The following is a 144,179-nucleotide window of genomic DNA, read 5'->3' as shown; positions in this document are numbered from 1 at the left end:
CAAGAATTACAACGGGATTAAGGGGAATTCGTTGCCAACGCGTGTCTGCGTATGTATGTGTGATTGAACTCGAATGGCTAATAATCCGAAATGCAAATTTCAACGTTGCGGGTGGTGAACGAAACGCAAAAATAATTTATTTCAATTCTCTTATCAAGATCCACGTCCTTTTAGATAACTATATATACACCACTGCTAAACTAGCTGAATATTACTATCATAAAATATAATTTTCATTGTACATGTACATCTAGTTTAAATTTCCTGCCTTTATTAATTCACAATCTTAACAGCCACTCAACATTCTTGAACATTTCTATTACAAGTTTATTGTTCCCTAAACATGATCAAGTATTGATCTTCACCTTTCGAATGCCTTGCAGCCCCTCGACAAAATTAAAAGATCTGTGACTTGGACGGTTGTGTAATGTTTCACCTAAACGTGTAGTAAGTGCGCGGAGTAAGTTACAAACATGCTGACGTTTGAATATTTATCGTGAACGTAGATCATGCACTTACGTTATTTACCAAGACGCCGCAGTAATCCGGAGATCCTTTGGCCGCCAGGAGATTAATGGCGAGAGTCGCGTGTGTGGAGCCATTTCCGGGCGCCATGCACTGCGGCGTCCGAAAATCTCTGGCGTGTATAGCTCCTACAAAACTCTGATTTAGATTCACCCGTATCGTCATGTGGCCGCCTTTGCATGTCGCTGTGACCGTCGGCTGGAACTCCGTGTCCAATAATTGCCCGCTGACCTGTGATCGAACAAGAACGAGATTGAATGCCACGGAATTCAACGGTAACCACGTTTCGAGGAGATGTCGTCATTCAAAGGATGCTGGGAGCATCATTTCGTAATGACATCGGATGTGTGGCGAACAACGATTAAACAGAAATTCGATGCTGAACTTACTGACAAATTTGAGTTATTTAACGTTAAACAGGCGCAATTATTACTTTCTGAAGCAAATTGTGTTTGATAAAATAGGTAGAACATGTTTCATACAGTAAACACTTTTCCTTAATGTTTGTTTCATTTTATGTGACTTATTGCAATTGTTGTAAATTAACCCTCTATGGACTCGTATATCTTCAGGTCACATGCTAATATATCGACATTGTACCAAATATTTTTAAATGTTTCACAAGATGAAGTATACGTCTTAATTGTATACTGATAACCAATAACAATATTAATGGAAAAACCTAAAATATTAAACTAAATGCCTTACAAATCGTTTGCAGAAGAAAACAATTTGGTCCAAAGAGGCTTAAATTGATTGAAGCCAATATTTCTACAACAACTCATGAGACTGTGCCTATATACACGCTAAATTGGAATGAAAGTTCATATATGGAAGTTCACTTACAAAAATATTATACTAGATAAAATTGAATGTTGTCCAGTACAGTCTAACGATAAACAAAAATTTTATTCCATTAAAAATCTGGCCACTTTGAACTATCCAATAGACGTCGAGAGTGTTTCTTGATAAAATCAATATTTATGAAGCCCCCGAAGAGGTTGCAGATACAAGCCCCACTCTGCGCATTTCTCTTTATATAAGCGCACTTTCCATACGTTACGAACCCAATATAGCTAAGTGAAATTTGATAAAAAACCGAGAACAGGAAATATCCCTACCGCGAGGCAATCAATATGAAGATGATACATTAATTTCTTGCGCTCTATATTTTTTCCATAACGACTTCCAGCGGGTGCACGTTCGATGCATCATCGGGGAGATCATGGGAATCTCGATCGAAGGAGAAAAATGTATCGCGTGGCAATTAATATTAAACATACTCGGGCTAACTAGTCTGCCAGGTTTAATTGTACACGGTTAATTGCAGCGTTCCCGAAAAAAACGCGCATTCCAAGCGCCTTCATCCTTCGATCAACTACAAGTTATGCAATTAATTACTTGCAACCGGTACCCACTGCGAGACTCTAAGTTTCGATGTATTTTTAAAAAATTTCAATTTCAAAAGGAAGATCACGTTTGCTATAGGAGCAAATTAATTTCCAGGTATTGTAGACCCAGACGGTCGTCGACCGAGGTAAAAATTCTCAAAAGTTTCCTTGTTCTCGGTGGTCAGGGTAGTCGTAAACCCTAACCATATAGACACGAGACCCTAGGGCAGGGTTCTCAAGCGAAGATCGCGATAGATAACCGCAAAAATTCCACTTTTCGCGTCAGCGTGCGTGCCTATCGGCGATCCAGGGTGTCGAGGACCCCGGGGGAACGAAAGCTGGCGATATTTCCTCGGTCCAATCGGCAACTTAATGCCCAAGTAAACTTGGGACCGGTCTGGGCGGTAGCTATCGACCCACGCTAACTTTCAATTTCATGTGGCTGGACCACTTCGCGGCGCGGATAAGGTATATACGTGTGCACGAGGAATGTCCAGCGGTGCCCCGACGGATACGCCAACAATAAAATCGGCCCTGGCTCTCGCGGAGATGCTGCGACGAGCAATGGCCACTCTCGAGACAAAGGTCTGGACGTAGGCGTTCGCAAGGCCACCAGTCCTAAATGCTTCGGTGGCCTCTCCGCGAAGAGAACGATCGTGTTGGGTTACAGAAAAGGATTCCTTCTCTCGTGGATGGCTAATCGATTATGAGAACACGACATGGTAACGTATACGCGCGTCCTTGCGTTTTGCCAGCTGCTCCTTTTTTGGTCTCGATGCTCTCCGTGCAGTTCCTATGCCTTGTCCCGTCTATTCTGCTATCCGCGGGACACGCTGACTTTCTTTGTCACCGTGACATGGCGGACGACGATATGTACTTAGCGATTCTTTGGAATTGCTTCGTACCGTTTGTCGGAAGACCTTCGCTGATGTAGATCGTTAAGCTCTAATGCCTTGGTATATCAAGCGTGAAAGGTTGTTTTAATAAACATAATCGTTTGAATGTTTTGAGTTGCTGTTTTTAACAAAACTCTGCATCTGGAGTAGATCATTGATTTTCGTCTAGTTTCAACTGGAGGAGTTCAAACACTTTTCTACTTTAAAGATTATCGTATCATTATTGCGTGTATTTATTATTGTATTACTATTTGTGTTAAAATAATTTAAAAGTATGTTCTAGTTCACGTGATCACTTATGACTGTTACCTTACTGGCAGTCTATCGTGAATTTGTATTAATTTCACAATCGGCTTCGAAATAAATCCCAGTAATTATGACGCAGTGATCGCTATTTATTCATTTACGACTCGTGACTGCGTCAATTGGAATTTCTCACAGCATCGTTGAGAGCGCGGGCTCATGACTGGTGGTTTTGCGTAATCAATGCTCTCGGTTTCGATTAACAAATAGTTCAATGAAACATGAAGAAACCAATCAGAGGCCTTCCGTTTCTATGCAAGAAGGTCCCGGAATCCGAACGAATCGCAAGAAACGCAATAATCGTATCCATAACCGCGGTCTCTAATTTCCGACTGGAACGAGAGTCACGGCAAGGATGTATAATTAGTATGATTCACAATCGCTGAGCTGCTCGGGCACGCAACATTTGATACTTCACGAAATCTGTTACTCCTTGCCATTGATGGGAAATTGTTTGACGTTCGCGTGCTGGTAATCAGGGATAGTCAAGATTCCTATCGAATAACATGCCATGAATGAAATAGCAACTTTATAAACAGGTTTTTTAATCTGAACAATAATTGTTCAGTATATCCACTTAAATTTACATTTTCATATGATACAGAATCTATAACTTTCAGAATATATCATTTTTCTATGAAAGACGAAGTACATACGTCCTTTCAAATGATTTTCAAAGCAGCTTACAAGAAAATCTGAATCTACGGAATAATCTGCATCCTGGTCTATGCAAATGAGACTTAAATGAAGCGCGGTTCCGGTGCGGTCTTTCGTTAACGTAGACTTTCTTCGACGAGACGTAAAAGGAGGCTCTGGAACACACCCTCCCGACATTAACGGCGTGACGTAATGATCATTCTCGTCCAGGCATGTAGGAACATAGACGACAGTGGAAATAAGGCGCACGGTGACATCACGGAACCGGCGCTTATATAAACGAAAGTTAGCGTGGACCATGGTTGTATAACTCGAAGCCTCGACGACGAATTTCGCGTGGGATCGATACTAGAGATAGGGTTATTCACATTATTCAATATTCAAGTATATAGTAGGTATCTATGCTATAAATCACACTTTGAAGATTTAGATACTCAAACATCTAGATATTACTATCAGGATACCACAAGTACCTAGATATTACGATCAGGATATCATCACTTCTTTGCGGTCTCAGGCTACTTACACGCTCTGAGAATAGAAACACATACCCGACTACTCACACATCTCTAACAAAATTCGCCAAACATTGAAACTAGCTGTCAGATATTCAAACCCCAGAAAATTCAACGAGTTCTCTTAGATGACTTTGAAGGCAACCCTGGAGTGGATCGCTCGCGATGTAACCGACTAACGAGTGACTTTGCTCGTCGACGGAGAAAGCAACAATTAGCGGTCGCGGACGCACGCCCGGTCACGGAATAGAATAATTCATGTACAAGGGACCGTGGCGGACAAGTGGCCACTTAGTAATTCGCTACGATAGAATGTACATTATCGGCAATCGGCGGGGCGGGCGATAAATCACGATTTTTAGCGACGAAACCGTCCGCGAGAGTGAGCGTGTACGTGCACGGCGAGTGCACGCGCGAGCGCGCGAATTTTACGCGTGGATAGCGGCAATGTATCAAGATTTAATCCGACCGTCTCGTGGCCGCAATGTTTCAACACATTCCGATAGTACACACCCATCGCGAGAGTATACGAACCGCATGAACGAGGGCGGCACAGTATCGACTGTGAAGCGGCTCACATTTTTGGGGACTCGATGAAATATATTGCCAAACCTATCGTGACGCTCGACGTATTCCAATACTACGTGTCTGTTTTAACGGATGCATTCGAATGGTACCCCACGGTGCATGCGGAAATTTCAAGGGTTGGAAAAAATTCGTATTTGTATGTATTTATCAATGAGTTTTTTTTTTTATGCTAACCCTACCGACGTCCATTTGTTATTATTTCTATCGTGATGGGACTAGTCTACGTTTGATAAATGTAAAAGGAAAAAATATTTTTTAAAGTAAAATGGTAGTCAGATTCTTATGTTTAGTTGTGCCACTGGTTCACTATTTTTTTTACTAAAACTGTGTCCAATTGTAAAATTTTATTTTTAATGCATCCGAAAAGGACCACGTTATGGTTTACATTATAAAGTAACGATCAAGGCGCAGAAAAAGGATTCTCAAGGGATACACAAAGACAGTACGATGAAAACCTGCGATGTGCCACATAGATAAATGATTCAGTAAAAGTAGTCGTGTATTACGACGTCTTCCTTAATCAGAGATTCCTTAACCGTTCCATGCAGTAAATCTCTAGTTGCGTAGGAGAAACGCTATCTCCACTCGAGCACATTATGCCGTGTACGACTTGAAACATAATAGAACTGAATGCGAGGGCCGTCTGCGAAGTTCCACGATGGATCTTTTTGAAACGTACACTTTCACGTCTCAATTTTTCTTTCGAACCGTGCGCAAATTTCAGAGCGGCCGCCAGAACCGGTGCAGTCTGCTTTCACTTGCACGCTTTCGGGTTTCGAGAGGTAACTGGCATAAAAGTGGGAGGAGACGATGAACCATCCGATCAGATAACGCTAATCTAATTTATAATTACTTCTGACGCAAGCTGATCGGATAGAGCATCGTCGAATTATTAGATAGATGTACCTTTCACCCTGCCCCTCCCTCTCTGTCAACGTTAATAACAATTATCCGAGCGTTCTCAGTGAAACACTGTGGATGAAATTGGAAGATAGGTTTCTTCAATGAAATTTCCCCTCGATACAATCTTCTGAAAGTCAGCTGTTGGTTTGACTCGGTGGAAATCTAATTGGTTTGTATTTTTACTGTAATAAATGAAATATATTCTTAAAATGTAAGAATTTTTCATATATGAAAATTGACTAAATTTGTCCTGCTCTTTCTATATTCAGTACCAATAATAAAACAATTTTCTTATATTGCACAAAACGTAAAAAAAAAAATTACAGTAAAACATATGCTAGAAGAATGTCTAATGCATAATATGTAGTATACGAGAAATACGAAACCAATCAACAAGCTGATGCGACAGTGAATAAATATATTTATATATAATTTTCCCCAACCACCCACCAAAAATAACCACCAATCAAAACCAATAAACAATTCTTTGCCTGCACATCCCTGGTGTAGAAATTCTCACCTTCCACGAAGCCCCCGAAAATGTTTGGAACGCGCCTCTTCAGGCCTACCAATCACGTAAACGGAAGCGACTGGTCACGCGAGTTGGACCTGCACGAAATTCTGCGCGGTCCCTTTCGCGTATAAGTAATTGAACAATAATTGCACAGGCCAGACAGCCGGTGTCCAGCCCTCGTCATATAATGTTAAATTGGCCAGCGACAGGAAAAAGCGAAAGTGTCTTCTCCAGCGTGCGACGAGCGCGTACGGTGGCTGCTCCCTCAACGACGAGGAACAAATTGAAGTCCAGCCGCGGCGCTCGACTCGGAAATTTCTCCAAGGACCTTCTTTCCTGGAAACAGCACGAACATTAGCTCGCACGCCGTTCAACGTAAACGTTCCCCTGGCTTCCGTGTAAACAGCCATTTTTTTTTTTTTTTTTTTTAGCAACGTTGTCGGCCCGTTAAATTTCGTACCGTAAAATCAACGAAGCGATCGAACCGCAAATTGCGCCAGGGTCTGTGCGCTACAACCTCTTTCGGCGAAAATGCCTCTGGCTTCGGTATTTGTTGGCGAGCAAAAAAAAAAAAAGAAGAATCGGAGAAAAAAGAACAGAAGTAAACCGACGACGACGGGAGAAGTTAGACGAAAGAGCCCGAAGAAGGCAGGGTCAATAACATAGGTTTTGGTTCCTCCCTTTCGTTCTTTTTCCTTGCAAGATAATTCAAGAGCCGGTTCGAGCCCTCTGGCCAAAGAATGCACTTTCGGTTGGCTGTATTGTGTCCGTGCGAGGACTTCGCATTGACAAATGCCCGAGCAGGGCCGAACGGAGTCTGCTAAACCTACTTAGCATTGAACAGTGATGCCTAAAGCCAGGGGCGTAACACGGATAATAAAACAGAGCGTTTTCATTCGTAGAAACAATTGGTTTCGCGACTCTGAATTATAATACCCCTATCAGACGCTTAACGAGTCACCTCGTGCCCGCCCTTTGCTGTAGACTGACCTGTACAGTCCACGAGAGGAACTTGTGGAACTCCATGTAGATCATCATCATCCGTCTGCTTATCATTGTGGAATCCCATAGGCACTATACTGAAATGATAACATGACGAGACACGATAGATATAAATCTAAGTATGAGGAACGAATATAAATCTGGTACTTGACTTGTTAAGTTGCAAAATGAATCCAAAAGAAAATGGCGAAATGGAGTCGCCATGTAGGACTACCGATCCCTGAGAGAGGATATAGGTGACGTCAGGCTCGCAGGACACGGTACAAGCAAAAATAGTATCGCTACATAGCCTTGTAATCCATGATACTCGTTACGCGCATCCTCCAGCCTCGATCTATATGGCCACAGAGTCATGAAACTCAATACAGACAACCTCCGACTGCGTATATAGACCCATGAAACAGGATACGGATGACACGAGGCTCGTAGGACGCAGTGCGAAGCAAAGATAGGGTCGCTAAATAGGACCACGGATCTATAAAACTCGTCCGTAAAAATATGCCAGGATACAGCTGGCTCCGGTTGATAAAGATTCGATAAAGATAACCTCTAACTCGATCGATGAGGACGCGGATTTATGAAACTAGATCAGACGACGCGATGGACATGTAAATCTTGAGTGTATAAACTTGTGGAAGACATTTGAAGTAACCTAACGTGATATAGACATCCCCTAACACGATAGATGCTGAACCGCGAGTATTTAAAATCCAATAATGGATACGATCGGGTTATATTTGAATCGTGGAGTCGATAAAGCCAGTGATAGAGGCATGAATCGGTAGGAGTCGCTATTTACATCCTCCCAGATGATATATGAAGCAATCCATTTATAAAATTAGATATAGGCAATCTCGAGATCGGTACATTGAGGTGGAGACTGGTGGATAGTAGGGTTGGTGACTTCTGGTATGCAAGGGATGATGTAGGCACTCTTCAATTTAATATATATTCAGTCTCATAAATATTCGTACCCTCTATGTCTATTGAAGAAATTTGTTGAAATTAAATGATAGGTCTGGTGTCTTCAAGTGTCTGTTAACGAATGAAAAATTCATTTGTTAATACCAAAACTATTATTTAATTTAGTCAAACCTCTTTAATAGACATAGATGATACGGATATTTTTGGGATGTAAGTACCACCATCACTTCATATTCTGAGAGTAAAGCAGCTTCCTCTACAACTTCCATCCAGAGCCACCACCTCCAGTTCCCCAGCGTATAGAGTCCAAGATCCCCGGACTATCTGTACCTTGCGAAGTCCTTGACAACCTTGAGGCTTCACTACACCTGAAACGGATGTCGTAGGATCCCAGGATCGGCCAAGTCGGGTCTGGCATGTTCGTGGTTTCATGTACAGTGCTGGGTAACGTCTGTATCCAGTTCCCCTGGGTTGTGGTCCCGTGTATCGTGCCAGGGGTTGTCTGTACCATGTCTCCAGGTGTCCAGGATGGCCGTATCGGGTTTCACGGCTGCACAGTCCGACATTTTGCATCTGGGTTTATCCGTATAGCCTCGCACGTGTCCGATATCGAGTTTCACGGTTCTACGTTCCTATGTCTGTTGTCTGACGAGTCTCTAGGGTCGTCTATATTCTACTCCAGGATTCCTCGCAGAACGTATCGAGTCAATCGTTGTCTGAGTAGTGCCCTACGAATCTGTAATCTTGCTTGTGTAGAGTATAGCTATCTATGACGTGTCATCTGTATACAAGATTGTCAGTATTGGACTCCATGTATCCGTGGCTCTGTGTACCAAGCCAGTGTCCCTGTATCGTGTCGCACGTGTCCAGGTACTGGTTGCTCTGTGTTCCACAAGTCTGGGGACTCAAGTATCGATTCCCATGATCGCCGTGTCGTCTGTATCGTAACGTACGTGTTCGGTGTCGTCTGTATCGCGATGCATGTGTCCAGTGTCGTCTTGATAGAGGTGCGCGATGCAGTACGCTTTGTGTCCAGCTGCGCGTCCTCTTCTGTATTTACTGCGGTCGTCGACTTACGTGGCGCGAATTTAGAAATTCACGGGGCGTAGTATTCATTCAGTGATGGCTTTCTGTGCACAAGAAATTTTTTGAGACGGTTTATTCTTGACGGGTTGGGAAATACGGTGCATTTAGATGTTGAAGAGATTGGTGGGAAGACGATGAGGAGGATTGAATCCATGGCTTGGGGAGTTGGAATGGTATGATTACCATCGAGGATTGTGTTTTAAAACTTGATTTGGTGAGACTATGAACTTGAAAGGTGTCACCTTCCTACTTTTCTTCGTATGTTCTTGACAATCGAAATTACATACAAATGTTAATGGATTGTGATTGTAAAGAGGAAATAAAAATTGTTTGTCGAGTTTGGGATTTATTAATATTTTCGAGTGCGGACTCGGTTGGTTAGGTGGGCGTTGCGTAAAAGGAGAAATACTTTCTGAAGAACACAATGGAACGTTGGACACGAAAGAAGATCTAAAGCACGTAAACAATTACTACAAGCTGTTTCGCGAAACTCGCTTCGTCGGAAAGGCCAGTGGCAATGTAAATACCTATAGTATAGCGCAGCTCGCGAGTGTGACACAGCAGCATTGTTCTACGGAGACGTGACTTCCTCGTATTTTTCAATTACTCTGCCGCACCATGTGTTGTTCCACGCGTTTAGTATTTTTCCAAGTCTTCGCTATAAATTCTCTGCGCGAAGACCTCCATCGGTACAGTAGGACGGAGGCTATAATCAATGTACTTTTGTTCTGTTGAACAAGCTAGCAGTTTCGCTGTTCTTTCGCGATGAAAAAGGGGAAATTGGCGAAGCTTCAAATACTTTACGATTACAGCACCTCCTAAAGTGAATTACTGACGACGAGGAATTTCGTCGTTTAAAAACATTTTTAAATCCGTTCTTATATTACTTAACATTGTATGCTCTTTAATCCTGTTACTCATTATTTCATGCATCTACTTTATTGAAGAAAATAAAGCTCGTCCTGAGGCCGAAATGAGTCTGGATAACTTCACACTAGCTACCATTCCACTTGTCATTATAGAACCTGCCCTCAACGAAAAGACAGCGAATGGTATTTATTAACTTCTCGTATCTAAACTGATCTGCTCGTAATTGCACACGCTTCTTTATCTCTCGCAATTCATTAAAAATGAGACTCGTATCCGAGCGAAAAGATCTCATCGCGTCTTAAGAAATTTATCAGTCGACGCATTGAGCAAACAAAGCGAAAGGGACGATGATTTTCATAACGAGTTTGTTTCTCGCCTGTCGCATAAATTGCAGACCAATAGAAACACACGCTTCCCGGCGAATACATTTCGCCCGTACGATCGCACACCGTATAGTATACCCTTGATAACCGTGGGCGTAGGTTCGCGTACGCCATTGGGCGGCGAGCACTTCTGCGTGCACGTTATTGAATAGCGAAAGTGAATTGCGTTAAATTATTACGATTATACGAAACGCGCGTGGCGCGAAAATACCGATGCTCATTACCTTCACCACCTGCGTGGAAATAGATGAGCGATAAGTTTCAATAATGCCATACTGTTTGAACAGATGGATATTATGGTTTGCCATGCAAGATCTCCTACGGTGTTACTATCTCCGCGGAATTATCGCGATTCTATCGGCTGGGTTCGAACACTCGCGAAAAAGACAAAGGGATAGGAGTTGCTTGCTGCGATGTGGCATTTTAATAAAAATTGGGAATTCTTTATAATGCAAACGCTTTCGACCAAATTGTCGAAATTATTTCATATTGTATCAAATTTGAAATATGAAAAACATGGTATAGTTTGATCTGGAAGGACTGTTCGCATAGTTAATTGCGCAAAAATTGATAATATTGTTTAATAAATCCTGTTATCAGGAATCAGTAAATTACGTACTAAATGGTATAGCGTCAGAATTTGTTGCTTCTCTTCCTGGTTTTTTTTTTTAATGGTTCACAAGCATAATGCAGAACATTCTGAGAAACGATACAAGGTAGATTAATTTAAAAGCCACGCTTCCTTGCAGCCTGTTATGCATGGTATTAATTAATTCACGAAACTGTTGCAAATTCGCACATTTATATTCTAACGATGTGCTTATTAATTACTTGTTGTATCGACAGTGGTTCATTACTAGAGTTATTCTTCTGTCAAACCACGAAAAAGAAAGTGTGGTTTACTCTTCACCGCCATCGCTTTCTTGAACTGTAATTTATGTAATTAAATCGTAATAATTAACAGGTCTTTTTTTTTGTGCATCCAGCTGAAGCTCGTTTGTCGCAATCCGAATATGAGAAAAGTGCATTTCTATCCATCCAATGGAAAATAGACAACTTTCTAATCGCTTCTTCAATAAAAAACGCAATTTAAGTTTCAAAAATGAAAATCCTTTTCGTAATATCTTATTTGAATAAAATATAGTCAACTTTGCTATCAAACTATCGAATGTTCAATTAATGTATTCATCATTTAATCTAGGTTTCCATTGAAACCCAGGAGCGGATACACTAATTACTCGTCAGGGTTAGTTAAATTACTCTAATGAAATAACATGATTGCAAATAATATACAACATCCATTCACCGTTGCTCACCACTCCTAGAACTGATAGAAGACTCCAAAGCGCAATACTAGAGCCGCAATTAGTACGTATCTTCATCAGTTCAAGTTCCTCTATCGGTACGAGAAAATAGAGAACGCAAGCCCTATCATCGTTAATCTTTCGTCAATTAAATCATTAGAACATTGTACAATCGATTCAATTACCAGATCCATCTTCTGACGATTCGAGCTCCCTGAGCACAATTACATAGCGTCGAACTTAAATGCGAAATGTGAATTTCCGTGCTTAAAAATATAGTAGATAAGATCTTGGCTTAATAATCGGGCGACGAGTGTTTCTGGTTTTAACAGAGGGAGGGAACGGAGAGACATCAGAAAGTGCTCCTCGTGTGGAACGTCGGCTGCGGCCAGACGAGAAAAGTGCGGCGAAAAGTGAAAGTGCGAAATTAAAAAGCAAAAAGGCGAAATTGCATTCGGTTTTATTGCTGGCTGAGGTCAGTGGTCCTCGTGGCGAGATCCTCCACCTTTCTGTGGTCTCAGCGGTGAGCCTTGACTTACACCAGTGTTTCCCAACTTTTTTACGTTGCCCAATGGGCTACTGGCCTGACATGTCATGGCCTAGTTGGACTATAGTTGAGCAATTTCTTGAAACCAAAGAAGCGTCAACGACTGCTGCAACTCGGTTGTATTTAAGGGTAATTGTTCCAGCAACGTTTCCAGTTGGACAATTTCTATGTAGAAATAAAATATCACTAGTTACCATACGACATATTCAATTATAGGTAAAATATACTCTCCGCGTCCGGTGTTGATTTGCACACGATCGAGAAAGTTTAGGTATTTTAAGGGAAAATTACCGACTCGCTCCATGAATATTTATACATTGCTTGTTGAATTCATTGCTGCTAATTTGATTTTCTATGGAATTTATTACACTTGTACATTCATCATTCTCAATTGATGTTCATTTGCAATGATGTATCAGTGAGTATACACGCTCGATGTTATTCACGATGTAAGCCTGCGAGAGGACATAAGTCAACTCGACTGAGAGTTCTTTGCTCAGATGTCACACCTGTCCTGCCACCAATTAAGTCTACATAGTATAAAGCAAAACATTGTAGGCATCTGCCGACCGAAGGAAGACTCGAACCAGTTTAGGCTGCGGCAACGCCGATGACAGGTGCCTTCAGAATTTTCTGCGCCAGTTACCCAAACCGAGGTTCTGTTGCAGAAAGCGCACGTCCAAGATCTGCCTTGCATCCAAAAACGTAAAAAGAAAGTTAAGCGCATACGTGTACGTTCTTTACTACAGTGTCCCCATGAAATATGTCATCAAGATAAGTTACCCCACAAATAGCGCGAATCGATCATGTTCGTTTATTTGCTGGAACCAGTTTGATAAATTGCAGTTAAAATAAAATGTTATTCCGACGCGACGCAACGAAAGCAAATGAAAGGAAATGGTAATTATATTTCAGCTTCGTCGATCCTCTTTGAGGATTTCAAATTAATACCGCAAAGTTGCGAGTGAAAGTTTCGATTCTGGCATGACGAACGCTTAAATAGAATCTATAAATGCGTGTTGAAAGGTGTAAAGAAAGAGTGTGTAGACTAGCATGCTGGTGATGGGTAGCTCTTTGTTGTGTCTTGTATGGTTAAATTAACATTCTTTGAAGAGGGTCGGCGGGAAAATCGAAATGTAATTCATTTGCTTTTCTATTTTATTGTTGGGACCAAAATGGTGCTGAATTATGAATTTTACTTATCTTTCTAGGTAAGGAAATCCTTTTAACTAAGTATAAAATAAAATTCTGGTGATAACAGTTCATATACGAGTTGAAACTGGAAGGAAGAACAAAAATCGTATCCATTATTTTAAGAAATGTACAAACCAGAAGGCAAATGATCCCAGAGTATATCATTAAACTCGCGACATACTTAATGAAGCCAGTGCCTCATAAATTTACTTTCTTAGGACAGGAATAATTGAGATTTTATCGCGCGGACATTTAAAATGAATTAACACGAAATTAGACGCGATGTATCATCCAGTATACCTGGTACTGGTGACACCGCTGAACGTCCTTTTTCGAAACCAGCTCAGAGCTTTTTTTTCATTGGCCGAACACGAGTGCAATCGAAGTATGTTAATGTGTTAATACGCTCGCGGCATAGCGCGTAATCGAAAATTAATGTGGCGTCGTCAAACGTTCATCGTGCGTTATATTTTATTTCTACGCGTATCTTGACGATATTATCCATGTATCGAACTCGCCGCTAACCGCTGGTAGCGTTTCTAATTCGTGCGAGCCCGAACCTTTGCAATAACAACTGATGCCACGCGAACGTAACGTTTGACACCTGGACGTACAATAACGGCCCTTGGCCATACGTGGCGAAGCGAGAGCCACGGAAGGACATTTCAATAATTTCGTACGGACGTTCCCATCAGATGGATAATGAGTATGTACGACGACGCAACGAAATCCCGGCCGATGCCATTTTCTTAACTGTGCCGTTTGTCTCCTCTAAAACGGCATCATTCCGCTCCCAAGTAGCGACACATGGCGCACGTTTATTGTTCCGGCATCGCGACGATTCCGTACGCATCGCAGGGTTATATTTTACGGTAACCGGGCAACGATTCGATTACTGGAATGCTTGTAAAGGGGGGAAGACAAGAACCGATGCGAACAAGCGAACGCAATTCTACAGACAAAGGTAGGAAAGCAATGTTCGACATGAAATGGAGAACATTTCTCTATTTCCTGACAGCCCTGTGCAAATTTCTGCATTTTACTTCTCCTTGGAAGTTATTGTTGGGTTCTTAATCTTTGTTTCCTTATGTATTGTAGCAGAAGCTTCTTGATTATTCACGAAGAAGGCTCGATATCAGGCTAACGCGTTGTGAATAATTGTATTCAAGGATGGTCCTAGTAAAATGGATAATTTTCTAAAAAGGTTACCTCTAAAGGTTAATTCCACCTTTTATATTTACATTACTCTACTTAAAACGATACATATCCTTAATTTGTAATTACCTTACAAACCTGCAATGTTGCACTAAATCGCGAGTATCTAGGGTAACAAGTCTCATTATTTATCAAAGACTCCAATGGATAATGAGTCAATTTTCTGTCAAAGGTATGGTTTGAGCATTGTTGGCCAACGTGAAATGAGCATAATAGGGTACCGTTATGCAAAAGACGTACTTTAAGAGTAGCGGTACACCCATCGATAATTCGTTAGACCTCCACCGACGAACCTGTCGAGAAGTCAGAATGGGACAGCAGCCATTCGAAATTTACGCATTGAAACCTCCACTGCAATGAGACAGCGTCACGCAGGACGTCTGCTGCCAAATTAAAAATTGATTTTACGACTTTCTTACGAAGGTTCCAGGATTGTCCTTTTCCTTGGAATGCCTTCAATCTCCAACAACCAACAGCATTTTCAGATAACTGTGGTCCAATGCTATAAAATTCATAAATCGTTGTGATAGATACAAAAGGATTGGTGAAAAGGGCTTCAGGATATTTATTAACAAAAATATGACTCGTCAGTGTATTTCTGGTGAATATTATAATACCTATGCTAAACAAGCTCCTAATATATTAATGTAGAATATCTTAGTGTAAGGTGTTGCTTTGAGAATAATGAATACATGTGAATTTAATACGTAAATAAATTATGTAAATATATTCCTCCTGCCTTTTTTGAAAAAGCATAATCCCGAAGTCCCTTCAAGGCAACTAGTTATTTCATTCCTCTTTGGTGTAGGGGCAGTTGTTCATATGCTGCCTCATAACTCGGTGTCTCTGAAATTTGCAATAATTGTTTCAAACCACCTTGGTCGTCCATCGGGGCAGAAAGTTCCGAACACTCAGGATGCGTCGATCCATGGCAGAACTCATATAGGTTTGCCCACGGCAGCTGGCAAATCAGCCGTGTCAGTGGAGATCGTGATTTATATCCGCGGTTCTCCCGAAGGCGACGTCGGGACGAAATCGGCGAAGAGGTACGTTCTTCACGCTTCGTGTGCAGTACCTGGGCCCCCTTTGTGTTCCAGCGTGTACGTTGGTCTGCACGCAGCGCACACCTCGATTCCTACGAAATGGCATTGTCGTAAAGATGTAAGCGTCCGTGAATCCTATCTGGAAGTCGAGGCGCTGGTAGAACCGCGGAGGAAGAGGTTCGAGGAACGGCGACTGCGTTGTTCATGCCAGGAAGGAAGAAGAAGCGTTCTCCAACGGGAACACGATAACTCGATGACAGTTGAGATATCGATGGAGGGCACCAGCCGGAAGACTTTTCAAAAATCAAAATTTCATTCCTCTTTTTTCTTCTATTCGAATACATTCTTATCCAGAAACGTGTTGCACAATCCTCTGTGCCAATATTTTTTAGTAAAGTATACCTCGCGAAGAAAACAATGCATTTCAACAACTGTTTCCCATCATAATGTTCGACTGGTTTCAGAAGACAATCGTGGAATTCTCAGGGCTGACGATATATTTAAAATTAACGAGGAGTGGATAATAGATGGGAATCGTACCCAATAAATCAAGATACGATCTCGATCAATTTGAACTATTGCCCCGTATGAATAATGTAGGAAGGATCTGCGTGTAATAATATAATAAGATTCCACGTATAGGAAACGACTTAGCATTCGATCGCGTCTCAGCCGGAGCTTGCTGGATTAGAATTGCAGAAGGGAATATCTGTGAACGTGGGACTAAACACCAACGCTGGGTGGATTTTTATAATTGAAGATTGATTTTATACAAGTATTTTCTATCGCACCATACCAATCATGCCCCCCGTTACACTATCTACATTTAATTATCAGTTTTAAAATGAACACAAAACTCTTTATATTATCTTAAGTCTCCTTATCTCCTCCAGTGGTCGACATTTACATGATCTAAGAAGAATGATTTTAATTTGGTATTGTGCAAACTGTAATTAAGTTAACTATTGCAGCTGCAAAGAATTCATTACTTCATGCAACCAAAGTCTTACAATTTTTTAATTACACTTGAAGTTAATTGCAACTGGGATTTGTCTCTTCAATTGCAACTGAAGTTAATCGATTAGTGCTGAACGCGGCGTTGGAAAATCTCATCATTTACAAAAGGACGGATGCACATTACGTTATCACGAGGGATCCATGCGTCGATCTTTCAAATTAGAAAGCGTCGTGGCCAGCGAGTGCACTCGCTGATACGGGAGATTATTTCGGTACGCGTATCACGTGGCCGCGGTGCATTTCTCGCGGCGCGTTGATATTGTTCAAATATATTCACTTTCATTGACGTTTAGTAACATCTTGATAACCGGGAAATAATGAAAGCGGGAATAGCGGTGAAATCGTGTATTGTACGTAGTACGGTGCGTAGTATGCACACTATTGGAGCGCGTCATCATTAGCGCCGTTTCCGCTCGCTCTGATACACAGCCAACACGTAACGCTGAAACGATGCGTGATTCCCAGCAGTCAGATCGTTCGAGAATGTATCATTTAAAATCCGACAAAAATGGTCATAAAATAATAGCTATAATTGGGCCTTAAAAATTCAAACTATGAATTTACGGGGGATGTCATTCTTATGAAATACTTGATCATTAGCCATAGTGCTAATTATCATTAGTACCATTTAAAATTCCACAAGAATGGTCATGAAATAATAGCTATAATTGGGCCTTAAAAATTAAAACTATGAATTTATAGGGGTGTTCTTCCTGTAAAATACATGTATACATGTATTTTATTATCTTTCATGATATTTAAATTGTCGTTCTAAAAATTCATCTAAAAATTTTTTTTAAAATATGTAGATGGAAAGAAAGTCTGCCAACATTAACGTCATAGTTGCTTTCATGGTCATTCATTATTAATATCCCTGGCCAAAGAAGGTTGTATATGTCACCTATAATGTCACCTAGTCAAGGATAAGAGGAAAGACGAATCGAATCAAGCAATAAAAAATTAATAAATAATTCGACCAGTCCTGTCTCTTGACCTTCCCTGACAAACAGGTTTATATACTTCATCTGAATTGATTATTTCGATCAAGTCAACAAAATTTCAGTGCATTCTAATGTAATATAATGATACATCCCATTTGATTCTATTTTGATGATATAGCCATTTTAGTTCTCCAGCAAAGTGCAGTTGTCCACCTTTATAGAAATTGCTCCAAATGTCTGTGTTTCGAGTAAATGGTAGCCTGCTGGTGTTTACCAGATATGGAATAGACGATTTTCATAATTCTCATCATTGGGGCCGAAGAGAATCGACGCGCTATTCTTCGAACAGGTTACCAACAATTCAGTGTAAATATATGGGCAGGGATAATTGGCTACAATGTAATCGAACCTGTTTTCCTTGATGGGAGAGTGGATTGAAAATGTCGATCGACGAGAGACATCTGCAGAAACCGAGCTAATATGAATCGTTTCCATCGCCTTTGCGTCCCATAATGCACAATGTGGACCACACATGCCATTGTACATTCCCTACGTGAAAATAAAAATATCCAGTAATACTATGTCTAAGGCAAGGTCAGCTGAATAAATCCTGCTGATGACTCCCATTAGACTCGGAACGAAGCACTTCTAATTTCCTTCTCCCCCTTCGACACAAAAAGCGAAAATAGTAATTCGTTAATCGTCGCTACACAGGACAAGAAACAAATGAATCCTGTCGTAATCTTGCTTCTCGACCACTCGTTCAACGATATTCGAACGAGCGTCAACTCCGAGCGCAACTCAGGAATCGCCTCATCCAGTGGCGTCACTAGAGCGATTGGACTGGGTGACATCATTAGAGGAGTGACACCAGACTGATCACTTATACCTCAGAGAGTAGAAAATTGGAAAAATGTTGTAGATGAGTCTCTCGGGAACTACATTAACTCCACTTTCTGAATAATTCTCAATTCTCAAGGGTAATCCACTTTATGAGTGTACTCTCATCCTCCCAAGATCACTATCTAATTTATTTCGCACATTTTATCAGTTTATCCTCCAAGCGACTGTTCACATTGGACGACACAAGACGTAGCGACGCCACTGCCATATCCTAATTCGATAAGGCACGATGGAATGCATCAGGAAATACTCTCGTCGCGAATCATCCAAGGCGTAGAGTATCTTGTTCTTATCATAATAAACCAATGATTTTATACGACGCGGCGGGACGCGATTCAACTAACGTTGGACTGAAATCGGACAATACCGTGGTGCGTTATGCTTCCGTGTCGCGGTTTGCACGCGGTGCTGTTGACTCTCGCGACGCAAACACAACGTATGACATACCAGACGCAATTGCTTATGGCAGTGTGTAGGGTGGATCGCCGATATTCCACGAGCGTGCAGCCTCGACGGCGAGTTTCGCAATCTCGAAGAAAAGACGCATTATCGCGGCTGAACGTAGGTAGTCGCCGTGGCGTAGGCAGAACTATCTGGTCCGTGGTCGTTCTCCCGAAATGGACACGTCGATGAGAGGAAAAGTATGCAACGGGTACGACCTTTCTCGCTGAGGCGCTTTATACGGCCGAATACTTGCGACAGAGAGATCGGTGAAGCTCTCTCGACATCCTCTACGCCCCGTTAGGCTAGGCCAGGGGTCGGACAAATAAATTGGCCAGCTGTCCTCGAACTAATTAAACTTGATGCTTGCTCTAGGCGCCTTCGTACCACTTCTTTATTTGGCACTGAATTCTTCGCAGCCTGTCTTTGTAATACGGATCTTGTTACAACGATCTGCGAAAACTAAAGTCTCGATTATTTTGGTTACTTTGAAAATAAAATTGCTATGTGCCGATTGAGCCGTTCATTGCACAAATCGATTAACTCCATAAAACAAAAAGTTTAGGTTTGCGATGAAATAATGTACAAATAATAATAATAATAATAATATTAATAATAATAATAAATAATAACAATACGATGTAATAATATTTGTCGTTTAATGATGTTAATCTTTAATACTGAATTATTATGATCAGTGGAACAATTTATGCTAGTTCAAATAGGAACTAAAGATAAAATTCTTGAGGACACTTTCTGCACCGAAGGTCAAGCTTCATGAACTCCATGCTAAGTGAAGCTCCACTGTAATCGCAATTTTTGCATTTTTCTATGGTGCACCGGCAAGTGATGCAATTACTTTGCCAGTGAATTTCTGGAACGACGAGCCTGCGCCACGGGATCCAAAGTCGAAATTCTTCGCGATCGACCGTAAGTAAGATTCTGTGTAGGAATTAATTACGCGTCGCATTACGCTTTCGCTGGGCCAAGGGAATAAATATTGCGGCTCGCTCGGAGTGCCGTACCGGGGCTGTAATCGATGGTGCTGGATATAAACATTCGCGTTGGTCGAGATTCGCGAAATTGATTGCGTTGGAAATAGTTTCATTAAAGCGCAGAAGCGGTGCTTTTCGCGGCGGCGTTCGATCACTGTCCGTGGGCTCGTAACCTGTTCGTGGTGCCCTGTGGTGGGTCGGCCTTGAAAAATATTCGATGTAAGAGGATTACAAAGATGGAATAAATACGCGTACGCGAGGAATGCTTCACGTTTTACATTCCGTCGATTTCTTCGCGGGTAGACGCGGCCCTGGATCTCGCCAGCGGTGCACCCAAGGACTTTGGGACGGTTGGCGACTAAAACTTGACGAGATCGAGTAAAAGTTTTTGGAACTTTTTTACGGAGAATTTCATTTTCTCTGAGATTTGTTTGAAACATTTTTCAAAATTTTGCAAATAACGAACATATACTTGGAAAACTGAACGGACTACAAGAAGTGACCACCATTATGCATGAACCAATTGCGTTAGAAATGTAAGATGATATTCATATGGAAGTGAAAATCTTAAATACAAAGTTTCAAAGAAATTTATTCACCCTCTCCAATTCAAGTTACATCTAAAAACTGACATATATGACAGATTTGATAATATCAGCGTGCTTTTACACTTACACATTTCTTTTTAAACTCTAAAGATTGAAAGATTCGTAGCAGAGGGATGAAATTGCTCCCTGGGGGCCTCTTCCTCTTGGATGCGCCATTATATTTCAGTAAGCATTCGTTGGAATGCTCGTGGAAAATGTGAATTCCTCCGTTTTGTTGAGAAATGAGATATATGAAAAGCACGGGATTTTCTGCGCAAGACTGGCATTCTCGAGGATACCGAATGGTATGTCGTACACGTAGATGCGTGCAAGTATGATGGAGCGGATTTTTCTTCAGCACCCGTGCTTGCATCGATTCAACATAACTGAATACGTGAATAACCAGATCCTCTTTATTTAATCGTATATTTTCACGTCAGGTACTATCTTCTCGGATGAGTTTATTCGAGAAACACACTAATGGTACTCTTGTCACCTCAGGAGAACCTTCTGAGATTAAATACTTCTTCTTTTCATTTGCCAAAGAACAGGTATTTAACTTACTGCATAAACGTCTTGTAAGAAGGTTTAAGAGACGTTCTTTTAATGGAAACACGTGGTATCCAAAAAGGCTCTTTTTGTTCTTAATTACCAGAGGTTTCTTTAGTATGAATTATCCAGTAGCCATAATGTTCTCGAGTATATCTTTTTGTACGTTGTGCTAAACAGCGTTCCTTCTCCTCGTTAAGTTAATAAATAAATAAATATTCCCCAGAAGCCTAATAACTTCATCGACTTTAACGTCCAAGCTACTCGAAGTTGTATACGACGCTTGGAAACTGCCTGGCAATTAATTTCAGTATACAATTCTTGGATTATAATTTCAGCTAATAATCGTCACGGCCGAAGAAGCTGTTACTAAATAACTGCACGCAGAATCGCTGTTCGTATTCCAACGAATCTCATTCACCGGTCTTTACGAGCATTCTGCTTCTCAAGGATCCATTCTCTCGCATGGAAATTGTACGGCTATGAACAGTTACGCACTTAAAAAAGTAGGCTTGACTACACAATTTTCTTTAAGTCGAACGATTCCTTTTCTTGTGAGGTCTTTTTGCACCAGTGGAAAGTACAGTATATAATCAGGTTAGGTTGGGAAAGAAGATTTAAAAGAAAATATTGAGAAAGAAGGATGCAGATATTGGTGTCAATAATGTGGTTGGGATATTGATCAGCGATACAGTTAGAAAAAAGAAACCAATAAGGTTTCGTGTAGTACGTGAGCGTATATTTTTCTTGATATTAAAGACTTCATCATTTGCTAGTTATACGTTCTTCGCAAATTTATTTAATTTCTTGCCCCAGGCACTGATGACTGTAACTAAATAATTATCGATACTTATTAATAGCATTTACCTTCCTAAAAGAATTTAAAAAAACGTAGTAACTGGACTGACCAAATATTTGGGACGCCTAAGTTTTGAGCGTCCAACCGTGCCACGACCCCTCGCATAATCATGTAATGACCCCAACTTATCGTTCTCGCGTGTCAAGGCGGGTTTGCCAGCGGTGACACGCGGTAAGGCTCATAAATATTAATAAAGTTACGTTGGTTAAATTGATCGGCGCGAGGCCGTGCACTTAATAAGGCCACCTACTATTAGAGATCACCGTAATGCCCTCAATTACAGGTATCGGGCGAAAGAAGACACTTAAAATTCTCGACAAGTCTCTACAAGCATTTGCAATTAATTCGCCAGGGAGCTCGCCTCTGTGCATGCCATTAAAATTCTCGGCAAGCTTGCGCAAGCTGCTTTCAAATATAAACCGTGGCTTTCCAGAGCATATCGACGGTTTCGATAACTGTACCGTATATGCAAAGGCCGCTTTTGCAGCCTCAGACGCGCGTAATTACGGAAAAATTACCATCGGTCCGCGGAGAGGACACACAAGTCTATTTATAATGCGGGGATACGAATGAATCGGTGTATCTACGATTTACGTCCCCGATAGCCTCGTATGAGGCAAGGCCAGCTTCCTGTTAAATAGATTTTTTAATTAAGTAAAAGTTCGGTCCGCGGGGAGTGGTACACCATGCGCCCTGCGCGCTTGTGTGAGTATCATTGTTTCGTTGACCACGTAAATGGTTCGCATTCGACTATTGCATACCGGGTGCTCATGCACTACTCGGTCGAAATTACTCGGAATCAAATTTGATGCGATCAATTCATTGTCATCAGATCGCTCGTAATTAAAAATTCTATCAATCTCACTGTGAAGAATGGAAAAACGCTGTGGCATGTTATGTCTGAACTAGATTAAAGCAGACACTTCTAAGAAACGTCTCTGTAATAAAAAACGAAGTATTGGTCGTTCCATGAGTTCATGCCGCATATTCTTCTGCTACTCAAGAAAGTAATTCCTCCCGTTTTACAATATTTTTCCACCTTTCTGAAATTTTTTTATTAAATATTGGCTCGATATGGAGCACGAACTCATGAGATGCCCTGATATATAAAGTAGAGTTTAATGGAGAAATGTATGGAATGTAATTTTTATTTGCGTAAATTCTTTTCTGCATATTCTTTCTCGGTTCACCAGCACGGATGTGCCAATTTCTTAGCTTACTTGTTCAGGCGACGCATGTACCTAGTTGAGTTATTTACATATTCCCTGTACGTTTCTTCGAATCATACACGCCCATCCACGCCTTCGCGTTCCCCCGTATTTATGCATGTATTCCGTCATAGTTTCATTCTTTGCAAACAATGTTAGCCCATATTTACGTTGAACTTGAAGATGCTCTTTATATCTTCCTGCATTTATTCCCTGGTTAATGCGTATAATGACTGGCAGATTCGTGCAAATAATGCTGAAGCATTTACTCAGGTATCCAAGTTGTGTAATTCTATTCTCTCGTGTTATTATTAGAACTTATGGTTGGGCATTAAAAGATCAAATGCTACTAGAAGCTAATTGATTTTATAAAAAACTCTGAGGATGTTTTAAGAACTTATGCACATTAGCTGTACTGTGCATGTAATTATGAAAAATAAGTTTCTAAGCCTGAAATATGCTTATGCGTTAACAATTCTTTGAAAGCAAGCTGAGTATGTTTCAACTATTTTTCTTGAAATTAACAATTCGCTTAATTTAAAAATATGATTAATCTTCATGGTGATTCACAAAGCAAAGCTATAATTTTAGATGTAAATTCAGTACAGAAAAATAAAAAAAAGCGCTTATTAAAACACTTGTCTTATCAGACTTTGTTACTATCGTACAGGCGCGATAAAAGTTTCAACAATGTTCGTTGCAGACTGAGCTATTGCAAATAATTCCATGCAAACATTTACACCGATCGTTGAATGTGTGTCATACGGCTTCGTCAACAATTTGTAAATAGTTATTATACTATTGCGTGAGTCATTTCAGCCCACTGTCGTCGAGTCAACAATACCCGTTGGTGACAATTTTATAGCTTCCAGCGAGGTAGCTTTACCTCACAGCGGTGTACTTCCGAAACTCTAAGAAAATGTAAAACAAGAGGATCGATATTCTACACCCAAGGCATCAAGAAATCCCCTCACGGATTTGTGTCAGAGGACCGAAACGAGTTCATCAACGAAATGTTACCTGGAATCCTTTATTTCTAGGTTCAACGTGAGGTTTGCTTGACCTGCTTCGCTCAGAATCTCAGGTCAATACTCTACTTGTTGGTGGGGATCGACCAGCTCCCTGGAGAAAAAAGGATCATGCTAAGTTAAATAACCGTTCCTCAAAAGTTTGAGTCAAGTCCAATGAAATGTACCTTCACTCCAGGGAGTCCAAAAAAATATTTTCGAGCAGCCTCGGTCAACTTGAATATGAGAAACACTGCGTACATTCATTTTTATTACTGCTGGACGTTAAATGTGTTCTCAGAGCTACTATATGTTCTCAGAGTCCTCTTCTAGTGGAGCGCCCAGTATACGCAAATGCGTTAGGACAAATCCTCGGTATCCCGCGTCGGAATAAAACGGAGATAACGCAGTGGCTCGTATAATTAGTTACTACACCGACGAAATCCGTGAGTCAGCGTGTGGTTGTGCAATTCACGCATTCGCAGCACGTACAAGCTCGCGGCGTGCATATGCGTGCACGCCTTTGTGGCTCTCTGCATTCCTCGTGGTAATAAGCGGACCCAAGGGCCTGCCGCTTTTCGTCGCTCAATACAATTTGGCTCAGGCGACAGAGCTGGACGCAGCCCTCCCGCTGAACGCGAGACATTCCTGCCTCAGCTCGCCACGGGAACGGCTGGTCTATCTGAATTTTTATTGCGAACCAGCCAACACTTTTAGCGAACCGCGAACAATGTGGAAAGGCGAGTTTACGACCCGTTACCGTAACTCATTCCAGATATTACTGTATAATAGTGGCGCGCAACGCTTTTCGCCAGTGGACCAAATCGGGAAGATAAGATTTTCCACATGCCAAGCCTCGAGCGGAGATGGAAGCACAATGCAGTCATTTTAACACTTTTATCTAACGGGAGCCTATTTACAGGATTTTAATTGCGATATATACGGGGACCTATTAGCTGTGTCGTTGTATGTCCATTTACCATGCTTAGTTCGAGGATATAGATAATGATTCTGAAGTATCTGGTATAGAGTGTGTAGGATTATATAGTACAAAGGATATAAGATTTTCAGAAATTTAATCTTGCTACTTCCTAAAAACTAATTTATTTCCAGATAAATGGATATCGGTACTTTTTATGCCAGAGATAGAAAGAGTTGTTTTAGTTCATTTCTGAAGGGACGTAATATTATATTTTGAACGTTCGATTACTGGGACAATTACTCCGTAATATCGTACGGATCAGGTGCATTCCACGTCGATTCGTTCTTTTCCAGAGGTAATTTCGTAAAACCACGACCGTTCGTGTACCGTTCGGTGCCGATCTTCTTTCTCGAGTCTCGTAATTTACGTAATAACGCGTTCTCAACAAAATTTCCACACTGAGACGAAGCGATTTACCCCGCGACCCACGCATTTCGTTCCTACTTTCTCAACCGTTGTTCAATGAAACAAAGAGGAAGTACTGCCATCGGCCATATAACCTGCTCTGAATCTACAAATACAAAAATGTTCTATTACAAAATTCTGCTTTTATCCACGCTTTCAAATTTTTGAAACAAAATTGACTGAGCAGTGAGATATCCACATAAACCGAAGCACAAAGCGGAGAATACACACATTCATACATTTCCGAGTCAGGAAGTAGGCTATCTTCTTCTCTCGCGCCATAAAAATGATCGTTCACTAATTCTTTTATTAACCCATTCACTGTCAACTACGAGATATCTCGAAGTTCAAATTACTTCCAATTATTCAAGGGATAAGTTTACAGCCTCTTGAGTCATGAATTATACCAAAACGAGATCGTCAATTTCCTTTTTAAAACAACAAATTTAATATCACTATTTATTATCAAAATAATCTAGATTACACACCTGTATTAAATCTTGGTGATCAAGGCAAAACGCTTAAAGTTTGCCGGGCAGTGAATGTGTTAAAAGCATCAAAATTAAATACGATCGAAACTTGTACTGTTATGTAATATCGTGCCAGGATTTTCCAGCTAGGGAGCTAGTCGCTGGCAGGGGGGGACACCGTTTTAGAAACGACGAGCGTGTATTTACACGCTAGATGAATGAGTCAGCTGGAGACGCACGGCCCGATCTCGGCGATTTATTATTGGCGAACGCGCGTCTACGCGAGTCCCGTGTAATCTCCTGGCAGACAGAAAACACTCGTCGCGGTTTTGTTTGATTTCTTTCACGGGGCTCGCTGTTCACCAGCTTAGCGACGTATTTATGAGCGCAGATCCTTAACTCGTGACGAACGATACGGTGACGAATAAACGGCAACGCGAGTAACCGTAAGACCGCATCGAGGATGCATACCATCGCGTGGTATCTATGATCTACTTACTCCGCGATGCGGGCACGTCGAACACCACCGGGCATCTAATTAATACTTCGATACGTTGGATCAACGTCATCGAGCATTAACGTCTTACTTGCCCCGGTGCAGCGATGGGAAAAATTTGATTCTAATAATAGACGTCGAATGAGGCCAGCACCGATGCACTCCACTGACAATTAAATCTAATCAATAATCTCGGTAATTTACTCATGTAATAGGTATAATTTACTCAGCAATTTATATTATATATGTATAATGTGATTGATCGAGTAGCCGCTAAATATAATACATGTTCAATTGTTCAATTTGAAATACTTCTCTTTGTGGCTCATATTTTAATTTTCAGTGAAAGAGTAACGGGTGGTAATCTTTTGTTCGTTATGAAACATTTTTATTTGTATAAGAATTTTCCTATATCTTCGTGGAGCATCAGCAGCATTATATATATTAAAATCAGACCTATAAACATCTCCTATTTCTAGAATAGTATTTCAAATACTCGGGTAGCTTCCCTTTTGTTGCCTCTGTACGTATCAAAGATAATTAAATTCGTGCTGCCAATCATTTGGAAACCCCAAGCAAGAAATCCTCAACATTAAACAATATTTAATAACGAAAGATCACGCACACCACACAGGTATACATTCCTCGTCTACCTCCCGAGTAATTTTTACCTTGCCCATTGAAGCACCGATTTAACCGTTAACGTAAAGATAAATACCGAAGTCTTCCGCTTGAGATTGCCAAATGATTAACGTAACGTATCCTCCGTGCTAAATGACAGAATAATTCCGTCGACGAGCAACGTGCAAACGACGTGCCCGATACGGAAAAACCCGTGGAACGTTCGTGAATCGAGCACGTTGGCTGGTGTGAGTGGGATCCTTACGGAACTCATCTACGCGTAAAACCGCGGCGTAGCGGTGCTCGGAAAGGCGGAATTTCACTGGCAAACTTACCTCGCCGACACGAAGCGCCACCAGGATCCAGCACAGTACCGACACAAGCGCACCGGAGAACGCGTGGAAATTGGTCCTTCTCACTGGCATTTTGGGCGCGAGTGAGTTGTCACACCGAACGGTCGACTGGGAAACGTGTCACGTTCTTGCCAAGGCTGTCTCACGGTCAGTCTCACGTCACATTTTCGTTATTTCCCGAGATGTGTCGCATCGTATCGTAGCCACAAGCAAGCCAGCGTATACGAGTAAGGCTACCACGCGGTTTCTTTGGTCGACGTTCAGCGAGCAACTAAGGAGACCCCGTTCGTTTAGTCGATCCTCGTGGACGGTGGCTCCGAAAAACACGACGTGCTCGTTGAAAGAGAACTGGAAGCGAATGTTATACTGGCGCAATAATGACTGTTCCTCCTGAGCTGCCCCCAGGGACGCTCAGGTGTTCAGCTTTTTGGTGGGGATAGATCGTGCCGCGGCGGCCATTCCCTTTTCATCCGATGTGTATGCGATCCACGCATTCAAGTCTCCGGATCCGACGATGAGCCTCCTCGGTTTCAGGCGGCTGCTGGCTGGGGTCAGCACCGTGCACACCGTTCGCCGTCGATGTAGGGAATCGCCTTACCGATGGATACAAGGATTCAACATTTTATCTGGATCATTGTGACTTTATTATTTAACACGTTGGTCGTCACGTCACCCGGAAATGAGTGACAGGAGTTCCCATTAAGGAGGTATCCAGAATTAGGAGGTCTAGAAAAAGCAGTTTTTCGTGAATTTTTTTAGGATGGAAAAAAATAATTCATTCTATCGAACTTTTTATCCTATTTTCATACATATTTGAGTAGTCTGTACAAATTTTTTCAACAAGAAATATTCAAATTGAGTCGAGTGCGACACACATTTGTAGAGCATCTCATAATTAAAACCTCCTATCGCCGGGAAAGATGCAGGTCGTAATTTTGGTTTGACACAAAAAAACCAAAAGAAATTTTCATCTTCATACATTTTTCTTCTATGTGAATTAAGAAAAGCGCGCAAAAATGGTGAAATGTGAAATTACTGCAAGTTTGGAAAAAAGAACGAGTTCTTTGGGTGAAAAAAATCACTTTAACTTGATCAAAAAGTTGTTTAACATTTTTTTTGTATAAACTTTCTTACTTCACATAGAAGAAAGATGTATGAAAATGAAAATTTCTTTAGGTTTTTTTGTGTCAAACCAAAATTACGACCTGCATCTTTCCCGCCAGTAAGAGGTTTTAATTGTGAGTTGTTCTACAAATGTGCGTCACAGTCGATTCAATTTGAATATTTCTTGTTCAAAAAATTTGTACAGACTACTCAAATATGTATGAAAATAGGATAAAAAGTTCGATAGAATGAATTATTTTTTTTCTATCCTAAAAAAATTCACGAAAAACAGCTTTTTTTAGACCTCCTAATTCAGGATACCCCCTTAAGGAACTAGAAAAATTAATTTCAAAGGTGAGACAATAATGAAATTAAATCTGGACAAGGTTGGTAAATCTGACGACGTTAAAAAATTAAATACTAACACAGATGTTAAATAATCTAATCTTTAATATTCTCGAAGCAAAATTTTAACTTTATAGAAATTTTCACGAGTTTTAGCTCGATAGCCAACGAGTTAAGTCACGATGTCAAATGTGCACTGTGATGCAACTAATTCTTATGCCTACATTATTCTCATCGGTGCACTTTGTTGGATTTGAGAATCAATAAATAACTAAAAACTTAAGAATGTTTATTGCTATATTTTAATCGAAAATATTCTGTGTATTGGGATATCGTTATCAAAGCACCTGTGGAAGTACAATACGAATAAACTGCGAATTATAAAACGCGATTGAATGACGCGTGGACCTGCCAGAACGAGATATAAAAATTGACGCAGACTGCAACGGATTTACGGAACAATGTTTCTCGCATGAAAAATTTCTTTGTTGATATAAAACATTGGAGACATATACTGAATGGAAAACAAAGTTTAACCAGTTTAAGCTAAAACTAATTGAATGAGGGATGCTCTCTTGAACTTTCTGCCCCAATTTACTAATCCTGAAGACTATTGTAGGAAGCGCACATTAAAGATCTGCCTTGCATTCAGGAGAGCAGACAGAGAATTGAGTTTACACATGTTATTTACGATGGCAGTAGAAGTCATCGTATAACAATTTGATAATTATGTTTATTTTTCACTTTGTGATTAAAATCCACCATGGTTTACCACGTTTGAAGACATTTTTGATAAATATTCGGGCGAAGTACGTTGAGTAGAATCGATACTGACGTGAGATTCAAGAGAAAAGTGTAATTTCAGTTCTGAACTGAATAATGTATCTTTTGAGGGATGCTTTAGGTAGACTGGTGTAGATATTGATGGCGTAGATGGTTCATCCGCTTTACGCTTTAAATTCCCAGAACTCAAACAGTTAATGAGATACGTACATCAATTTGTAAATACTTGAACTTGGTTATAAAAATTTCGGAAATAACAAGGCCACCGCTGTAATTAACTAATCACTAGATAAACGTTTATTTGGAAATTTTTGTTATCAAGTTATTGAGAATTAAGAAAAATTTAGACAGAGGAAGTATTTTCATATATTTTTTTAATTTCTTGATACATTTTGTACATAGCGTTTGTGTCTCATTTCTCTGATGAGGTTTATTTTGTATTTCGTGGATATAGTGATCAATTTTCTAAGGAAGATTGCCACTTAAAACTCCGAGGAAGTTTGCTCCCATCCATAACACTTACAAAGTTTCAGTAGACAACGATTGAGCAGATATTGATTGAACGAAGATTGCGGAATTACGAGACTGTCGACTGTCGATAGCTCCGATACTTGGAAAGGTATTGTTGTACTTCCTCTTAAATTGTCACAATGGGGATAAAGGCGAAAACTGAAGACAATAGGAAGCTTACAAGATCAGTCATACATGACACGAAAGCCGTTCGAAACTCTGACGTATCTTTGCATAGGAATAATTTAAACTTTAATGATTAGATCCCCGTAATGAAGCTTGAAACGTTAAAAGTTCTTTTTCCTAAAATACAATTACATTTTAAAATATATAATTAACTACTCACTTAGTGAGTTTCACTACTAACTTTCTCTATGTGAAACAAACTAGAGGTAAACGAATTATTGTTAAAACCAATTCGTTTTGTCGATTTTTTAAATCCTGGCGCGATTTGAAGTTTCTTTCGAACCATGTTTCTCGTTAACACGGTTTCACCTGTTCAAGCAACGCGGTCAATTAATAGGTCTCTAGTGAGTGCGACAGGCCACAGAGAAAATAAAAGTTACTCGTGAAGAAGAATAGTCACTCGTGACTCACATTTTCTTACGTAACGAGACGAGACAGCCAGCGTGAGACTCGAGAAACGCAGTCCTAATGAAAATCCAGCCGTCCGTACTTCACCAGAGAGTTTCCATCCAGGAAAAATATTCGCGACCCACTTCCCCATAAAAAAAAACCGTTCCCCGAGGTATTGTACCCAGTTAAAAAAACCACTTTCTCGTTGAATATTCCATCGCCACTTTAAAATAACTCACAAAGGCAGAAATTGTTATGAATATCTAAACCATTGTGTTGGGGCGGACGGCAAACGGAGCGCTCGCTCGCGAGACTAATTGTAAGTGACTTTATTCCAGGCAGGGATGAGCGAACGTATACTAAAAAAATATTAATGACGGTCATAATGCACATAAATTATTTCATAAAGAAAAGAAGATTGTACTCGGTATTCCGTGTGTAAAGTTTCGTTCGTGTAAGATTGAAGATATTTTTAGAAAACAACGAAACTGTTTCAATACTTAGTGATGCTTAAACATATCTCAAAGGTTTTTTCGAAATTTCAAAAATGATGTACTTTATCTTGCTATTATCTCATTTCAAGTTCACAGCCATTAGCTCGCTATTACTCGCGACGACGGATTGTTCGTCGCGAATAATACCGATTACCAGGTCTCACCACGTGGAGGTTGCTGCGACTGGAGACTCGGAAATAGAAGGAATCAAAGTTCCTTCGATCTCCCACTACATAGAGTATACGTAGATAAATGCATACTCTACATAGAGTCGACGAGCTTAATACTAAGTATGAAACGATGAAAACCAAAGGAAAACAAAATTCCTTGTTTGACCTACGAACAAACAAAAGAATTGAACAAATAATTAATAATTATTTGATAGAGGACAGACATTCGTACACGCATGCCTTAAAACTAACCAAACCAAACTAAGGTACCCACAAGTAATACCACAAGCAAGTAGGAAACTACACTACGCAAAACTAGGAGGGACGCGAGACGCGGACGCGCGATCGCGAGATCCATATTGACCGAAGGATCGTCAAAGAATGAGCTTTCGCCCCTCGTATACCTGTGTCGGTCAAGGGTCGCGGCTCGCTTGTGCGTTTCGAAGTAGAGAAGGGGAAGGGCAAACAACAACCGTGTGACATGTCGGTCGCTTCGAAGGCTCGTTGAATATATCGAGAAAATAATTCGTGAAACATTAATGTAGTGTCCGCGCCTCCCATACCCAACAATAAGGAGTCAAATAAGAACACGAAACGTAGGGTACGGGATTGGTCGGGTAGGTAAAGCGGTCGACTGTGGATCCGAGAGGATCGTGGGTTCGAATCCCCGTGCCTTATTTTTCGGTTAGTCTCCTACATTAATATCACAGCAAAATCATATTCCCTATCGTTGTTTAAGTAATAAGCCTTGTTAATAATTAATATAACTATTGTCAAAAATTACCATTTAGTTGGTCTAATCAATAGATATTAAAATATTGACAGATTTCTCACGATTAATGTCTCGAATGGATACTTACTCTGAACCGTAATTGTTATTAACATTTAAGGGAATATTAACTAGTACTATATAGATTAGAAATGTTTAATTAATTCGGAGGCAAAGGACCAATTGTCTTACTAGAACATGTTTCGAACGCGAACTTCCCTCGATTCTTTTAACGGTGAAAATGAAATATATATTAAAATGTAATTGAATTTCGCGAAGAAGGACTTTTAAGTTTTTAATTTTAATTTTTGTTTTTATATTACAATCATTGAGATAGAGAACTAATTGCATTGATAAGTTCCTTGAGCCCTTCCACCCTTTAATTTTAAATATTCATATTCTAGTGTTTATAAATAGGTATATATTGGTCGTATGTAGTTTCAGAGTTACAAATGAAATGAGCAGGATGTTACGAAACTCTATGTATAGAGTTAAAACGAAGGATTAACTGCTATGCTCGCTCTCCAGATTTGAATCTGCTGGATTTTTATTTTCCGCGACAACTTAAAAGCATTTGTAAATTCAACATGCATTTCCAGTGATGAAATACTTCAGCAACACATACGAGAAGTCTGTCAGCGAATCCGACAAATTGTACCTGAAATATTTAAAAGATTGGGCGACTGTACGACAGGAGATCTGCACTGGAAAATGGAAGCCACACGTGGGCTCCAGGGGATTCTCGTACAAGAAATAACTCATTTTAAAGTATCTGAAATCCCTTCGTGAAACGACACAAGAGCCATAATCAAAAATTGAAACAAATCAAAATATAATAAAAGATTTTGAGAAATAATAACAAGAAATTTCTCAAAAATGTTACAAGAATAAAGTAAACCAACGAAGCAATTGAATCTCCCCGAAGTTCTCGCCGTAAAAATCAATAAATTTGTAAATGCCAATACACATATATACCAGATGAATAAATAACTAGTCTGGAGTTATTCGAACGCGCCATCTCTGATTCCTCGACTCGGCTCGTTCAGCGTTTTGCGCGACGGTTCCCAACCCGCACGGCGCTCGCACAGACCGACTTCGTTCTAGACAATAGGGGACTCTGTCTCCCGAAAGATTTCAAAGCCCGATTTCCATGGGCACAAAAGCCCCGGGTAAGTGCGAGCGCGAATATCTGGGTCGCTGCATTAATTCTTTCATGCGCCCCGCCGGCACACGCCGCGGTCGAGTGGCCACACCGCCTAGGGACCGCGAAATCAACACCGACGCTCTATAATTAATGCGATATCGGGAAATAGGAAGCCTCTGGCAGGAATTACAGAAATAGTATGTCCGGGTACCGTTCCTGATCGCATCCCTCCACGCTTCAGTAGCTACAGTTTCAACCGGAACCTCCCAGGAGCACCTGAGGCTGACGGTGGCAACTATGATATTCTCCTAGCGAAAACCTCTGCTAAGGAATTTTCTAAAGACTGCGGGAAATACCAAGAAAATTGTCTCGAAATCGCAACTTTATGTTAGATGGTTTTATCAGAGGTGGAACAATCTCGTGTAGAAGGCAATTCAGCCTTGGTTTGCTTGCTCCTTTTGCCTAGGCACGCTGGAGTTTTTCTGTTGCATTATTTATAACGTTGGTATACTATTTTTTGTTTGCACTTTCTTGTAGATACAACCTGTTTCATGCACAGGATAACTTGCGTTGCTAATAGAATTTCCTTTATGCAGAGGGTGAAATTGAGAGACAAAATATACAGTGATTGATCTTATTTGACTCCTGTTTGCTATATTTAATACACTCGAAGTTTTAATACACGGTGAGTGACGTCCTCATTCGACCATTTAAGTCTCGACCTTAATGATCAAAGGAAACCTAGTGCTATCAACATCCACCGAAAATCCATCTCCGGCCAGGTCTATCAACTTCAACTCAAAGACCTACTCCTTCCTGCTTCAAGAAATCCTTCCAAATCTCCAGCAAGAAAGAGCTCAACCCTTCGTGGTTCGACCTTTGATATCAAAGATCTACCCCCTCGCTGCCCGACGATATTTTCATACTCCTATAATCAGTCCATGTTCACCTACCATCTCCTAGTCGGTTTCATTAGCAAGGCTTACGTTGTAACGTATCACCTTGATACGACTAAACGCTTAACCAGTACATCACACTCCAAACTTCGCAACTCTAAGACATTACATCCAAGTTTTACGAACACTGTCTTTCCACAAGTTCCAGAAGAACTTTTTTACTCTTCCTAACGACATAAGACGCCATGGTCTCAGCTCCATTAATAAAAGGGAACCTTCAGCGGAAGCAACTTCAGCAAAACACTGCGCCTCATCCTCTCATAATATTCTATTTCTCCAAGCTGAAAAACTATCGAGCAATCGGAGACGAGCGACACGCCCAATGGAGGATCAGCAAAATGAACTTTCCCAATTCAACTAGCAATATTGCTTCTCGAGCAAATACGCTCTTCGCAAAAATGTTATTCGTTCCCCGAAATGGAATTTCTCTTTGAAAACGCGAGGAGCCGCGGTGGGTAGGGGAAGCTGACTGATCCGGGCCTTTTCCAATCTCAGAGAGGCCCTGACGCCTGCACTCCCATAGCCTGACGTTTCATCTTCAGTCGGCCAGCAGGTGGAGCGTGTTTGACGCGCATCGAGCGACGTCACCCTGTACAAACACGATCTGGGAACCTAGGCATATCGGGAAACACAGGGGCTCGTCCCTTTTTTCCCCTCGTCTTTAGCTCGCGGACGGTTCCAGGTGGGGATGATAAGAACGACGCAAGCGCGGACCTATCGACCGACGAGCCCTCCGGGTAACACCCTCGCGATCCTCGTTCGAGGCTCACTGCTTCACCGGCAAACTAGTGGGTAGTACACGCACGCGACACAGGTGAGTACCAGTTTTTCAAATCTTGCGATCTAAGTGCGTTTAGAACGTAGACCTAAGGATAGAATTAACGATCGAGAGACCACTTTCGGGACAGAGCTCGTTTTCGGTTAATCGTGGTAGAAAAGAAAGGGTTTTGGGAGTCTCTCGATAGCACGGCGGGCTCGCATCCCGGTAGCAGCGTAGTTCTTTGGTACCCTAGTGCTGCGACTCCTGGTCAGGAGATCGAGGGTCAGAGCAAACCTTCCGTCCCACAAACGGTCACTGGGGGAATCGAAAGAAACGGGGGAATCCACTTTCGGTTGGCAGGGATCTCGTGAACCTCTTCGAACGGGCTATGTCGTGATTTAAGTTGACAGTCGAGTCTTAGCTTACCTGTAATTGAATAATGGCGAGATGGTAAAATTTACTCGCGTCGAGATTTATTGGAAAAAATTTATACTTAATGTAAATTAAGAAGAGGAGTAACGGCTTCTCTTTTCTACAGATTATTCTACAATATTCGAATACAAATTTTATGGTATGTTAAAACTTCGTGCGTAGGTTTTTGTTCGCCTTTTATTCTAATGGAGAAGAGTGTACTGTCATTTGCGATTCCCATCTTATCGCCATTAGTATTCGATTTAGATTTACGCGGGAATAGATAACCTCGGCGATAGAGTGTTGATCGGTGACGACAGGTCAGTAGTTCCGGGCAAGCATGATCTGACAAGCGTTCCCGCGGGTTCGTACGTCAGCCTCATGCGTGTGCGATTTTTATTCTAATCCTCAATCGTCAGGGAAGCACCTGTAAACCGTTTACTATAAATAAATTAAGAAGTGGGATTTTAATTAGTCGAACTAGATTCCGTTAGAAACAACTTGATCGAATCAATACGAAAACAATATAATTTTAGTATAGCATGCAACTTTTCCTATGAAAAACGTAGACGTGTAATGGCAAGACGTTTTACGAGTTAAGAAATATACAAGTAGGAAAGTTAAGGTGTATCGTTCACTTTGAACAGTTCGAGTGAATTGGTAAGTATCTTTTGTTCGAGTGCAATTTTGTCATCGCGAACGGGAACGTTTTCCGTACGCGCAGCTTTGGGCGGTCAATGCGCCTGCCCTTTCCTAACACCTAGGGACTCTTCCGTCATTGATTATTACTAGAGCCTAAGCTGAACCCTCTACAGATAACGCGAATAATAAAGGCCTCTTGGAATATTGATGTTAAACTTTGATGCACTTGCACGCGTACTTCTCGAAACAATTTTAAGAAAATTAATAAAAGAAATTCAACGGGAAACTTTCTTCTGTCGAACTAAAACGGTACACGTCGATGTAGCATATTAAATTTTACGTATTTGGTGTTCGAAGAGTAGGGTGTGTCGCGAAATCTATCGATTTGATGGTCTGTGCGTCGTTCATCCCTCCCCGTTGTCAACGCTTCGCAGCTTCGTCGACGCAATAAAATTAGAAACGGCTATCAGGATCCGTTCATCGGCTGGCACAAAGTTCCGAGCGTATCAAGTTCGTTTCAACCGGGAAACGAACTGTGAGAATCTTCTTTCGGAATGCCGTTGCAAGGTTGAAACGCGCTAGAACGCGAAGAAATTCTAACGGCGGCTGAAATTCGTCGGAGCTCATTTGAAATTCAATCAAGTTCGGGCGCACTGAAATTAATTGAATGCAGACAGTTTGTCAAGGTGTCGCATGCAGCGTAGAACCGCGTTAATTTAAACTTCACCGTACTTGTGATTGGATAATGCCTTCGGAGACGAGACGGGGATTAATGTCCTAACTTCGACGAAATCCTGAGCTCTCCTCGCTGAGCGCTACGGAACTTTTAAACGAGTTAAACCATTTGTTTAAGTAGTTTATTTCGACGTAAGACGATTTCATTCAACTCTTCGCCAGGTGATTAAACCGTTGGTATGTAAGTGCGTTTTGTAGTTGTTGAGGAATATCTGTGAACTAGAAGGTATACAAGGAAATTGAATTATACAGTTTGTGAAAGCCGAGCTTACTTTCAGTTTATGCAACCCACACAGTAATTGTAACTGAATGTTACTTGAAATAGATCGTTAGGGGTTAATAATTATGAATTTATCTACACGCAGATAGTGCAGAACTATTTTTTTAACTATTCGGTTTTTTCAAAAGTCCTGCATTTTTCTTTTTTGACTAGAAACAGTATTGACACATTCTTTCCCTGTATTGAGTAAATTAATTAATAATTGCTTCGGTATGTTTATCTATTTAACAAAGCATCCTGTTATAATGTTATGCGTGTTGCATAATCTGAAGATTACATAAGTTCGAATTTTATTCTTGTGCATCTCCTTTCCTTCATTCCCGGAAACAATTAGTACCCCCGCAGAGTGTTGACGGAAGTCAATAACTCGTTATCGGTCGTCTTTATTGCAATCTGATACTTCACACGAAATCACTGCTCGAACACAGAGTAGCAAAACGTGGGTCGTGTAAAAATCCCACATCATGTAAAGTCACGCTGCGCCCCGTATCGATCAGCGGGATATCAAGCTCCACTTTTGCTGTGCTAAATTTCTGCAAGAGGTCTTCATCTCGCGCGCATAAATGTTTCACGTGGACACTTTTATCGCGCCTGGCTTACAAAAGATGCTTGCCGCTGGTTTTCACCAGTACAAAAAAAAACTGTGGCTTTCAGAAATGTTAAAAATACTTCTCTATGTTGGGAGAATACGACTTGTATTTCATTCTAAAATTCGACTTCAGAGATTTTCTTAAACGTGTGTAACTCAACTTAAATTAAAAAATTACGTATACATACATATAAAAATTACATAAAATTACATATAAAATTGTATGTAAAATTTATACATTATTTATGTTATATATGTTTTAGAAAATTTCTGAAGTTAGAATTCAATACAAGTCGTGTTCTTCTAACATCGAGAAGTATTTTTAAAATTTCTGAAAGCCACTGTTTGTGATAAGCAAATTTTTACAGTTATCTTCAGTTATGTGGTCTCTCGGAAATGAAATAAATTGGATATTTATAAGAAAATTGTGAGCAACACGAATCATTTATCACAGACATCCAAGTTTACTCGAATTCTTGCAACCCTCTTCTCCACTCCCAACAAAAATTTCCAAGAGTCCTCCGCCTCGTTCATAACCTCTCCTTTTCGTCTAACAAGACCAGTGCAAAATAAACTCGGATGTTTTCTCCAATTACCAACCACCTTCACACGTACCATTACTCCCAGCAAACAAGATCCAAGTGTCCTAGAAGACTCACAGACATCTACCCTAATGAAATACCTTCGCTAACAGCCAGCAATGGTTCCCCTTGCAGATTTCAACTTGGATTGTTTAGTTTCTCCTTCCTCACCTCTCTTAGTTCATCCTTTCCTTTCGGATTACCTTACGTTGAAGTTTATCCCGAAACTCGACAAGAGACGCAACATCGAATCGGACGAACGTCGCGCGAGCAACGACTCGTACAGCCCCGATCTGCCACCTGATCAGCACGAGGAACAGGAAGACCATCGCGTTCGAAAGCCTCGAGAAGCCGAGGGAAGAGGTACCGAGCGGTTTTCGTCAGGCGGACGAAGTCGGTGTCAACCAGCAAAATTACCGGCCGCGGCGGTTGCGCCAAATATTGTGGAACAGCTCCATCACCCGGCAACATTTCATTCTCCAGCTTTCGGCAGTCCTTCACCTCCAATGTTAACTACCTGAAACGGAGGTAAGTTCACTGTTCCATCCCCGAACGCTGACTACATTTTTCTGCATGCGCAAGATCACAATTGTTCGATGGAATCCCTGGAACTTCCCTGTAGCAGGTCTGGGGAAGACTCGAGGAATTCGGAAGCGAGGCGTTTAAGATTGCCGCGATACGAATGCCTCTCGACAGGCGATCTGTATCTTTTAGGTATTTTCATAAATTTCTTTGCGTAGCCGGTAAGTCTCAGGGCATTCCTGCCGCATAATTATTGCACCAGGAAGTTATTCTGTTTCTCTAGCTTCCTCCGGTTTCGAATTGAATGTATCGATAGCGTATCGCGATGAACGACTGTTGGTATGACGAGCAGTTTATTGTTGCTCGGTTGGATAGGTGGTAAAATAATGGTTGGAAAATGTTCGTGTTTAAATTCAAGCAAATAAATAAAATTCTTTGGAACGTTGGTGGATTTGTTGCGCAAAATTATCGTCGAGCATTTTCCCAAGATATTTGAAAGCTTCGACTTTGTTTATTTAAGTGTTTGAAAGTACTTCAAAATTGTATATTTACACCAACTCTCACTTTAAACATTATCTATTTTAGACACTAGATATCTTTAATCTAAAGACGACCGCGTTGAAGGTTGCAAAGATTTATTTTTACACGTATCCGGTTGAACGAGAATAAACTGCTCGAATCACCGAGAATAGTCATTGTTTATTAATTACTCTCGTTTAATATTAGAAAAGAATTTCGACCCATGCAAATTGCATTGGAGAAATACGAATAAGTTAATTAAGTTATCGAAAAAACATGAAATTCACCACCTTTCTCGTCGAATCCGTGCATAGAGGAACATAATAACAGCCTAAAGTGACGAACAGTTATCTCGATACAAAGTTGATTTAATACGCGTCCATATTGCGCGATACAGTATAACGCAGACTGATCGATAAATTGCTCGTTCAATTAACCGAGTGCTGGCTATCTGATTCGTCCGTTAAACTATAATTAAACGATAAATCGAGTTTCACGAGCAGGGAATAACGGAGTGATAATTTTAATTAAGGGCCGTAGCTTTGTTCGCGAAATCAAAATACCGTACTTCGATTAATCACCCGATTGAAAACACAATATCAGAATTGATGGTGTAATAAGCAGCGCATTTATTCACTTGGAACGCTCGTGAACGTTATCGTTCTCGCGGATAATCAAAATTATTTTGATACATAGAAGCAGAGAAAATATTAATTAAATTTGGACACTTGGCAAGTATTGGTTTGTCTGGAAAGTTCATATCGATTTTTGGTAGGTGGTACAGGTCTGAATATTTCGAAATGGTTGAAAACAAATAACATGTGTATAGCCCGTAAAAGATAAAAAAGTTGTGGAACAAAATAGTACCTATATAAGTCAATAAATATACAATCAGTCATCAAACATTTATTTAAAAACATCAAACTTATCATTTAATTTACACAAATTTCTTGAATACACGCAAAGAGTACGAGTACTTACGAGACTAACTGTATATATCAAAATTCAAATGGGCTTCTAAATTTTTCTTAAAAATTGACACGAACTTTCTGGGTAATCCAATACTTATACTTTCCTTTAGATTAAATATTTGTATGTTGAATAAATGCACTGTTAGATTTATTATAAATTCATAGGCAGATGGATTAATTTTTAAGGAAAATATATTAATGATGACTGTTTGATTACATATTAAGTAAGTTAAAGAGTTAGTAGTACAGGGTTGGCTTGTCTTTATTTACTTTTAAACGTTTCCATCTTGCTATTGGATCATCTCGAGTAACAATTTGTGAGATCTATTGGAATGAACGTTTCTAAAGGAAATAAAATACACGTATTTAAGTTGGACGATGCTCATACTACTGATTATTCTATTTACAACACGGAACGTAAAATATCTTGTTCACTCAGCGCGAAGCTCCAATCTGATGATCCAAGGTGTTTGCATGTAGTTGTTTAGAGAATCGCTTTTGGTATCACGCGATGTCAGCCTGAAGCTCGATACTTTACAATAGCGCCCATTCAGGGACACAATGGCGCGGATAGAATCAGATTGAACGCGGTTGTCGTCTTACATCGACTAGTCTATTATCCGGATCACGATCGCGCGGTAACAGCGAAGTTTACACTAAACGCGTACCAGTTTTCATCGTCGCGTGTCACCGGACACGCCACGGTAGGGCCTAATTACTTCGCCGTTAAACGCCACCTAATTATCTCGCGAGGGACAACCTGGCTTTGCAAAGCACGTGAGCGTTACCCCGCATTTCACGCGTGCAACACCGCAAGCGACGCGTCCATCACCGAAGCTCTGGGCATCCGAACCGAATGTGTCGTCACCCGTCACGCATGCAAACCGGCAATCAGCAAATCGTCCATCATCGCAGACGCCATCCACGCCATCCATCCCCCGAGCACTGGCTGATCGATGTGCAGTTTTCCACGTGACAGAAAAAGAGCTAAATAAAACTAAATAATGGGAATGCGAAAAGAGTTGTGAGAGATAACGGGCCGAAACGACCGATTACCACTATCACGACCACCACCATAGCTTGTCTTCCAGGTTCTCGTCAGGGGATTTGAGCTCGGAGCTCGACGATGAACCAAGCACAGACTCTGGGCTGGCCTCCATGGCCAGGGATTCGTCCCAATCGTATCAAGCGACGCCGGATAGGCCGCTTCAGTCGCAACCGACTCCGGTACCACCAGCCAGTCAGCCACCGGTGCCTGGAGCACCGCCACCAGGCCCTCCTCAGCCTGTCGGCGGTGATCTCAGCCTTAACCTGAGACCTGGATCCAGGACCACCAGTGCACCCTCATCGCCAGCGAAGACTCGCGAGAGTCTGCTCCAGAGGGTCCAGAGTTTGACCGGCGCTGCTCGCGACCAGGTACTCCTTTACACGTTAGTTTGTCGTGATAGTAAATTTTGTGTTCTCAATTGTGGACGCTAGGTCTGAAAGGGTTAACAACCTATGGGGGCACCAGCTCTGTCAATAATTACACAGGCTTTGATTGTGACAATTAGGGTGCATCGATCCTGGGAGCGGCAGTGTCCGGCGCAACGAGGCCATCCTTCAACAAGGACCGTTGCTTCACTCTTCTGGTTATCGACGACCAGAACACCGACTGGAGCAAATACTTTCGAGGTCGCAGACTTCACGGCGATTATGAGATCCGCGTAGAACAAGCGGAATTTCGAGAATTGTCGTTGACAGCCAGCGAGGCTGGCACTGTCGTGTCCATGGCAGTTTATCGTAACGGGACCAAGGTCATTCGGTAAGACACCTGCCTTTTAATTCTTCAAGCTCTGCTGCTCGACGTATACTCGAGCAAAATTCCTTTGACAGATCCTTCAAACCTGATTTCGTCCTGATACGACAAAACCTCAAGGACGCGGGGGAAGACAACAAGAACCTTCTTCTTGGATTGATGTACGGAGGTGTCCCGAGTATTAACAATCTCACAGCAATTTACAACTTCCAGGTGAATATTATGCAAATGTTCGTTGAAAATATTTCAACGCGTTGGATCTCGGTTAAATTGACACCGTGAAGCTGTAGGGCGATTAGTAGGTTGAACGTAGGTCCTAAAAGGTGTCGATCGTGAGTCACAAATAAATCTTTGATCTATATTTATCAGGGTATAAAAATATAAGTATAAAGTGACCTGATATAACATAAACTGCTTTAATAGGCTTCATTAAATTCATACTTGAAAAAAAGGTACTGATAAAGAGTAAACTGATTGAGGGGCCTTTCATCTAGCTAAAAGGTTCAGTAGAAAACTTGTTCCAAAATAAAATTAGGTATACTCTTTCATGTAGGTCAGAACAGATCAATTAATTTCCTTTTGTCTCCCGCAGACATTCCGTTGAATACAATGAACTTGATTCACAAGAAATAAAATTGAACGTGTTCTAAGTAGGACAATAATACAAATACCGTCGCAAATCTATGAGAAACAGAGTCAATCGCAGTCGTTCTTCTAGGACAAACCTTGGGTGTTCGCGCACCTCTTGGGTCTTCAGCGGCGCTTGGGAAAGGACAACTTCCCCCTCATCGAACAGACTTACTATCCCAATCATCGCGAAATGGTGAGTAAATGACTGCACTAACAGGACGTCGTCTAGAGAACGAACAAATATATATTTCTCGTTTATTACTCATCATTTAAGTAGTATATAATACTTACAAAAGTTATCAAATGGAAGAACTAAGCTAAAAGTACGTCGTTACGAGTTAACGTGCGTTTTCGTGCTAGGAAATGCCGACTAACTCCCGTCATATCGCGCGTTTAGTGGTTTGTACTAAATTTCTACCCACGTCCAGGGTTTCGTATTGGATACAGAGAACTTAATCGGTTACGACATTCGTAATACGACGCTCAGCAGCTGCACTCTCTGAATAATGAAATAACACAAAAAAAAGGGGGGGAAAAAACAAATTTTACAACGATATCTACTCTGCGTCATTATTGTAACGCTATCAGCCCTGGAGCGTCATATTCGATACTGTATCTTTTCAGTATTCAGAGATTCGTGCAAGGCTGCATCCGAAATTAAATACACGTCAGCAGCTTCTTACGCGAATAAGACAAAGCTACGTACAACGAAACAATAAATGAGAATAATTTAAGAATGCGTAATATACATTAGTAGCCTATATGTACAGCTAAGGGGGGGTGGGCCAATCGATGTTGAAAATGCTCGTTGCTCTTACTATTTCAGCTTTTACGTACATCCATTTACGTTACTATCGAACCTGCAAGAATTATTGAACTAAACGAAACGAGGTTAACAGCATCGGCTGAGATGGAAGATTGAAAACTCCCCTGAAGGTATTCAGGGGATGAAGACCTTTTTATGAATAATTCTTCTCGAACGTAACCGACTCGAGTATCGAGTAAATGCACTTTACGCCTTTGATCGTTCGAATATTAAAAGCAGTGAGGTCCGTATCGAGGAAATAAATCATAACGGCGTCTAATTAAGCGAGAAAGATTCAGCTCGATGCTATGCGCTTCGCAATGGAATAATACGTCGAGGAAATGCAAGCAGCTTCAAGTATTCGTCAGCAAATTGTACGAAACTTTAAACGTCAGCATTCTAACCATTCGGTTCGCTACCTCGTGTTTATTCGCCAACGTCTATTGCACTCGTCGACGCAACCTTCCGAATTGACACCGCTTGGTAGAACGCAATAAACGACGCAATAAATAGAACGCGACACGATGATAGAAACGTGACCGTTGGTCAATAAATTAATGCCATTCTCTCCGAATAAATAAACGTGCATCCAATTTACTCGACGGCAAGTTCTTTCGGAGAATATTGGCGATGTATTACGCTTTACGTGTTTCGTTGCAAATAAATAAGCGCGTCCAAACAAAGAGCATTAATTTTTCGACTCGCGCGATACGGTGTGCTGCGTTTCAGACGCTCCTTCGCACAATCAACGGCGATCGCCGTTAGGAATCTTACGAAATTAACGTGTACAGTTGTGTCGAAGGGTGCCACGAGCAACTTCTAACAGAAGGATCAGCAACTGCACGCGGAGGGAAGATCTTAAGGTTCTCGCAACCTTTGTTGCTCGCGTTTCCGCTGGTGTTCCTTGATGCAATTCTTGTAAGGTACAGATGGAGTCCAAGAGCATCCACCTGGCCCTGCCACGCACACTCCGTATTTTTCTTGGCAATCTTGAGGACCTGGCGCGCTCTCCCATAAACATCGCTTCCTTCCTGCGCTTTCCAGAACGGCCCCCTTTTTCCACCAAGGTGTGTAATCGATCTGAAGAACAAAGAACGAAGGCGATGTAACTTCTCTGAAATATTCTGGAGAGCAGTTAACTCTGTCAGCTCCCAAATTATCGGTGTGTAGCCAGGATATTTCGGGCTGGCAGGACGATATTAGGAAATTGAAAATAAAACTCTAACAAATCTTTATTCTTGAACGGCCCGTGGTCAACTGCCGGCTTCTGGCGATTCTCGAAACGAAAGCCATGTGGTGAAGCTAGGCATTGGAGAATCTCCGAAATAACTGTCGGCTATTGTCGACTACGAGTGCAAATCTAAAGATTTGTATCATTTTTAATTTGAAGAACGCCGTTCAAATCGAACTCAGAAACGCATTAAGTTTTCCTGTTACTGCTTCTTCAGTTTCGAAAGCAAACAGCCTCGCGTATAAAAAGGTGAACACTTAGGGACAAGATAGCGTTGACAGGGAACATTCTTCGCTCACCTCGCACACACAGCCGCGATGATAGAGGCCTCTGAAGCCTTTCCTCTGTCTGCTGGTCACCTCAGACCACCGCATCGCCAAGCCACAAATTGATATACGCACTTGTCCTCCGATTATTACCCCAGCCACGACGTAAGTGTCGCCAACTTTGAGGTGAACGCCGCACATGCCGTCCGTCGACGCCGTCCATAAAAACTCTTTCTTGGGGAAGTCGACTGGATTCAGGTTGTTCCGCTCCTAATGAAACGTTTTCGTATCAGATAGACGCGTACGATCGTCGTAAAGCGACGCAAGTAGTAAAAGCTAGGAATTTCCATAGACGTACGAACCTTGAAGACTTTATTGACTTTCACGTTGTAGGCGATCTCGTGCTCGTTCACGGGCATCGCCATCCTCACTCTCACCACGGCGACTGGAAGGTAGAAAAGAATGCTGTCAGGGTATAGAGTTATCTCCAAATATTTAGAAAAGAGTAGAAGGCTAATATAGAGGTGCAGTCTTTATTGAAAGTCGATATTATTCTGAAGAATAATAATTGCATTGGTGTTTAAACTCATAAGCATTAACCACAATATTTTGTTAAGCATAGAAAAATTCTTTTTAATAAGAATATAGACACTTACCATAATCTGAAACGCAGAACAGCTTTTGGGGATGGCTCAGCATGCAAGAGCATCCTACGACCCTTTGGACCGGCGCTAGCGATAACGCGATCAGCAGAAAATACGTCCAAAATGTTAACTGCCACATCTGAGAACAAGAAAAATTAATTTAAAATTGATGTTAGACAGAAGCAGTTAACAGAGAAATAAAAATTGATTAAGACCGCGAGGAGTGTCTTCCAAGAAAACATGCTAAATAATTGAGTCATCGCGACTAATAGATACGCGGGAATTATGACAATGTAACGCTCGCTGAATAAAATGCTCCGTTGGGCCAAAGACCATTTATCTTCGAAATCCGATTACGCGTGTCCGAATGACTCCGGGTGGCTGTCACCTGTCGGATACTAGGAAACGTATAACTTTATTCAACGAACGCGAAACAAGCTCGTTAAGCGGGGGAATGCGTGTTCCGTTTCGATTTTTTCGCCTTGTTTTTTATTTATCTTCTCGCAAACGAAGCCAACAACAGCGGCGAATCAAACTATCTCTAAACAGCTAATTTCAATTTGTCATTGAGCCATCTAGATCTGGTATCTTCGTCGCCCACCTACGGGCCTTGTTAATGCAAATTTATTCGATCCTTCGCGAGATGGGGACGCGAAACGGATTCGAATTTATGTGCGAATTCTTCGAAACGAGCGACAAACGATTGTTAACGAGGTCGTGGACGATCTTGCAGTGGCGCATACCACAAAATTGGGTCGACTGCCGAATGAATTTATAGTTAGAAGTCTTCTAAATTTAAGTAACAGGACTTGTAGACATTTTGTTCTCATACATTTAAATACTGCTTTCAAAATCAAAGGCTTTAAGTATCCAAAATGCTTTAGAAATATTTTATTGTAATGTTCCGATCTTCGCTTCAATTTTCACAAAGGACTTTTTTGCTTTCCAATACAGAATTATATGTTTCGTGCAATTTTATGTACTAACGCTGTATCAGAAAATAACAAGAAAATTAGACACCAAGATTAATTGACGAGCATTATAGTTGTCGTTAGCGATACTGTGTGTCGAGAATAATGGCGAGGAATTTCCTTTGGACCGATAACAAGTATTACGGGAGCGCTTCAATTCGGCCCAGTTTATCGACGTAAGCTGGACCACATCTAAATATAGACATAAAATGGTAACCAACATCGAACACAGTCCAGAAACGCTGCGAGCCGCTTAAATGATCGTATTGACGATGCGTTTCCACGGACTGCGAGAATAGACCAGTGGACAACTAGAATCTAGGGCCTAGATTCTAGGCAATCCTAACGGAACTGCAGTCGAGGAATGCTTCTCGGTAGCTAGACTTAGGATTACGTGAATCGAGGAATTCTTAACGAAAGTTATCATTTGTACGTCTTGATAGCTCTGCAAATTTCACTGGACACGTGCCAATGAGAACGTACACTGTGGCTCGAAATTGCAAGTACTCGAGGAATGATGAGAGTAAAAACGGAGACCAAGTGTCAATTGTCAGATTAATGACACAACCATACCTGAATTACATGGAAGAAGTCTACAAACAATTCTTTAAACGATGCTCAAGATATGCTACTATTTTTATGTTTATGGAAAATACAACAGATATCCAATGAAATAAAGAATTTTCTGAAACACGATCTCCATGGGCAAAATATAAAATTGTTATTGAACGATCATTACCAAGAAATAATTTCTTCCTTGAAAGATAAAATGGAACTCTTACAATGCAGGTTTAATTGCGCAAAAATTCCTCGGAAAGAGGAAGTAGAAGCATTTTTCAAATGTATTCGAACAATAGATGAATGTGGGTGCATACCCCAGGAACATAGCGATTCAGTGTGGTCTGGCGTTTAATAAGTGGGCGATCTCCAGTGAAAGTCGAAGCTCAGCTGTCAGCAAGCAAAGTTCTGACTGGACTTTTTTTAATACAAAGGGAGCAATACCCTTATCTTCGCGAAACTCCCACCGCAAATGCTGTTTATTAAAACAGACTTGTAGAAAATATCAAACAGGAAATGTAAACATCTCCTTGTCCCTTCATACATTTATTATTGATGCACACTTATTATTTCCATTGCTGGAAATGTTTGTATTGGTTGATGATAGAATGTATTGCGTCGACAGAAGTGCAAACGCGAATGCATTCATCGGTAACAATACATCGCTCTTGAAAACGTTGGGCTGCGATGCGTGACGCCGTGTCACTGGCAGACGCAAGTGCACTTAGACGATGCAAGTGTTTGTGCACGAACGGCGAACACGTAGGTGAAACCCTGTAATCAGCGTTTAATCCTCGTTTGTATCGAATTTATTCGCCCTCGTTGAACCCTTTGCGCGAGCGCTAATAAAGTTTCGTTCTGCGACCATTTGGGCGAATTTACAAGACAGCCAACGTTGGCCAACCACTAGTCGCGCCCAATGGAAGGTGGTGTTAATAATAATAAACGCGATCCGAGCGAATCGCTTCGTAGATCTAAAACTGGAATGTTCGTCGAGCGGCTGAATGAAATTCAATTTCAGTTCGATGGCCGACTATAGTTTACTGATTTATTATCGGCGCAAAGTAGGTAGTACGGTGTCGCCGACGATGATCGACTTTCCATTCGACAGTCGCGAAGCTTGCGGTTCAGGCGCTGTATATTCGAAGTACAGGGTGGTTCAAAGTTGTGGGCAGAAATTGAGAAAGGTCAGGAGTGAACTATCTTTCATAAATACTGATTACTCATTCTACCAAACATTAATCATCGAAATTATTTGTTAATATACATGTCTATAATTACAAATTAAGAAACTTGCTTAGAATGTGTTAATATTAAAGGTATCTACCCCAAGCCATTTTTAAGTTTGAAAATTTAATACAAGGTACTATTGAAATTGAACTAGAACGTTTACATCTTTTATTTCTCGAGACCTACCAGCTAGTCAGGTTCGTGCCTACAATTCGGACGTAATTTGTAGAATGCGAATCGTGTCGAAAAAGTGCCGACGCATAATTGCTGGGGGAGAGGGGGGTGGGATTTCTGCTGGCGAAGTTTGTGGCGCCCACACCCAGATGATACCAACGATATTCTCACATGGCATTCATCCGATGCACTTCATGCATCATCATGCAAAACGGATTGATTGGCCGGCTGATGTCATAGGCAGGACTCGCATTACTTTTATTTCCGTTTGCAATAATAAACACACCGACGATGGTCCGTGAACGTCGGTTCACGCCTCGTGACGCATCGCTGTGACGATCACGCACGCGGTTTCACGCGATTCGTCATACGCATCAGGATTTATTTCGCCACAAATTGAGTTACGGCGCGGCCACCTATCGCGTACCATGCTATCCTACTGCATAATTATTCGCGGCGAAGTGCGCTCGTGTCGACGTGTTTAATGCAGGTCGCGACACGGAATGAATTTGAACATTGCTCGCCACAGAAAACAGATTTAGTTCCCTACTGCCCCACTTAGGCGTTTGTTTCTGATTGCGAGCTTCGGGGACAATTGAACGCGAAAGTACTTGACTAGGAACTGACAAACTTTTTTAATTTTAGTGACCTTTACGTTACATTTCATTTGTGTCGAATTTAAAGTAAATATGGCAAATAATTGTAGACGTCAGAGCGTTCACGCTTCAACTCTTTGAGTGCCAAGGAGCGCTATATCGCTCCTCGAAGTTGTAAGTGCTATAACTCATTACAAAATTAGAAAAAATAACTGAAAGGATTCATTTTAACACACAATAAATTATGTTTATTTACAAACAAAATTGAAGTTCAAGTTTTTGTGAAAATATTGTTTTTATACAAATTTATTTTTTGTTAAACCTATAACGTTTTATTAGTATTTTTTTTTTCTAATAAAGGAAGTCTAGAAAATTTCCTCTGACACTCGAAAGGTTAATAAGAAAAGACTGTTTTCCACTAAACAAAATGTATGGCGGTCTTGAAGTCGATATCAGCTCAAGTGACAAGGTCACCAGGCACGAAGGCCTCAAATTATGCTACATTTGTTCGTCGCCAATTCTCCCTGTGATCAATATTTACGAAAGTATCGCGTACATACCGGTTACTTAATCCGTGTACCTGATACGAAAGCATTTTTACGACTTTCCAGCACGAAAGTGGAAAATTAAGATATTTTGGTAATCGTGCGCGTTCTTCACAGGCGAGGCTAACGCAAGGACCCTTTTCTTCGTTTCACCTCTGTCGAATAAGGATCCCATTATCGTTTCTTGTTTTCGAAACAGGCAATCGTAAGTACACTTCGGGTCGCGTACAGTGTACTAAGTAATTTACGATCGATAATTCCTGTCTAAAGCGGAGATTTGTGATTGCGCGGATGTAAATAAGTGCGCGAGGCTGTGCCAATTAACCTTAAACTCCGAATAAGATTGTACACGATGGAGGGCTGTTAAACGTAAATGAGCGCCGATGCATGCGCTCGCCTGCCCAGCTCATACTTATGGTAATCAAACACGAGTGCACATATAAGTGCAATATTATAACTCTCCCGGCACTTTTTTCGCGCCTACTACAAGCACGGGATAACCCTCGCGATAATTCACCGCTAGCGTTCCCATGAACGACGATTTATTACAACTACGTGATAATGGCGCGGAATTTGTTCGATCTTCCGGTACGAATAATGATGGACAAACATTACGCGATAATTCAAAAGGAAGAATCTGTTCAAACGTGTATTTGAAATCAAACAAAATAATAACGATAGAATTGTCTTCGATTTTAATTGAGGATAAAACGAATCCACATTAATTAAAAAAAAAAACATAGATTAATAATAGTTGGAGCGAACAAAATGAAACAAGTATACTTCCTCAAAAGAACAATATTAAATATAACTTAAATCACCACCAAACGCTATAACCTTTTACTTTACTCATATCGTCAAGTCTTCCGCTCCTTCTGCGTCATGCTATCATGCCCCATAATTCGTAATTTGAATTTCGTGTTAAAATGGCCAGGCCCTCGATACCACTGGCGTGTCGTTACGAATCCTTCTCCTAGGATAAAACGCTTCCACTCTCCAAGAGCATTAAACAACGTTATATAATGTTCTTATCGAAGTTGACGGCTATCGATTCGATGGCTTCTTATCGACAGCACTAAAATCACGCTCGTTCCTTCAGCTCGCGACTTTACGTAACCTCTGGAATACATGCATGAATTTATTGTGCGTAAATAACGACGAAAGGAGTGCTTCGCGTCCTGTCATAACGGTTATGGCTCGCATGTGTCTTCATTAATACACGAAGATCGGAATGATATTGCATGCGATGACGTTGGACAGCGATAAAACGTGGAACATGAATATCGACCGACGTTTTCATCGCGCAGAGACTTTCGAGTCCCGACCGAAATTCCTCGCGACTTTTTACCAAGCCGACGGACTCGAACGAGCACAACATCGCTCAAAGAACGTCGTAGTGCCCGGTTGACAAAGTGAGACATAATAGACGCCGACGGGAGTGCACTTCCCGTGATTGTAATGCGCTAATGCGTCTACCAGATCCTTTTTCTACCTACGTGTCTACTTTCTCCAGCCTCACGCTTTCGTTCCTGGATTTCATTACGAGTTATGGACTCGCCGTTGCTACTATGTTATGACAGATTGTTATATTCTCCCATCGATCGTATAAATCGGTTCGATTTTTTTCTTGCATGAATTTTTTTGAAGTGTAAATTGTGGCACGATTTATGTGCGATATTTTATTGAAGCGTTGACTGATTAAAATACTGTTTTTAACATTTTTAGACCTGGCGTCCACAGTTGAGGACACAAAATTAAAAAATTACCGACACTATTGTTTATGACGAATGTCCTTATCTATGCACATGAAGAAATACCACTTTTCCTCGAAAACTATATTATTAGGATTCTTTGTATTTTTTCCATACGAATTTTAGTCCAAGTTAACCCTAAATATTAAATTACATTAGTACCAGAAAAAAGATAATTCAAGTCTGAAAGGGTTAACACACTTTGTAATGACATAGAAATTTAAATTAGATGTGGTACGAAGAAGTATAGTAAACCAAACTTGAAGAGTCTATTTTCCCCACTTTATGAAAGAAGTTTGTGTTAGTAGTACTTACATACGAAATACCAACACATATACGAAACAGTGAAAACACCTTCACTTTGTATAAATCCAAGGTGCAATACACATTCCAAGATCCATCTTCCTTGACCCAGCTAAACGTACTTGCCAAAATCAACACGGAATCACCTCTAGACACGTGATCACAGAACCTTCTTTCATCGCCAACGCGAGTGGAGCAAGCCCGCACAGATTGATCGCTTATTGTAGGGACACCCAGTAATTTTGCGAAACTATTAACGCACCTAATGTATCAACTTGTTTGAAAACAATAGAGACTGAAGCTGCGTTTAAGTCGCTTACATCAAACATGCTTACGATTCTTTACAGTGGTGAAGTAGGCGGATTTACGAGTCCATTAGTGTGCGTTCGCAGCGAGTTCGTCGAGTACTGTCTTACGTTATACCTAATATCAGCAGTAATATCAAATGCTGCGAACGTGTTTCGATTCAGCAGTTTCAAATGTGAGAACTTCTATCAGCTTAAAGTTCAACGACACCACTGTCCGCTCAAAATACGCTTATCCTGACGAGTTACGTATCATATAAGCTCGATTCTACAAAAAGAAAAGAATTCCATGCGTTTCAACATCAATTTGATAATTCTTCTAAAATATTAGTTTTAAAGAAAATATTTGAAAGGAGACTAATTTTTTCAGTCAAAGCTACCCAACTGTTTAAGTATCGAGTATCAAATTTTATTATATTATTTTTACAAAAGAAAATATTAGGATATGTGTTCCTTTAATAAATCAAAATTTTTAGTTGTACTAGTCACATGATCAATCACTCTTGTGCGGTAGCGTAAAATAAATTATGCGTAACAGAAAAAATATCCAACTCACTTTCAACGATATGTAGAGGCAGAATCTATGGCGTATTAACTGATTGTTGATTTGCGTAATTAATCAGTCCGTGATAGATATAAATGAATCGCACGCCGATCGAATGATTTAATGTGAAATTAATCGAACTCCTTCTAGACGGAATAAACATCCAAGTGAAAGCAAATTTACGTTTTCGTTATCGTGACTGGTATTCGTAACGAAGGAAATTATTTCTCCTGGAATTATCTCCAAAAGTATAAATACTTCGGTATTTGTTTAACATTGACGAAAGAATAAATAATCCTTTTAGCAAGAAATTGAGCAGCTGACTCTTTTGTTATTGAAATTCAAGCCATCTGTTTCTTTTCCTTTCTTCTTGATTTTCGTGAAATGCGTTTGATTCGCCGATCCAAGTTGTTTCAAGATTTTATTTTCATGTTAATGACTCCAACGAACGAGCACAGAATTTTTTGCGAAAAAGAGGCGAACGTATTCACTATACCAGAGAATAGAGAACCTCTGTCGAAACGTAAATTTCATCTCGCCAATTACCAAGACGCGAAACTGCATCGAAGTATCTGTTAGAATGCATAACTAAGCGAATCTCATTAAACGTAATAACAACCCTTTAGTGACAAGGAGAGATTAGGCTTTCGTAGGAAGTCAAGCGTGCCCGACAGTGAATTTATTGGGAATCGAGGATCGGACGCGTATTTTTCAAAAGTGACGCATTGTAAATGCGATCACGGCAACGCGGTATTTTATTGGTCTACCATTTTCGCCAACGATCATTTGCATATTCATCAGTTCCGTGGTGTTCGATCCACATTAATACGGAACGAGTTATGCGACCTGATCAAATTTTTCTCAATGTATCGATGCTCGCTCGTCTCGGATGGGACGCGTCGATTAATCCTTTCGACGCGTCATCGATGCCAACGTCGCTGTAATTACTATGCATAAAACGCGTGAGGCTGTTTCGATATTCCAGAAAAGCTTCGAATTAATTAGTAGCTTATTCGTAGTACCTCCAGAATTCAATTCTTTTGTGTACGGTATTATAACCAATTAAAATATGAAAGTTGCGTTTAAAGTGCAACGTTTGTGACTTTTTATGCTTTCTGGTTCGAATGTAGATTCCTCGTGCGTGAAATCGCTACGCGCGCACACAGTGACAGGGAATCGGAGCGATGTAACTTTCATGCACACTCAACAGGAGTGCGAACGACGCCGACGTTTATACGGCTGGCAATTAGCATCTCTCATAATCAGTCATGCTAAATACTGCACGGAGGTCTTCAAACACGGACTTATTCGAATAGAATCAGAAACGCTATGAAACGTCGAGAAGAAATGTTCAAGTATTTCGAATCGTGAATGTTTGTGTACTTGTTCCGTTCGTGGAACGAATACAAACATTCAATGCGATTATTATAGTATTCCGGCTATGACATCAATCGATAAGAGGCGCGAATCTGGGAAACCGTTACGTAAATGAAGTATGCGTACATATCAAATACTGTAGACAGTTCCACCGAGGTATCACCTTCAAGGTTTCGCGTATCAGTTCTGCGATTGCTCCTTTCGCAGCCGTATCTTTCTTCTTCGCCTTTAGTCGAACAGAATTAATAATATACGAGCAAAATTAAGCTTTCTGCTGTGGTTGCCAATTATTAATTCATAAATCAATATTATTGTTTCGATAACCATATCAAGATCATAAATCTGATACTCAGATAACGAAACGATATGTTAACAGGCTCGTTCTAAATTCCCTCATCGTCGAAGTAGCAACACATTATCTCACTGTAGACCTTTGTTTGATCCGAAACAACTATGTGTGCCTCGATTAACGAGACGAATCGAGATTTTCCAGAGAAACAGGCGAATCATTATGTGTTCAGAATTCTCGACGTGAACGCAAGTGCACACGCGAATGCAGATGTTCGGACAAGTATTAATTATGTGATCGATCAATCACCAGCTAATGAATGGTCGAATAGCAACGCGATGGCACGAACCACGCGTGATTTCGAATCACACTCGTCGAAGATGAATCGATGGCGTGACGAGCACAGAAATAATTTACATTTTCCGAGTCATTTAAAGCAAACAACGCTCGATTAAACGAGTCAATAAATGGCTATTCAATTTAGAAAGGAATAGTATTCGAACATGTCGTGCTACGTTAAATGTTGTGAATTGGATTACGATAATTGCTAATTAATTAAGAAGTGATTTACGTGTGAAGCAAACTACGCACGATTGAACGAGTTAATAAGTGACTGAGCAATTTTTAAAGACACGGCATACAAATGTGCTATGCTATGGCAAGTGTTGCGAATTGATAATTGTAACGAGCCAGGAAGAGGCTCCAGTTGCTAGGTGTCCATCAAAAGGCACACGGAAGCAGAGATGGGAAGAATTTTATTCGAATAATAGATGATGAATAAAAACTCTCTGCAGCGACTTATTCGCAGCGATTATTCGATTAAACAGTTATTCAGGCAAGCTTTTATTGAACACAATAAGAAGATCGTATAATTCACTGTTATTTTTATTGAACAAATAGCATATCAAAAGCTGGTCATTAATAGTAGAACCCTAAGTGATACAAATTCAATATAAGAGAAATATAAAAAATATGAAAATACAGAGGAAAGATATTTAAAGAAATATTATATAAAAGAATAATATTCACAGCTACTTCAATGTAATGCGGCAAAGATCGTTTGAATTGATGCGCCGAGTTGCAGGAAAGATCGATAATGTCGCTGTAGTCATTAGTCAGTGTGGTCATGCGATCAATAGAATTAATTTCACTCTGCAACGTGCAAAATGGTTCTGTATATTGTGAGAAATGTTGTTTTAGACTTCTAGCATGAACATAAAACTTAAATAGTTTGAGAATGTTATTTGTTATTCGAAATTCCTTGCCTCGATAAGAAATTATGCACACCACTGTATGGAAGCAACTTGCCACGCAAGTAATCGAGGTATAAGTAACGCTGACGTTACTGCGACTCGCTAATCGTGATTATCAGACATGTATCTAAAGAGGAGCTACTTTTTCTTTAACTTATCGGGTGCAGTTCACAGAAATTTGTAAACCGTCAACAAATACATAAAATATACTTTTTCCATACGATTCAAACAGATTAGAATTTTTCATATATTACGGTGGTATTTAACGAGGAAAGTACTCGTACCAGAAAAATCCGATTTTAAGATGTCTATAGTAAATAAGAAAAATGATTTATGCGTGATATTCAGCATGATATCTACTGTGAGTAAGGAAAATTATTCTATTTCCGCAGGAAAGAAACATTATACTTTGCTTTTCCCCTATAATCTATATTCACATATCATTTGCATTCCAATCAGAATTTTTTTATTTGAAGACTTTTATAAGAAAAATAAAAATGTGAAACCAATGCACGATTCGAATACGCAGAAAGCACCTACTTCGAGAAGTATGTTACTTTTTTTTTGTTCATCGTATCTTGGCGTTTGAATCAAGTAAATATTATTATCTGATACGCTACTTTGTAATATATAGGGTGTGTCAAAGGTAACGTTTAACAGATCAACGCAGAACGGAAGAATCCCATAAATCGTAGATCTGGAAATGCTCCGATTGAAACACCGCAGGACCACGAAGTTTCGCGAAGGGAGTAAAGGTACCCGAAATAACGACTTTACTTTGTTGATCGTTTTGAAACGTTAATTTTGTACTCATATTTATAAGGGGATAACTGAATTGTCTTTTCAAGCAATCTGGGACTATTGAAGGTTATTTCTAGTCCTTTGCTCTGAAGACAGTAGCTTCGGTTACATATCAAGTTGTCCAGAAAGTTCGTGCCAATTTCTAAGAAAAATTCAAAGGCATATAATATATATACATGTATTTATTGAATTACATAGGTGCCATTTTGTTCCACAACCTTTTCACCTTTTAAGGGATGTATACATGTTACTTGTTTTCAACCATTTCGACATATTCAGACCTGTACCACCTACCAAAAATCTACATGGACTTTCCGGACAACCCAATATATATAACGTATTCAATTTCATCTGATATATCCTTCTTAACATAGAAAAACTTTCCACTTACATCTTTTAGAAATGCCATTGCTATCCATCCATAAACGCTGGATCTCATTTCAATTAAATTCTAAGTTTTATTTCGAAGGGTTCTAACGAACTCCATGAACTCAACAGAAATCATCCCACTGTTAATGAAAACCCATGCTAAATAATTCCTCGCCGAGAGCAAGCTTCGCTTGCACGAAGGTACTTCCAGAACCACGGTTTACACGAAAATCCCATTTTATTTTGACCCATAGAGGAACGTCCTTGCAACATGACGGATTCCTGCGGGAACACCTTGTACATACCCAAGCGGCGGCATTCTCGAGTAGTCATTTGAAAGACAAACAAAAAGACGCATCGATGCTCGCGGAACCGAGGAAAGTGACTTTCGACGTGACTGCGCATAAGTTGACGGTCATCGGTTGCAGATGCTTGTTGCATTCCATCGAGTCAACCTTAGCGAGTTTGCTCGCTACCGTCTATTAAATTGAAGTGGATGAACTCACTCTAGTTTCCCGAAGAGTACACGAACTGGCTCGTCGAGGCACCAACACTATCCCGCTCCTCGAAGTTTGCTCTCGAGCTCTCAGCGTTTACTCGATCACTGGATGTGCACCGAGCAGAGTCCTTTGGAGGAATTCACAAAACCAAAAGTCCTGGAGGAGTTTCAGTGAAGTCTTGGAGCCGAGTCGAGGAAGTTCTGGTGTAATCGTTGCGTATCTCGCGGGAGACACGATGACTCTGACGGTCACGAAGAGACAACAACGGTGACGCGAACGTCGCAAGCTTCCATTCGGATTCCCGTCGCGTACGCGCGAAAGGTTGAATCGCGGCTATGGAACGAACCACTGTCGATCGTGGCTTCCAAAAATAAAATTTCGCGCGCGGAGCGTAGCAGGTGGAGGCTTCTAAGACGCGCGTCAAAGCAGAACTGCCCCAGTTCCATCGTATTACCCGCTATTATATTCCGCGCGGCGTGCCTGCGCGCGTGTACGCATGAGCCTCTGAGCTCATACGCCGTGCTCGGTACGCGCGAATGCCTACATACGTCAGCGACACGCGAAACGATCTCGGCTCGAGTGGTCCCCAGTCGCTTTAGAGTTGATTAGGATAATGGTTCTATCGAGCTTATTTTTCGACGTATGTTTACACTCCTGGGACGAAGGGTAGCTCACTTAACGCACGACTTGCTTCCTGTTGATTTAATGCGGAATTTAATTGGAAATTAAATATGATTATTATAGGGCTTTTTTACGTAAATTGCATTTTAGATTTGTTCAAAACGTTTTTCTAAATTTTCAGAAACAAGATATGTATCCAGGGAAAGAGAAACATCCCTTGTTGATTTAATCAAATACTGTTGATTTAATATTGGGAATTAAATATAATGATTATAGGGCGTTTTTTACGAAAAATTGCAATTCAGATTTGTTCAAAATATTTTCCTAAATTCTCACAAGCAAGATACAGTTAAAATAAAATTAACAGTTTAATTAACAGTTAAAATAAAATGATTGAAATAATGAGGACAAAATGACAGCATATTTTTGTAGAAAATGGAATTTTCGATGCTTCACATAGCATTTGTAACGACACGTGCGAATAGTTGACGTGATAAAAATATTTTCCCAATGCCATGTGTATTCTAGTCGAGAGTGACTGAGCTCATGTGCCATAATCGCGGTCGTACGCGCGAATGCATACGTCGGCGGCACGCGAAATGATCTCTGCTCGAAAGAGTCTCTGCGTGCGCCGAAAAAGGAACAGGAAGGCGGGCAGCGGCCGTATAGGACCAGCGATTAATCATAAATTTGGACGTTGCGTCATGTTGCGCTCGCGATGTGCTCGGAAGTGCAGTCCGACAAGTCGAACGATTACGTCGATTGCTCCGGGTAAAGACGATGGATCGGTGCTCCGATCAGTGAATTTTAATTGAACCGTATTGATATCATTTCCGGGTGAAATTGAATATTGGACTGAATGGAAGCTGTAAACTGAGTAATAAAATATTATGGGTAATGAAGATTGCAACAGAAACCACTCAACTCTCCAAATGAAAGAAGCATATCGTTGACATATTTCTAGATCATATCGAGTATTATAATAGAATATTTCACAAGTCCTTGCCTTTTTGTGGTCGACTAAATTTTATATCATCTGTAGAATACCCATTTGTCCATACGGTCTCTCTTTATCTCGAGATTAATTCATAAACGTTATTCGGTTTATTTTCAGAGCCTAGTTGAGAGTCCGTTTCGATAATGCTGGATTTTCAGCGGTATGCGAGGATAAATTGGGTAGAAATAAATGAAACAGATAGAGGGCTTAGAAGATTTGTCAGTCGTACGAAATACACTCTGTTTTCAGTCTTCTGGTCCCGTCTCCAACGAGACAGCTCATATTTCTGACAGTAGAAACGAAGACAGCAACAAGTCCTTTAATTACTTGCCGGATGAATGCCCGTGCAACTGTCCCGACTGATTACTCGATTAATCATGAATTCGGACGTCGCGCCGTGTAGCTCATTACCATGCACGAAACTGCACCGCTTGTATCTCGTCGCGTGCGTATTTTGAAACGGTACGAGTGATATCGAGCCGGTCGATTCCTGTACACCTCGATGGCCGAATAAAAATGATCAAGGGAATCTGGCGCGCTCTCGATCCGACGGCAATGAATCTTTCACAATTCCGTGAGTTTGCATAACGGTTACATCACGTGAACCTGCTATTATTTATTCATTCAACGGGAGCATCACTTCGCGTAACTACAAACGTGTCTAAAGGATTCGGGAGTTTCTTTACTTTAGAAAAATGTTTATATCAGAAAGATGCATACAGCTTGATAAGGTCTTAAAGAGTCGTGAATAATTTAACAATTTTAATTCAAAAGATTGTAGCAAATTTGATCAATTTCGCGTGTAAGAATATAAGAAGGTTTGAAAGTTCAGATCTAGAATGCATGGCTTAAGTGAGGGTCTTGTTTACGTCCATAGCGCAAAATTTGCATACGTTAATAACCGTTTTATTCATACCCACACCATATCTCTGGATCATTTAAATTAAAGCGCAATAATTTAATATTAATCGTGCACATGATATCGCGATTCCGACAAGGATGTCCCTGCAGCTCAACTTTTGCCTGGCCACTTAACAGCCCGTGAATCAGATCGCACCAGAGCCAGACCGCGGCACCGACTGTTCTACTTGAAAGTAATTAAGCAGATTTCCTTGATTTATGCAACGCGCTGACTTGCCACTTGAACGGTGCATCCGAGTTATCATAACTCGGTGCAGCTACTTCTATTACTGTCGAATTAACATCCATCGAGTACAGCGAAACTAATCGTGTCTCTCACCTGTCAGTTATTAATAAGAATAGTTTACGTTACTCGTAGTTGAGAAAACATATTTCATTGAATACGTAAGATTTTTATTGACATGTACAGTTATGAATCTCGACTAATTTGCTTGTTTTTAATACAATTTTCACTGCTAATCGTTTCCATAATAAATGGACAAAATAAAATATGAAGATTGCAACAGGAACCACGCAACTCTCCTTCTAGAGCGGGTTGTGTTAAAAAAATAAAATTTTGGGTTAAAGTTAAATTTCAGTTAAATAAATGTATGTTAATCTATTTTGATTCTTAAAATACTTGGATTATTACTCATCCAGAACAACCGATTAACATGTTAGACTTACGCGATACGATAAGAAGGAATAATTAATTAATCAAATAAAAGGAAACCCGTTGGTGATTTTTCACGCGACACGTAACCTACTTTTCAAAACCGAACCCTTGCCAAGGAAAACGACTGTTACTTTCTTTCTCAAGATTGTTTATACATTCAGCGCCTCCAGCAAATCGATGAAAACACACCGTGTAAACACATAGTAGAATTGTTTATACGATTTTGCGATGCAGCAAAACGTGTTTCGAACAGCTGTGTAAAGATTCAGAAAATGATGAGCGACTAATGGTTACCAGTGTCTTGTCGTGTCCCGTTGAGTGATTACTTTAATCGGGGAATCGCCGACTGAAATACCCACCGTTGGCCAGTTATACCTTATCGCGAACGTTCAGGCATGTTCCTACATGCGATTTGCAATTTCACCATATGAAACACCGGCGGAAAACTAGGCTCGAGGTTTACACATCCGTTAGGTGCACTGACTGTGCGTGCCGTATCATGGGTTTATGGTATCAATGCGTCAATCGCTATCGAGGACGCAGAAACGAGACGCCATAAGTGCACCTTATCCGCAGAAATATGAAAGTCGATGGCGATAAATCACATTTTAGTGCCCCGACGACTCGTTCGCGTCGATCGATTCTGGGAAACTGTGACTGTTGTTATTAGAAAAATTACGATCATACGATGTTAATATTGAAAAGAGTATATAAAACTGTGAAATGGTACATCTGGATGAGATAAATGGTTAAAAATTATTTCACCGAAGATAGTCCTTTCGTTCGGAGGTCTGATTAAGAAGGAAACCTAATCTGTAGAATTCGTGAAAAGTTACTCTACGATCATGAAATGCTAGAGTTCCATTTCTACATTGATCAAAAAATGTATGTTTCTACTCTAATAACCCCACATTTTTTATTTAGATCGAGTCCAACATCTCGTATCTAAAAGTCGCGTTATTTCAAATAAAATCGGATTCAAATAAAATCTTGGTGAAAATCGGAAGTCACGCTTTACTCACTAGTCTCAAATCCTAAACAGCAAAAAGAAAGACACTCGAACCATTCCGCTTTCGAACGCTGCGCGAAAATAGCAATGTCCCAGACAGTCTAATAGCCGCGATAGCAATCACTCGTTAGCGGGACCGTTGAACATTTTTATCGACGGGCAAATTCGCGGTTCGACGCGTTTCATTATGATAATCACGGGGGAATTAGGATAATCGCGTCCGCGGTGGGGGAAAGTCGCCCCGATAAAAGGATTCAGCACGGTTAGCATTCGCTTGGTGAACGCGTATCTATATTTACGGTGTGACTCACAGTAAATAACGGAGGAACTGGTGCGATACTGGTGGTCGACAATTTGCTGCTCATCAAATCACTTGTTAATGTGCTCCGTGTTGGGCGATAACAATCCGCCAGTCTTCATTTGCAGACCGGAATAAAGAATCGTAATCGGTTTTATTAAGCGTCAGCCGTAATGCGCGTCGCGCGCTCGCGTTGCATTAATTCAAAGATTCTGCGACCATACGACTCCTCGGTCGTTCCGCCCGTTGTAATCACGCGTGATTCATCCTCGATTGAGACGAATCGCATTGAAAAACAATGCCTTGGACAGTTCCGATGTGGGAAAGAGACGGGGTCACAATTTTTGGACATAGATTTCAAAAATAGTTTAAAATGACGGAATTTAAAATAATTTTGTTTCGTTGCCTTGAAACATAAAATTAAACCTTGTCGACGTTATAAATTGTTAGTTCTCTGTAATGAAACTGTCGTCGAGTGCAAACGGTTAAATCATGTTTCCATTTAGATTGCCCTATAACTGTCCTGATAACACCCCATTGATCAGCAATAAATAACTTAAAATGTTTTTTAATCAGTAAATTTTTCTTTAAAGTCTCCTCTAGTGTCAGAGATCAGCTGAAGACGTTGAAAATTCGCAGAATAATTGATTGATAACAGACCACATCATAATCAAAAATAGCTCATCGAATCTCTGGAATTCAGTATCCAAAGAAAAATAAACACTGATAACGAGAGACGAAATTTACGATTTCCTTCCTCATTAACGCGTCTGCCCAAGCCTCCGAGCGATAAAGTACGCGTTCGATAGAAACGCGGCAAGTAGATGCAGGTCGATCCTAGCCAGACATGACGAGGTGATATTAGACGCATCCTTATTCGACGCAGACAGAGTTTACAGCTTCCGCGTTATGCGCGTTTATATGATAAAGAGGACGTATTCCTGGAATTTCCTCGGCCTGCGACGATAATTTTCGAGAGGAAACTCTTGGAAGATGGGTTCCCGGAAGAAAATCGTCGCAGATCGCGTCAGTCGGCCAGCGAAATTGATAATTGCCTCGCCAGAGAAATCTGACGTGCACGCTGATGCGAAATTACGTACAGCCATAAAATCCGTCACGGGGATTAATAACAATAACTGTACTCTTTCTTGTATGGAAATTGCGGTCGCCGAACAATGAAGAATGATTTTGCGGTTGAACCGCGCCGATGGAATTCTGCACGCTGTAATTTCCTTCTGGGAGTACGAAAACTTTCCAAACGATTTTATCGCCGGGGCACAGTTGACAATTAGAGATTTTTTTGATTATTGCTATTACTGTCATTATTGTATGGAGTGTCGACTCGTTAAATCTTCAGACTATAAATGGGAGGTGGGGAATATGATTACAGATTGGGGATAGATGGTGAGAGCGAAGGGTTATAATATAAAAATTTTATCGTGTAGACATGATTAGTATAAGCTTTTATAATGTTTCATACAAATATTGATAGAAACATCTATCACACACTTATTTTATTCAACGAAGGATACAATGGTTTAAATTGATGCCATTGTCAGACAATACTATTCGTCCATTTGTGTTGTGTTCTCGAAGCATTTATTATCGAATTTCAGATAGAAATGTAAACGAAAATAATTGGTGTGCGTAGTAACACGTAGGCTCGATGCGTGATATATTTACCAGGATGTTTGGATTTAGGAAAATACTGGGCCAAAAATATAGGGCAGTTAAACCGGTACGGGAATAAATGGTCGGCTATTTCCACGCGCGTCGAAAGAAATAAAAGTGTTTCAAAACAGCTCGTGGGTCACAAACCGCTGACACGGATTGTCTGAAACTATTTATATCCAGACGGGGAAAGAATAGAGTCGCTGACTGACGAATAGCTCTATCTTTGGTGCGAATCCACCGCGAGCAATTCCAACGATGCACTTACGCGTGTACCGAGAACAACCCTCGAACAAGTACTTGTTTCATTCTCTGAATGGCTAGCGAATTTTATCTTGATTTGCTTTCGTTTTCAACATGGAAGCTTCCATTTACTTTCACTGTACACTTGGCATTGCCCCGACCATTTGTTTTATTAATTAAAGTATAAATGCATTTATACTATAAAGTTATTTTAAGCATTTTATACTATAAAGATATTTTTGATTATGATGTCAATTCTCAATTATCAACAAATTTTTCTGCTGATTTATAACTGCATGACACTAGAGGAGACTTTAAGAATACATATTAAAGTGAAAATGCATTTTTAAAGTTGATATGCATGCGGTATTCGAAGAAGAGGCCTGCAACGTCGTAGTTTATCTAAGCTAGTCCAAGAACAGCGGTTTCTAACGAAACCACGCGGCTACTACGAAATTAAATATCGTGGCAATCGATATCCCATTCTAAACATTCACAGTGTCCACCTACCACTGACGGAGCATAGTGAAAATAACGAATGAAATCGCTACGTGTTATCGACCCGTGCAATTCGAATTGCAACGGTTTCGTCGGGACGTGGGCGAACGGTCAGAGGAAAAAGACGGCGTTCCTTTGACGTTGATCCACTATTTGCGCGTATGATTTCATGGAACGTCTGAACGTCAAAACCGCGTGGCGAATCGCGACGTCCTTCGTCCCTCGAAAGCAATCGCCTTCGCAAGATGTATTTTTGGTTAACTGACCGCAGTCGACCGTGGCTATACTACGAATGGTTACATCTTCAACCGAATGACTCAAACAGAATTACTTAACCAACCTAAAAAGAACTTGTTGAGTGGATAAAAAGATTGGGAATTGTTCTCGAAGAAGAATGGTAGCTTGTATTAATTATTTATTTCTGACAATGCAATTCCTTGCACTTGAAATTCAATAAATTCTCAATACATGAAGTTATCTTTCCATTTGTTCGAAAAAATACATAATATTCGTCAAAAGCAGCGATAAACCTAAATAATGTAACAACGATGTGTTGGACAAACGGAATGAAAATTAAAAAGAGGAATGTATGAATACGGAACCAAGGTCTTTAAACCGGTTATACACACCGCATAGCACTCGTAAAACACAGTGCCATAGGCCGTGCTTTTGATTTCGACAATGTTAACACAACAGAAACCGAAAGTAATTACTGCGGAAGGTGGCCGTTTAAATCATTCCAAACAATAAAAGATAACGTAGTATAATATTCTTTACCACGCATAATCAAAATATTAGAAATGTTAGTTAATTTGCTTTCCAACGCTATAATAATTCAAACAGTACACATTCATTGTAAAAACAGTATAAAAGAAATGAATCGACGGAATGAACGAGATGTCAGAAGGAAACTACACGTGATTTTCTCTAACGATCGACAATTGCATCAATTGGTGCAACGCTTTCCCATACGAGGAAAACGTCTCGTTCGCCGAAGCGCCGTTGCAAAACCGCTTTATTCGCGGTTATCGCGATTCTCGTTCGCCGATGAATGAAATTGTTGGTCGGTGAGTCACCCCGTAGTAAAGTTACGACGTTAGTTAGCCCGTGAAAGAACGCGGCAGACGTCACTCCCAAGAAAACGCGCGCTGTATCATAGCGTACGCGGCTGAAATTTTCAAACACGCGAGGGAGGATCGTGCGAATCCAACGAAGGTCTTCTGGGTATTCGAGGTTTGCCAAATGCTAATTTATGGACACGCGACTATCGGTGCCAAGGCTGACTCACGGTGGCAACTCGACCGCACTTCAAAGCGACGCTGCCCGCCGGAGATTGATTTCTTCTCGGAGTTGATCTCGTACTTTCCGCGAATCTACGAGAGGAGTACAGTGACCAGACTCCGTATGAAGCGTGGAATCTACAGGGTGGTCATTGTGAAGCTAATTTTGCTGACTATGGTGAGAACGGATTGTGCAAACGTTAGTCCTAACCGAAGTCCTTCGAAAGAAGAGTCGCGAACAATATTGTGGTTAACCTTCGCAGAAGTCTGCTTTCGAAGAAGTCACTCGAAGTGGCTGTCGAAGACTTGAACACGAGCTCGACAATGGTAACACGAATATCAAGGTTCAATTGCTTGTGGACATAAAAAAGAAGACAAAGGCACTCTTCATCGAATATATTTTAACGTTTCGTCCGGGTTGGAATCATCTTCAGAAATGAAAAAATTGTTTTGCTTGACTTCGGAATGTTTAATATAGAGATAATAGCCTTTTAATTGTATACTAATATGTTGCAATGGTTAATTTACATTCTTCTCAACGGGTCTTCTGCACACGTATCACGTCTGATGCTACACTCTCGTGTCTTCTGGTCCCCTTCGTGACGCAATTCTTAATCACGAGTAACATCCCCGTTAATTTATGTAAAACTAATTTGTATAATTACCAACACGCCATCAACGGGCCTTTAATTAAAGATCTACCGGTCTGTGCTACCTCTGAGGACACTGCAACGCGCTGCAGTGCTGTTGAAATAAAGTACAAACCACCGTAAATGGACAGGGACGTCTTGATACGAACAGTGAACACTTTATCCCGCAGTATTCGTGCGTGAATTATTTTCTTCGGAATAAAAAGAATCTATTTAGGAATATTTAAAATAGAGTGACGCCTAAAGAAGCTATAAATTAATTTTTTGAGAGAGACATTTATGGCGAAATATTACAAAACAAATGAGATAATATTACTTCGGATACAATGAAGAAATTAATTATCAATATTGGCAAAAGAACTTTTAAGAACACACAGCAGATACATTAATAACATGAATACTGAACTGTTTTTTTGTCATTACCAATGATTACCAATCATGGTATAATTGATATTAATAGATTCGCAACTTTTATTAGATATTTATTTCCATTAAGGAAGTGTCCACATTTTTCTGAGCGGCGGTGTACGTTCTCATTCCTGAAGAGGTTAAGAGCATCGAACGATTCGACATAAGAGGAATAACCAGTCTTATATTACGATTCTCTTCTAGATGCATAAAATGGTAACGTGCACAAGACACGTATGCAACATCGGTTGTTCTTTGTAGCAGCTTAATGCATCGGTGGCGGGCAAATGTAATCGGCTCTCCGATGGAACAGCGTGCCAAGGAATAATCGTAAATGTTAATTAAGACCCGTGGTCGATTATGTACGCCACGTAATCCCGCGGCGCACGATGAATCCTCCAGTCGGCGGGACGAACAAGATGAAACGAAAAGACGAAATAGGAATGCCAAACCACCCAGAAAGTGCATGACTAGACTGGCCGTATATTCGTGATGATGTAACGGGAGAAACCGCAGTGACCACACCCCGACGATACCGCGGCCACGTGCTGTTTCGTAAGCCGCCGACTTTTAGGCAAGGCCGCCTCGATGTGGGATGCTGCCCGTTCTCCACAAGGTGAATTCAGCGATGTTCCGACAGACATTAATCGTACCGTGCCCTTTAACGCGAACACCACACTCTTGTCCCCTTGATAAATAACGTCTTTACCGTTCCGATGTCCCATAGTTCATGAATTTTTAACGTTTGGGTGCTATATCATCGGACGTGACAACCTACGCCTGTATATACCTTAGAGAACTGTGCTAAGTCCAAGCTTTCAAAGTTGGATATTCTATATAGGTATGAAGTAGCATTAGCGAGTTGGTATATTTATTTAAAATCTTTTAAATTTTAATTTAACTTGTTTTTCTCATAAATGAGTTATCTCCTCTCAACTAACAGCTCCATGTCTACATGATTATCGAATTTTTCCTCCACAAAGTTGCAATATGCGTATTAGGACTGCTATCTACGTCTCCGAAGCGCATAAGGAAACCTGCAGCCGAAGCCACATAGGTTTCCGAGACTCGAGATGTGGCTAGGAATGCTGTTACAAAATTAACCTCAACTTTGTCACGTAGACTGTTGCAACTGATCGTTTGGCTAAGATGCGCTTACGAGATTGGGGTTGAGTCGGGATTAAACGTGTCACATCTTCCGCAGTTCTCACCGCAATCGTCGATAGCTGTCGATAACGGCCTCGCTGGCGAGTTTGTCCGTGTCTGAGCAAGCGTGCGTCTGTCGAAGGTTCTTGAACCGCGAGTAATTACTGCGTGAGAAATATTGCACCGCGCAGTGTTTCCGGGTAGAAAGAAGTCCAAGCTTGCGGTTTCCAGCATTTCAAGTGTTCAACGTTGTTTCTCGTTATACTAACCTTCTCGCAACACTTCTACCTCTTAAGACGCAATCGCTAGTACTGTGACTGCGAAATGTCAGTATCGATAATTTAAAATAATAACTCTACCCGTGGCTGGTAATTTTGGAGCGGTAATTCCAGCTATCGCGAGTGCATTTAACGTTATTGATGTATACAGGGTGAGGCACCGAACACGCTCGCCTTGAACAGCTTGTAAATTATACGTTGTTCAGAGAATAGTTATATAGAAAAGTTGCGTGGTTTCAAGGGGGCCAGTAGGCCGCGTATGAATTACTTTTCTAGGTGGAGGTACTGATTTGAAGGTGAACTTCCGTATTCGCGTATCGATGGATACCTACTAATGTTCTATAAAAGAATCAACAGTCTAGAAAAGTGTGGAATAAATAGCTAATCTTTGGTTAAGTGTCTCGAGATATGTTCTTATATGGTGACATAGGAGATTGTAGATTGATATAAACTATTTTGAAAAATATCTAAGAGAATATGGAAACATGTAAATCAACGTGTATGTGTTAGTATTGACCTCGCGAATGTGCACGTATCCCGTCGTAAAAGAATTACTTCCTGAATTGAAACGCCAGTAAGTAGACGCATTTCAAATGTCCTGAGTGATATAACACTCTTGACAATTCAATCAGGAAAGTATTCGCGAAAGGGTGGTTTCGTGAATTCCGCGGAAACTATCAATTTACAGCTGGCGCCAGCAGCACGTATTGGATAATGGCCAAATGGTGGTGGAACGCCGTTAATCACGAGCCGCGGCATGCGCATTCACGTTGTCGAAAATGCACGAGACTGGTAGAATGGGGTCGTGAAATAACACCGAACTGAAAATAACGACGCAACCGGGGAACTGCCGCTAACTCTCGCGAAGCAAATATGTGGAAACTCGAGAAACCTTTGGAATTGTCAAACATCGCATTATATAACTCTCGACAAACCTTGCGGTATTGGAAATCATATGTATGGGACAAACGTGTTTTAATTTGCTCGTATTATTCGATAGCGCAACGATGACTTAAACTCCCCAAAATTTTACGTGGATCGCATCATATCTCAACTTCAATAGCATCGCTGACGTACATCGCGAAAGGTAATCGATTCCGTGTGGGACGAAGGGCTCAACTGGAGAAGAATGTGCGGGGTGAAGCGATTGATGAATACATGCAGTGAGTCACAGAAGTATTCGCACTCCCACAACAGTGCTGACTTCAAACTTATATAACGTATTTTAAGAACAAAATTTCATTCGCTTTTCTCTGTTGAACTATCACCTTAAAGAAAAGTTGATATCAATGGAAAGCAAAGTTGATACATCTTTAAGATCTTCCAACACATTGTAAAAAGCACCTCAAGAATCTAGCCAACAACCGAGATAGTGCGAATACTTCCACACCTTATTGTACTACAAAACCAAGAAAATGTGTGTCCTAACACGCATTGAATGCTTTGAGGAAACGTAAATAAATACAGAGACATTTTCGGATCTCTGGCGAATATATATTATCGAATGGGTCGTAATGACGCGCGATAAAGAACGCGCGAGCCGTACACTGTAATCAGGATACGGGACAGGCGCAAACCGCCGCCAACGGGCATAAATAACATGGAAATTGCCAATAACTCCGACGCCCGTCCGTGAAACGTTTGATCCCGGAATAGTTAGGGATTTATCGCCGCGATTCACCAGATTACGCTGTCGTTGCCGTAAAGAAGAATGAATGGACGACTCCCGCGGCGTTATCGGAACGCGAGGGCCGTGCCCTGTCCTTTTTCCCTCTCAGCCGTGTACTGCTGCTCCCGATGGCGCGTGTGCGATCGCGAAAAACGGACGCGGCTATAAATATTCGATTCGCGGGGCTAATCTGTTGGTAGACGAGGCCTACCGGCTACGAACGTATTCCTCGAATGGAAATAAAACGTGTGCGCTGGAGCAAAGGTACGCGAACAGCGGAACGGGTACGGGAAACCAGTGGCGTCGCCGAGGGGCACCCCATCGGATGAAGGGAGTTACTCCAAGGCTACTGTTGAGCACTATTAGGGTCTGTTATAGTTTGTACAAACTGTATTTAGATGAACATTTATTTTATTTTATAGCGAGTTCCACAATTGCAATAACTAGCCTTCACGAGAGTGCCACTAGAGTTGTGCACATTTTCTCTGCACAAAGAATAGACAGTCCAGATTTATTTACAACAATAAAAACAAATGAGTTCTCAACTTCATATCTTCCCACGACCAGCTCACTCCCTCCTCAGCGTCACTCGTGTTCCTAAAGCTAAGCAACCGAAGGGTTGCCTCACTTCCATCCTCATGAATAAATGTTAAATTTTTATTTTCCATTTGGAATGAAATTTTCCCATGTCTGAGTGACACCACGAGTCGGTGTATCGGGTGACAGTGACTCTAGTGGCGCCACTGAGCGAAGGTACCCGTGTGTACGTGTGCATAGGTACTCGGAGGCCGCCTGGTTGGCGCCACTCGGTTCATGGCGTATCGGTGTAACGCGTAATAAACGTAATATCGTACACGCCGATATGGCTCATGCATTACGCTCCCTACGAGTCGAACTCGAGGGATTATATCTTCCTCGGTTGGTTAATCGGCGTATCACAATGCGATGCCTCGACGTGGGGAGGCCTGCGAAGGATTTATAACGCGTTCGAGGCTACCCGTTCCTGTTTGTACTTCAGGGAAATCACTTGACTCTAATGAACGTCTTGGACGTCGATTCGCGGACGTCACGTGAAACCGTAACGGCGGACGTTTCTTCGAGGACTTGACGTTTGCGAGGCTCTCTGCTTGGGAAACTGAAATGTTTGCGAGCCGTGCCAGGAGTTTGTCGTTGATTATACAGCGGGATGATTTGTTATTGTCGTTACGTGTCGAATGGAACGCTTCGAGGACTTTTCTGGCAGTCATGGGAAGCACTTGCATATGGAAATTCCGATTTACGAAAGATTGTGTGGATGAAGCATGAAGGGATTGTAAGGAGCAATTTGTGGGAAGGGATCAAATCTGACCTTACAGTTGCAGTGTTTCTTCAAAAACCTCGAAAACTAGAAGCAATCTTCACATACAAACAATCAATTTTTCTAAATCCAGGAGAATTATTACATAACTTTTTTCAAGTCTGCATTTTATAAAAATGATTCAACTTTAGGAATGCTTCGTTCCTGTTACATAAAAGAAAAACATTGATTTCAGGCATCTTCTTTTATGTAATCATGTGGAGCAGAGCAAACATAACTCCGATAGCACTCACATCACAGCAATATCACTTCCACTGATATTACATTTGTATATGGCATAACAATGAGCGTCATGGAATAGCTGCGTGCTTTAAATAAAATTCCTCCTTTACAATGCCGCTGTCTATCTTCGCGCTCCTATCATGTACTTATCACAAAAACAATGCGTTTGTGGATATCAAACGGACACAGTAATTTAAACTAACTAAATGAAATTTAACTGGACGTCGTGAGCCTGGAGAAAGTAAAGAATATTTTTCAAATATCAGTACAAAAATTGTAAATATTATTAAATAATAATGGTTCGTGAAACCTTGCGAAGAATGCGACCCGACGCAGATATGCGTAGTCATACATCCTATGGCTAAGATTCCCGTATCGCTAATAGCATTTTATACTTCAAGGTTGACTTCGGTTACAGTAAATGGAAACCAATTCTTCCCTATACGAGAAGTAGTTAGGTAATTAAGATGTTGGGTCGTAATTACGTAGCTAACTAACTGGTTCAACTACGTGCCTTACCTTATATCGACGCGATTGTAAATTGCAATTAACTTATACCGTACTGACAAGTTAATTTTAGTGATTAATCCGTTTCAAGTATTACTATCTCTAAACTTTTTGTCATGGGGCGCCTGTAGCTAGAAAAGTAGCTATAATTTGCTGATTGATCGGAAGTGTATACGGGGAGTTAACACAGGAGAATCGATCGTTAACTCGATCCCAGCGGATACGTTCTATGTCCCTCGATACGATCGGCTCGTTCAGCCAGTCCCGGCCTCGCGTTATCATATTTTCTGTCCTACCGATCGTCGAAATCGATTCCACGGAAGCATACCGAATTCGATTACACAGGCTTCTTGAACCGAACGCTTTGATTTTATATTGTTATCGGCTGGGCAAAGAGGCAATCGAAACTGGATACTCGATAAAGTCACTGCACATTTATTGTAGTGTTTACTGCTGCTCCGCAATCTTGGATAACGTATCTTTATTACGTGATGTAGAATAGTGTAATACTATATCGAATGTGGATCATTTTATGAACTTCCTGAAGTTAATGTAATCATACTATAACATTCAATAAATATTACCTTTGTTTCCAGTAGCAGATAGTATGATGCTGCATAGTTCTTTTATAAACTACAACAGAAATTATCTTCTTCCTCGATGAAAACTCCCAGAATCGAAAGATCACCCATAATATTCTCCCAAATTTTAAAAATAATTTACTCGTTGGAATATCATCAAAGCTTCCCAATAGAAGACCACAACTTTCTAAACCGATCGTCAAAACTAGATAACAGTTCCCCGCAATAGAAATGATATACCTTCGAATAAATTACCGCAATAAATAACATTACACGTTCGCGCGAAAAATAGGAACGGTCTAAACGTCCAAGTGTTACATTCTGAGTAATAAATTGCCAATTTCTTCGACGTTCGTGTACGAATCCGCAATTATCGGAGGTGGTCCGAACTCGAGGTGTTTAATGACACGTGTATATTTTCGCGTGCTGGAGATGGTAATTAAGGCGACCTAGCGAATGCGTGGACTTTCGCCGCTCTCGATCGCGCGAAGAAAAATGTTGTCGACGTTTACGAGAAAATCTGTTCGCACGGAACGCGTAACCTGTCCATGAATATGGAATTTCATTCGATAGCGTGTACGCCACGTCTGGGATAATAAAATGTAGTGGATTGAAATTTATGCATAGTATCGGAGACGCCAGTATCGTTTTTCTAAATCGATTCTGCCACCTTGTTGACAGCAATTGGTAATGGCATTCTGACATTATTAGCATCTCATTAGCATACTTTGAGAAACTTCTTCTCGGATCGTTATCTGCCATGTTTGATAGGCGTACTACACGAGCATAAATTGTCGGATTTTCGTGATTCCGTGAAACGTTAGAATGTAAAATTGTCTTTACATGGAATCCACGAACGACTTTATTTGCGAGTTTCGAGGATGGCTGGTCTCGATCGACCTGGAGAGTTTCAACGGGTCTCGAGCTGAAAGTGAATGGTATTTGCGATTTTTTTTAGAGGAAAATACGCGATGTGTCGAGCTGAAACTTGTCGTGCTTATTGGTATATTTGTGAAGATAAGACGTGTATTTATTCATGTTGTTTTGTATAATAATGAACGAGTTATTAATATTCAACCAAACACAAAGAAATGCCCAATTAATTCTTTCGGCATCTATTTCTGACTAATTACCTACAAGGATAATTATTCAAAAACAAACTGTCCTAATAAATTCCCCTACCACTTATTAATTCAGCAGCGAAAAGGTTAAGCTAATTAATTTTCGTCCGACTGGCAAACGAGCTCTACCATTTCCTTTATCATAGACCAGGTTCGTTATCGCGATCGGCGAAGCCGCGGCAAAGGGAAACGATGATCGCCAGCGCTGGACACGATTGATCGAACCTCGACTAATTAGCACCATGAATTATTCATATCGCGGGATGTCGGTTACACAATATTATGATGATAGAGTATAGCGGGGTGAGAATTTCGTTCTCCTCGTGTAGTAAACAGAAAATCGACAGTGTCATTTCTTTTTTATAAGAGAAGACAGGATAAAAGGCTTACTTTGTAAAAATCCAGTTTGTTATTTTTGCTCCCAAATTGATCAATAAGCAAGCACCGTGAGAAATGTACAGTGTGGTAATTGGAAAATTGGCTTCTACATAAAAATGTATTTTATCTGAATGAAATCCTTGCAAGCCTTAATTCTACCCCGTGTTATTTTTTAATTGATTAATTTCATACACGGGGAGGTGGACATAATAAGTCTTGGATGATCGAATTAACGTAATGAAACGATCGTAATCGTCTCCGTTACATTTCTTGATCGCGGCAGCCGCACCTCCGCGTGGTTTTCGCGTTTCCAGCGATCCCGTCTCACGGCTGCAAATGCCGCAATGTGTTTTTATCCGACAGCGTCCGCAACCGAACATAAATGATTCCGTGTCGCCTTAACTGTTGCCGAGCTCGTTTAGATTTATCACCTTATTTACCACGGGCGGTACAAGACCTCTCGCCAGTATTTACCAACAATATCACGGAACCGGCGCCTTTCGATCGCCCGATTTCTGCGCCCTCCGGTCGAGGCACTAACGATTCCAAAAATTTAACCGAGACTCTTACCTTCGTCTTCCTTTGTTCAAAATATAATATTTTGGTAGGAAAAATCGTATTTCCTCTGATGCTATCAAGGGGATACACTTGTTTTGTTTTAAGAATTATTAATCTTCGTTGCTTGAAAATTCTAAGCTCTTGGAAGACTGATAGTAGCGGAATTTATTCTTTAGAAATACAATGAAGTCATCTAATGTTTAAAGTTATTTTTATTTAGTAACTCCCAACCAACCACGTGAAATTTTAACTCGACAATAACATATTCACCATGTCTGCCTGAAGAACGTCTGTCCGTTCCGTAGAAGTAGCAAGAATTTCTAACCGCTATGCAACGTAGCCAAAACGGTACTTGCGACTTTAGAAGCATAAACTCTGTGTCGAAGCCGTCGATGAAGTCAATAGAGAGGTTCGTAGAAACTCTACTGCGCGTCTCTTTGGTGCACGACCGGCGAAGTTTGTTTTGGAATACAGCCAAGTGTGATGTCATCGTCTTGATTACCGGTTCAATAAAGCGAATCTAATCTCACGCCGAATGCAAGTTGAAACTACGCCCGATACGTTTGTAAAAGTCCGGGTCGCTATTTTTGCTCCAAATTGATCAATAAGCATGCTTCGCGAGAAATGTACAGGATTGTGATTGGAAAATTGGCATCCACATAAAACTGCATTTTCTCTGAATGAAATCCTTGCAAGTCTTTATTTTACCTCGGATTATTTTTGAATTGATTAATTTCATGAAAACTGTTTGGAGGACTGTGTTACTTCAACCTAGCACCTCTTCGATAAGTGGAGCCAATGTCGCGTGAGTGCATACAAAAATTAACATAGAAGATGACGACATAAGCGATTTCACTTTTGAATATAATAAATAATATTAATTCAAAACATCACGATCATCAACATTTTAATTTGATCTCTTCACGCTCTTGCCCACATACATCACCGTTTAGTCTTTTATAATTATAATTACTGTCCATGATAAAAAGAAGAAAAATTTGATAGTAACTTATTCACTACAGAATCCCTCAACAAGAGGAGTAAAAATTTTATGGTTTTGCTGCACTGATAATGTTATTTCCGATGTACAGTTAGAGATATAAGAAAAGCGTGAAGAAAAATCGTCCCTGAAGAGGTTAATTAATATTAAAAAGAAATGTTTAACATTTTTTCTAGGTAACCCCAATATGCTCAAATTATAAATTAATTTGGTAAACCACTTAATCCACCAACATTTCCAAGTATTAGTATCTTTGATTAAAATGTTAGGGAATTGAATTTCATTTCTATCGGGTCGATTTCCTCATTATGGATCATAACAAGTTCAAAGCGTCGCGCGGAGCATCGTGACTAGCATAAACGCAGAAACGGGACGAGTACAATGTAAAAATCGCGCGCACGCGGCGCTATACGATACCTTTCTCCGTGACCCCGCGCAGATCCTTCCGCTTCGGCTTTCCTCGCACAGTTTAACTTGCACTCCCGCCTTTCTCTCCGTTATTCTCCTTGACCTCAAAGAGACGCGAGCATGCTTCGAAATCGCCAACGGGCGAGTCCGTCGACGGATCCGACGATCCACCAAAAATGGGCAAAGCTCTTATCTGGATGCAAACTTGGAACAACGAATCAAAGATAAGCAACTGCTCCCGCGCTAAAGAATTGGAGCTCCAATTGCGGAGTAAAATATTTCAACACGTTAGAGTGTCACTGTTCAATCGATGAACAGAGCGACGATTAGAGTTTGATTGACAGAATCAAATATTCGGACCAATACACTCCAACTGTTCGAGAATGGAAATAAAAATTATGATTCTATTGGATAAAATATTTCACAATGAACAAATGACACTTGAACTGTCCAATCGAAAAGAAAAATTGGAACTCCGATTGCACAATAAAATATTTCACAGTGAACAAACGTCAATTTACCTGTACGATCTCGTAACAGAATAAAAATTACAGTCTGAATTACAGAACGAATTAATCCACAGTAAGCAAACAAAGATTGAACTATTCAATCTCTTAAAGTTTGTTTTGGTTAGTTATTCGTTATTTATTATTCAGAATAAAAGTTTGCCCATCTCCGTCGCCGCGGAAACGAGGATCGCGGCCAGCGTCGTCGCTTTGAAGTGAGTGTCAGCGATCACGATGACTGGGAGGTATCTTGAGAGCACACCGTATCGACCACGAAGGATAATCGACTGTGATCTTCACGTGCGTTTCTCGATCGGAGCACACGCACGTACTCGAACCGTTCGCGCGTGAGCTTCGAAAAGCAATGCAAGCGCGCACGACACGGGAGCCTCTCGTTCCTTCCTACGTTCTTACGTTGATCTCGTGACTAATACTGTCTCTCTTCCATTCATTCCACCCATCTCTCTCGCTCTTTTCCCCCTCTGTCCTCCTCCAGCTCGTTCAATCATACCTGTTCTCCGTCTCTGTCCTCATTTCTGACTTTTACCTTTCTCACTTCCGCGCTGGTACCATCGTCAACCTCTTCTTCTTCAGGATGCGATCTTTTTTCACGAGTATTCCTCCTCCTTGCTCCTATTTCTTTCGATTCGATTCTCACCGTTTCTTCGTCCACTTTCAACCCGTCTTTGCTGGCACATTTACCTTTCTCTATCTATCGTACTTCTGGTATCGCCATCCTCGTCTCACATTTTCATTATCCACGACTCTATCTTCGTCCTTTCGATACTTTGCTTCCCCTCTACTCGCGTGTTCTCCCACTGCTCGTGTTTCCCCGCTCCGTTGGTATACCTTGCTCACTTGGCGTCTCCCGCTGGCCACCCACAGTCCTCTTTTACTCTCTTGCCATGAAACTTTTCTGTTTCGCCCCGCAGCCCTTCGTCTTCGTCTCTCATTTCGAGCTACGTCGATCTACTTTCGTTTTTCTTCGTTCGTTTTTGGATACTTGGTCTCCCTCCGTTGGAGTCGGATCTTCCCTCCTTGTTCGCCGAAACGTGCTCGCAGGGGGTTCCACTCATCACCGTTCGATCCACGATTACTATCATTTAATGTGCCCGCGGCCTTTTTTACCCTTTTGCACGCGAAACACGAACGTCGGCCTGTGCCATATTTTGTCTCTGGCCCCTCCACTGACGTGGAACGACTTCGACGTGAGTTAACTCTTCAGGGTTGCAGCTGGCGGGATCGTCGGGCTCGCCAAAAATGGCCAAATCTCTTATCTTGATGATCATTTTTTAAACGACAAACAGCTGTTGAATAAAAATTGATACATTATTGAATCCATAATCAATTCGAAATACGAAATTATTGCTGCAGCCAAACGAATTGTTTGTACGTGGATACCTTCCCACGTTGAAATAAAAGAAAATGATTATCTGGACAAAGCTACAAAAGAAGCTACGAGAGATCCTTATCACAATCTCCCAGTGGATCTTAAAAGATTTTTAACACGAAGATCAAAGTACCACTTACAGAATAGAATATTTGAATTGACCAAATATCATCTGAACGTCAAGAATTCGAGTGTCTGAGTATTTCAAAGCATTGATATATTGGCTTATCCGTCCAAGGATGGCACAAAATTTATCACACGTGAATCTTCGATCTTCTAGAACATCAATAACTCGAGAATTCCAGCCTCCGAATATCTAGCAGCGCTGATCTAGCGTTCTGCTTGCCTAACTCAAAAAGGAGATAAAATCCATCATATTTGCCATCGAATTTCTATCAACCAGGAATTCGAATACCCAAATACCTGGGAACCGCATTGTCCCAAAACGAGCCATTTCTCGAGCAACCTCGACTCACTTATTCGTTACTGTCGGATATAGCGTTCCAGAGATCAATGTTCAGTTCCCGTTGGCGTGAAACATGCATTATTTTTAGTGCGTTAGGATAGGAGCAACAAAATCGAAGGCGACACCCCTGTCTGCCATCGGAGCCTTCGTGAGTCCCCTTGAGCCACGATAAATGATTTATCTCCGTGTCCCTCGCCGTTGATCCCCGTTGTTGGTGTCCGGTACCAGGAGGGGAAGGAACACGCGTCCAGCGGTGCTCAGGAAGGCGCATTCGCGACACCCACGTGGTGGCACGAACACGTGCGCTAAGCGCAGTTTGAGCACTGTCCTATCAGCGTATCAACGCCGCTGTTCTCTAGCACCCGGACACGAACCCGTGGGGGCAATCCGTTAAACAGCCACTTCCTTTTCCGACCTCAGCACGCTTTGTAAATAGTCGACAATGGCCCCCATAATGCTGCAAAAGAGGATTCTGCGATGAGACTGCGAATTTACTACTTGGGATCAAACTCCTCGTCTCTTCTTTTTATATTTTGGGAGCTGGTGTAACGATGTCTCGGAATCATAGACTTTGGGTTGGCCACTTAAGCTTGCTCAAAATTAACTTCTTTCTATCGGTAGGGAATTCCGTGGCTATCTATGCTAACGGGACACGCGGGAAAGCATTCACATTTTACGGACTGTCTTTACCCTCTTTTCCCACGACTTGATTACCGAGGAATCGGGCGAGATTCATGGTCGCAGGAGATTACAGTTTACGAGTAATACCTGATTATGGAAACCGGTAGGATGGCGCTTGACAAGCCTTCTTAAATTTTATTCCTTCGAGACCTGTTTTATAAAATATCCAATGCAACGATAGCCTCATCTATACTAATAATATAAAATGTAGAAAATGGCGAAATGGCCTCTGAAATAAATTATTTATTACTCAATAGCCACACAAATTTTGTCGTTTAATGACGTTAATCTTTGTTATTCGGGAAAGTTATTTTAAATATAAAAAGTTTACGATACCAAGTGCGTTGATAGTCAAATTGAAGATTTTTCAAAAAGTGGAGTTAATCGATTTGTGCAGTGAACAAATCATATTATTCAAAACTCTGAGGTCTAGAATTTTCATAATTCCATACAGTCATGATTGCAATCAGGAACACAAGTCCGATATTACTTGATACAATCTATATTATCTCTGAGTTGGAAGCATTAATTTGGATTATAATTTTGTGAATAATCGAGCTGCATTTGTACATGCGTTTCAATGAAATCCCCAGCACCGCGTTTCGATCGAAGCGTTTCTCCTTGGGCGCAGAAAATAGATCTGGAGGATACGTTTCAGGGACAATCGTGCATAGACATCCGCCTCGCCTAACAGATGCAAAGACACACGGCTGTATCGGCGTATAATAATCATTGGCGACCCACGCGAATATCGCAGACTGCTTAATCAACCGCCCGCGTATCGGCAAACTTTGATCATCGTCCACAGATGTCGGTTAATGCATTCGATTATCAAAGACAGGACCGCGATCGCCCGTAGGCGTCCCATCGAGACTGGTTCCCGTCGACTCTAGAACGGAATGTAGAATACGCGGCACATTGTTAGTCGATTCCGCCACTGGTCGATGCAGAAATGCGCTAAATAAATTCTGATCCGGCGCGACATCGTCGTGAAGAGTTACATCACTTGACAATCCCTGGATTATAAACGAGGAGACCTGGTGGCACTATGGCGCAAGGAGTCGTTGATACTTGAATATTTTACTGTCGTTACCACCCTGGTGACGGTACTTTTCAAAAACTTGCAAAGGAAATAATGAAATTAATTAATTTCGTTGATTGTTTACTTTTTCCAGGTGACTGCATCTCGTTACCCAGTTGTGGTGAAACTCGGCCACGCCCACGGCGGAGTGGGGAAAGCCCGCGCCGAGACGAACCAAGAGTTTCTAGATCTCGCCTCGTTGGCAGCTCTGGCGAACACCTACTCCACCTCGGAACCGTACGTCGACACCAAGTACGACGTGCACGTGCAGAAAATTGGCAATAACTACAAGGCGTTCATGTGAGTGTCACTAAATCCATTTTTGACCGATAGTTCCTCTTCGGCTTGCAAGTTTCGTCAGTACACAGCGCAGAGATACAGTAATATGAATTTGTGATATGGTATCAAGCTTCGCCTGGTTAGACAAGGGATGATTACAGAATAAACTAATATTTTCCACACGAACAAATTACCACACGATTGGGAACCGACGAAACATGACGCACTGAAAGACTGAAATCTCGTTCCGACCCCAACCCATCGATTGATAGTTAATTGGCTGAGCAACCGCGATGAATGCAGCAAATCGTTGCACCATGAAATTGTTGGCGCGGATGGTAATTGCGGTCGTTGATATCCCTTCCAGGCGGAAGAGCATAAGCGGAAACTGGAAATCCAACACTGGTTCGGCGATGTTGGAGCAATTAGCCGTGAGTGAAAGACATCGCACCTGGGTGGATCACGTGGCTCAACTGTTCGGCGGGTTGGATATCTGCGCGATCGAATTGCTGGTTGGAAAGGATGGTCGAGAGTACATAATCGAAGTGAACGACAGTGCTCTGTCGTTGATGGGTGACTCGCAGGAAGAGGATCGTCGTCACATCGCAGACCTTGTCACCGCGAAGATGCAGGTAAGAGGACTGGCATTTTTCTATTTTATCTATATAAGCGTGAGGTTAATGGCTATTGATATGATTTTACTCCTTATCCTTAGTCAGGTTTTTGTAATATCTTATACTTCATTTATTTATCCTAATGAATCAATTTCTTTTCTCTCGTCATTGTAGAAATATAAAAAAAATTTAAACAAAACATCTAATCGACATCTAAACAAAAATGATGCTCATCTAGAATCAATTACAGCAACTAAAAATAAGAGCAGGTAATAAGGTATTATTTATTATTTCTAGGCATGCTGCCGAATTCCAAGCGTGTTGACGAAGACGACATCCAGAGGGTCAATGTCTGGCTCCAGTCAGGCAACGAGTCCCGTAGAAGATCGCACGGCACCACCACCACCACCACCCACCGCACCGTTGGGCTCCCACGGAAGCATGGGCTCCATGGCAAGCATAGGAAGCTTAGGATCCGTAGGGTCCACGACTGCACTCGCGGGCGACGTCACTAGCTCCGACAGCCACCATCAACTGCAACGCCGTGACTCTCAAGGTACGTACAGCTTTGGTTCATTCGCTGATTAACCCTATGAGTGCTAGAGGGAATTTGCATGTATATCCGAGAAATACCAGACAATTTTAATGAGTTACAGCACTTATCATTTTGATCAGCGATAGATCGCTCTTGGCTTTTTTTGCAAGTGTATGCAGAAGCGATGTATCGCAGCTTGACACTTAAAGCGTTAACATGAAATCAAAGCCATAATAATATTCTCTATACTTGTAATTAATTTTCCAATCATCTTCTGTTAATAGCATCGCAATCGAGTACGGTGAGCAGCGCTCCATCCGTCGGCCGACGCCCAGAAGAACCCCCAACATCCAGAATACCTTTCCACAGACAAGGCAGTCAGTCCCAGAGCGAAGACACGGAGGATACCATGAAGAACCTTCGAAAAACATTCGCTGGGATCTTCGGAGACATGTAAACTCATCGAACGGACGTACTGGAGCAAAGAAGATCGTCTCGAAGATGTACCGATTTAAGTTAAACGAGAATAGGTGTTAGGCGGTGAAACGATTTTAATTTTCAAGCTTCCGCAAGGAATCATTGCGTATCTTTTACACTGTTACGTTGCTGTAGCAAGGTTTTGTGGAAAATTCTGTTCGAAGTTAAATTATCGATGATCGTATTACTCTTCGTTGCCTAGTAAGCGAAAACGTTTATATATTTGCAGATCAACGCGCACGACTAAACGACAACTCGTGTCTCGCACGAGTCACGACATAACGATGTAAATTTTGCTAACGGTCCACGGCGATGTGTATAAACATGAACATAACTCGTTGAATCCTTCGTTTCCGTTGAACGATTAGAGCCTCAACTTCGTCTACATTTTTTGCATTTCGTTGAACATTAAACGAAAGCAAGCGTTCGATGATTCTTCCTTGATTGTTCTTTGTCTTCGCGACTGTATATTTCTCTATGATTACCAATTCACACCTGCACGTTTCGCGCATGCGTTGCATCTAAATTAGCTACGTGTTTCGATAAGGGTTGGGGTGAGAAAAAAATTTAAGGGGTTTAAGAAAAAAATATGTCGTGGTCGTTTATGTATATTAAAAATGATGAAGCGAAAAGTAATGTAGGTTCTATGTATTCGATGTATTCAGCATTTAAATAGTGGCTAGGAAAATTCTCAGGTTAAACGATAATTAATACTTTTCCGAGCGTCCGGTTATGTTTCTTTACCATCGACGTATCCGTTCTGCACACTCTCGTCTCGTTAACGGGAACGGTCACTTGGTTTTCGATTCAAACTGGAAGAAACAGTACCATAGGCCCCTGTCATCTCCTCATCCGACTTTACTTCAGGCAATCCACCATTTTTAGGCTTAACTTTCGATTATAGAGCATTCTCTAAAAAAAGGCAAAAAAAAATGACGAAGAAGAAGATGAAGAAGAAGTAGAAGAAGAAGAAAAAGCAGCAAAGAGAGAAGGAAATTTATGGATTATAAATTGAACGGGAGAAGGAAGTCTATTTGTAAAATTGTTAAAATACTTGTAAGCCGACGTCATTCAAAAATGATTGAGGAAAACAAAAAAAGAGGAGATTCGGGCATTATACAGAACATTTTGGCTAGAGAAAAGGACTTCGTATCGGTCGCTGGGCGTCCGTTTGATCTTACGATCGTGCGACGCTCATCTTGAAGATCCAGATCGACGGGGTCCTGCATCTTAAGCGCACAAATAGTCATTAAGCTTTCGAGATCGGACAGTACTTTGACATCGTGCATGCGAGCAACGCAAAACGGTTGGATGTAAACGTTACTCGTCGAGTTTGCGAAAACAAAATTTCTCCGTGGGCCCGTCGGTGCGTTCTCGGAACGATACCTAATCTCGGATCATTGAAATTCTTCGACCGACGGGCGATCGATTTGTACGGCCTCAAAATTCTATTGCATACGAATAGTGCGAGCATCTCGATGTTGGAAACTGTCCTGAAATTCCAATAAACGAACCGCTTCTTTTTCCTAAATTTTCGCGCATCGTCAGTCGTCGGGGGGTGGAAGCGTGTTTCGCGCTGCTTCCAGCCGGTGAAAATTCGCGAAAAAAAGAGAAACGTTCGTTCATCCGTAGAATTAAGATGATCACCGTGAAACGAAAAAAAATGTAATAAACGGGGATTTCGTCAGCTAGACACGGGAAGCGGAAGGGTGAGAAGTGGTTGCTAGGTGTCGCGAGAACGAAGAAACATGGGCATTCTACTATTTACGAGCGTGCAAACTCGAAGCAAACCGAAACGCCGAATGATCTGCAAATATATGACTGTTAGTTCGCCGAATGATTATAACGAGCAAGCTTCTTTGAATCAGTACTGTAAATCACGAGTCGTGGTAACATCGATCATCGACGGAGGAGAACGAAGAATGAATTAACCGAAACGTCTTTATCCAATGATCTCAATTTACATTAGCGTAAGGGCTGATAAACGTATTATGACAAAGATAGACCTCGTGGTGTCAGCTTCGAAGGGACGAAAATAATTTCTTACGATACTCTGTTCCCCGTTAATTTCATAGTTTCGAGTCTAACTTCGGTCAATTGAAAATTCTTACGATAATTTCCAAATCGAGCTTTCGTTAGTTGCAGAAATGCAGTAGAGCTATGCGTAGGGTAGCGTTCCCAAATTAGACTTTTTCGCATCGAATTTCTTGTCGAATAAATCGAAGATTGAGTTCAAGAACACGTAACAAGTGATAATCATTCTGTATTGCACAATTGATCGTTAAATGTTCTACAGTGTTTAGGAATTTTGATTAAAAAGGTAGTTGTAACTTACAACGACTCTCACGGTTACGAATTAATTTCGAGTAATAGACGTCCGACGATTTCGTTTTTTGATGTGCCTTGATACTTAAGTGTCCTTGTCACCTTTCTCACTCGCTCGGAGTAAACGATTTCGACGTACACTCTCTTACCGTGCACTTAACCATGAAATCTATTGTTTATACTTTTTATACGATACGCGCGCGCGCACCAATTGCATTTGCACGATCACTGCAACGAGATATTTATTAATCAGCGCCCTTCGATATCGTGGATAAGTGCAGATACACCGTCCAATGTGTCAAAGATCAGCATCGAACGAAGGCGTTAGGTTCATTTGATAACGTCAATTTCTCGAATTCCCGTTGATCCTCACTAACCCTACGTTGCGATATCGTAGCTTTAGATTGGCTGTTACGATTCGTTTAACGTCACTTTTATCGAGACTGTTGGTTTCTAAAGGCATCGACCTGTAGAATGTATAGAGTACGTGTTTAGGGCCGCAGAGACGGGCAAGATTTCATTTCCAAATTTCCAAATTCGATTGAGCAGTTATTCAGGTCTAGATCAAATCGGTCAGCAATTTTACCTGTCCCTGTCGCGAGGTTAGTCTCGAAGAGTGTTTCATTTTTTTAAACTTTCATTCGACGCACGATCGCAACGAAATCAGAGTAGACGTTTGAACGAATATCAAAACAAAATATCAAAAACCACCGACATTGAAACAATACTTTAAGGGATAAACCAAGTAAGAACAGATGCGAGCACGCGACACGTCCAGGGAGCCTTTACAACCTGGGAAGTCGTCGCGCTCGACGAAGTACAAAGTCCTCGAAAAGGAAAGTTGAAACCTGCTTTCGGAGCTGACGCCACGATGCAGAGCGATACGAAAGCATAAAAGTTTTCAGTGAATGAGCCACGTTTCGATTATGCACACGACGTGCACCATCATCGATCGAGGAGCATAGCGATCGCGGCTCCTTCTTGTCCTGAGCAGTCGAGAATCCCACGCGGCGTGTCAGTGGCGACGCAAACGTGCCCTGATAAGACTTGCTAAGCAGGACGTGTTCGATCTGTACTGATACGTAGATGCGGTTAAAGATTACCGAATATCTCAGGGGTGCAACTTTATGCACTAGGTAGGATAGAAAACTAGAGAAGGCAGATGGGTTCATGCGTTGCAGCCTAGACGAATCAACGGCATTGACATAAATCCCTATAAAGACTAGCATTAGCCGCACGCTTCATCGAAGACATCATAGCGATTGTCCATTTAGTGGCAAATTCGGTACTGCGCCGAGAAACGCTGCGCGATCATCTGAATTCTGTTTGCGTCATTCGTTTAATACTTGGCGATTAATGTCAGTAATTCTTTGAATAGTCACTTCTAACGTCGAGTCGAATATTGTTTAGTCTTTGCTTAAGAAGTTAATTCTTTCAATTTATAAATGTCTGATTTTATAATACGTAACTAATGATCGTCTAGTTAACATCTAAAAGGATGATCTCTTATGAATTCTTTTAATCTTCTGTTCACACGATCTGTTAAATACTTGGGAATTAATATCCCCGATTCTTTTCAAATGTCTCTTTAAGAATTTAATTAGTTGAATTTATAAATGTTTGATTATATAAGGAATAGTCAACATCCGAAAGAATCTTTAATTATCTACTACGATTTTTTTATATAATCTGTTAAATACTTGGGCAATAATGTCGTCAATTTTTTTTTAAAAGTGATGATGTGACACTCGTTTGGTGTATAAATTATATTTTGAACCAGGATCGCACAGATGATCGCGCGCACCCATCGATCAGACACAGACACGCATCGAAAGGCTTCACGCCTCCCGATCGCGTATGACCCTAGAACAACGACCTTGTTAATTTATTCTAGTGCCCGTGTGGTGTAGTGAGCAGCCTTTAACATCTCTTCAAACCCCTTTTAATCGTATTTATGTATACAAAGTAACGTTTGATTTCGTCGTAACAACGTACCAGCGATACTACCTAGCGGGTTCATTGTTCCGCGAAACGAAACAGTCCCCGTCGCCTCTTAGTTCCTCGTTTCCAACGACGTTTTCCCAACGTCAAGCTTTCGTCTCATCCCCAAATTCCTGTTCTCCTTTCTTGCCGAAGTTACACTTAAGACTAGGATAATCTACGTAGAATCTCCTTCTGTCGTGTAATCCCGCTGTTAGCTAAGAACCACCATACCATAGATGATACGTTAAGGCCATGAAAATAATTAGTATTCTTGGATTCCTGAAAAACACCTGTTACACGAGTAAGTTCTAACCTAAACAAAGAGGATGCGACGAGCTCGATACGCACGATGCCGCGATACTAAACGATTTCACGCGACGATGTCACCTTTCCGCGACTGGTATCGCGGTGATCGATCGAGCCCGTCGATGAATCATGCTACGACTTGTTACCAAACCTAGGATACTTACGCTTAGGTCACGTTGAAAGTAACGAGTCGAATCATTTCGGCGAGCGTTCAATCGGAATCGAATACGTCTCTCGATACGAGTATCGTACCTCGTCGTTTACCCGATCCCTTAACCCTATCCTCACACGAAAGAACACGATCGACCAACACCCAGAGATCGTACTTTCGATTCTCCTCGATCTCCTCTAAAAACACTTCATAGATCGTGAAACGATAACACCAAGTCACGAGATACCTACAACGAACGACGAGGGGCTGATACGTTCGATCACGATTCGCTCGACCCTTAATTACGATTATTCAGTGTCTCTGTGTAAACGAATTTAAGTTAACGAGAATAATTAGCGCGTAAGGTGAGTTTATCGTCTCTAGGTTAGTATCTACGTTTAGGGTCTATGTAACCGTACGTTACCTCCTTGATTTCAATGAGTGCTAGTCACATGTACTATAATCACTTGACACTCGTATTCACGATACACGAATATACATAATACATACATATATATATACACACACATAATTATGATACGCGTCAGTTATAGCTTATCGTCTCAGACGAACAACAGAGAAATCGTTTTAGGAATGTAATGGTTATGCGAGGTTAAGAGGAGTTTCAGGTCTAATTAATTGTAAATTGGTGGGAATGCTATTTAATAATATAAGAGCGTATACACAGTTGGCGTCGTGGAGCGTCTCGGTGGGAATTGCGCCACGTTTACCTCCGAACGCTGGCCTTGGTGTCTTCGATCGTCGATCGTTTCTCCCCGATCCTCGAGAGGGGTCACCGTTCTCGCCGGACGAGCCACCGTCATACACGATATCAATTGTACGACAATATAAGGTATTATTACGAGAAGGGCGACGCCACGACGAGCGATCGCCTTCCTCGAACGAGACAAGTGTGAGAGAGTAGTCTTAGAATAAAATTGATGTTCTCCTTCGCGGCGCGGTCATCTCAGACGCGTCGCGGATTCTAATTGAAAACTGTCCACGGGTGATCGGCACGGATGAACCCTCGAAATCGTTCGCGCCCTTCCGAGCGACTATACTCCGCCTGGAAAGGGAGCTTGCAACCTCCAGCAATCGAGTTCGATCGTTCAGCCGGCGCTGGCCTATCGATCGCTGCGTCCACGATCGCGTCGCTAATCAATCCCCACTTTCCCACGCGAGATGACTCGAGATAGATTCGAGCCAACGAGCTCACCTCGCCGACGGATATCGAACGAACAACGAATTGCTCGCGATCGCGGCGCCGCGGCGTCGAGACGTTTCCAATCGAACATTGGTTAAGAAAAATCCTCCGATCATACGGTTCATCGCCGATTTATATAACCGCTAATATAAAACGATGATGAAACGAAGTACGGGAATGTGTTAGGTAAGATGCGTAAAATGCGAGTTCTATCTGTCATCGTTAGGTAATAAGATCAACATTTGATTATTCGGGGGGTAGGTAAGTGCAGCACATTGAGAATTCGAGAGACGAATACAAGTAGTGCAACATATAAGATTCTTGTATAGACGCAGACAGACGGACCCAGGCGTCGGGCGTTCGTTACCGATCGGGACACCGTCTCGAATTCTTCGAGACATGCCGGAAATGCGTGTCTCGGAAACACTCTTCCGTCGACTGTCAATTTGTATGATTCATTCCACAGTGTCGTCGGAAGAGTGTCGAGGAGACGCTCGACAGGCAACGAGCGCAGCGTTTCACGGATCGTCGAGATAGTCTTCGAAGGAGCCACCTGGACGCTAGAGCGTCCCGGTGATGATTTCACGCCGCTAATGAAATCAACATCGGGGGTCAAGGGTTCAACTCATCAGCCCGTCGCGTCTGGAACGACGGAACAACAATTGGCTCCTACGTGGGCTCGACGAGCAACGCGATAAGCAAACGGAGTACGACGGTGTTGATAGATCCAATCGTCGTCGTATTTCGTACTTCGTCTGCATATCGTGGATCGTCATCGACGATTGGACGAGGAGTTCTTTTCGACGTCGAGCAGGAAGTGCCCTGACCATAGCGTTCGGTCTCACGGAATCGTTCGCGGCGATTGGGCCAGGGTGCCATTCCTCCGTTTGCTCAGTTCTCCACAGGACGTCGATAAAGACATTTTGATACGTGACGTGATGCGGAGAATTTCTGGGCAAACGCGTGATCGGGTGAACAACGGTCGTGGAACTGGAGATCATTTTGTGGGAAACCATTCGTCGCTGATGTGTCGACCACCGACATGATTCGACAGTGGTACTGTTGGGATCGTTGCGTGTCGACGAACGGAACATGCTCCTCGGGTCAAGGTCTCGTGTCGCCCCCGACGCCACCCTATATTAGCCCACGGACGAAGGTTGTAGAATTTTTCTTCGATAGAATGGTGTATCGGCAATTGCATACCAACAGAAATATTGCCATGCCATACTATGAGACGTCGTCGGCACGTTTTGCAGCTCGTTATGGTTGTTAAGACATTGAAATATTACGAACTATTTGACGAATTGAGCTATCTCATTGTGTTATGTACACACATTTATATAAATATATAAATATACGTTGAAGTTACCATTGCGACTATGATCGGAATACTACGTAGCGTAATCGAGGAATGGCATGCACGCAGGTTGGCATAAAATGTTATTAAGAATCCTCGAACGGAGCGTGGAGAAGTTCTTTCAGGCACTGAACGAAGGTAACGTTAGTAACCGTGGAAACGGTGATCCTAGTAATCGTGATGGGAATGAGGACCGTTTTGTACCGCGCTAGAATCTGGGCACCGTGTTATCCTGGTTGGCCCGCGTGGGCTCCTTTCAATCACGATTGCTGCGATACGTAAGCTAAACTGTAATATTAAAAAAAATACATATAAACACCAAATATTATACTTCGATGTCTTGTCAATCTCACCACCTTATGTCCCACCAGTTGTGCGCATCATATTTTTAATTTTCAAATTATTAGAAAGTAGAGAACAAGTAGAGAATAATCAACAAAAATATTTTGTAACAATATTAAAATTTATTTGATTATCAGGTAATTTTTAGGCTATGAAGTTGAAACCCAAAGAAAGTGTACAGTTATTTTATATTCATTTTGTCCTTTGAATGTATTAAGAAATGCTAATCGACAGAAAGTTGCGTATTTGAATCGAGGGATAACGAAATTAGTTTTGGATGGATTACTGTTAAACTATGCTTTTGTCCAGTTCCGTGTTCAAGGAGCGATTTCGATACATTCCGCCGCGCGCCTGATTTTCACTGAAAGAAGTACTTCGTGGATAATATCTCGTTGGTACGGTGTGGATTGTCGGTGCGTACCATCCGTAATCCATGGACGTGCTCCTGTAACAGGGATGCGGATGTGGACTCTCGTCCTGGCCATATCCCATGAAGACCCCTGGAAAAACAACTTCTATCGGATAAAATATCCTTCGTCTCTCCACGGTATGAATCCTATAAATTCATCTACGGTTTCGACGAATAGTATATTTTTCAGAAACTCAACACTCTACATGAATAAATGACATTACTTTTCGGTTCCCTAATAAAATCATAAAATTAGTGTCGTCGATTAAAAATCTCACATCAAACGTAGTATTTTAAGTAAAGTAGTAAGTCGTTTATTCCGATGTAAAAATAAGTGTTTCTTATATTATAATTAGAAATTCATCGTCAGTCATACGAGTCCAGATACGCAAGTTTAATGTAGTATCAGAAGCCAAAAGCTAATTAATAATTAACACTCTCTGCATATTCGTACATATTTTTCTCAAACGCAACGTCGGAAATTCTAATGAACGATTTGCTATATTCGATCAAAACACGTATTTTGCAGCACACCAAAAAATTAGCATAAACTTTCATAACTCTACGCCAAACTATAAAAATACATGATCAGAAACCAAAGCTAATTAATAATTAACACTCTCTGCCTATTCGCACATATTTTTCTCAAATACAACGTCGGAATACTTCGCTATATTCGATCAAAACAGTCGTATTTTGCAGCACACCGCAAATTTTGCATAAACTTTCATAACTCTACGCAAAACTATAAAAATCTCCGATTCTATTTGATCTCCGCGCACTGATAAGGCAACTCGTACGCGATGTCCCTGCACCGAAATCGTCCGCGCACTTTGTGAACCTTCTCCACGATTGATCCCCGAATGTTGAAGCCAGGTTCAACCGTGACGTTCTTCATCCTGGCGAAAACCGACATATCCACGAAACTGAGCTCGTTGATGTTCAGAAACAGTAGCAACAGATTGTCCAATCCGTCGAAGGCGCCAGGCCGCAGGGCGGCGATTTGATTCCCATTCAGCCACAAGGAGTTCAGGTCCTTCTGGTATCGAAACGTCCCGACAGTTATCGTCCTCAGCCGGTTCTTGCTGAGATCCAGCTCGTTTATCGCGCTTAGACCGCGAAAACACTCGGGATGGAGATTGGAAATCTTGTTCTTGGCCAGATAGAGGAGATCTATGTGAGGCAGGCCATTGAACGCGCCGATCGGCACCTCGGTGATGTTGTTCGAGTCCAACGCCAGCGTCTCCAGGTTTCTGAGACCTCTAAACATGTTTTTACTCAGGGCAATGTTGTTGTACGTGGCATACAGCTCGTGAAGATCGGCCAGTCCTTTCCAAACGCCTGGTCTAAACGTGGTAATATTATTGCAGTCTAATACCAAGGTCTCCAGGCTTTGGAGTTTGGCAAACGCGCCATCCTCGATGTTCTTGATGGTGTTGTTCTTGAGGTCCAGGTACGTCAGCTGGTCCAGATGGGAGAAATAGTGTCTCGATATCGTAGACAGCTCGTTGTCGCGTATGTAGAGCGCCGACGAATTGGCCACTTCGAGGAACGCGTCCTTGGCTATGTCCGCGATCCCAAGGCTCTCCAAGTGCAATTCTATGTCTTCGATGGTCTGTACAGCGTTGACATCCTCGTAAGCGACGCTATGCAACACGCCGTTGGCCATACAGACGTAAAGATGGTTGTAAACTTGGCAGTCCACTTCCTCCACGCTAACGTCTCGAGCGGCTACCGATAAGACGTGATAAACTAGCAAGAGGAAGCACATGGTACGCTCAGATGCTGGATGTGCACTGAACGCGTGAGAGAGCAACGTTTCCACGTTCAGCCGAGGGCATAAACCGACGGTTACCGTTCAAGAGATACCATTGGATACGCACCGGGTATCAGCTACAATGTCCGCGCTGTAAACTCGTCTCCAGCCAAGTCCAGTTTCGTGGAAATTAGATGTTTTATTCATTTTCAAACGCGCTCGTCGGTCGCTTGACTTTATTAAAACTTCTGTATCTCGTTCTCGATGAATTTGCGTAACGGCGGTTCGTCTTGAAATTAAATTTCATTGAAATCGGGTCTCACACGCTCTTCAAAGTAGCGGTTTTCGTGGCTTTATTGAAATTCACCTGTTCACGCGAGCCTCCCACGATCTCCGGCGACAGAATTTTCCCTACGAATATTTCGCGGAAATTTTCATCGACTCGCGTTTCATATTTTCCAACCGACTCCTGGATCGTTCTTTATTATTCTTTGACAGCTCGCGCCGTTGGTATTCAAAGCGAAATTTTAGACTGCGGGTACTCCCTTTGTTTTCCCGTGGGGGCATTTTTTATCGTATCGAAACATTGTTGCGTCGAGACGATGGAATTTCAAATGTTATTCTTGCGGAGCTGATGTCTTCGGAGATGAATGCTTAGCTTCGGAGTCGTTTCAAAATGTAATACACTCGCGGGAAATTATTTCTTGTCATCTCTGTACAACCAATTTTATAAGTGATAACGAATGAACGAATGAACAAAATGAAGGAATTCAGTTCTTCTTGTTTAAGCATATAAAACTTTCTTCAATTTACAAAAAAAAAATATTATGCCTACGTGCTTAAAGAAAGGAATCACATTTTTTTTTGCTAAAATTTGGGAATAAAAGTAGTACACTTACAGAATGAAATTTAATAAATCAAATATTTTTCCACGAATTAATTTTTGTCCTCTTTTACGAAGAATCCGCTAACGAAAAAGGCGTGTTGAAAGAGAGGAATTGTATACATTCCTAACAATGCTTATTTTGTGAAGGGTTGATGTGACATATGCAAAAATGTCTGCATTACCGATAAGCCTCGACGAGAATACCGATCGTCAGCGCCGACTTATTAATAGCAGAATGTTATCGTTTTAGCACGAAGAAGCTTCTTGGCGCGGAGACTACCGAGAAATGTGTTACTCTGACGACAAGGAAAGTCAATTCTCGAGGAAATTCAACGAACTGGATGAGCATATTCCCTTAGCAGCATGAATCGAAGCGTTGTGAATTAATTTGATTAATTACAACGATTAATGCTTGAATAATTTGAACTCACGTGGGTACAGGAATCGTTTTGGGAGGTTACATGTTCGATAAACGTCATCGGTGCGTGGACCGAAAGGACTCTCATTTTCCTGCTCCTCCGTCTTCCTTTCCGCGCACACACACGGCGTTTCTACCATTTTCGGATTACGATCGGATCAATTGAACCGTAAACGAATCGCGTTCCCCGAATCGTGAGGCAAAATCTTCGTTGTGCACCATGCAATCACGTTTTATTTTCTGTCGACCATAAATGTTTGGTTCCTATAGCGACAATACCTTGTACACGAGGAGGAAATCGATCAAGCAGGGTGTACTTTACTGACAGATAGATTTCCCTGCGAAATTGAGAAAGTCAAATCTTGAGCATTTACATTCCAAAATAGACCACTACATCCATGTGCAATACTTGGTGATACGACTTAGTGTATGACAAACTTCAAGTTGATTAATGGTTTGAAGTCCTTCAATCTTGGTTACATTGATAATTCTTATCGTTACAACAATATGAATTGCCACAAAGTTTGTTTAAATTTTTCAACGTTTCCGCCACGCAATAAGTCCACTTCAGATTTTAATTGGCTCGATAAGATTAAACCTTCAATAACAAATATTAATCTTGCAGACCAGTGAATTTGTACAATTTTCTAAGCTTGACCCTATAAGCAAATTAATTGAATACATTTCCATTCAAATATATATTCAAATTCCTGATTAAAAGTTCCCATTGAAATGCATTTTATAATATTTCATCTCGATTGAATTATGATTGAATGGAGCTTGAGAAATAAATTGGATTCTAAAAGAGATTCGACGACTTTCCGTAATTATCATATCGTATATCGTAGCGTTTGTTGTTTATTTTACATAGATTGCTTCGCCTGGATTTAAGAAATAATTGGATTCGCGGACAAAAGGATAGGGGCAGTGTCTCCTCCGAGCACTTTTTCGCGAGGAAAAGGGTTATTGAACCAGCCCAGGTGAACGACTACCGCGCACCCACCGAGCATTTAAAATTCTAGCTGAGTTTGCACTACATTACATCGGTCGCGCTATCAGCGACACCGATAACAGTGGCGCTTTCGTTGACCGGCTTAAAATCGCACTTCCTACCAGGGGATTATACGAAAAGTGTGGGAATGCAACGTGACCGGTAAGTACTCATTGTTTTTCGAAAATTGTCGGGGAATTAGGATCTAAAAAAATACAAAGACAAAAGAAAGTTACACTCTAATCTAAAAACTTGAAATTTACATAAACATTTTGAACATAATTTTACTAGGTCTGAGTTAGGCCTGGGTTAAAGCGATCTAAAAAAATACAAAGAAAAAAGAAAGTTACGTCAAATTTTCATATAAATATTTTGAACACAATTTTACTAGGTCTCAACATTGTACTTTAGTTATGAATGACTATTTTAGTTTAAATGCAAAAAACCTGATACATTTTTAGAGTTATCTATCATGAAGTATACCTACGACATTGGCATTAAATATACATAATAGTTTTAAAGATATAGACTGTTTGTGCAACCGTCATTACACAGAACCATTTATAGAAAAGAATGAATAATTATCAAAGTAGCAGCTTTTTGAAAACGTGTTAGTCAAGTTCAAAAATTAAATAATATAATTTGAAGTTTCTAGTACCATATGAACTTTCGTTAAATGTTTTAATATTTTCCATTTGTATGTCAAGGTATCTACATATTTGGTGTTTCATGAATACACAAGTTTCTCCACTGATTTAATAATATCTTTTTGCATTTTAGAATTTCATCCCTGCTTTTAATCTATACTTAACATTCAGGTCTTCACAATATAGTTCAACATTTAACAAAGCTTATAAAGCCTTAGTGTTGCCACCTGTGATGTACCTATAATTGACACCTGCAAGACATACATAGTTCCATTGTTTCTAAAAATTTTTTTAAATTCTTCAGAAGCCTATCTTTATGACTCTAAGCTTTTAATAAACGCAAAGGAAGGTAATTTCTCAATCGTCCTGAACTAGAATACCTCTTTAGTTAAACGACAGCTAATACGCGTTTGCATTCTTAAATATACGTGAAACTTGCCGCATTTTCACTGGACACGTGACGATTCCAATATATAACAGCTGTTTCATTTGCTGTGCACCACCTCTGCCAACATACTCAACGACAACGTGAGCGTAGGTATGGACTTAATGAAACGATTATCATCGCCGGCACTTCCAGTTGCGGTCTGGCCACCAGAAGTGTATTACTGGCCGCCTGATAAGGGTTACGACGCATGGAGAATGCAACGGAAAATGTTAAAAATATTTTGTACCGTAAACGACGACTTCTAAATCCGTACATTAACAATGAACGCTAACCGTTAAAAACAGTACAATAAAATTGTTAAGTGATTGTGTGTAACGAATCTAAAATAGCGAAGTGTCAGTGAACATATTTACACTTGTGACAAGTAACGTGTGGCATTTAAATTTTCATAAAAATTGTTTTGTGACCGTTCTAGTTGTACATTATAAATATAGTATGTGATATTTCTTAATTCTTCGCAAGGAAGCGCGATACAAGCGACTACAGTATGATGCAATTTCCTTTTTATTACATTTCAATGTGTATCAAATAATTTCTGATTTATTTAGAATTTAATAACACTTTCATTGTTTGTGAAGTAATTTTCAACTATTAACATTTATTTAGTTTCAAACTGCTGATGTTTTGGGACAATTCATAGGCCTCTTCCGGTGTGAAGCAATATTTTAAAATTAATAGAAATTACAATGATACATTTTTTTATATAATCTTGTGGTGGAAATCACTATTATTATTAACAGTGCGTTGATCTGCGTCGAATCATCGATATTTTTCGTTTAAAACGTATCGATAGGGAAAATAACGATCTATACTTCCATTTGCCGTTTGACACAGTCGTAATTTCACTGCCATCGTATCACTTGCAAGTATTGTCAGCTAATTTACAACGTACGTGCTGCTTGTTTCAATAACCATTTCATTTTTCAAGAACAATAACGACACATGTTCAGACGATACTTCCCAAACCTTGATTTTCGTATTGGTAGTAGTACTATGTGTGTAGCTGTTAAATGTTAGATAATTACAATTGCGAAGAAGGCCGTTCTTTATCTCTATCCGCGTATAAATGTCAGAGAAGTATCGTCCAACAATTTATCTGCCAGACTAACGACGGACAGGGCAAGGAAAATATTGTTTAATTATGGTCATTTTCATTGCCCTCTTTATATCTGTCCTCGCCGACTTCTGAATTTACGGAAACTACTGAGTACTTATCTTTAGTTAAATTTATACCACTTGTGGTATCGCACAAGACTTATCCGCCCTCACTTATTAAGTCATTAGTGCATAAAACAGTAGATAATACTGAGTTTTCTGTACCATTCGTAGAATTAAATCAAAACTTTCCAAGGCTTTCTAAAATGTCACTCACTAACACCATTATGCTGATTTTATGTTTATGCTATTTACCAATTCGACTGGCTTGTTTGAAATAATAAATTCAGTTTGCTAAGAATGCAAAAATAGGATCCGTTAATGAAACTTTGAAAAGCAACGTTAAAATTACTGCGCGTTTAGAACTGTCTCGCATTTTCTGTCTCGAACTTTCTAATTTTTCGCGTTGAAGTTGTTCAATGATGCGAATTTTGCGACTCAAGTGTAATAACCAACAACCGCTAATAGCTATCGCCCTGTCGCATTGACGCGTCAACATAACGTGAAAAGTGTTGCTCGCGAGACAGATAACATTATCGTAAGTGGATAATGTGAAAACGTTCGACGAACGATGAAACCTTTCGCCAAGAAGAATTAAACTATCGCATAGTCGATTTTAGCTGACTATCTCCTTGTCCTTGTGAACCTCAACATATCGATTACAAATTTCTCCCACTATCGCTTCGAAGGACACACAAATTTTAACTCGTTCGTAACAACCTTCACATTATTTTCTTATTTGTATAATAGAATCTTCCAATCGACTAATTTCACTCTTCCTCGAAAAAGAAAGGTACTTTCAATTCCAATCACGAATTAAAACTCTTACACATCTGAAGGCGACCAGTAAATCAGTCCCAAGCATCTATGCTTTAATGACAGCTACCAAACATTCACGAATAAATTTCGTTTGCTCGGAAAACCCACTTGTTATCGATTGGTTTCAATCACGAGCAAGCAAGTTTATTCTCAATTGATATAATCTCGGTTACGTGATCAGTATCGAGACGACTGGCCGTGACTTTTCGTCGAATTCAAGAGCCAGTTAACGACACCGATGGAACATGAGTTGCAACGTGACGCCTCTGAAAAAGTACGCGGAAATCAGTTACCGCGTGAAATGCGTGTCAGTGGAGAACGAGAAGGTGTTCGGTGACGTTTACGTCACCCAGCAGACGAGGAATCTCCTCTACTGTGCTGACGGGTATCAGTTTCCCGCCCTATACAGGAGACGAAGATACAATCTGACACTGAAGAACTGGAAGGGCCCCGATTTTATGGAGATAAACAAGAAGAAACCGATCAGGAGGGCCAGCGAGGCGCAGGTCAAAGTAGCGAAGAAATGTTTCAAGAGATCGAAGTCGTTTGGGGATGCGAAGAAGGAAGTCGAGCACGATTGCAACAGCATCAAGAGCATGAAGACCGAGGCCGATATGAGGTTCCCAAAGGTAACTTAAAAATACGCAATTATTCGTGTGAAAATTTTGATTCTTTAATCTCTTCAAGAATGATTTTTCTTCTCGCTTTTCTTGTATCTCTAACTGTACATCGGAAATAATGATCAGTGGAGTGAAATCATAAAATTTTTACTCCTCTTGTTGAGGGGATTCTGTAATAAATAGGTTATTATCAAGTGTTGTTCTTTTTATTATTGATAGTAATTATAAAGATTAAAAATGAAACCATGTGGCCAAACGCGTAAAGAGGTTAAATACGATTATAGTACTTTGAGAATTTTCGATCTATATTAGGTGGACTGAAAAGTAATGTCGTTTTTGCAATTTGATATACTTGTTTATCACTCATCAGCTCATTAATTTTTATCGCGATGACAATTTTCGCATTAGATGGCAAAAGGCTGTTGATAACGAGGGTGATTACATAATTGATTAAAGATAGAAATTTATTAAAAATTTGTTTAAATTTAATGTAAAAAGAAACAACATTGTTATAATAAGCCAACTGCAATTTTTAATCGTGAAGATATAATAATTTTCCGCGTGCATTCAATTTTCGATGGAACGCAACACTAGCAATAATTTTCTTTTCAGACTTATCCACCGCCTCTACCCGTCTCACTCGAGAGAAAAGAAGGAACAATTTCCTCGTTGGTGGATCAGTTGCTGCAAGATATCTACGGTTTGCCAGACGGCGACAGGGGACGATCGGAAAGCGACTCGACAGCTTCATCCCCGAAGACGCGTCCGCATCATCAGCATCTGCAAAAGGCGCGTCTGTTATGGAAAAGTAAGTGTAATTCAATAAGAGACAGAAACGTCCATAACGCGGAAAAGAGGAAGGAACGAATGTGGGCGTCTGATAAATACGTTTAGCTCGAGGACGTTTATTGTGGATGCACGGAGAACGATCGTTTAATAGTTAGAAATTCAGAACAACGAGAGAATGCCGGTACTTGTTTTCTGACAATTGTGCAATTTTCACGCAGAAACAATTGAATGTAACGTTAACAATTGTAACAACAATATGACTTTGCTTTCTATACAAACATTAATGAAAAAACTGACCGTGAAAAAAAAAATAAATGACGCAAATGGGAAGGTGCAAATGCACATCGCGTTTTCGAGTAAAATGTTCGCCCCATTGGCACGTGTAACGTCCGCGGGAACAGTGTCGCGACTTTATTCGCGTTATCAGATTTATACTGTCGCGCAGAATTCGAAATCCGGTCGAATTAGGCGAAGACACTTCGGCAGGAGCTGACGAGACAAGAGGTCGTAGTGCCGAGACAGACAAGCGACCTCGTTGACTTCGAGGCAAGAAGGTTCTTTGACTTGGAGTGCTGCTTTTTCTTCCTTTTTTTTTCAAGGGGGAACCACTTCTTTTATCTCTATACACGATGCTACTTCGTTTCGCCTCGTTGAACATGCATAGGGAAAAACAGGGGTGAGATCCTCGCGGACTTAAAAAACCCATGAGGAAATGCCGTTTTATTTCGTATAAATCAACCCCGCCAACGGAATTTAAATTTCGTTTTCATTACGGCTACCTCGACGTTGAAGATAACTACAAAAGTAATTATACTGAGTCAAAAATTGAAATTGATTAACCCTTTAAAATTATTTAAAAATATGTGTTTGAAATTATGGGAAGGGGGGTCTTGATTATCCTCCAGGACATACGTAACACATCTTCCACTATTGTTTTGTCCAGAAACCAGTAGGCATTTAAAAAGTTAATTTTAAATTTATGGCTAGCAGTAGTAATCAGTTGCCTTGAAAGAGTGGAAATTACGGAATTTATTTGAATATATTGGAATCGATAACAATAAATTCAGTTAATGAGTTTTTTGTTTAAGTTCGATTATATTCTATCAGATTTTAATAAATGCACCCTCATACTCAAAATTAAATAAAAAATACACAGAGCCTCCCATGTTGGTAGACTGTATTAGAATCTCGATACCCCGAGGGATAAATTCGCAAGACGTTACGCTAACCTCTGACGATCATACGATCAGGATCACGCGATGTTGAGGAGACGTGAGCGAGGTATAGATACGCGTAACGTAATCCCGACCAAGGATAGACTTCTTTCCCAACATTTTACATCCAGGATGGAGAAGCGTTTCAGGAACTTCCCCAATTTAAATTTTAACGCGAAAGTTAACGCGGTTAACTCAGTTAAAGAGGGCTGTACGCGGACTTTCTCAGGACCGCGATTAAGAACATCCGAGCTCGTGATCGGAATGATCAAAGAAAATAGTCCTGGACGAGATCGTTCCTCTTCTAGCGGGATCGAGGAACTCAGGGGGGCATAAGTAACAGCGGAAAGAGTTGGAAAACTGCAATCTTCAGCGAGTGTGTACCCAGGGAGAGCCCTTTCGGGCCGTTATCAAGATTGCGGCTTCAATTCAAAGCCTCCTCGACGGTGTCTGGTCTTGTCTCGCCCTAACCCAGACTGAAACAAACGCGCCCTCTTCAATTTGAAAATATCTCGTGCAATCTCGACTATCGTGCGTACTCGTTACATTTTAGATCTCGCAGGCTGCATTCGTTGCTTCCTGTTGGATGCAGACGCGTTCGGAGCTTTCATTCTTGAAAGATTGTAGCAACCTTTGGAACGGCGTCGCTAAAAATTTACCTTCTTCAGATCGATTGTACATTTGAATTTGTATCGTTTTTAAAACTTTTCGATTTGAAAGACAATTTGTAAAGATCAAGGTCTTAAAGAAAATTATGTGTATTCCATTTATATTATTATTCAACCGCAAATAAATGAAGACAATTGAAGATTTCGTTTTACGTTTACTATTTATTGATTTGTTTTGAACTTTTCAGACAAAACCGAGCTTCAAGTCCTGGTAATGAACTTGCAAGATCACATCAATCATACCGGTGCTATACTTATCCGACAGCTGCGTCGAAAGGATTATCTCAGCATCAAACGCGAAAAACAGTGGGATATTATTACAGCCTACCTTCAAGCCCACAGTCAGAAGCGTGGTAAGTATTTTCTCATGGACTACTTCTCCATAATTAAATTACCCCTTTTTGTGCCGAGAATTTTTTCAACATAAGCAACTGGCAACTACAAAACATTTTTACGATTTTATTCCTAAAAATTTGATGTTCCTATGACCAAATTGATCAACGATTGTATTTTAAATTTGAGTTCTACTTAAAAAGAAACGCACGAGGTTTATAATTTATCAGTCTAGACAGAATTCTCGAACAATACATTTTTATTTTCTGTCTACCTTTCTCACACAATTCTGAGACACCCTCTAATTCGTCAGTTCCGTTTAACGAGAAGCTACTAGTGTCATTGCACGATTTGCTCTTGACATTTACACGAGTAGTTTATACTAGCGGCGTAGGGAAAAACGGTTAACAAACAGCGGCGTTCTATCCACGACAATGGCGCCCGCTGAATAAACAATAGGCCGTCGCATAATACGGAAACAGAACTGTTCGTGTGGACTCGCTTGCTGAAACTTCGCGTTCACGTTTTCAACAATAAAACCGTCGTTTCACAAAAGCGATCTTCGTCCCGTCCGACGTTAAAAACAACGACGCGATTTATGCCGACTTCCCCGTTACCGCTGGCAGCTTATTATTTATCTTATCGCTCCTCCGCATTTATAAATATGGAACAGCCGAAGCGGTAATTTACCTGGCCGTAAGTACCGAAACGAACGTACGCCACGCAAGAAAGAAACACAAAAGTGGCCGTAACATTGAGAATGCGTCAGGCTATAAAGCTAAAAATTCCTATGCCTTGTTTTTTAAAAATCTTGTTTAAGGTGATATTGAGAATGCGTCAAGCAATAAAGTTTTAAAAATTCCTATGTCTTGATTTTGAAAAATAAACTAAAGTAACTATAATATTGCAAGAAGATCAAAGTATATTATTATAATCTTAAATAAAGTGATGCTTGAATTTTCGAATATTTAAATCACCAAAAAGTTTAGGATATTTAAATGGAGAAAATTTCGATTCTCCGTTTCGAGTTGAAAAGAATAAAAACAACCTGTACATCTCCACCTGCGCATGCTTAAAAATTCAAAGTCGTCTTCCAATTATAACCATCATTCCTACGTCTGGGCGCATTTACATAATTTCTCCAAAATAGCTCCACTTTAAAAACGGCGTACGTGACCAGTTGACGCGAAATTTCACGCTAATACGCGACGGCGCGATCTATAATCCATGGTAATTCAGCCAATGGGGTTGGCGCATCCAGTCGGTGGCACTTGAAAGCGACCACTTCAGGTAACGTGTTATCGATACTTTTAGCGCGGTATCAGCATCGCAAACACACGGGGCGCGTGAGTCGTTCCCAATACTTCCGGAAAACGGAAAAGAAGGCTCCTCTTTTACGCGTCCATAGCCAGCTGATCAATAATTAGACTTTGCCGCGCCGCGTGCCGCGGGGAACACGCATGCGTGCGGTAAGCGCGGCTAGGACCTCCGACGTGCCGTCATTGATAAAGTTTTAATGATGTCGCGCCTGCGAAACGGAAATGCGGAACTTTCCTCGGTCTTCGACCAACTTCGGGGTCTGCACTTAGCGCGATGAACTCGACGCATCAAGGAGAATGACGCGTTCCGACGCTGAGGAAACCTGGCGGCGACGAGGGAACTTGTATCATGGAATTCTTGTTGTAGTTAAATTAATAAAAATGATTGGGTTGCAATCGACACATTCGCGACCGCTGACGTGAATTTACGTCACTTCAAATTCTATTCCTTATAAATTAAAGAGAGAATAAAAAACGAAGCAAAAGTTATTGGAGAAAAGATGAAAATAGAAAGAGAGACTTGATGGTGAATGTAAATTAATTGCAAATTTCATGTAGGTATACATATCGTACTTCATCTTTTTTAAATCACCACCTAGCCAGAGTCTCTATAAATCGATGGTTGATTTGTGTTCCTTCCGAAGCTCCTCTTTTTCCTCGAGGCAGTCTTTTCGAAGTCTTCCTGCGCTTAAAGCGTCGGGGATATTTTTGAGGTGATTTTTCATTCTTAGCACCCAGAAACTTATTGACCTCGCGCAATTTTTCAAACGCTCCTAAACTCCTCTCTGGCGGAGTGCTTCTATAGTTCACTCGAGCGTTGAAAATATTAAGTAACTGTTTCCGAGCCATTACCCCTGTGTGCTTAGACGGACGATACAAAAACATGGTTTGGCGAAATGAGCGTATCTGCTGAATACATATGCGAGGATTATGCGTTGATGATTACATCGATTTTCCCGAGGACCTCGGTTTACGTACCATCGGCGAATTCATTTTTTAGTAGACAGTGGATATGAATACAATGGTTACTCGCGTCCAACGTTCTCGTTCGCGTCGTTCTTTATTTATGATCAATTTTTAAGGAAAGCAACTTTTTAGTAAAATGGTTCCAATACCAGCGAATCCCGAAGTTAAACTTTTATCACAGCAAACGAGAAAATAAAGGGCTGATGAAGAAGAATTGGGATTACGAGAATCCCATACTCGGTGTATCGGTCCAATGGGAAATACCCATGTTGATCATTGTGTATTGAAACACGAGCGCACTGACCGCCAGCTGCGCGCGGAATCTGAAAATAATCGATCGCGTGAATTTCCTCCTAGATCAAATTGAACCGAATTGGATCGGATCTCGCAAAGAGGGTAGGCGTCCCTCTGCTCGGGCGCAGATATGCAATTTAGCTCTGTTGACAGCGAAAAAGGTAATTCTATCCGCAAACGAATAGCCTTTCCTCGTCGTTAATCAATATTCAACTAGATTTCCTTACTTTGAGATTGAACCTGGCAAGATGGAAAACGTCGATAACGCGGGATTTTTATTTTCGTCGTTCCACGAATCGCCTTCAAGAGCGAGAGACGTATCGTCGATCTCTTGGCAGAACTCCTAATTATTTCCGCCACCTAACCACGCGAACGATAACGTCCCGGTGCTTGGGTTATCGTGGCTCCTAATCGGTGGAAAATGTAACGATATCGTTCGACTGCGTTCTCCTGTGTTTATTTTAAGAGAACGTTCGTTTGATCCGGTGTCTCCGAGCATTTAACCCTTCAACGACTTCTGACAATTTTGGAGGAGATCTTCTGGGGACACTTTAAACGCCCACGATCTTGGATTCTGTCCAGCTTCGACGGAATAGACTCATGCATATTATAGTATTCACTGGCAGCTGGAAAGGTACACTTTTTGTTCGATTTGAGAGGCTGTTTTTGGTGATTGTAAATAGGGTAGTATCACATGTCCTCCTTGAGCTTGATCAATTGTACTACTACAAGCTCTATTCTCACATTTCTGCTTACATGTGAAATTTTGGAAAGCTGAAATATAAAAAAAAAATTCCAAGGAAGGATTTGCATGCTGCTGGTGAGCTAAGTTCATGATCTTGAGTGAAGTGAACTTTCTCTCCAGGGTTAACTATTTACGTACCGAGTGGCCTTCGTATACTCGTGGCATAATAATTGCCAAGCAGGCAGGGTGGTTAATAACAGCAGAACACAGAATGTATTACAAGTAATCTAGGACCAACCGAGAGCCCTGGATGCCTTGCAGAGTTTAATATTTATATAGATCGTTGATAGCTCGTTATTTAAATCGATAATGGGCTATCTGGGGCCATTATCGCTTTTTAGCGATAAATCAATTTTAAGAGATTAATGGCCGAAGGATGATTTTACATTGGGTACACGATTGCCCTGGGAAAAATTCTGGAAGCTCAATTATTCTCAATTATAGTTTGAACATCCGCTTAAAAGTTCATATTGGATTTTTTTCTACAACGTGGGACATCTGAAAGATAGATAGATTCTAACAGATAGAAATTTTTGAATAAACAATCATGAGACCATATTGAACGAAATAGAGTACATTTATTATTTCTGTTCAGAGAATTTTCCTCTGCACTCGACGGGAAGGGTGCGCGGATACACGCTATATCCACGAATGTATCTGATGGCCTTAGTCTCTGCCGTGTTGCTACTGACTCTGACGACATTTCCGACTGACCCATAAAGGGACCGAGTCGATAAGTTCATCGATCCATAGTACGTGGCTTTATTATGAACGCGGATTAAAATCGACTGCTGCACCACGATGGCGGCACGATACAATCTTCTGCGTATGCGATACTGGCGTACATACTCGCTGCATAAATAAAAGCAACCATGGTTAAAAAAAAAAAACAGCAACCATGGTTACATCTTTATCCAAGCAAAATAGAAATTCTTAAAATCAAAAGTTGGCCTTCAAATATTCGTGCCAATATATCTGTGAAAGAATCCATGCATCGTCTAATGGCAAAGCACTCACCCTGTACATGATACGGTACCTACGTGGATCAAAAGATTGTTCACCCCAAGAAGACCGAGGAAAGGGAAGGGAAGATCATAGCAAACCGTGGGTATCACTCAGACATCCACCAACAAAAGGAATGCTCCTGTTTGCGATGTGATGGAAATTGCACTTGAAGGAACTATTGTGTTTTTTATTAGTTGAACAATCTAAACGTATTCTATTACAAATGACACGGATGAGCAGATTCTAAAAATATCTCTATGCAATCTTTGTTTTCGAACCATGTCGTCAATGATACAACTTTTGATCGATCCAATAACAAAAATAATTGAGGTGGACAGGTCATCTTCAACCTGTGTACGTCGTGGCAACTGGAGCGTAAAACACTTCTTTACATGACCTTGATGATAATACTTGGTAAGACGTAACAGTGCTGTTCATTTTTCATTAACCAATTGAATCAATATTTGAATTGCTGCTTCTTTATATATTAAAAAATAGACTTCACTATTCCTACGATTACCTGGACTAAAAGATAGTTACCTTCGATAAAAGAAGCGAATAAAAACAATTATAAATAAAACGTTTCGAAAGCCACCCTTAATTTAATTGTTTTCAGTAATCAACTCTTAAAAATTGTCAACTTAAATTTGACTTCTGAAATACTATTTCCACAACGATTACCTGGACCAAAAGTTCGTTCACCCTAACGACCAGAAAAGAGGGTTAAAAAGAGTCCGGGGTGAAAACCGTGAATTTCGTTCCAGACACCCGTCAACAAAAAAAGGAGCCCCCCCCCCCCCCCATCCCTCGCGATGTCTGCGGTACAATGCAAATTGCAACCAGGAAGGAACGAGACACCGCGGTCGCGATGAAAAAAGCCAACAGAACTGGATTCGAACCACCCCTGCGGAGGCAGCCGCGGTGTTCCTGTCGGCCACCGCGAAGACGAGGCGCACGCGAGCAACCCCCCAAATGGATACAAATTCCTCTCGGTGGGGTGGTGCGCGGCGTGGGCGTCCACGCATGCGCCAACGACACGAGCGTACGGATCGCTAAGGCAGCTGGTGGTGACGGTTCGTGGAACGGCTTCAGTGCCTATTGCAGGGTTCCAACGGGACGGCTACCCCTCCCCGGTAAGCGTCCCTGTCCTACGTTATTATTACGGTGGACGCACGCGCGCACCAAGTCTCTCCTACCGTCGGCGTAGTGGTGTCGTTCAGCTGACTCGACGTGTGCCTGTTTCTCGACGAAGGGGTCGTCCAGCTTCGCGACCCTCACAACAGCTGCCGAGAAACGCGGATAAAGGCACGATCTGGCTCATCCCCCTTCGGTGTTTCTGCGCGTGTTGGTTCGATCGTCTCGCGTCGTCTTCTCCGACCAGTGCGTGCATGGAGACGAGCGCGTGAACCGAGTACGCGTCGCAGGGGTTGCAGCTAGGGGATGTGCTTCTGGCGAGCCATCGCGAACAGTGCGCTAGCCACGATGACGGATGCGTAGTCCGAAGTGCGGTTACCCTGGGGACACGGCGTCAGCATCGTTTGCACGACGTCGTTTCGCTCGCTGAACATGGTAAGACGACTGCGGGGGCTGGCTCGCTTGGGGGATGTGTTTTGATAGCTCCCACGGCCAGCATTGACGTTTCGTCGATGGAACCGCTGCTCTCTTTTGCAGTCTTCAGTGTCAAAAGACTCGTAGAATTCTTGAAGCTTCGTTGATAAGCTTGTCAGGGGTGTCGGAACTCTTCTTCCAGTTTTGGAATGTTCTATTTCGTCGCAGAAACATACCTAAGCGAGAAGTTGAGAAATCAATGCTTCACTCGAATAGAATTAGATAAATCAAAACGTTCGATCCGGGCTCGGCTGACGTTAATGGTTTCTTTCGTGATAACGTTGCGATTGGTGTTGAGTGTGTGTACGTGTGTGTGTTAACCGTGTTGTGTATCCGTGCTCGCGACTGTGGAGAGGCCAGCAACCATATGCAACCCTCTCGACTATGTACTTTTTAAATAGAATCTGCACGATGTTTGTCACCCTGTACCAATGTTCGTTCTCTTATTCGCCCTTACTCCAATTTAGGAAAATATTATTTACTTCTAGTTACTGACTGGTGTGCACTTGATAAGTGTTGTGTAACGATGCGGAATAAAGTAGTTTACAAAGAACGTCTAAGTGGTTTGTCAATTTTAAAGCCACTGTTCGTACGCACAAAATCTTCACCAGACTGTGGTTTAGGGGTTAGTTTTGGGCTATGATTATTTTAAGAAATTGATGCCCCTATGATTTGTTCATCTCTTTCATGACGATCCATCTTAGGCTTAATTATGTACAAATGTGTGGTTTGAATAGATTCATTCGATAGATCTTTGTTTTATACGCTGGGAGTTTTGCCCTGTTGTACGTTACGCTCCGTGCGTCACACACTTTCAATTGAGCCGCCGATAAAACCGATCGATTAATTTCGCTATCGCGAACGCGGATTTCTTTGCAAAATCGACCGACGCACCACCTCCACATTACATGCCTCGTAACAGGTGGTACGTCTCCACAGACACGGTTAAGGAAAAGTGCAGCGGGAACGGTGGTGTCGTTTGTTGCTAAAAGCCTGGAACGAGCTCTTTAATATCGTAAGTGTGCTGCCTCCCACCTGAGAAATTAATACTTCAAAAGGAGCCGGTCCAATGCACCGTGAACGATTTAATACCGTCATTGTCGTCTTCGAAACGGAGCATCTGTTACAAAATGCACGGCTTCGCAACAGTGCAATCGCTAATACGAGTAGTGTACATCAGTGTCTCTCAACCTTTCTCTGGACTTCTCAAATTTATTTATCTTTGTGTGCTTCTTCTTATTCACGATAGTTTGTATGTATGATTCGAACGAAGATGGAGTGAATGGATCGTTTTATAATTATTCCTTATCGACTTGTGAAACAGAAATATTCCAAGACGCAAACAATGAAACTTAGAACAGTTTCTATAGATAGACCTTCTACGTTCGATTTCCACGTATAGTCCTCTAAATATTAAACCAAACTTCACCAATTTCGTGTACTACTAATCTCGCGTTAATGTAGAAGCTGGTAACAGAGTAAAATTTCATTAAAACTCTGTCATCTTGTTTAGATAAACATATTATACTTGTGCTTCAAAAATTACTATATAAACGTGAAATTAATTCCATTCTATTTCACACCAATATTTAAATACACAACAAGTCTGGAGAAGTTAACTTACATGTAAATGTGTAGATAAAAATAAACCTTCGCAAGATAACTGAAAATGTTTATATTCAAGTACTTACGTAAAAATTTCTTCTATAGCTTGAGAATGGAAACTATAGCCGTTGAGATATGATGCTAGCGTTATTATTTTTGAATGTAAATGCCTGTACATAAATATTTATAACACACTTGGAGAGGTTTGTCTCTCGCATTGACGCATTTACATGTAAGTTGAATCTCCAGTGACCAATATGTTCGTCCACGATGCCAGAATCTATAATTGCAATCTGTTTCATAGCCGTAGTCGTCGCTAAATAAACATGGAATACGAAAATAAGAGAGATAAAATTATTCTTCAGAGCAATAAACAAAGGGTAACTTTATTAATATTGCGAACGACGGCGTTTCGTCCAATTGAATTCTGGTCCTATTTAGGTCAAGCTTAAATACTTCGAAATCAACGAATAATACCAGAAATTTAAAGAAAAAAGGAATTTCATAAATATTATTACTTACAATAGAATACTCCAGTGCACCGGCACAAAAGCATTGAATTTATGAACACGATTAAATTTATGATGAGCATGGTTTACGCATCTCTTTGCTTATGGATTATTAATAAACGTGGAATATAAATTTTAATGCGATACCAGGATCGGAATTGCCATGGGTTCGCAATCGTATTATACACGGTGAACCACATGAACTGTCCAACCTTATTGTTAGTTTTTGTAAACGACCAAAATTTGTACGTTAAAATATGGATGGGCTGTAATTTATTTTTTAATGGAAGAAATAACAATGCCGTTGAGATAGAGACACTCTCTTCGTGACCAGGGTTCTCATTTTTTAGACGAACATTCGCGATTTACCTTCCACCGACCAACGCAGCGCTCGGGGTTTCAGAAACGCGATAAAAATGCTCCCCGCAAGGAAGAAGCTTCCCAACGCGCAACGGTCGAGCACAACTTCGAGAAAATGAACGCGACGGCGACGGATGATGAATCACGAAAACGGTTGAAAGGCGGCCGCACGCAGTACAACAAGAGGCAGGAGAGGTGAAAGTGACGATGAAGAAGAAAGAGTGGCGTTCCTAATTGGAGAATGAGCGGATTTTTCAACTCCCTCAAAAACTTCGCGTCAGGAGCCGCGTACGCCGGCAGCTCTGCCTCCAAGTACGAAGAACTGGAAGGTGAACAATTCTTTTACAATGCACGTGGAACGTTGCCTGCTCGGATCGTCGTTCGATTCTCTTTCGTTTGCACGAAATTATTTGCCACGTTCTTTATTGTTTCCTGGGAGCAATTCAGCTGATCGTTTTTGTGCTCGATGTGTACGTCTTCATGCTTGAGAGGCTTCACGCAACCCTCTAATTTCCAGCACGAATTGTAATTCGACGAGAACGATTTTGGTAACTCATATATATATATATTTGTGATATTTGAAAAAACATATGAACGCTGTAAGGTTTGAATTTTTTATTTCTAATAAGAGATAAGAGATATGGTCTCTATGGAAACTAAAGGGTTAGGGGTAGTCCGTTATAAAGAAGAATTTAACCACCCAATTCTTAGCTGGTTAATATAATGAAACATTAATAGACTAATTAATTTTTGAGTTTACGTATTTATTTACGTATCTTTCAATATTGTTAATTTCTCCAAGCATTGATTATTTATTCCTGACCTACGTGTTATTGATATTTAAGATTTTTTTTTGAAGAGACAAGTTAGAAAAGGTTGATGGACAGTCGTCTAGAATGTTCATCGAATCGAATAAAGCTTCATTAAATGATCATCATACCAGAATCTTAGTACTCGAATGAAGATTAGGTTACTCGCTCTGGTAACTGAAGATAGGGCATTCGAGTAACGTATCCTCGGACAACAAAAGGATAATGGAAATCAATTTACGTGTATTTGTAATGCACTCCAACAGACGGGTCGCGAGTTTGCGTTATTCCGGTAGAGTTGTAAAATTTATGACGGGACAAGTGCGCGCCTCAGCTCGCTGATGCGAAATAGTACCGTGGGTAATGAACTCGTAGTATACGGTTAACTTACAGCTGAATGCCGAGCATTTGAAAAGAAATTACACGATAATTGTGCACCACTCCAACTACATCTGGCCGTGTTCTTCCCGAGAAACGGACATTACCATTTTAATCAGTTAATATTTCCTCGCGAAATTACTAATCTCGCAGATCTCGAGACAAAAGTAAGATAAGGGAGCAAGTAAGGTATAATTTCATAGCTATTCATTTATTATGCACGGTTCTTTATGCTACTAGTATGTTTGGTTAATTCTTCAGAAGCTGCTGCGAATTATAGTAGAAATACATCTGCTTACTTTTATTTAAGAAAAGGGTATTCTGCAAAGGGAAAATGACTGCATGTGTATGAAAAATGTTGGTCGTTCTCAGAGTAACTATTTATATGAATTTTGGTATTTTCGATAAACGCATGAACGAACTTTCGTTCAGTGAACATCTAATCATTTGTTTTTATTTAACCGTGGGTACCTTTTGCTATCCATCAGGTGCGTCATTAAGTGGAACAGCTGACTATAAAACTTTGACATTTCAATCGAGCTAGACGATACAGTTCCCGTTTGTTTAACGCAATTGAAACGACTGCAGGCGTTTAACGAGTGTCGCTTTAACTATTTACGTTCTTCCACGTCGTTCTACGCTCTGACATTTCGTGGAATGAAGTTTTTAGCAAACACGATTAAATACTCCCACTGCGTTTCGAGTCCACGAACAATTTTCTTCTTACCTCTTAATACCTTCCAACCCTTCGCGTTGTCCATTACGTTTCATCTGCAGGAACGAGAAGATCGGTCGAGTACTTTCGACCCTTAAAAGCTTCGAATGAAAAAGTTCGCCAAGAGTAAAAACTAACCTCGTGTAACTTGCCTGGAACATTTACTTAATAATTAATTTAAGGAGTAGCATGAACGAGTACCTTGCAAAAACCTATCCTTAGAATGAGTCGACTGTCTCTAAAATGCCCAGACCTCGGGAACTATTTGAACTATTTAAATCAAATGATATGAGTTGATTAGAAATTGATTGAGCTTGCAGAAACATATCCTAAGAATGAGTTGACTGTCTCTAAAATGCTGAGACCATGTGAACTATTCGAACTATTTAAAACAAATTATGTGAACTAAGAAATTTATTGAGCTACTTTGTGATATGTGTTAGTTTCCATGTGAATATTTCCTTGAGACATTTGTTGAATTTATGAAATTTTCAGTCGAAGACACGAAAATGAGATTTAGCCTGAAGCCGCAGCCAGGGGAAAGCGGTTTCGTGCAATGGCTGGACGCGATGAAAATGGTCGCCAGGTTGCAGGGAGGAATACCACCGAAATTTCGAAAGGAGGTGGGTCGGTACGCGAAATTTTCGTTCGTTTTAAAACGTTATTCTCATTTTGGAATGTTTCGCAGTTATGGCTGACGCTGGCAGAACGTCATCTGGAGCAGCGCGGTGTAGATTGGAAGCAGGCTGAAAAGGTCTGCTTCAACGAGTGGAGCAATCCTGACGATGAAGAGCTCGGTATACAAATCGTTAAAGTAAGACTGTAAAACGTACATCCTTTTCACGATTGTTTTTCGCGAGCAGCGACGTCCTCGCGAATTTTGCATTCGTCCCGCTTCAATTCTTGCGCCGCTGCTTTTCTTCTTAATGTCGTGAGTAATAGGATTTTTCGTGAGGGTGGTCGATACAATTGAACTTGAGAGGTGTTAATCATTTTGAAATGCTTCTCGAGTCGCATGTCAGGGATAAATTGCGTCGTGGAAAATTTTACTCGAATACGTTCTATTTCTACTCGAAATTCTATATGAAACAGTGTTTACAGTCAATCCCGTAAATATTCGTACCCTTATGTCTATTGAAGATGTTTTACTAAATTAAATAATAGTATATATATATACTGATTGTATATGCTCTTTCAACCGAGTACAAATCATTTACGTAGAAGCAAGAAATAAAATTGGCGCATTTGCATAAAATTTGCACGAAATTTCGAAGTGAGTGAATATATTAATCGAGGCAAGTGGAATATTTAATACTCCAGAAATACTCTTCTAGCAGACTATACGTGTAGCTATCCCAAACAGCGCCAAATTATTCGATCAATTTCCAAGTACAGGACGAGCGATGCTCGGCAGAATTGGTGGGGCAAAGGAGATCTGAAAATGTCCTCATTCTTTCAAAGAAGTCGATTAAAGTTACTGCCTTCGTCTTGCATAATAACTCGTTGGCAAAAATGATCCGTGTGACGCAATCTCGGCTCCGCGACGATATCGCTCCTGGAACGGTCTCCGTTCGGTGTATAATTACGCGCAATTAAATTTGGATCATTAATCACTTCGACGCCAGGGCAATTAAGTGTCGCCGATGAGCCTTCCAATTAGATCCCTAGCGCCCGCGCGCCTCGGCGAAGAAAGTGACCTTTAACGATACCCGCGGAGTCGCTTGAACCTCCCTGCTCTACTCGCCTAACCGTTTGCTACGTTCGCGGAGCGTAATTCAAGCGCTGGCTCGCCGTGGCAAAATCCGATATCGTTGCTCTGGCCCTTTCAGGATTTACACAGGACAGGCTGCAGTCTATTTTGCGGCGCAGCTGGCAGAGACAATCAGGCGGTGCTTCGTCGGGTTCTACTTGGCTTCGCCCGATGGAACAAGTCCGTCGGCTATTGCCAAGGCCTGAACGTGCTGGCCGCTCTCGTTCTGCAAGTTATGGATCGCGCCGAGTCCGCCGCGGTGAAGGTGATGATCTACTTGATAGAAGGTGTCCTGCCCGAGGGTTATTTCGCGGACAATCTACGCGGCCTCTCCGTGGACATGGCGGTGTTTCGCGATCTCCTGCGCTCCAAACTGCCCAAGCTCTCGAAACACCTCAAGGCGCTGCAGAACGACGCGAAGGACAAAGCCACAGGTCATTCTTTCGCGAAAACCATTATTCTCGACGCGTCCACTCGAGCATTTTACCCTCGACGCCTGCTGTCGTCCAGCGCTGACGTTGGATATCCTTTAGGCATCGAAAAGCCGTGTGATATTTAGAGAATTTATCCTCGCGCTGTCGGTAGGGATTAGGTTTATCTTTAACTCTTTGATTGCCAAGAAGCGATATATCGCTGCTCGAAACTGTAAGTGCTGTAAGTCGTTAAAAAATCAATTTTGCTTTACGAAAATGACGTCAATATCCAATGCACATAAATTTATTTGTGCACTTCAAAAAATAACTGAAAAGATTCATTTTAACAGACAATAAATTATGTTTATTTATAAACAAAAATTCAAGTTCAAGTTTTTGTGAAAATATCTTCATTATGTAAAAATTTCATGAACCTTAAAATAAAATCGATCGAAATATATATTTTCGTTTACAATCATGCATGTTTGCTTAAAATTGTCTGGCATTTCTCGGATATGTATGAAAATTTCCTCTGGAAGAAAAGCACAAGTTAATCATAATACGGAGAATGGGATCTGTCTGAAAGATCTCTCGAAGCTGATAGCGATTGTCGAGAGTAAATCTTTCGAGTGGACACGTAGCATTAGCCTCGCGTTAAGTTTAGTAATCTTACGGATTTTTCGAATGGACGCATCGTTGCGTATTCAAGGTCTAAATAGTTAGGTATGAAGGAATCAAGGAAAGAATCGACTTGTGAGAGTTCCAGCCAGTTGGCCTCTGGAGAGGAATACTCCCTCCCTTACTGCCGTTGCTGATAAGTTGGATGCTTGGACTTCGACGGCAGACGTGAAAGTAGCGATGGGATGGAGCGTACTTTGAGCAGCCAGTTAATTTAACGCTGAAATAGTAACCCTATAGTTTACCCATCCATTCACTAACCTACACGAGTACTGTCAAACGTATCTCTAGAACTTGATACTCGACCAAATTATTTCTAATTCCGTCCAATTGTCCCTATCCAACTTTTGTTCTTGTTTAGGCAGCAGCTACGAGCCACCTCTGACGAATGTGTTTACGATGCAATGGTTTCTCACTCTCTTCTGTCACTGTTTACCCCAGGATGCGGTGCTCCGTGTCTGGGACTTGATATTCCTCGAGGGAGACGAGATCCTCCTCAGAACCGCTCTGACCATCTGGGAAGGGCTATCGGAGTAAGTGAACGATCGTGGGGGGTTTCGTAGGTTGCTTGGATTTGTTTTGCTAAAACGTCGTATCTTGCTTTAGCCGTATCATGACCGTGACGTCCGCAGACGAGTTTTATAGCATAATGGGAGTCCTGTCGAGGGAGATGCTGGAATTCACGGACACGAACAATCTCATAAAGGTTTGTCTGTTCCCTCGTTCGAGATAAATACCAGCTGACATGCTTGGCAGATCTGTACCGAGCGAAATTTTTACGTACGCGTTATTGCCGTAGAACATAGTCAGTATGGAACCATTGCATGGCGTGAAAGCTTTGAGAGAAAAGCACAGGTACAATATCACGCCGTGGGCTAGGAAGCTGAGCGACGACGACGACAGCGACACGGAAGAGGAGGAAAGGTTGGCCGTGGCCGCTGCCATGTTCAACATGGCACAAAGGCTGAAGAAAGGTAGGCATCAAAACATATGACAATGGAGGTTGTTGCGATTCTTATTTGTTTGCGTCACGAAAGACATGCTTGTAGATCGCATACCGCAAACGATTGGCGCCCTGCAGGCCATGGCGCCCAGCAGCGACCGAGAACGCCTCGCTCTGGACATTAGTATTTTGAAACAACAGTACGCCAAACTGCGCGAACGTCAACACCAGGCTCACATTATACTCTCCGGTAAATGTTGATTGTAATAATAAGGTTAAACGTAATCGCTAAATTCGAAGGTACGGTAAATCACTGGACCTTCTCGAGTACGCTTCGTTGACTCGCGAACGACTATGAAAGCTTCGCGCATACTGTAAATCTTTCTATTCAATAGGAGTCGGGGAACTAGAATAAGAATTGTGAAAATATATTTGCTTGCTTGGAATAGAATGAGTGCAAAAATGCATAAATTCTTTCTTGACGCAGCCGCATGTGCAAGGCAGACCATGGTACCACCTCCTACTTCTCAGGCCATGAATCATCTTTTAGTGGGCAAAAATGCGCTCGTGAGCGGGAAGAATCGACCTCTGAGTCTACCTTCTGGCACCTCAGCGGCGAAGACACGACCTACACCTCTAAGTCAGAATCGTAAGGACAGGCAAGGCGTCACGCTCCATTGGAAGGACACGAAGAAATCGAAGCAGAAATCTTTAAATTCACCAGGTACAGACAAACTGTTGCAACCTGCCGTGGGTCTAAAGATCATGTACATTCGAAACGTACCGGGAAACGAAATCCAAACTTTATTTTAAACAAAGTGGTGTTCGCAAAAACAGGTCAAAAGTGTCCATCCTTGAGCATCAAAGAATTATGATGAAATTTACAGGAGTTGAAGATTCGTATATTGAAATTTAAATGTTAATATATTAAGTTATGTTACTGTATTTCTATCCAGCACATATGGTAACAGTAGAATTCGTTTTGCACTGACTGTTGGTAAGAAAGTCGTATTGAATGCTGGTAAGACAGCGCGCTACCTACAGTCAGTAAACACATATCGTTCACTGGTATAGGAGAGTACCTACCTTACCAGATAAACTATGTTACCAACAGGAGCTCAAGAGATATAACTCTGAGCAAACACCTTGCTTGCATGAAACCACTTTCTAAACTCTACCGCTCGTTTGTAAAATTATATCAGCCGCACATTGCACCAATCGATTAACTCCATAAAACAGAAAGTTGAGAAATGTGGCGAAATAATGTACATTGTTTTTTAAAATTTCCTTTATATAAATTTAAAATAAATGTAAATTCAGTTAGTAATGTTACAATTTTTATGTAACAGGTGAATCGATTTGTGCAGTGAACTGCTCAAATATAAACCCAAGTCTCTTCGGAACAGTAGATTGAAATTAATTTGGAACCTCTATAATTTCACCAAAAAAGTTTCCACATTCCGAGAATGTCTATTCATTGATTTTCTATTCCAATTTGCTGTAGAAGCGGCAGAAGCCACCGTGGCACCGGTGCAATCCTCGGAAGCTGACCTAGCATCTCCAAAGCGCAGCAACGGTGACAGCGACAGCGACAGCACGTCGACGGAATTGTGCGACGAACCTGATCGTCTCAGCGACGTTGACAGCGAAGACCTCACGTCAGCGTCCGAGTCCTACGCCATGGCGACGGACGAGGAGAGAAATTTTCGAGTAGGGAGTTCCCCGTTACCTGAGAAGACACTCGATCGTGCGTTGCCCGAAGACAAGAGTAACGCCGAAATATCACAGGACTTAAAGTCACCGGAGGAAAATTTAAGGGATATATCGATCTCCAAAATCACTGATCAGATACGAAGACTGTCGGCGGAGGATGACAATAATTCGATGGTTCCTCAGAAATTCAGTTTACAAAACAAAGAGACGGACTTGTCGACGAAAACGTCCCCTTTGAAGAAGGAGAAGTCCATACCTGATCTTGCTGTTGATTACACCTCGACTGTTGGAACTGTCAGGAAGTCCTTGGTCCTGGATGAGTTCGATTATCTGAGTTTCAGCAGCAGCAAGCTCACCCTGAAAGAAGAGGAAGTGTTGGTGCACGAAACGCATCGACCCAAGGAAATCGTAAAAGAAACAGCGATCTCGCCTCGCGACGATGCTGCGACGAATCAGGAGGATCGAATCGAAGATACCCCTTCCACGGTTATCCGACTAGACACCTCCACTGTGTTTCCAGAGTACTCGACAACGTTGGACGCGAAGTACGATAAAGTACCAGACAGGGCTACTCATGATTTAGAAACGGACAGCGAGGACCGTTACAAAACGTCCTTCAGTTACTCCAGCAGACTGTCTTTGGACCCGAAGACGTACGACAGCTCAAAGATGGACATTTTGATTAGAGACGCGACGACGGTGGACATCGAGAAGAAACCCTACTGCAAAACGTACGTGGGTCATCTTCCAATCTCGCCCATAACGGTTGACCAGAAGCTGAGTCAAGTGACGCCAACTATTCACAGAACGAACAGTATCGTGGGATCGATAGCAGACGTCGATAAGGATGCTGAGATGTCGTTGGAGAAAACGTACTTCAGTGAGAGGTCGCAGCCAGCGCAGACGAAGATGTATTCAGACTTGAAGAAGAGTCCCAAGACACCCGAGAGCAACAAGTCTTGCAGCTCTGGCGAGACCATGGGCCCCGACTCGAAGCCTTCCAGTTTAACGGTGAGCCCTAGGTCTCCTGCCAGGTCCGACTCGCGAGACCTGTTGATGGACAAATCGGTGTGTTCCTCGGTCAGTTCCGACTCGAAGACCCTGGTCTTCCGTTCCATGGACTCTGATGTCGCCAAAGATGGCGCGAGGAAGGCATACGAGAAATCTGGCTCCTCGACGCCCATCAGCATGGACTCGCTGAGGATCAAGTCGGAGGCGAGCCCTAAACTGGTGGTGAGCAGCTCCAGCGACTCGTGCAGCCCAGGTAAACAAAAGTCTTCCGAGAGGTCGTTCAGTTCGGACCTTCAATCGCCAATAAGTGCCAACTCCATAAAATATACCTCGAATTACAATCGACGGGGCCAAGACGACGTGTCTGGCTCGTCGATCGACACAGCCACGTCGCCATTCTACCCGATCTCGAATCCCAATCAAAAGACTCCATCTCCGTACAGCGTCTCCAGGCGAAGGTCAAGCATAGACAGCACGGAAACGTCGCCTGAACAGAAGTCGACGAGCTCCTCGAAAGAGTCGAGCAAGTATCTAGGCTACCAGTCCAAGTATGACTCCTCATTGAAGTCTTCGGATGCCAAAGACACGGATGCCATCGCACTGAAAACAGAGAGTTACGTTAGTCGTGAATTTACAGCGAAGAAAGAGGAGTCTAGTCTGACGGAGAGGAGAAACGGTGACGATATTAGCTTCTATCAGCCGTCTGGTAGCGATTACTATCGCAAAGACAAGGATATCATCGACGACGGAACTGACGATCCTCTGTCGGAAAAGGACGTGGTACCCTCGCTACCGCAGGAGAAACTGGACAAGCACTACCTGACCTACAATTATCGACACAGAGACCGGTCGAAAGTCCTGGAGAGGAGTTCCAGCAGTCTGGACAGCAGAAGATTCGGTGACTTGAAGTCGTCGTTGTCAACAGACGAGTTCAACACTTCCGTCGCTAAGAAGAGGTCCAGCGACATCCTGGAGGACATAAAGCACCTGGAGGCCAAGGCGAACGACGTATCCTCCGACAGTGGAATGTTAACGAAGAAGAGCAGCTACATCTGGGAGGACCTGAAGAGCCTGGAGGCCAGGAGGCAGGACACGTTCAGTAACTCCGCGAGCAACTTCTCCAAGCGTCGTCTGGAGATACCCGACATAAACGTGAGTGGCGAAGGCATGAAGTCCTACGGGATTCATCCTAAGATCAATATCGACGAGGACAGCGACAGTATCCTGAACACCGTGGCACGCAGCCAGAACAACGGCGACTCGGATGATGGAAGAGAGTCGAAGTTGGGGGTGTGGACGAAGGTGAAGCCTCGCAAGAAGGGTAACAACGGACGCAGGAACAGCGACAGAGCATTGAAGATCATCCAGGAGAATTCTGCCATACTTCAGAAGATCCTCGCTTGTCAAGCCAAAAAACGATTGCCAGATCTCGAAGAGATATCGAAGGAGATCACCATAAGCCCCATAAACGAGGAGATCTCGAAGATCTTCAGTCCCATACTGGAGAAAATGGGACTCAACGAGCACGAAATCAACGAGGAACTGGCGAGAATCAATTTCAAGGACTTCGACAACATGACCGCTACCAGCGTGTCCGAGTTCGACGCGAAGATCAACGAGGAACTGTCGAAGCTCTCGCTGATCGACGAGACGGAACAGATAGACCATTTTGCCCTGGATGAAGGCATATCCCACGAATACTTAGACACCAGGGAAGCTCTCATAGACCGCAAGATAAACGAGGAGCTATCGAAACTGTTATTGAATTACGATGATCGTTCGCCAGCTAGCATCTCGAACTTGGACAAGGGATCCAGTCAGAACGTCAGCGAAATCGACGGACTCGAGTTGTCCAGTATCTCCACGAACGTGTTCTCTTATCAGTCGTCGAACGATTCCATCGATACTAGGAGCGAGCTGGGATCCACGCAGGAACCAACGATCTCAGGTGACAAGTTTTCCCAATACACCAACAAGATGTTGCCCTACACAGTGTCCAAGTACAGAGACGACGACTCGTCACCAAAGAGCGACATCGACATCTACAGGGAGCTAGAGAAGCTGGACAAGATCTCCTCTGCTCACGTCCTACCAGACGACCCCGCTCTCGATCTTCCTCAGAAGGAACTGACCTCCATTCCCTACGTCCCCAACACGTCACCTTTCAAGGACATATCACCGTTAAGGTACGCCGCTAAGCCAATCCCATACGACACCTCGCCTATGAAAAGCTCTTACGATCCCTACAAACCCTTCAAGCCCAAACTGTCGCCCAAACACGGATCGACCAACCCGTTCGTGGCAGTCTCCTACGAAAAGCCCATCATAGACCCTACTTACGAGTACATCAACCACAAGCCGGATGTCTCGATCAACGCTTACGATATGCACTTGAAGAGCCCAATGATGACGAAGGAGTCGCTGGAGTTCCGCGTGAGATACGACAACGAGTCTAACAGAGAAGTCAGCGCCGACTATATGTCCCTCCAGCCAGACAGGTCGATGACCAGCTCGAACAAATCTCCTTATTATAGCAATGGTAACAGCGAGCCACTAACGCCGACTAAGTACATACCCAAGGAGGAGAGGTGCCTGGACACCAGCTCCTTCTTGGAGTACTCCACCGAATCTTCGGAACTCTTTCGTCGCAAATACGAAGCACTGTCGCCCAAGGAATATTCTCACGAGAGCATAGACTACGATCGACGCTTAAGCACGTTGCCTTCGCTGGACCAAGGTTCAGAAATAGGCTCGTATTTGCCAACGAAGCGCCTGGACTACCTGCCTTTGTCACCCAGTCGTCAGTTCACCGAGCAATCTTTCCCATCTGCTACGAACCACTACGCCTCGAAGCTGTCTCCGGCCATGTCTGACGAGACCAAGCGACCCGTCTCGCATCCGGAGTTCCCTGGCAAGCTGACAGTGGGCAAGTACACGGAGCTAGATAGAGAAAGCTCCAGTTACCAGAAGTCCTCTTTGAGTCTAGGTAACATCGGACATTCGAGCAAGGGTGGGGAGAACAATTACAACCCCCTGACCAGCCCCAAGTCGCAGTTCAGCCCGTTCCCGATCAGGAACGCTCCTAGGAAACCCAAGGAGCTCACGCTCAAGCTGGGCCTCTACTCGCCGAAGGATCCTGACGCGGGACAGCTGAAGAGGTCATAGTGCAAGACGACAAGAACGATCCGTATCGAGTTCATCCTGTTGGTTCGTTTCTTTTGAAGGGACAAACGTAAGGGTTAATGTTGATTCCAGTATTAACGAAGCGGGCCTAAGTCGTCGTTTCTAATCCGTGAAGCCCGACGTTGCTACCAGTCGAACCTAACGCTAGAATTGTAAGGCGTACAGTGATAGCGGATGACTTGATATCGACCGTGGTAGCTACGAATGCGTTTTCGTCTCGCACAAGCAGAGGAAAATGTCTGAGTGCTTCTGTTCGCGTGAATCTTTCCGGTGGCAGAATTATTTGCAAAATTTTGTTAACAGTGCACAGGCTGAAAGTAAGAGAATATTTTACGGAAACGTGAGAACGTTTCGATACGTAGGAAGACTTTGGAAACGTCGCGACGGAAACATCGCTCAACAAGATCAACGTTGAAGACGATTCTCACGTACTATATATCGCATACTTCCCCCTCGTCCCAACTAGCGTTAATCATTATCTCCGTTTTTCCGAATGTTTATAGTCTATGAACGTTGACTAATTACGAACGTTTTTTACGAGCTCTGCTTGAAACGGCTTCGAAACTCCCTCGCGCACGAGTGAGAGAAAGAAACTGCTTACGGAAATAATAGCATTTAAATGTTAAAGATCCTGCGCGAAACGTACACACACATACACACACGCGTGCACGCGCGCGCATACTTGCAATTTCTAATGCGATGCCTTCAATCTCCCTCCAATCTCGCAAAAGGAAACCTCGTTATCGCGTCTCGATTGTTCGGTAAGTTGCGATAAGTAGCCTCGATGCGCTCGCGAAGCCTAGACGATGAAGCGAAGAAAAGTCAAGACAAGTCATTACAAAATGCCTTTCGTTCCGCGGTTCGCTTTGCCACGGTTATCTCGCGTGCGACCGTAAATCACGACACTTGGATCGCGAGACCACCGCAACGTGAAATTTTCATCGAAGATACACGTTCTGTCAGGCCAGTCTCCAAAAAATTTAATGATGCAATCGTTGGGTGTAGACATTTTATTGCTTTAACTCTTTGAAGTTAGGTGAATTAAAAACTATCTCACTTTTTGCTTACCTTTACTATTTTTCTTTTGTAATCGCGTGCCTCAAAGAATTAATGAATGGTAGGGCATTTCATTATACAGGAAAAAATTGAATGAGGGATGTGATGAGAGAAGCTGCGGAGGGTGTGTTTTCAGTTTAGTTCAAAGTTTTTAACTTTACTATAATAAGTGAGTTAAAATTTCCAATACTCCTGATTTCTGTATCATTCTTAAGTCGGCGTTTAATCTCTGGAGACTGGCCTGCACCGCGGGGGATTGTACGAAATTATCGAAGTTGTTGCATGTAGCAGAGTCGCGATAGAGTTTAATTTGTTCGTACGTATGCGCAAACATAATCGCGCAGAGGTCTGCAACCGTTCGAAGGGGGGCAAATGACGTGCCATTACGCGGCGCGTACACGAAAGGGGAGTGACAGACAAACAAAAATTGTAAATAACTATAGACGTTAATTGTATATTAACAAAACCAAAAACTTAAGAGTCGCTCGAGATCTTTTTATATAAAATAAAAGTAGTATTTTTAGATGTTTCTAATAAGAAGATAATCCTCGTGTTATCATCGTCATTACACGTGTACGAGCTTAGCCAAGCTATGCTTATCGTAAGAACGTCGTTCTTCTCGCAGATCTCTTCATTCCTGGTCGAAGATGATCGAACGTGTCACGCGATCGAGAAAAATGATAAGAATTTGCAGCAATCGTGATTAATTGCGATGACTTATACGTTGGTATGCGCCGAAGACACGAACTTGAGGAAACTGTATCGTATCGTTTATCGTGTTTCAGCATCGCATTTGCATAGAGATGGATTGTTTCATAGCACTGAAGATAATCGATAATCTGCATTCGGAATACATTGATCATTGGAACGATTAAATTCTTCAAATCAAAGAAGAATCGAATATAAAAATTAACTTACTTATTTTTAATGAGTACTATATATCATTCGAAGATTCTATCATGAATCACGTAGCAGTTTTTACATACTATTGGTTCATTCAACTTCAAGATCTTTGTTAGAGAAAAGCACAGAAATTGACAGAGTTTAAATTTCTAATAAATGTCAACGAAATTATAGAGATTGCATTCCACATAGATCATCCGTAACTTATCTCCATTGGCTTGCATAGCAAATCAGGCGTCAGAAGATCGTTACGTCCAATTTATCCAGCGGCAGATGGATTCGTCAATTCGTCACCGAGTGCATGCAGATTTTTATAAGTCCCGTTTAGGCTCGAGCCAGTCCACTTGTTCCGTAGGAGAATACAAGAAAACGACGAAAAAATTTCCGAAGTAGCTGCGTTTAATGTGCCTCTAATACCACCCTCTATCAAGGTCCGATGAAATTGCAACGACGTTCGGGTATTCTCAGCCAGAATTGCGCTACGGTTCGATGAAAATCAACTGGCCAATTCCCTTTTCAAAGGAGACGTCGTCAACTACCTCTTGTTTTCTTTGTTGGACGAGTACGTTCGGCATCATTGTTCTAGGTGAGATTTTTTGCGCGTGTACACTGGCTTATGCGCAAATTCCCAACTCACCGCGATGAAATATCAGAGAATACAGTTTCCATGAACATCGAATACGTAGAATCCCGCACGCGAAGCTTCTGCAGCAATTTTGCATTCGTCTGAACGATCTACCTTCTCTCCCGCGTATGAAATCGTCAAATAGTACATGAACTAGGTACAGTGAGCAACGAAAATATTCGCATAGTGCATATAATCCGATTCCTCGTTTTGAAACGTTGTCATTGAACATATAAATAGCATTCCATCTTGTCTCGTACGCCGAATTTAATTCAGAATTTTTTACAAAAATATTTGAACAATCAAAATGGAGTTATGATATCGAAAGGAATGTCCTGGGGATGAATGAAAAGGCAAGGCCTAATTTATTTAAAACAAGTGACTTTTGTATTCTTTCTTCCGCCATGAAACGACGGTTCCAAACGTTACTGTAAGAATATTTCCGTTGCTCTCATTGTTTACGACTTCTGGCAAGATATTTTCGTGGAAACGAGACGAAAATGCGAGAAATCGCCGCGGACTCGCCGTCACGTTCTTCCAGTGACGCGCGGCCAAATTCAGTGAACCGGATCGTAGGTTCGGAAGCCTGTGAGGAATAGAAAGTATTCGTAAAAGGTGCTTTAACGAGGCAATGGCGCGTTCCACCCGAACAAAGGTGAAACTACCTAGACGTAGGCTAGCTGATAAGGAATCGACGATAGCGTTTGTTCGTTGTGTATCGTAAATGGATCGTTTTTGAAAACCAGCATGAACGAATCGTCAATGAAGATCTCCGCTTTCGGTTCACGAAACGTTCATTAATTCGGTTCGATTCGGTTCCAGGCAACTTCCCCATCATGGTCGGACAATACATTAATATATTCTCCGTTCGTTTTCGTTTCCTTTAATTTTCTTGGTCTTCAACCGTATACCTAACACGGGGGGACGAGAGTGTTTTCTACAGGGATAATCGAAGACGAGGGGGGACGAGTCGCAATAATTTAAGGGAAAACGAGAGCGTCGAGTGCGCGTCGTCGCGGCGAGGGCACACGCGAATCCTATTAAAGAAGTCATTTATAAAGAAACGTTATATTTACAAAAGTGTGTGTATGAAGTTGTTACGTGACGTTTTTGTGAGAGTTGTTGTAAATACCTGTCGGTACGAGTCATGCCAGATATAAGACTGTATATTTGAAGAACATAGAAGTATAAGTCGTTACGAATAAATAAACTGAATAAATATATTGGGAGAGAAAGGGTTGCCTCAATCATTCCCCCAGTCCTGGAAGGGGTTCTCTGATTCATGATTTAGTAAAGTTCGAGGGATCCAATATTCAGTAAGATTCAGATATTTCAAACTTGGATTATATCGCTAAAAAAATTCGGTAAATATTAAATATCTATCCTAAAGTTCATCAGCAGTCTAAAATCGGCCGTTGAGGTAGAGTAAACACTTCTACAGCCAAGGAAAGATCGATAAAATAATAAAATCAATCAGCGGTTGTCGCAAAAATTCCAGAGTCCCCATTTTCGCGAGAGCCTCGATATCTTGTGCTCGAGTGGACATTTCATTTCGTTAACACGATTACGCGTATTCGCGTGACGTGGATTGCGAACTCATTTTAATTGGGATTACATTTCAATTAAAACTCCGTTCCCATTAGGCGGAAGCGTTGAGTTTTGGAGAATAATTGATACGAACAACACGTTATCCGATTGCGAGGCTGGATAAAATATGCATATTTGCCAATCAAAAGGTGTCCAGGTTACACACCTGCCCTGTCCTCTGTCACTCTGTATAAATATGGGATTAACCGGTGCCCCAACAGTGTTACGTATGTGCAATTGTGCACACGTCTGGCGCGCGAGACGTAACTGGCAAACACCGATACCTTTGAGTCGCTGCACAATGAAATTTTAATGATCTGCAAAATCGGAAGCGCTATCATCTCTGACCCGTCCCTTGAGCTCCCTTCATTATTACGCGACTTACCCGTTTGCAAATTGAAATCCGTGCGAAGCAATTGAACTTTGTTTGCTTCCGAATGAGTATCTGTTGCTGCAGCCTTATGTAACGCCACGTTTTCCAACATTTATCCAGAACTTCTTTCATAATCAACCGGACAATTCGGCCGGCATAAATTAAACGTCTTCCGTGGAATATTACGGTTGCAAATAACATTTTGATAATAAGCTTACTACAAATGTAAATCTGAATGTTAACTCTCTATATTGTCCTTGTTTCGGTGTCATAGGTCTTACCTTTACTGTATTTCTATTCTTTTAGACGTATACGTTTTAATTATATAATGTCTCTGATAACCAATAACAATATCGATAACGATTAGCAACGCCATCAATCTACAATATCAAAATGATTGCCTTGCAAGTTGTCTGCAGAAACAAAATTCGGTCCATAGAGAGTTAAAAGTGCAACTCGAACTGACTCCATGCATCTCGTTTTAATTACTCACCGACCATGAAGCGAACCAATTCCTAATCGTCGAAGTGCAACAAACACGTAGGTGCGGAATTCCGATGAATAAATAAAAGCGCCGCAAACGAGTCAACCGGTAGCATTTTTTTCTACGATCGTAGATTTGCATGGCAGAGTGTCGAACGCGTCCAAATCCGTTCCATTGAATTTATTTTTTTAACTGAATCCATGATCACCACGACCGCTTTGAGAATGTCGGGCTCGCTGTGACGCGGTCCCAGCAAAGGACACAGAAGTTTAATAAATCCATTCAGCGCGTTTAATACGTGCACCATATGCACCCGTCGCTTATTGCCGACGCAACATATTCAGCAATTTGTCCATTCGATGAGATATCCGGTCAGCAATTTATCCGTTTGGCAAAATGACAATTCGACAGTTTGTTCTGGCCGTCGATCCGGCATCGTCACATCCGAGCTTCGCGACTCTTTCGTTCGATATTTTTTACTCGCACACAAAGTGCTTTATATCACTTTCATATTTTTTTTTCCTCACATAAGGCACTCCAACCAATCGCGATAATAATCGACGAGATTATCGAACCACAGCTTAAGTACCCACTTGCAATGTACATTTCTCGAGTTCGGATTCATTAACTTCGGCCAGATGACGTAATTTCCAGGGGAACTCGACAGGAACAGCAGCTCGCTCTAAGAAAATTTGAAACGTCCTCGAGTTTGCTCGCGTCGCAAAGTCGGGGCTCCAACTTCGACTTCTATCTGGTTAAGAAGACAAAAGGAAGAACGCACTGTGTGGAACGGCGAAGCAAGAAGTCCGAAAGTCGGGAAGTAATGGTAAAATGGGAAAGATGGTAAATGGCGGCGGTAAGAAAAATAAGAGTGAGTTGCACGGAACGCCGCAAAGAATGAAGATATGAAAAGAGGGGTGGCTAAGACAAGAAGCAGAAAGCAGAGTCCACGGGAAGACGGTCACAGAAGACTGTGCACGGAAATGAAGGTACGTAGGGTAATATGTACCTATCCCGTTATGGAAATGAGCGCGACCCGAGGCGCGTGTGGGTGTGTTTGTGGACGCCCGCGCGCCCTGCCTAGCTAGAGACATCCATTGCATCCGTAATGTCGCTGCCACGTTCTCGACTCTTGCTTCTTGTCCTCATATTGCTTCCACTGACAATGCATCCTCCGAATCCCGCGTTACACCTAAGAATCTTATCACGAAATCGGAATAATCGAACGAGACGTGATAGTTCTTGTCGCGGGGAATCCGTGATTCCAGATTCAGGCTGCGGTTAGATCGAAAGAACTTAATGGCGCATCTTTGTCACGTTTGATTTACTACCAAAAGATTTCGAAACCTTTCCTGTATTCTGGAACGTGACATTGCAACAAGAAAACTATCAAGAATTTTGCTTATCGAAAGATAAAGTAACATCGATTCGCGAGTATTTTCAACGTTGCCTTCTATGAACAAAATAAATTGTTTTCCTCGTCGAAGCGTTCCGATAAAAGAACCGGATTTCAAAGAATTCCACTTAATCGATTTCAAAAGCTTTTGAAATGTACATATTCGCAAAATTTGTAAACGCAGTATTTCCAAGGTTTGCAGTGCAAAATATTTATTGAAATTTAAAATATAACAAGCATCTAACAGGGGAGATTATTACAATAAATGTATGAAATTGTTTAACCTGGTTGTGGGTAAATCCCTTCAGTCTCGAGCTTTGCATTTCATTTGTTACACTTTTAATTTTTATGAAACTGTTGATTAAACCTACGAATACCGAAAGTCACGTGCTTTTTTCGAAGCAATCGATCGATGAATCCGTGTGATATAAAAAATAAAAAAGTGTAGGAGAACGAATATCGACGCAGCGGTTTCGAAACTGATGAATAACAGATTTCTGGGAAATTCCCTGTCGAAATTATATGGTTACAAAGGGACGCGATTTTCTCGTCACGGGGACTCGAATGGTTTGCGAGATTGACTGTTTGTAACAATGGCGTCGATTTTTCTGGTGACAAATCGAAGAAAATTACCGGTCCGACGCAGGACGCGCGTGTGGGTGCGCATTGAAATTCCAGCAATTCTGTAAAAATCGGGTTTGCAGAGACGACCAGACTCTGGAAGCCGGAATGCGATTGATCTGCATTGTAATGGGAAAATTTGGAAGTGCGCGTACTTTGGTCTTCCCTCGAATTACCAAACCATTTTCGAGGAAATTTCGAACAGAAAAATGCGGTTTGCCGAATGAAGGGAACGCGTCGATCTGCATTTTAATTCGAAAATACACATGGGAGACCATCAGCAATGTTGCAACGGAATGGATGAAATGGTTTCACTTGCGATGGACGGTTGGGGAAAGTTGAGCATAGTTTTAGAAAAACTCCATCGACCATCGAAATTCATACCTCGCCGTCTCGTGTGTTCGTGTAAATTTTCGATTCTATAATTAAGCACTTTAGTTCGGATGAAAAAATTTCTAATTACTCCAGTTCCGCCTCGCTCGCTCGAGAATCGACCATTAAAGTCGCATTACGTGCAATGTTATCTCGATCGGGGAATTAAATTTTCCGAATAATTGTTACATTATTTTTTTAAATGAATGCACGCAGAAAATATCTCTGGCACTCTGCGAAACCGAAAAGCCTCGCATTATTTGGAATATTTTCTCACTGAACGCAGAATTACGTGCCGTGGATGATTTAATTACCATTTTCCCCGATTACATGAAAATTCACTGGTAACGCTATCTTTCGAGACGGAAAAAATGGCGATATCAGTGAAGTTTTACTAGCAATTCTAGATATATAATATGAGAAAATATACTTTTAATGCGTGTATAAAAAATTCTTCTTAGATGTCGTATATCAACAAAAAAATTTCCAAAGTGTGCTACATTTTTCCTTTCAAAGTTGAATGAAAAAAAATTCGAATTTCGTAGACGAATTAAATTTCCTACATATAGTCAGTTTCATAAATATTCGTACCCTCTACGTTTATTAAAAATGTTTATTTAAATTAAATAATAGGTTCTATGTTTTCAAACAAACTTTAAACTTGTATATATATACAGTGAACAATTTATTTGGAATAACAATTTTCATAAACACAGAGGGTACGAATGTTTATAGGATTGACTGTAACTGTTACATTATATTTTTAAATGTGCGTCCGAGACAAATAATATCCGGCACTGTACGTCAACCGAAATGTCTGGGGCTATTCAAAATATTTTCTCAGAGGTAGCAGAATAACGCTCAGCGAATGATTTTGTCCTATTCACGGAAACAGAAGCAGAGAACGTTACAATGGAGGCATGAAAGTTACAGGGATATCGATCAAAATCAGGAACATCGCGTTCCATCCTGGCAATATCTACTCGTAATGAATTGATGTTGAATTTATGGCAACGAAGTATACACGACTGCGTGCGCGCGCGTTACACAGGTCGAGCCGTCGTCTAACTGGAATTATGCAATCAAATGACACAATGGTTCAACTATTATGTATCAGGCAAGCGACCAACTTCCCCGCAATGAATGCAACGGTGACAATACCAGACCTCGTCTCTTCTCCTGTCTGGCACAGCGGTGGAACGCTCGCGATCGTTGGTATCGCCCAATTCTCGTGGATAATAATTGTCGCCCCGAAGGCATACGCTGTAATGGCGAACATTAAAAATCACCCTGACAATGAAACGTGTCCGACACACGCCTATCGCTTCTGGACTCGACTAGATTCCGATAACGAAGGTTTTTGGTTTGGTTTTAAGGAGATAGATACACGTAAAAGAGGATGAGAAAAATATGTAACATACCTGGATAAACATTTGGAATATAGTGCTGTCTATTTTAATATTTTGCTGAATAGTTTTGAAGATTGTTGATCTAAACCTGCGAGCAGCTCTAGGGACCCCATTGGAGTGCAGAGGGTTAACATAGAACAGGGATCAACCATTTGGAATGTTGCAGCTAGGGATTCGAATAGGAATATTTCGTATTCCGCTCTAACTAAGCGTGCTATCTAAGCCATGGATGAATTCTGTCTCCCTAATCCTGAGGATCTGTTCCTACTGCCGCAACCATCAGCACGGTAGGCGTGGCGCGTCCACAAAGCTTGGAGATACTGGATTTGAGACTGCAAAAGGGAAGCACCCGAAACTAAACTTGAGAAAAATACTGAACCAAAAAGTCGTTCTCTCCTCTATCGGTATATATTAACACAATTAAAATGGGGCGAACGCGAATATTACAGTTTATGTCAGCTTCATTCTAAAATTACCAATACACACGAAGAAAACGTGTAAGAATTTGTTTACAGTCGTATAAATTTTATCACTTAAATTATTATCGAGAAATACCTAAAAATCAGTTCATCCATCTGTAAGAGGATTTAACAAATTTAAAGCTTCGTTTCGTGTGTAATAAAAAGCGAGTATCTTATTTACATCATAAAATTGGCAATAACTATTCCCAACCTCTTTATAATGTGATTGGGTAACGAGTCTGTTAAAGTAACGAGATATTATTTTTGACTTCGTTATCGATTAAATTAACGAGAAAGGCTCCCGTTCGGTCCTTTTGTTCCCTGAATGGAAAGAGAGATGAAAGAGGGTGGGGAAGAATAGCGAGCGAGGCATGGAAGAAGCATTAGTTCGCGTCCCGTGATTAAAATCGTGGCTGCAATTATGCGCCTTCTGCTTCGTAGTTACGTTTCATTAAAGAATACGCGGGGAATTTTTATGAATGTTCCGAACGAAATCCTCCGCCGCGGGACGTGTAATGGGATGTTTAAATTTGCGAAGGTAATAATCGCTGGCGAGGCTTCAATTGAGATAAGAGCGAGAGCGAGAGCGCGCGCCTTTTGGCAAGAAGCATTAGCATTGAAACATCGGCGCTGAGGTTTCGCTGATGCGGAAATGAACTTTCACCGGGGCGGATAAAAAGTTGCGGACGATACGCGCCGTCTGCGCCGCTTTTTTTCATCCGCCAGAGTGGAATCGCCAACGCATCGCCATTATTGAAAGATGTAGGCTCGCCCGGGAACACAAGGAAGGAGATGCCGGACGCGCCGCTTGAAAAACTTTTCATTCGTTTGAATTACCAGCTCGATGAATACATAAAAAAAAAAGAGAGAGAAAGAGAAATAGTTAGGAAAAGGAGGAGGGATAGACAGATTGTGGGGAGGAGGGAGGGAGGGAAACGTACGTTGCTCCGCGCGTTTGCGTGATCTCGGAAATGGCAAATGAGAACGTGGAAAGAGATTAACATCGCGAAACGTTATCGCGTGCAAGAAGCGAACCTTTGAATCTATGTTTGATTAGCGGGAAAAGGTGATATATAGATATATTTATAAAAAAAAGAAACATGAAACGCGGTGAAATAATTATGGAAACAAATGATACGCTGCACGAGTTGATGAAGAAAGTCATCAGTCTCTGAGGTAGCAGGTGACATTTACAGGATTGGGTTACTGTGGAGGCTGAAGAGAGTAAAGTTTGGAACTTTTTTGTGGAAACAATATCCACTGCAATTAAATTTTGCTTGAACGCTTTAATACGTTTATGTTAAACTTTCAAACGCAAAAAGAAGCACCGCAAAATTGTATTTCGTTCGAGAAATATTAGTCACCGAATAAGAGCTCTAAAGGGTGGACTACCTCCATAATGGCTTAACAGAAACGAAGAAGCCAAACATATTTTTACATGCATCGTGATAACGCATGGTCAAGCGAGGCACGTGACTCAAGGTATCGTGTTGTGAAGACGCCAACAGGTTCTTTTATAAGTCCGCTCCAAAAGAAAGAAAGGAGTTGTGTCATTAAATCCTTAGCAGCGAGTAGGGGATCCCTTGAATTATGTGAAGGATGATCGATATCTTTGTGCCTGCCGGACAACCGATGATATATCTATAAATGGTTGAACAGATTCGATCGAGACAACGATGAGTCAACAGATGTTCACCAATGAGCATGATCGGCACAGCTTCGACTTTGTAAGCTACCGAAAAATGGCTTCTTGCTAAAGGGTAGGACAGCTGATGAAGCGATGAAGCAGATATTATATTAGAGTGTAAGATGTTCGACGATATCACAAGTAGGTATCTATGTCATTAGGGACTTGTGACGGATTGTACTTTGACGGGGTTCTGGACAGAATAGAAATTGGGGACTTACCTAAAGAAAAAAGTAACAAGGAAAATTTTACATCTCAATCTCATTTAATCAAGGTAATAAAACCACCACATAAAATATTTCATTTCGGTTCTTATACATCAAAACTCGATATTCTCGTTACTTTTATTTACCAAAACCCAGCAAGTTCCACCTAGTCTGCATCGTAGACCTCCTGACACAAACACGACATCGAACACAGCACATATTACGACACGTTGAACTTTGGCTGGCATCCATTAACCTAAGAACCGAAAAACAGCGATGTTTTCGAGCAGCGTTGACCAGTTTCCAGGAGAGCGTTTCAACTCGAGTCCGTGAGTTTCTTGCTGGATCAGCTGCGGCCGAGGGTTTCCTCGTCTCCGTAATTATGGAAACACCGAGCCGGACAAGTGCCGCGTCATCAGGGTAACCGTGTTATTACCCCTAATCGATTTCCTATTCGTCGAATCGAAAGAATGATAACACGTCCAGGACGACGGACATCTGAAACGTCCCCTAGGGGGCGTACGTAAAGACTTGATGTCCGTTTTTATAGGTCGATCGAAGGTTAGTCTAATGGCGGTCGGTCTGGAGCTCGACGTTCTGTCTCCAGAACTCTTCTCCTGCACCTGCCAGCGGTGATTACGGATCATCGCCGGCTGCATCCGTCAAGACTGTCCTGTTCACGCGTACGTGTCTCGATAATAATGCAAATTCGTGGGACGCGCATCGTGCATTCGCAAGGTTCGAGACATTACAGTGGCTCCAGAAAGTTTCCGTACAATGTACGTCGATTGGAATAATAACCATAAAATTAAATAATTCGTTCATAGACAAATTAAATATAAAATATACAAAATTAGCGTCATGAAGTCTCGCCACGTTAGAACATAAAATAACTATTAGGTCGTCCTAAAAAAGTGTTATTAAAAAGAAAGGTGATCTTTCTCGTTTTACAATATTTTATCGTCTTTCTGGCATAGTCATTACACCGTCGCTATAATATTTTTGTTGTTGTTTTATTAAATATTGACACTGTCTGCAGCACGAACTTACAGCATGACCTAATACAATAAACTCGTTTTCTTATTTTTAGCGGTCATACTCAATTTCATTTTCGTGAGAAACTAACAAGAAGACCTCCGAAGATCAAAAATATTTTATGAATACTGTATTATCAGTATCGTTTCTCGAATGGCTAAACATGAAAGAATTCTTAATGCAGCGTTCGAAAACTTTTAGGAGCCACTGTATATGAAAGGTGGACCTTGTGAGCTGATTATCTCGTCTATAACCTGTATCTCCGTTCGACGGGCGACGTGACTGCGTTACGTGTCGTACAATCGCGGTTACTCTCGAATTTTAATCGAGTACTCGCACCTTCCTGATGGCGTACAAGGGCAGACGCGTTACGGGATTCGCCGCGCTAATGGCGAGATAAGTGCGCTGTAAGATTCAATCGTCGACGCTTGGAATTTACCGACGTCGTAAAGCATCCGGGGTGTCGACCTGGAGCATTAACCTCGGGGTGACTTCTGCAGAATTCGAGGTCTGGAATCATTCGAGAACATCCTAAAACTCATGTTTACGAAAGTTGGTGAATTTCGAGAAGGATTATGCTCCCTGCAAAAAGTGTTGGTATGTCATTTCAAACCTGGTGCTTGAGAGTATATACTTTAATTTTGTGCATAGATAAACATAACTATCATCGTGTTAATATCAGAGTTTTACATCTCCGATGCATGTGTAAGTAATTTTTGCTGTAGTCATGGTCGATGTGTTCCATCGAGCAACTTTTTTCCAGAGGTTGTACCTGTTTCATCGCCTGATGTAAGCTCTTCTAAAAATGAAGGAGCTGGGGACCCTATAGGTGAGGTGCTTCAAAAGTTACGTCATAGTTTCAACTCATTCCAATCTTGCTGAAAATGTGGTAGAAACGCACTGAGTCTGGATTTATTGAATGTTTTCTTTTCTGTAGTATGTATATAAAACACATACAACATACTTACTCCAAACTTAATAAACCCATATACTTTTAACAATAATATTACTATTTTTTTATATAGGGATGTAGTCCAGTCTCCATGCACTAAGATCCAAATGTAACAGATGGCTAAGAACGCGAATTCCCACCCAGCAGACATCCAAATATATGGTAATGTAACCCCCAAAGTTACACAGAGTTACAAAGCGAATTACTTTGGCAGTGATCGAGTTATGGACTCCGCGCAAGACGCGGTACGAAGTAAGTTTAGATGCTTTCCATTCGTTCATTAATAACAAGGGATTGAACGAATGGGGCCGGGAATGTCTGACCTCATCGCGACAAAAGGATTCTGGAAAATTAAACGAATAGTTCAGCCGTCACCGACGCGTCCACCGCGTTTCGCGGATTTTCACGTGGATTTAATATTCCGCTGGAGACGGCACGCTTTCGCCACGGAACTCCTTTAAGAATTCCTGGCCCGTTTCACCAATGAACTTCGTCTCAAAGTTTTCGACGCGAAATTGGCTTCGCTGACAAGTGCTCGGAACTGAAAGAGCCTCGGAAGTATCCGAAAATTATACCTTAACCGGTCAAAGCGAACTTCCACGGCGATTCTTTACACGGAGTGGGCCGCAGAACCACTCAAACCTGAAAGGTACGGCTGCGACCGGGGACAAAAGAACCTGTACGAAACAGTTTCCGTCTCGCCTGGTCCTCTATCGGGGAAATGGACTGGGAAGGGCAAGGGGAGGAAAAAGTACAAGAAGTCACGCGTGCATCACGCGTTCGTCCCTTCGTCGTGATTGCGAAGTTTCTCGCGGGAAACTTGTCCTCCCCCGATTATTTGCTTGGAACATTTCAGGAAGAGCATGCCGGGAAAATCCTTTTATATCGGGCGAGTCAGACTCGGGATTATCTTTCTTTTATCCCGTTTTTTCGACATCCACCGGATCCTCGTAATGTAATATCCGTTCCCCGAATCATGGGAATTATTAGGAGCGAGGACTGAGTTTCGTTATTGGAACCGCGACTTGTGCTTGGAAATGTAGCGACGAAGCTGTAGCGAATATTGATTGGCGCGTGACTCCATTTGCGCGGATGTGTTGTCTTTTCGCGAAGCGATTAGCGTTTCGTTGTGTTTACAGAGTGAGTACTGGAAAACGGGGTCTTCGGCACGAAATAGCTAAACTGCATTCGATTCCCGGTTTATTAGAGATTTAACCCTTCCAGGCCTGAATTATTTTTTTTCTCGTATTAATGTAAATTAATGTTTAGGATTAACTTGGGCTGAAATTAGTAGGGAAAAAATAAAAAAATCCTAATAGTGTAGTTTTCAAGGAAAACTGGTCTTTCTTTATGCGCAGAAATAAGGACATTTGTCGTAATGTCGGAAATTTTTAAATTTTGGGTCCTTCATTATGAACTCCAGTTCTGAAAGGGTTAACTTCCGTATAAAAATTTTCCTCAAAATGTACTCAAAACAGTCTAAAAAATCGTGTTTCCTTAACCACTATCGAGACCAAAATGGCCCCCTATTCGACTCTTTTTACGCCAGTTACGTAAAGTCGGACTCGTCTACAAAAACATACATTACGCCAATTTCGTAATATTAAACCTGGCGTAGGAACATCATTTTCGCGTTCTTCTCCGTAACTGCACTTCCCCAGTTTCATTTGAACGGGAACAACGATACTTCCACAGAGAGGGTGGGAGGACGAGAGATACGGGAAGTACCGGGAACACAATTTACAAGTACAATAGCGAGCTGTAAACTGTCTTACTATTTCCGTAAGAAAGAAACCACGGTACGGGGCGCGGATAGCGTTTCAATACACTCGAACACCGCGGCGCGCACGACAGACTGAAATTCCATATCGAACTAACAAAAGAACGTCAACTCGCCGCGAGATTCGCATTCACAGGCGTGTAAAGGACGTCGGAACAGAAAGAAAACCGCACGTGTTTCCGCAGGAAAGCAACCTGCAGATATATATTCTCACGGGGAGAGCACCGAGCCCGGGCTTCGGCGAATAAATTGCGTGCCGTTTTATTTACGTCTTCACGCAAGCTGGATACAAAGGCGAGCACAGAGGGAGCGGCGCGTCGCGGACGCGGCGGATGCACGCCGAAAGAAACGTCTCCGATGCTCTTTCCTGGAACACGCATGGACACTTTTACTTATTTTTCAACGTGTTCGCTGGCCGCATTCATCTTCTGTGCTCATTCGAACGGCGCCTCACGGCAGGAAGCTCTACAGGCAATTTAAAGGGGTATTTAGATACCTACCGTGTGTTTTGTATCGACATTTTTACGCTGGCTCCGCAAATATCCATTCAACGGATTCGCGCGTCGTTTGCGATGGGATGGCCGGCACTTTGATACGACACACGTCCGCGTTTATAAATTGGCTGGCTCTGGAAGCGGTAATGAATGCGTGGGGAGGTCAGTATGCAAGATATTTTGTTGGTGGAAGGGTTGAAATGAAATATTTTCTTACGGAAAAGCTTGCGCTAAGAAAGGAGTAAAATAATATGCCTGGTATCTAATATATGATTATTATAAATAACATATTCTATGGAATTTAATTTATAGGTAGAAACAAGAATAAAATAGTATTGTGTCAAATATTACGAGTGCTCTAGGAAATGGTTTTCCAATGATCGACAGCATTACAGTGGTTTTCAATTTATACTCAACCTTCCACAACATTTCAGTGACATTACACGTCGACCGACACACGTTCCAGCGCTGTTGGACTAATGAGTTTTCCTGGAAACGCAGAAAACGTGCTGATAAATCGGACACTAACGACTTATCTGGTCGTGTCATGCACAGTCGGTGACGATCGAACGAGGTCAGGAACGGCGTACCATCAATCGCTAAACGTGAAATTTATCGATGTTTGCTATCGGTCTTCTTGAAAATGCGAACTCGGTTTAGTAAATACGATTGGCTCGCTTGGAATGGATGACGGTGCGTGTTTTTCTGTTGCCTTCACTATCGTCAACATTTATCCCTTTGAAATAAATCAGATTAAACATTTTCTGCACGTCTGTTTGAATTATGCTGTATAAATTATGTCGTATAAAATATTAAAAATTAGTTTTAACGGACATTCTATCGTGCCATCTGCGTTGCTTCTACATAGTAGATTATAATGGCGTGCAGAACCGAAATGCGGTAAATTACTTTAACACACCCCGTCAAGGCATTCTTTTCTCTTCGTAGAAGGCGATGACACGTCGGAGAGTGACACGCGAGCTGGATGAAAAGATTCTAACCGCATAACTTCGTGGAGAACAACAGCCCTTAGAAAGTCTAACATCTGGCTGAACCATCACGTGCACGAAACTATTCTCACTTATTCCAATTTGGAGGGAACAAATCACAGAATGAAAGCACAGGGACCCAAATTAGTTTGCGGAATCTGAAGATTCGACGACAGTTTCCACCTGACGAGGGGTTTGAATCCAATTTTAAAACTCTTTTTATCCTCATAGTTTCAAATGATTGAGTTCGGGTTTAAAACACTTTTTATGCTCATTGTTTCAAATCCATACATTAAAATTTAAACTAGGGTGAAGGATCTCAAATACTGTAACGCATTCAATAACCTGAAGAAAGCAGAACATCTCCCTACACAATTTCTACAAGCCACCAGTGCAAAATACTCAAATATATGTATATTCACCTCAAAATAAATACGTAGCTCTAAACTTCACGCTTACCTCAAGCGTCAAAATAGCACAGCCTTCTCTACGAGTAAGTGTAAACCCAGCGCAAAGAGAATGAATGACTCCTTTTCCGCAAATGCCCCCCAGCGCGCTTATTACCAACAAAAATGCACATAGACCTTTCTTATTCGTACATCGATCCTCCAAGTACGTATCTCGTGCCAGGAGCGAATTACATTGTCACCCTTTCTTCCCCATTCACATCGCCTTTCCTTTCCGCGGCGGTGACACGCGGACCAAAGACGTCGACCACGCGAGTCGAACATCCTGTGATGTCCTATGTACATATATATAGACGGAGATCCAGCGGCTCTTTTTGCGCGTCAGCCATGTTGACGTACCCTTTGGGTCGCTCGAAGACACTAATTTAAAGGCGTGTCGGCATTTAGAATGCATCGGGTCGGGCGACGTCATCATTAGAGAAGCTGGATTCGTTCGCTGAGGATTGGCCACGAAAGGGGCGTCTCGCGGGCCTCTGGTGTCTCGCGTCTCCGACTGACACTCTGGGAGATACGGCGCTTATGTTAATGCGAAGGGAACCGTGTACCGCGTTGGAACGGGCAACGACTGACACACAATGCCGCGATACCCGTGCAGCCCAGGGGCCATTAATAACGGGCGAGACGAACTCAATGAATCACGGCCTCGGTGTCCCATTATAATGCAAATATTCGACGCTGTTTAATGATGGTGTAACGCTATCTTAGGAGCACGTCGCTGGAATGTTAAGTGTACGCGTTGCTGGACCCTCGCCCCCCCCCCCCCTACCTTTGTCGCTACCGAAGTGGACCTGGTCCAGAGGGGCCTCAGACTTTCTGGAACTGGCGCTTATCGGGGGACACCGAGTTTGACACTGGACAACGTTTAGTTTCGGGTGGTGAAAAATGATCGTCGTCATGGGAGGAAGCAGCTCAGTTGCGGTTTGAAAAATAGAGTTTTCTTTAGTAATTTGTAAATGTAGGTGAGAATGTTTTATTCTTTTAAATTAAAGTTTAGATGTTTGAAATAGGGATTTTTGGGATTAATGGTTCTCTTTCATGTGTATGGCAAATGATATAGGTATGGTAGAGGGTTGGTTACTATATGAAATCATAGCTGAGAAATTGTGTAGCAATTAGAGCAACCGATCCAATAAGATTATCTACATGTATAGGCTTTACCATTTGATACTGTTGATTAATCATTATCTGTACAGTAGCAGAAGAATATGAATTTGAAACTGAGAACTCCAGAAATTTTTCAGAAACGCTGAACGAATTCTTCCTCGTGAATCTAATATTGCTGACGCTTAATGAATACGATGTACGCAGAATTAACGAGAAAGCCAGGGTTGTGTACTGAATAATGAACACCATCGATTACAGGCGCTTCGGGTTTCGAACGGATCAATCTGAAAAATACACGAGTATAGCGGGCGAACGCGTGAAACTGCAGTTATCGTACGTTCGACCTTTTGACCTGTATTTTCGAATGCACCGTTAAATACATAAGGGCTCTTTTAGCGCGGGCTCTCGTCGCTATTACCATTCAACGGGCTCGTCATTAAAAAATTGACTAACAATTCCAGTTGTTAATAGTGGCGTCGCGAAACGCGATGGACACATAGTGTACTCGAATTAAGAGAGAGTTTGTATTCTTCATCGCGTGTTCTAAATGCGGCCTCCTTAATTCGATAACGTTCAAATTACATTCAAAAGCAGACCTCTCGTGCGAATCAATTTAACCGACGAAATCCGAACTCGTCGGATTGACGTTTTCATATTTGAGCTGAAAAAACTCCAGCTGAAAAGAAAAATAGGAGCGAGCATCGAATCGCAATACAGCTCAATTACTTCTTATAATACGTAGTGGATATCCGAGAGCCGTCGTTAGAATCCTAAAAATAAGTTTCGACTCGCAGGAATCAATTTTGAAAATCTAAATGAATAAAGGTATGGAAATGATACTTCCGGAAATTTTTAATTTTTTAAGTAGACATTGCAAAATAAGTGACTTCACACTTCCTTTAATTCGTATCTGAAGAGGGCTTATAAGAAAGTGTTGAGAGCATCGTTGCAGTAATGTAATTCTGTTCAAGTATACCGACAAGTACCTGTGTACTCTACTCAAAGATACCAATGAGCAAGCAATGAAAAAGTAATGGTTGCTTACTTTTATACGAGCAATAAAACGGATCAGATCCCAAGAAAAAAGCAGGCGAACATTCCTTGTACAATTCGCCAATTTAGATTGTTAAAACTGACCTCCGAGTTCTCGTGGGTTTCCATTCATGGTAATCCCGCTGGTATAATGATTTAAACGTTCTCTCTCGCATTCGCGAGGTCGTACGTTCTGGGATGGCTATGTATTCCGTGTGCTTACCGATGCTCCTTGTTCGAAAGTTTCCGTCCGTGTTTCAAAGGTGGATTAGGATCAGCATAAAATACGACAGAATGTCTCATATCGCAGATATCTCGGAGATCTGCTTCGTCTAGACGTTTACTTTGCTCGGGTTACTGGAAGATAAACCGAACTTCCCGCGATGAGATAAGTTGGTGAAGAATTAATACAGCCACCCGCGCACCGCTGCGAGCGGAACCGTGAATATTCCGGCCGCGCCGGTAATTATCAAAATTTCGTTCCCTTACACGAGGCTGCGCGATTCCACGTCTCGGTCAGTAGTTACGAAAGTTGAGTAACGCCGTATTAACCCTCGAGCTCGTCGGGAACATTGCGTGCCACCCTTTTCGTTCCAATTCCCAGCTGTGAACCAGTTACAACCGAAACGTCGAACTTATTAATTCGTGGGAAACAATCCGGGGAGGAGTTTTCGTTCGACGCATGACTACTCGCAATGAGCGTTACTTAACGGACGAAGTTTCGCTGATAACGCTTCGACTGCCACGCCGGTTCCAAAGAAAATTCGGTCAGGCGAGACGGCTAAACGTGAGCCGTCTAAAATATATCACGTTTGATTGCTTGCGTTGAACTGGTCTGGTTTTTCATTTTATTCTAATTGTAAAATGATGTGGACACTAAGAAACAGATAATATAAAGCCATATATTAGTTGACACATTCGCACTTCAAATTCCAGGTTATGAAAAAATTATGAAAATCTTTTTATTTTATACACTACATATTTACAACATTGATATTTCAAAACATATTTTGTAATTTTTATCATCGTCTTAACGATATAAATTTGCGATGTCTAGCTTCAGAATTTTATTATTTTTGTCAGTACTCGGTATTAGAAACGTAAAATATGCTGCTGGTTGGGAATGTGTTAATAAGGGACCTATCTTTGTATATACAAAATCCCTCTAAAGTCCTCTTCTGTAATTAATAAAGACTTTCACCTATCAACATTCTCCTCCACTATCCTAGCTTGCCAACTGTTAACATTTAATTGCGGATATCCAGAATGTCCATCAGCGTTGATAAACCAAAGTTCGCATTAATATCAAATACCTCGGCTCCAATAACATTTCTAACGTCACGTTAGACACGCGTTACGAATAATTACCGTTTCATGGGAACTTTGGATTAACAGGCGGTCCGCGCATTAATATTCATTTAACCAGCTTCTGTCTACACTAATAGAATTCAAGACGTCGAGGAGCTGACCTATGTACAGACACGAGTTAACGGTTGATTATCGACGTGATCGTCGATCGTCGACATTTGTTCGCATATCTTTGCGCTGGCCGCCGCGTGGATTTCGATAATTTGCGTGACAACCCCGGGATGCCATTGAAGTTGTTAGCTACAATAGCTTCGCGTCTATCTGGCTGGAACTAGCCGAATGTCAGGACGTCGAGGAACTCATGAATTTGCATGGACCAAGCCAAATATAATCTTAGTGCACACAGACGGTTCTCTCCCGGGCTATAGGTGCTCTCCGCCCGAGGACCCGACTCATTCTCGCCGTTCATGTGACGTCCTGGATAGGAAGTGCAGATTGCCCTGTTTAATTACTGGTGAGGGATGGACGAAGGACTCCGAGGGCAATCAGCTTATTTGTATTTGCTTGCAGATTTACAACGGCTTCGGTCGGCCAGTGACTTTCGAATTCCACGGTATCCTTGTCACGACTTCTTTTGCTCTATTAGGGTTCGCGTGGATCGTAGAAATTGACGTAGAGTCGACTGAATTTCTTATGAATTGGATATTTATCAGGGACGGTGTACTATAGCTGACGCTATAAATTCCCACAACTTGGATCTAACAGAGAACACTATCATAAGGACTATCATAAGAACTCCCTTATCCTTGAACACGAGAAATAAATTACCTGCATCATCAGAACGCACAGATTACTGGTACCTCGTATCATTACCATAAGTTGCACTTGCGAATGCGCTTATTTTATTAATGACGCTACGGGAACCAGCACGGTTCTACGAAATTTCCAAATCTTAATCTTTCATAGGACCTAATCTCTCAGGTGATTAACGATAGCATTCCATATGCAGTTGAGTACGTTGTCGGATTCGTCATATAAAATTTAATAGAGGCTCTGCAATGGCTGTGCTCGCTCACTGGAAAATTATGTACGATTATCTAGACGGTATGTACGTACATACATGTTTGGCAAAGTATACACGAACTAGTTGCTCTAGTTCGACATACTGTAGTGCTCCCGTTACACTTGAACGGAGTTAATGCTGCTCGTGGATGCAAATTTCTTGGCAGATTATCCCTGGGCTCTTTAAAGGTTGTCGTACGATCAATGGTTTCGTTGGAAGTTTTGTTCTACAGGACACACCGTGAATTTTTTTCAAAAGTTGTCAGTTCCTTTATTTGAACTAGTCAATATTCGAGACAATTCATAAGTAACGTTAGGATAGTTTCTAAAAATTCTAATTATTAGGACTAGAAGGAACGACGTCTATATATTCTACAAACTTTGACATTTTTCCACTAGAACTAGCAGAAACATTCTTCAAAGCATCTACAATAAATACACTTGTAAATATTTACGTTACACCACTCAGCACTGCCAGAAAAAGTTCCCAATCATCAGGATATCTTCAGTCCTGCAAAAACAGTATTTTCCTTCAACAGCGGTCATCAATTTCAGGCTGAATTAAATTGAAACCGAAACAGCTGTTTTGCAGGCGAAGCAGGGCGAGCTTTTCGTATCTCTTCGTCGATCCTTGGCGCAGAAGAAGCTGGATCTATTTATCTGTTGGCTTAAGACGCGCTGGAATCGATTCGCGTTTAATGCTTCGCTATGCCGCGCACGCAAACCCGCGTCCCAAGGAAATCCCCGTTTGCCCGCGGAGAGCGATTTCCATGGAAACACCTGCGTATTCCTAAAGCAAACAGCCGATAACGCGTAACGCAAATCAGTTTCACGACGACGACGGTGGTCCCGAGAAAGAAGCGCGTTGAATTAATCGCGTTTCGTCTTTTGTGCGAGAGACAGAAATTGAAAGGCAGTTCTTCCAACGGCCAGCGGAGTGGGAGGGACGGTTCACGATCTTTCATTCTGCACGCAACGCACGTGAACGGGGTACGTAAATACAAATCGGAGACGGTCCAGAAACGGGGCGGAGATCTCTCTTCGTGGCCTCTTCTTTTACGTTCCAGGCACGCGACGGCCTTCGTCTTCATTAGCGCACTCCATTATGTGCACATACCTTTTAATAAACCCGTGATACTGGGCAACGTGTTTCAATTCCTCCCCATTGAAAGGACATTTATTCGGCGAAGTTCGCGTTCATTCTCCTTTACGTGAAAGGCTCGAATTACCTCGCGTGGCTGCGACTCCGGTAATAACAAGAGATTTTAATTACTCGATTTTCAGTGGAACGGAATTACGTCTTTTCGACGAGGGTGCACGGATCGTGACGTTGGTTTAATGATATTACATAGGGGAAAATCGAGAGGATGCGAGATAATACTCGTCGTTGACACGGTTTCGATGTTCACGACGTAGGGTAGTATTGAGTAATAACCGAGGAAAGACTGTTGTGATATGAAATATAATAACTGTTCTAATTTCTTCCTTTCGAGTATTTTCAATTCTCGGTGTCTACAGATTCAAATAATTCATTGCATAGTTTGTGTGGATGTGAACCTTTCTTATATCGATTTGTTTTGAATCAATCAAGTACATGAGCTTCACTGAATGTCCTTGTAAACTGTGAATCTTACATCAATAAAATGTAAAGTCCTATAACAAGCTATATCTGAGAAGTAGTCTGCGATCTCGTCTAAAGAAGGAATAAACCCTACGTCTTGGTAATATTAATCCAGGAAAAGAAGAATATCCTTCAGACGGTCTCCTTTTGCGTTTGGGGCACGCGATGGCCTTCCTCTTAATTGGTGCGTTTCGCCATATCCGTTGTTTGGCGAATATCTCCGCGGACGAGCGTATTCGATCCACGTCGTATCCCCGATACCCTAATGAAGCAAATTTGCATCCATACGCGACGCGAGTGAGCAAGTACAGAGATACAATAAAACTGATT

At 41.6% G+C, this 144,179-nt stretch overlaps 5 protein-coding genes across 15 annotated transcripts in view; 2 read left to right on the top strand and 3 right to left on the bottom strand.

Moving 5' to 3' along the window:
* Positions 1 to 28,077, bottom strand: part of LOC128884987 (uncharacterized) — a 33,143-nt gene extending 5,066 nt beyond the window's left edge. Inside the window, exons 1-2 of the mRNA XM_054138716.1 lie at positions 27,677 to 28,077; positions 520 to 756 (exon numbers count right to left, since the gene is read on the bottom strand). Coding sequence (XP_053994691.1) covers positions 520 to 756; positions 27,677 to 27,766 — 327 coding nt within the window. The 5' untranslated portion in view covers positions 27,767 to 28,077. The remainder of the gene's footprint in view (positions 1 to 519; positions 757 to 27,676) is intronic.
* Positions 28,078 to 35,302: 7,225 nt separating this feature from the next.
* Positions 35,303 to 89,656, top strand: LOC128872871 (synapsin). 2 transcript variants are annotated; one of them, XM_054115993.1, is made up of 10 exons: positions 35,303 to 35,359; positions 38,679 to 39,071; positions 41,647 to 41,971; positions 42,109 to 42,359; positions 42,431 to 42,566; positions 43,072 to 43,176; positions 80,190 to 80,395; positions 80,742 to 81,006; positions 81,286 to 81,544; positions 81,808 to 89,656. In XM_054115993.1, exons 3-10 carry the CDS (start codon positions 41,714 to 41,716, stop codon positions 81,978 to 81,980), a joined length of 1,653 nt encoding a protein of 550 aa, XP_053971968.1. In that variant the 5' UTR covers positions 35,303 to 35,359; positions 38,679 to 39,071; positions 41,647 to 41,713; the 3' UTR covers positions 81,981 to 89,656. The 2 variants fall into 2 exon arrangements, with proteins under 2 accessions (XP_053971968.1, XP_053971969.1); XM_054115994.1 differs by having other exon boundaries at positions 41,635 to 41,971.
* On the bottom strand, positions 43,205 to 76,842 carry LOC128872873 (metalloproteinase inhibitor 3). 5 transcript variants are annotated; one of them, XM_054115998.1, is made up of 6 exons: positions 76,493 to 76,842; positions 75,981 to 76,175; positions 45,942 to 46,068; positions 45,648 to 45,730; positions 45,319 to 45,555; positions 43,205 to 44,868 (listed from the first exon to the last, which is right to left on the bottom strand). In XM_054115998.1, the coding sequence occupies exons 3-6, from the start codon at positions 46,066 to 46,068 to the stop codon at positions 44,647 to 44,649; spliced, it is 669 nt and encodes a 222-aa protein (XP_053971973.1). In that variant the 5' UTR covers positions 75,981 to 76,175; positions 76,493 to 76,842; the 3' UTR covers positions 43,205 to 44,646. The 5 variants fall into 5 exon arrangements, with proteins under 5 accessions (XP_053971973.1, XP_053971972.1, XP_053971971.1 ...); XM_054115997.1 differs by lacking the exons at positions 75,981 to 76,175; positions 76,493 to 76,842 and adding an exon at positions 57,502 to 57,644; XM_054115996.1 differs by lacking the exons at positions 75,981 to 76,175; positions 76,493 to 76,842 and adding an exon at positions 57,018 to 57,050.
* Positions 89,657 to 90,183: 527 nt separating the features above from the next.
* Positions 90,184 to 92,784, bottom strand: LOC128872872 (insulin-like growth factor-binding protein complex acid labile subunit). Its single transcript, XM_054115995.1, has one exon. It carries the CDS (start codon positions 91,846 to 91,848, stop codon positions 90,841 to 90,843), a length of 1,008 nt encoding a protein of 335 aa, XP_053971970.1. The 5' UTR covers positions 91,849 to 92,784; the 3' UTR covers positions 90,184 to 90,840.
* A 2,585-nt stretch (positions 92,785 to 95,369) lies between these two features.
* LOC128885183 (uncharacterized) lies at positions 95,370 to 124,860 on the top strand. 6 transcript variants are annotated; one of them, XM_054139063.1, is made up of 13 exons: positions 95,370 to 95,708; positions 97,379 to 97,826; positions 98,430 to 98,625; positions 100,677 to 100,841; positions 111,630 to 111,757; positions 111,823 to 111,948; positions 112,964 to 113,318; positions 114,337 to 114,508; positions 114,582 to 114,681; positions 114,775 to 114,949; positions 115,025 to 115,168; positions 115,406 to 115,642; positions 116,423 to 124,860. In XM_054139063.1, exons 2-13 carry the CDS (start codon positions 97,443 to 97,445, stop codon positions 120,805 to 120,807), a joined length of 6,567 nt encoding a protein of 2,188 aa, XP_053995038.1. In that variant the 5' UTR covers positions 95,370 to 95,708; positions 97,379 to 97,442; the 3' UTR covers positions 120,808 to 124,860. The 6 variants fall into 6 exon arrangements, with proteins under 6 accessions (XP_053995038.1, XP_053995039.1, XP_053995036.1 ...); XM_054139064.1 differs by having other exon boundaries at positions 115,013 to 115,168; positions 115,469 to 115,642; XM_054139061.1 differs by having other exon boundaries at positions 115,013 to 115,168.
* Positions 124,861 to 144,179: the final 19,319 nt, after the last annotated feature.

Source organism: Hylaeus volcanicus, chromosome 2, assembly GCF_026283585.1.
Source record: "Hylaeus volcanicus isolate JK05 chromosome 2, UHH_iyHylVolc1.0_haploid, whole genome shotgun sequence".
Lineage (NCBI taxonomy): Eukaryota > Metazoa > Arthropoda > Insecta > Hymenoptera > Colletidae > Hylaeus > Hylaeus volcanicus.
Note: the sequence above shows the minus strand (reverse complement) of the source record. Positions and strands in the feature narration are given on the sequence as shown.

Bases quoted from the DNA above. Each gene is read 5' to 3' on its own strand.
- LOC128872871 (XM_054115993.1), top strand. From the start codon at position 41,714: ATGGCCAGGGATTCGTCCCAATCGTATCAAGCGACGCCGGATAGGCCG. The intron at 42,360-42,430 runs GTAAGACACCTG...TTCCTTTGACAG, and splicing joins AACGGGACCAAGGTCATTCG to ATCCTTCAAACCTGATTTCG. The intron at 81,545-81,807 runs GTACGTACAGCT...TTCTGTTAATAG, and splicing joins GCAACGCCGTGACTCTCAAG to CATCGCAATCGAGTACGGTG.
- LOC128872873 (XM_054115996.1), bottom strand. The intron at 45,731-45,941 runs GTAAGTGTCTAT...TCTACCTTCCAG, and splicing joins GTTCTGCGTTTCAGATTATG to TCGCCGTGGTGAGAGTGAGG. The intron at 44,869-45,318 runs GTGAGCGAAGAA...TTTGTTCTTCAG, and splicing joins ATCGCGGCTGTGTGTGCGAG to ATCGATTACACACCTTGGTG.
- LOC128872872 (XM_054115995.1), bottom strand. From the start codon at position 91,848: ATGTGCTTCCTCTTGCTAGTTTATCACGTCTTATCGGTAGCCGCTCGA.
- LOC128885183 (XM_054139061.1), top strand. From the start codon at position 97,443: ATGAGTTGCAACGTGACGCCTCTGAAAAAGTACGCGGAAATCAGTTAC. The intron at 98,626-100,676 runs GTAAGTGTAATT...TGAACTTTTCAG, and splicing joins GGCGCGTCTGTTATGGAAAA to ACAAAACCGAGCTTCAAGTC. The intron at 114,950-115,012 runs GTAGGCATCAAA...GCGTCACGAAAG, and splicing joins GGCACAAAGGCTGAAGAAAG to ACATGCTTGTAGATCGCATA.